General features: G+C 41.9%; 1 protein-coding gene across 1 annotated transcript; it reads right to left on the bottom strand.

The window, feature by feature from the left end:
* Positions 1–7,205: 7,205 nt before the first annotated feature.
* Positions 7,206–99,890, bottom strand: CUL5 (cullin 5). The gene is given in 22 exon segments (XM_032838427.1): positions 7,206–10,747; positions 15,400–15,523; positions 16,126–16,244; positions 16,992–17,153; positions 17,711–17,886; positions 19,048–19,171; positions 21,913–22,044; positions 22,857–22,989; positions 30,736–30,800; positions 33,531–33,638; positions 33,887–34,017; positions 35,675–35,768; positions 54,577–54,657; positions 54,742–54,887; positions 56,520–56,661; positions 58,708–58,884; positions 61,417–61,516; positions 79,095–79,204; positions 99,413–99,442; positions 99,445–99,534; positions 99,536–99,610; positions 99,612–99,890. Coding segments are annotated over 22 exon segments (2,574 nt in total). The 5' UTR covers positions 99,672–99,890; the 3' UTR covers positions 7,206–10,552.
* Between the last annotated feature and the right edge of the window lie 14,330 nt (positions 99,891–114,220).

The following is a 114,220-nucleotide window of genomic DNA, read 5'->3' as shown; positions in this document are numbered from 1 at the left end:
GGGAGCCTCAGGCCGGACTCCATGGGGGACCCCGGGATCATGACCTGAGCCCAAGGCAGACGCTTAACAGTGGGAGTCACCCAGGAGTCCCCCCAATTAGTTTTTAATTTATGATGAGATAACGTTTGCAACTATGTTTCAGGAAGAGGAGGAATAGAATACACGTTAATAGCTAACTTTACTGAGCAATTAATAAGAATTTTTAAAGTAAGTTTACTTATTTCTCTTTTAAGTAATCGCTATGCCCAATATGGGCTCGAACTCAGACCCAGAGATCAAGAGTTGCACGCCTGGGTGACTCGGTGGGTTAAGGGTCTGGCTTCGGTTCAGATCTTGATACCAGGGTCCTGGGATGGAGTACCACATGGGTGCCCCCCCCTCCTGCTCAGCTGGGAGCCTGTTCTCCTTCTGGCCCTCCCCCTCCACCTGCTTCTGGTCTCTCTGACAAACACAACAACAACAAAAGAGTTGCATGCACCCCTACTGAGCTAGCCAGGTGCCCACACAATAAGAATCCTATTAAACTTGAGGCTTCTGGGTGGCTCAGTGCGTTGAAGGTAGGACTCTTAATTTCAGCTCAGGTCATGATCTCTGGGTGATAAGATCAAGCCCAGAGAGCAGGGTCTTTGCTTGGGATTCTCTCTCCCTTCCCCTCTCCCTCCCCAACTCATGCTCTCTCCTTCTTTAAAATAAATAAATGAATCTTTAAAAAAAAAAGATTTATATTTAATCTTCACAGAAACTCCATGAATTACATGCTATTATTATCCACCTCGTAACTAAGGAGCTAGCTGAAATACGAAGAGGGTAAATTTTTTGTCACAGTTGCACACAAAGTGTGGTGGAGCTGAGGTCGGAACTGATTGTCTACACGGCATCGCTTTCCTGTTCCTTTTCCCAGAGAACCATGGACACGTCAGCCGTGATTATTGTCCTCACATTTTGGGAACCCAATACTTAACCTTGAATCTTCATCTGAGACAGCAAATCTTTGTGTCTCTAACATTTTCTTTTATTGTCATATAGAAGATACAAAGAGTGGAGTGCCTGGGTGGCTCAGTAGGTGAAGCATCTTCCTTCTGCTCAGGTCATGATCTCAGGGTGATGGGATCGAGCCCCACATCGGGCTCCTGGCTCAGTGAGGGAATCTGTTTCTCCCTCTGCCTCTGTCCCTCCCCCAGCTGGTGGGCGCACACACATACACACACACACACACTCTCTCTCTCTCTCTCTCTCTCAAATAAATAAAACTTTTAAAAAAGAAGATACAAGGAGTGACAGCATACAACTTACCCAAGCCCATATTTTTCCTAAAGTAAAATTCCCACCCTTTATTATCTTTTGTTTGAAATTATGTTTTGTGGGCAGCAGAGGGAGATTGTATTTTTCAAAGATGGCCACACCTGTAGCTAGCCCACCCGACAAGCTCTTCTTTCCACGTGCCTGATGCTTACTCCAGAGGTAGGGTTTGTGTTACCTCCCCCAGAATCAGAACACAGACTGTGTGGACCAGGGCAGTATGGCAGAAATGAGGCTGTGTGACTTCCCAGGCTAGGTCCAGGACGAAATATGGATAAAAAGCCTTGAAATGACTCCAGTCCCCAGCATTCAACCCTTCTAGCTGAAAGCCCAGACGTCATGGAGCAGAGATAAGCCTTTCTTTCTGTGCCCTGAATTCATGATCCACAGAACCAGTGAAAGAAATTAAATGGCTGTTTTTGTTTTTAAACCACTATGTTTGGGGTTGGGTTTTGTTTTATTTTGTTTTGAAGCAAAGCAGTAAATAAACACAACACCCCATCTTTAACTTCTTGGGCACCCCAGTTTTCCCTTAAAGTAATGTTTGATTCTTTCACCTACCAGAGCCTCTATATTCAAGGTCACCAAGTTCTACCTCCTTCCTTTGACTATCACACTCAATGCCTTCTCTCTTGCTAAGCCTCCTCCAGGCCAAGCACAGACCTCTCCACACCTCTTGCTTCAACAGCTACTTAAAGAAAATCATTACAGTATGTACCCGTGCTTAAGCTCTGTGTTTGTGTGTGAGGCCCAAGATATATATATACCTATGTAAGATATATATATATATATATATATATATGTACATATATACATCTATATATCTTAAAAATTTATTTATTTGAGAGAGAACATGAGCAGAGACACAGAGGGAGAGAACCTCAAGCAGACTCTTGAGCACAGAGTCCACTGTGGCTCAGTCTCAGGACCCTGAGCTGAAGACCTGACCTGAAACCAAGAGTCGGTCGCTCAACCGACTTTGCGGCCCGTATGCCCCCAAACTGTCACAGATTTAGAGCAAACAATCTTACTGACCCCTTACTTACCACTCTGTACTTGTAGATAGTCCACTTCAAAATGCGGGCCAAGAAGCAAGACAGCAGCTACCCGACACGGCATAAGCACACCGTGAAATGTTTAACACTCAACGAACACAGTAGAAGTGAAGGTCAACAAAGGTCAGATTGTAGCTATAAAACAGAAGTGGGATTAGTAAGTGGGGTGGGGAGGGAAGCAGCAGAGAATTCGATCAAGGCTGCTGACCTGAGAGACTGAGTTCATTCGGAAGTAGAGCAAGTGCGTGACTCTTGATAAAATGCTCAAGAACCAGCTGGAAAGACACACTGCTCCTGGCAGGGAGAGCCTGGGCTGGGGCCAGTCTGGGGCGTCCACATGAAGACGATGGTGAGAGCTAGGGAAGTCGATAAAGAGGAGGGAATCCAGAGGAAAGTCTGGAGCGTGCAGGCAGAGGAAGAGCAGGGAAGGAGACGGACAGAAGGAAGAGAGGGACGTGTGAGACAAGCGGGAATGGCATCTTTAACACCAGGGGTTGAAAGGAATTAACTGGGTTCAACCCAGTTCAAGACGCAAGTGTGGTGTGTGGAACTTAAGAAACAAAACAAACGAGCGAAGGGAGCAAAGAGGCCAACCAAGAGCCAGAGTTAACTGGGAGAACAACACGGACGGGCGCCAGAGGGGAAGGGTGGGTGGGGGAGGGGGAAGCAGGTGATGGGGACGAAGGACGGCACCTGTCGTGATGAGCACTAAGTAACATATGGAAGTGTTGAATCACTGCATTGTACACCTGAAAATGTTACACTGTATGTTAACTAACTGGAATCTAAATCAAAGCTTAAAAAAAAAGTTGCGGGGGCACCTGCGTGGCTCAGTGGGTTAAAGCCTCTGCCTTTGGCTCGGGTCGTGGTCCCGGGGTCCTGGGATTGAGCCCCTCATCGGGCTCTCTGCTCGGCGGGGGAGCCTGATTCCTCCTCTCTCTCTGCCTGCCCCTCTGTTTGCTTGTGATTTCTGTCAAATAAATAAATTTAAAAATCTTAAAAAAAAAAAAGTTGCAAATGCTGTAAGGAGATCAAGAGAGAGGAAGATTGAAGATGCACCTTTGATTAAGCAACAGGGAGGTCATGGATGACCTTGGCAAGAGAACCAGTGGGGCACAAGGCAGCGAGAACGACATGGCAGAACCGGAGGCAGACAGTGGATGACACTGTCGAGGCGTTTAGAAGAAAACTGAAGGAAGACACTGAGGTCACAGTGCCAGCAAGGTAGGGGAGGAATTCTTTTAAGGATGGCAGACCCTTGAATATGTCTGTTTGTGGGGGGGGTCAAGGCGTTCAAACTTTGCACGCATCAGCCTTACCTGGAGGGCCGGCTGAAATTCAAATTGCTGGCTGCTACCTGAAGACTTTCTGCAGCCAAGGTCTTGGGGTCAAGCTCGAGGATGTGCTTTTCCAAGTTCTCAAGGGATAACGCTGCTGGTCTGCAGACTGCAACTGTGATAACCACGGCTGTAGGCCAAGGAAGAAGTAATCAGAAAGATGTTGGGAAGGCAGAGGGGCTACAGAGGTCTTTGGGGGCAAAACGCAGGAAGCAGGAGCTGGGTTTCAGTAAGACAGTGAAATAGTTGTCCTTGAGTAAGGATCGAGGGAGCTCCTCCCCGAGACAGGCAGGCAGGTGAAGACGGGCACTGTCAGAGGGACAGCCTAGAGGTGGGGGAAGGCAAGTTATGAAAGTTCATGTGTGAAGGCCCCGTTTCCTCTGCTATTTTCTCAGAGCGAGGTCATCTGCTGAGAAGGAAGAAGGTGGAGTACGCATGGAGCCACCACAGGAGAAGGGCCGAGGGAAGGTGTTCCCCAAGCCCGATGGCCACCCTTCGTCATGGGCACGGTGTGTGTTGTCTCAAGAACGAGTGCTGATTTCCCAACCTGGCTCAGTGTGAAGATTATTTAAATTATGAACTTGCCCTTTCCAGTTGAATTTTTTCCATGTTGAGGAGAATGAGTTCTCTATACATTTTACTTATTACCTGCATGTTGGATGTATCGTTTATACGTGCTTCCTCCCGTTCACTAGGTTGTCTGTCTGTCCTGTGGGTGGCTTCCTCTGCTTCATGGTGGCAGTCTCGCTTCACGATTTCGGGGCTCACATTTAGGTCTTCAACTGCTTCGTTTTGTGTGTGGGGCAAGAAAGTGGTCCAGCTTGGGGGCACCTGGGGGACGCAGTCAGCTGAGCATCTTACTTTTGATTTCAGCTCAGGGTCACGACCTCAGGGTCATGGGATCGAGCCCTGCATGGGCTCTGTGCTCAGCAGGAGTCTTCTGGGGATTCTTGCTCTCCCTCTGCTCCTCTCCAGCTCTCAAGTAAGCAAATAAATCTTAAAAAAAAAAAATGGTCCAGTTTAGCCAACACCATTTGTTGAAAAGGCTTCCCCCCTCCCATCACGTATTCTCACCTCCCTTGTCATAGATGGATTGAAGGTGTGGGCAAAGGCCTCTTTCTGGGCTCTTTATCCTGCTCCATCGATTCACGAGTCTAATCTTGGGCCGGTACCATACTCTCCTCACTCCACTCTTTGGTGTCCCATTTGCAGGGCATGGACAGACGGGGTTTAGCATGGTTCTTTTTTTTTTTTTTTTTTAAAGATTTTATTTATTTGACACAGAGAGAGAGAGAGAGAGAGATCACAAGTAAGCAGAGAGGCAGGCAGAGAGAGAGAGAGGGGAGGAAGCAGGCTCCCTGCAGAGCAGAGAGCCCAACACGGGGCTCGATCCCAGGACCCTGGGATCATGACCTGAGCTGAAGGCAGAGGCTTTAACCCACTGAGCCACCCAGGCGCCCCTTAGCATGGTTCTTAAAGGGCCCTAGGGTATCCGGGAGTGGCACGTGAGCACTGGCTCCAACTCAGCCACCAGCTGCCTGAGCCGGCTCCCGAGTCAGCCTGTCCTTTGAAGCTTTGAGGCACGGACTTCTGCTTTCTCGCTGTCGCAGTCCTAGATGGCACCTTCATTCAGGAGGAGGCCGGCTCATCCACACTGAAAATCTGGCAAGCGGAACCACCTTTGTTAATTCTTCTGGAGAACTTGCTGCCTCTCAAACGTCGGCACTCATCGAGGTACCTTGCACTTGACCTCTGCTAGCTTCAGACCTCTGCAGCTTCTTCTCTCCACTTTCACAAAATTGAAGAGCTGCGGCCTTGCCCTGGACCAGCTTTGGCTTCCAAGAGTTATGGCTGGTTTGATCTTCTATCCAAACCACTAGAACTTTCTGTGTATCAGCAGTATGGCTGTTTGGCTCTTATCCTTCCTGTGTTCACGGGAGGAGCATTTAATTTCCTATAAGAACTTCATCTTTGTTCGTAACTTTTGTTCCTATAAGAACTTCGTTTTGTTCATAACTTGGCTGTTTGGCCCAAGAGGCCTAGCTTTTGGCCTGTCTCCATTTCCACACGCCCTCCTCACCAAGCTTAATCACTCTTAGCTTCCGGTCTAAAGTGAAAGATGTGCGACTCTTTCATTTGAACACTTAGATGCCACTGTAGGGTTAACTGGTCCAATTTCAGTACTGTTGTGTCAGGAATAGGGAGGCCTGAGGAGAGGGTGTGGGGAAACAGTCAGTTGGTGGGAGTCCGAACACAAATGACTGTATCGGTTCAGTTTGCCGTCCCTACGTGGGTGCACTTTGCAGTACCTGAAACCATTACAAAAGTAGCATCAAAGATCACTGATCACCGTAACAAATATAACGGAAGTTTCAAAGATTGCAAAAATCACCAAAATGTGATTCAGACACAAAAAGAACAAAAGCTATGGGAAAATGAAGCTGGGTTGTCACAAACCTTCAATTTGTAAACAAAAAGCCCCCCAAAACCAAACTGCCCAGTGTAATAACGTGAAGTGGGGTGAGGTTTGCCGACACAAAATTCATAGGGCCCAGAGGGGGGCGCCTGAGCAAGTAAGGGGCCCAGAAGCTTACGTTTAATGGTAAATCTATCTCTAGGTTTAAGTGAATACTTTCCCATCCACTCCCCACCCCACCCCAATCCCTGTTCAAGTCCCAAACTGAGCCCAGGGTCATTATGAAGTCCAACAGGTCTATGTCTCCCCCCCCACCCCCCAATCAGAGGCTGAAACCTAATCCCCAAACGGATGGTATTTGGAGGTGGGGCCTTGGCTTGGTGAGGTGTTTCGTTCAGGAAGCAGGGTCTCGTGAATAAGATCAGTGCCCTTATAAAAGAGACCCTGGGAGTCCTCTCAGCCCTCCCTCCTCCACTGAGGACGCAACCAGGAGGCAGCAGCGGACCATTGGAAGAGGAGCCACGCCAGAGCCGACCTCGCCCGCACCTTCCTCCTTTGACCTCCAGCCTCTGTGACTGTGAGGAACAGATTTCTGTTGCTGGTAAGCCACCCGGTCTATGGTACTTTGTGGAAGACACTGTCCATCCTCAGGACCTTCTTACTAAACTATCCCTAGCTTCGAAATAGAAATATTTCACCAATTTTCAAAAAAACACAAAACATGTCATCATTTGTTTTATATATGTATTTTTTTTTTTACTTTTATCCGATATAAAATTCAAGTTGTGGTTATGACATGGGCTGTCTAACCTGATGAAGGAATGCATTAGTCACTTTCAGGTCTGAAATAGTTTCTCTTTTCCAGGCATGATAACTTGGGGCTGTTATCATCGCTGAGAATGCTACATTCCTGACAGCTTTCACTATGGACTAAAATTTGAAATCTGAAAGAAATTAGTGGGTTACTTTTCAGGTTTCTGATTCCTAAGGTTAAGATTTACTATGTCACCATGAAATGTATAAATATACTTATTACACAAATTTAACTCTTAAAAACTACTTAATAGTAGAACATCAACATTTTCTGGATAGGTGAAAGCTTTTATATTACATTTTTATTTTGCAAGAAAATAAATTATACAACTTAAAAAATAAAATCCAAAAATTAAGCAGTTCATCAAAATATTTCAGCCTACTGCATACAGAAACTGCTACCATTTAAAATTGTACAGCATTATCATCTCAGTATGTAGTGGCACACATTCAAAATCGTATATACCATACGAAGATAGAGTACAACTTAGGAACGCAAATTTGTTCAACACTCCAGACGACATATATAGTGTAGATGACAGGAAAGCTCTCATGTAATGTGGATTTCACAAACATGACCTTGGAAGAGTTTATAAGATAGCATCCCAGTCATTTACATGAAAATAGAAAAAACCGGCTTGAGTTTAAGATAGCAAATCTTTCTGGAAAACTAGCAAATCTTTCACCCAAATTGAATTTTTAAAATTTGCCCTGTGAGCCAGGCTAATGACATCCTACTGCAAATAATGCAAGATACTTTGTAACTACTCTGGTCATATTTTATATTAAATTCAATAAAAAGTAAAAACAAAAAAGCTAACATTTCATTTTTGGAAACTGTAACATTTATGCACAAAATAAGCGTAAGAGACTTAAACAGGTTGACAATGCAAGGGACCCCTCCAATAAATGTAAAAATTGGAAGACTTCATAATTTATTTCAAGATCCTCATTAAATCACTGGAACCCTAATGTCCTAATATTTATCTCATTGTAAGCCTTAAAATTGCTCTTTTTACTTTGTAAGTTTTGCTTCATATCTACTTACTCTGGCAATGAGGACAACAAAGGTTGGTATTTTCCAGATGGCTCCATCTTTTACATTAGTGTTCACAGCTTAAATTAACCTGTGATGCGTCCCATTGCCCTACTCCTGGTGGCCTGGATTCTTCTCCCCGAACTATGTCAGTGTTCATCCCTGCTCAGACAGCACCACTGTTAAGTGCAACCAGAGAGAAGGGACCTCATAAAGGATATTAATTGCGATTCTATACCTTTTGTTAATTGCTGGTAAGGTTTTTATCAGATTTTTTTTTTAATTAGCAAATCTACTATCAAGACACATTTAAAGAAAACTTAACAATGATATAGGCACCTTGTCAACTAAATTGTTTTCATAAACATCAAAAAGTGGTTAAACTTTTTTATACATAACAAAAGGAAAAAAGAAAAAGATGAAAACTGTTAACTCTACAATATTTGCTGCTGTTCAATTTCCCAAAATACAATTAGGACATAATTAGCTATTAAAAATTTATAAAATTTAATAGAAAACTTTGCCATGGATTTAGAATTACCCACTTTTGCATTAAATTTTCCTTTATAAATCAAAACATCATGGCTCTCATTCTTAAATTAAATGACCAAAAAGATGTGAAATTCCAAACACGTTCTGAGAACAATTATAGTTTAAAGCAACAAATCTGAAACTTTAAAAAAAATGACCTGTAGTTCTCCCTTCTACTGTTTTCCCATGGGCATTCTTACATGGGACAAGCAAAGATGCCTGATCCTGAACTATTTGTAAAACATGAGGGCCACAATTATTACAAATTATTTTTTCTTTTAATTTCAAATGCATCTGTCGTCCGCAGTCATCAATTTAGTTTAATTCACCACGATACACTCGGTCTGACAACAGACACATGCTGCCCCCAGAGCTGAATGAACGATTTTAAATTAGAAACAGAATTCCAACTTCCTATGAGTTTCAGAACAGGCATGTGAATGTATCCAGCGACACCTTCGATGTTTGGAATTTGCGCTCCTTCCTTTCGGCAGGCGGCTCACAACCCCTCTTGGGACTGGGGACAGATTCCACGGAACGCTCCTGGAAGCACCTTGCATAATACTGTCTACCGTGCACCTTCCAAAGATCAGCCTCTGCTTCCTACTATTTCCAAAATCAGAGGTTTAAAGTATGACTTAGTATCAAACAAGATAAAAAAGTATTTGCCAAAAAACTCGGAACATGCAGCATAATGAATAAAAGTCCACGTGGAGCCACTCTTTGCCCACGGGGAATGCGCTTCTCTCCACTGAGCTGCCCGTGTCCTCCAGCCCTGCGCTCCACAGCCCTCTGGGCATTCACTTGCTGGCAACCAGGAAGTTGCTACTTTGGATCGACTGAAAGGAACAGGGCAAGTGTTGCCTTCTGAACATTTTAAAAACGTTTATTTTTAAAATATAGAACTATATATGTACATATATTTGGCAAGTTTCCTGCTCGTATTAGGACTGCAACAATTCTGCTTATACTCTTCAGGTCTCGTGTTGTGGTTCCTGTCCTCTCCCTCCGCAGGGGACACTCGCTCCTTTCTAAAACAGAATGTCTTCCTTTCCAGAAACCTGAGGCTATACATCAGATGAAGTATTTCTACGCTACAGATCAAGAGATCAGGTACGTAACTGTATTATATGAGAGTAGATCTCTGCCTTGTTTTTAATAAATTTGGAGATAATAAATTTGGCATAATAAAATTAGGTATACAAACATTAAGTGTGTTGGTGAACACACTTAACATGTTTTGCTATTTCGACTCTGCAGCTGAAATGACCTATCTCCACACATTTTTTTTAAGCAATTGGAGCAACCAATTAATATAAGCTTCAGTTTTTCAAAACAAGCTCTCCAGCCACATAAGATTTTAAAACTCCTTATTTGACAACAAACAACTGAAGTAGCAGTCTCCTGCTTAAAGAAAGCCAACATAGGTAAATTGGAAAAATCTGGTATCATTTTCAGGTCACCATTAAATCCAGTTACTACACTGAAGCAGGGCGTGAACAAATAGTGTTATACTATTAAATACTTATCTTCTCACCTACATCTGCCCTCCCCCAACGTTGTGTAGACCAGCTCCCTCTTTTGATCAAAAGAAACCAAGAGTGCTATTTCTAGTTTTAATTGCATTTTAAAAAACAAAACATAACAGCATTATTCAGTGCACGAATATCTGAAGATCCTTCCTTGCGCAAGTACATTTTTGTAAGAGGGAAAAAAAAAAGAGGGGAAAAAAAAAAAAGCAACAAGAACCCCGCCCTCACCCTTCCCAACTATTTCTTCCGGTGGATAGAAATCAAGTTTACTTTTACAAGTTCATCGGGGGCTCTTCATGAATGCAAGTTTCTCTACAAAACAGCATGCTGTTACAGAGTGTGCAACATGAAGGGGATGCCATCATGCTAGCTAATGTGATTGGCAAAATAGAGTTGTTTTGTCAGGTAAGGCAGAGATTTTAATATTTATGTAATCAAAGTCCAAATAAACCTTCCTCCAGCACAAACTGTTATAACTTTCTGCCCAAGCACTCTGAAATTTGGGTTCTTAATGTTGTCCACGATATTCAAGATTACGCCATGTATATGAAAGTGTTGATGTCGGACTCGTCTCTTCGGATATATTTGTGCTCTATTAGCCACTCTATTTGCTCTTTTATCATTTTCTTTTGTGGCAAAAACATGTTTTTCAAAATTTCTACTAATTCAGTCTGCAGCTGAGCGTTACTAATTTTCTTTCTCATCTTCATTATTTGTATGATAGCTTCCTAAAAGAAAAATACAAATGAAAGAACATTAATAGATGAAATTTTAAGTAAAACAAAACATGACTTTTTATGTATTTCATTCTCTTTCCAACATCCATCCAAAAGACTAAGCACTAGATTAATCTTGAGACCAGCAGCTTTTACTTAAATAAAAATCCTTTTTTTTTTGACTCACTATAAAAGAAAATCTGATTGTAAAGATTTTGAAAAATGAGGAAAAGCAAAATTGCCCATAACCTCTCTGCAGAAAACCACACCTTATGTTTTGGGATACTTCCTTCTATTACTTTTTTCCACACTATGCACATTGAAAAAATTTCTCTGACCTGTGAACACAGTATGTATGTAACCTGGTATTATGCTAAGTGTCAATTAAGATACAACAAACCCCTTATACTCCTTTTTCCATTGTAGGCAGAGTTATTTGTGTATAGAAGCTCATGCCAGCTGGTATCTAGTTTGTTTGTTGTTTTTTTTTTTTAAGAATTTTTTTAAATTTATTTGACAGAGAGAGAGGTCACAGTAGGCAGAGAGACAGGCAGAGAGAGAGAGGGGGAAGCAGGCTCCCTGCTGAGCAGAGAGCCTGATGCGGGGCTCGATCCCAGGACTCTGAGATCATGACCTGAGCCAAAGGCAGAGGCTTAACCCAATGGGCCAATCCAGGCGCCCTGGTGTCTACTTTTAAACATCAGTAACTACCAGAATAATAAATTATATTTGCTATAAATATTACCTTCAGTTTACTGATTCAATGAAGTATTCTGACTTCCTACAGGAAGTAAGCACTGTTCCCCTAAGTCAATTTTTTTTTAAAGATTTTATTTATTTATTTGACAGATCACAAGTAGGCAGAGAGGCAGGCAGAGAGAGAGGAGGAAGCAGGCTCCCCGTGGAGCAGAGAGCCCGGCGCAGGACTCGATCCCAGGACCCTGAGATCATGACCTGAGCCGAAGGCAGAGGCTCTAGCCCACTGAGCCACCCAGGCACCCCTCCCCTAAGTCAATTTTATAAATAGTTGTTGATGACTTAATTACTATTAAGCTTGTAATACAGATAACTCAAAAATTATTATATATTCTCTCTTTTGCTTTTCCCACATGAACCCTGTCTTTAGCAAACCAAAGGCATCTGGCTGCCTTGGTGGAGAACAGAATTTGTTAAAAAAGAAATGAAAGCAGCAAATGAGAGGGAATATTGGCTTTTCACATTCCAAGTGGAGTTTTGCCGCAAAGTGGTAACAAACTTGAGCGCCAGTTAACCGTTCGGCAAGAGAAACGACTCTTCCACTTCGCCGGCAGAGACGTGAGGATCCTTCCCCCGTCACTGGGAGGTCAGGGAAGTCCTCCCATCCTCAATGTATCCAGATGCCGGGGTCTCGATGAGGGGCTTATGTCAAGGGTGCAAAAAGAAAGAACGAAGGGGGAAGCCTTTAGGCACGTGAACATCTGACGTGGAAGCCAGGGAGGAGAACTGACTGTGCCAGTCTCAAGCTTTGGCAGAGGTGAGGGAGGGGGCTGTGTTCGAGAAGGGACAAGGAGAACAGAGCACGGGCGCTGGCCCTGGTCTGCACTTACTACCCAGACGTCACTGCAAGACGGGGCCTGACGGGACGCAAAGAGCAGGCACTCCCAACCCTCCTCTGGTTCCCATGTGATGCAGAAGGGGTGCAGAGCTAACAAAACCCCCGAAAGCCTTTAGTGCCAGGCAAGAGTAACCCCGCAGCAGCAGGTGAAAGTGACAGAGGGCACACAGGCCAAGGGGCCCCCTTGGAGATGGGGCAGAGTGAAGAGAGCTGCAGAGCTCCCTGAGAACAGAGGACAGGCAGGCAGAGCAGGGAGAACCCAGGTGGTCCTTACCGACTGGTCAAAGAAGGAACCAGAGCTCAACTGCTACAGACATGAGCAATAGATAGCAAGGAAGTCAGGTTCCCGCAGCTGACAGATAAAGCACCGCCCAAAAAATGCAAGAACCCAGGACACTGTCACAAGGATAGGATGATCCCTTCACTATCACTATGAGGTCAAGTGAATTCCTCTCACCCTAGATCCTTCCAGACGCCATCTGTGAAACAGCACAGAGTGGGGCTGGGGGGAGGAAGATCACGGAGAAATGAGAAAGGATGAGCACTACCTAAAGGGACAGCCGGGTCACTGGAATGCACGTCATTAGCCACCAGTTTAAGACAAAGCAGAAAAACTTCATTTTCTCTGCACATCCTATAGAATGACGACACCTGCTCAACTCTAATCCACCTGGAATTTATCCTGGTGTAGCCAAAAACTCGGACTATAACCTGATTTTCACCCCAAATGTGAAACTCCCCAAAATCTCTTACTGAACTCCCTTTTCATGGCCCATGGGAATTATTTCCTTTATTCCAAAGTTCGTCTATACTTATACCTTCCTCCACCTATCTGCCTATTACACTGTTATTTTCATCGGTATTTTCGTAAATGTTCACATTTGCCACAGCAAGTTCTACATACACCTTATTCTTTTTTTTTTTAAGGATCTCAAACACTCTCATTTATTTATTCTTTCTCATAAAACTGAGAATCAATTTGTAAAATTCCCAAAATATTCCCAGTCAACTTTTTACATGGGGAAAATTGACTCCTTAAGCAATTCAGTCTTAACTTTGAAGAATGTGGTTACTGCATGCTGAGCAAAAGAAGCTAGACAGGGGCACCTGGGTGGCTCAGTAGGTTAAAGCCTCTGCCTTAGGCTCAGGTCATGATCCCAGGGTTCTGGGATCGAGTCCCGCATCAGGCTCTCTGCTCAGCGGGGAGCCTGCTTCCTCCTCTCTCTCTGCCTGCCTCTCTGTCTACTTGTGATCTCACTCTGTCAAATAAATAAATAAAAGCATTAAAAAAAAAAAAAGCTAGAGAGCATGAGTACATTCATGGTCTGATTCTGGTTCTGTGGAGACTTGAAACAGGCACAACTAGGAAGTGGTGAGAGGAATCTGTGGGTCAGAGGGGGGTGGCTGGACTGACAGAAACCTTCTCTTGTATCTTAACCGAGGTGATGGTCACACAGGTACATACACTTACCAAAGCTCACTGACAACCTCTGAAATGTGCATTCTACATGGACATCACACCTCAATTAAACATTTTAGTAAGAGAAAAAGAGCAAAATCTTTCTATTTACTCAAATCTCCTTTTGACTCTCAGTCAAGGGCCACAAATTTTTAAAGAAGTGCCTATGAATTCTATGGTTTCTTCTTTTATTTTTTCTTTTAAGTTTTTTTTAAAGATTTAATTAATTAATTAATTAATTTGACATGGAGAGCATACAAGTGGGGGCAGGGGCAGAGAGCAAGAATCTCAACTAGACTCTCTGCTGAACGGGGAGCAAAACATGGGGCTCCATCTCACAACCCAGCTATCATGACCGGAACCAAAATCAAGTCAGATGCTCAACCAACTGGGCCACCCAAGTGCCCCTTTCTCTTAAGTTTTTAAAATTTACTTATTGTTAAATAGAAAAGCACCAGGTTTTTATTCATCTTTTCTCTGCTCCCTTATCATACTAGATGATCTAGAAGTGATGAACTATTTTAATCTTCCTCTTGTTTCATATTTTATTGACTTGGCCAGCAGTTTCAAATATTAAATAAAAACAGTGAAAGTGGTTGGGTTTTTTATTTTTTTTTTAATTTATTTGACAGAGAGATCAGAAGTAGGCAGAGAGGCAGACAGAGAGAGAGAGGAGGAAGCAGGCTCCCCACTGAGCAGAGAGCCCGATGTGGGACTCGATCCCAGGACCCTGAGATCATGACCTGAGCCGAAGGCAGAGGCTTAACCCACTGAGCCACCCAGGTGCCCTAAGTGGTTGGTTTTAATATATATATATTTTTAAGATTTTTACTTATTTGTCAGAGATGGAGATAGAAAGAGACTGAGCACAAGCAGGGATAGGCAGAGGAAGAAGCAGGCTCCCTGCTGAGCAAGGAGCCCAACGTAGGACTCAATCCTAGGACCCTGGGATCATGACCTGGGCTGAATGCACAGGCCTAACTGACTGATCCACCCAGGCATCCCTAATAAGAGTATTTCTAAAGTTAAAATGGTCACATATCAGTTGGCCATAAGTGTTCTTTATCATGTTCAGAAGGGACCACAACCCTAGCTTTACAGTTTGTGAATGTAGAGGCACCTGGCTGGCCCACTCAGAAGCAGATGAGATTCTTGATCTTGGGGTCAGGAAATCGAGCCTCACACTGGGTGTGGAGGCCACTAAAAATAAATAAACAAAACTTAAAAAAAGTTTTTAAAAGTATTCCCTAATTTCATATTACAATGGAATTATATGTCTTAAAATTAAATAAGAGTTTAAATACTTCAATCCTGGAATTATAATTTATTGTGGACACACGTTTAGTCAGTTGTGATCAAAGGGAGACACAACTCAAAACCAAGGTTTTGCCCAACCAATACAATCTACCAGAGGCCATCAAAGACATCTCTTTCAGCAGCTAAGAGAATGCCAGCAATACAATTTTTTAAATTCCAGCAAAATGAAAATTAGCTCTTTGTTACAAACAGTTTGAATGCCTACATGCTTTTAAATTAAAAAAAAACAAAAAATTGAAGATTAAAAAAAGAACAAAAATTTTTCAAAGTATAGACACTCCGCCTCATACAAACCTGGGTTCTAAGTATTCTTAGTTGAACTATTCCTTCATTCTCTTCTTCTCTCATCCTTTCTGTAGTGAGCTGCAAGCGTCCAATCAAGTTGATTTTACCCCTTTTCTGAACTTTAGCATTTTTTCTGCAAAAAAACATTGAATCACGTATTTTACAGTTGAAGGCCTTTTGACATCCTACTATAGCAATAATGTCTGAGAAAAAAAAGATTTAGAAAAATTCTGAAAATTACTCTCCAGAACTGTCTAAAGGAAAAGTAACAAATAATCAACATACAGCTTTGTTTACAATGAAGCATCTGATTTTCCCAAAACACAACAAAAGCTCAGCTATTATGTATGGGTGACAGCATTCCCTGTAATAACAGAGCTAATATACTTTATACTGCCACGAACGTGCTTAGACAGTTGGAAGATATATGGGCTGTTGTTCAGCGTTATCATCTAAATGGATCTTAGGGGGAAAAATGCTTTGTGTGAATGAAGCTTCTTTAGAGTTCAACAGGATGTTTAAAGATGAAAAGCAACATAATCACACACCAAAATGTATCCTTGACAAATAAGAAGCATCTCTAGTTCATTACCATGTTTAATAAACAACTAGATGGCATAACCCTAGAATGTTGTTTTAAATATAATGTAAGGAAAATAATTATTGTGCTAACAATAAATCACCAAAATTCAAACAAGGTTGTTTGTATTTTCCATCAACCAAAATCAACCTTACATTAAACTGAACTCCTGGTTCACTGAGAAGAGGGTGCCTTCCGTGAAGTCTTTGGGTGAGTTGACTTGAGGTTCATATAATAGAACTTGCCGCTTGAGCTTTGGGAAAGCTACTAAAGACTATGTAGAACAAAAAGAAAACAAAATCTATTAACAGTATGGAACACAAAGAGCAATTCTTCAACGTGACTAAAAGAGGTGAGAACAAATTATAAGCACAAAATCACAATTCAACTTTTACATGGTACCTCAATGAATGTAACAGTGTAAATGTTCACTGGGAAAAGAATAGGAGCAGGAGCTCATTATGAGGAAGGAAGCAATACGTGATCTCTTTACAGCAGGACAAGAGACCAGAGGGATTAGTCAGAGGCGATCACTGCAAAAGCAACTTGCCAGCTCTTTCCCTCTAGACAGTTATTGCTCTGGAACTTTCAAGAGGTCTGTGGAGTAAGGGTAAAATGCAGCTGTGGGCACGAGACTAACAAGGACATTTTGCAGGCTCTCAAAAAGACCAAAGTTTTCTAATTCTTACATTTTTGGTCATGATAAAATCTTTGAACACATTCTCAGTATGAAATCTCTGTTCACACTTCTCACAGGTAACGCTTAACACCAACTCAGTCTTTCTCACTTTTTTTCCTTTCTTTCTTGTCTTTCACCATCTCAGTAACTTGCTTATTTTCAATTTCTTTCTTAGCACGAATACCTCATTAGTGTACTAATATCTCTCATAAGTGTATTATTTCTGGGTTAAAGGTCATTTTCAGAGTGTTATGAATTCAAAAATTTATTGTAAGCAAGCCATCAAATATTTCCTGCCTTGTGACTGGATATAACTTTAAAAACAAAAAACATAAAACAAACCCATAAAGTCCTTCTAAGCTCAGCATCAGGGAGTTCAGTTGCAAGTTTTAGATTTTCAAAGCTGATTTTCTCTCTGGGTCTTTGGTTCCATGCAAACAACACAGCCAGTTGAAACGTTGTGACCTCCAAATCATATTGACCTACTTCATTCTTAAATGTTATCTATGACAGACAAAATAATATCAAGATGAGACTCTTTTCAGAAAGATAACCATCTCCCTACCATACTCTCCCTTCCATGAGATTAAACATGAAAAAGACTGCTAGCTGTCTTCCAATACCCATTCTTCCTTTCTTACATGGTAATCAAAATTTTAGCAGATCTTACTGACTGTCCAGAATAAAGGCTCAAATTCCAGCTCTCCCTGGGTCAAAGTTGGTCATGTGACCCGTTCTGTCCAATGAGATGTAAGTGGAAATGATGGGGCAACTTCTAGGAGCTGCTCCTAAAGTAAGGCACACCCTCATCTCTCCCTTCCTTCTGGGCTGGAAGACAGCCACAGTGAGGATCATACTGGATCTGCAGACAAGAGGAATACTGGAAGTGCACTGCTACAACCAGAAGCCCACGTCCTACAACTCCATGGACTGGACCCCCTAGACCCATTCAAACTTGCACGTACAAAACAGACAAACATCTCTCTGTTTCAACAACTCTAATTTGGAGCGCTGGTACTTTCAGTCAAACCAGTATCAGAACTAACACAGCATCCACTTACAATTCCATTTGACATGAGATGATGCCAATGTAATTTTCGACCACTATGATTTTTTTTGTAGAATTCTTCTACTTCAGGTATCAAATCCTCCAGTTCAGTAGGAAGTGAGACAAAGACTTTCTCAGAGCTCCTTGACCAGGCCCCAGCATTCAGAATTTTTATATTAACTGAATCAGCTATAGGCAAGAATATCAGAAAATATGAAATAATCTTGAAAATGTATAAAATTAAAAAGAAACAAATACATAAACACTGGGTAAGCATTGGTGAAAACTAAACAAAACCCTAAACATTTTGTTCGAAGTGTCCTTTTAGAAAAAAAAAAATAATTATAATAAGGATTAGAGGGGCACCTGGCTGGCTCAGTTGGGGAAACATGCAACTCTTGATCTTGAGGTTATGAGTTTGCATGCCACACTGGCTGTAGAGACTATGTAAAAAATTTAAAAAAACAAAAAACCAAAAAAACAGGAGGGAGGAGCATCTGGGAGGCTCAGTCAGTTAAGCCTCTGCCTTCTGCTCAGGTCATGGTCCCAGGGTCCTGGGATTGAGCTCCGGGTTGGGCTCCCTGCTCAGGTGAGAGTCTGCTTCTCCCCTCCCCCACCCTGCTGCTGGCGCTCGCTCTCAAATAAATAAATAGAATCTTTAAAAAAAGGAATGGGGGGAGATGCCTGGGTGGCTCAGTCGGTGAAGCATCCAACTCTTGGTCTCAGCCAAGGTCTTGATCTCAGGGTCATGGGTTCATAAATGCTGGGTGTGGAGCCTACTTAAAAGTAAATAAATAAAATCTTAAAATAAAAAAGAAGTAAGTTAGTCTCTTCATGTGACAGGTCTGTAACATGTAAAGCTCAGGCAGTGAGTTGGGGCTCTTTTGAAGAAATAAAAAATAGGGGCGCCTCGGTGGCACAGTCAGTTGAGCGTCTGACTCTAGGTTTCAGCTCACGTCATGACCTCAGGGTCATGAAACTGAGCCCCATGTTGGGCTCTGAGCTCAACACAGAGTCAGCCTGAGATTCTCTCTTTCCCTCTGCCCTTCTTGCTCATGCTCTCTCTCTGAAATAAATAAATGAATCTTAAAAAATAATTTAAAAATAATTTAAAAAATATATACATACATAAAAATAAGGATTAGCAAATCTAAATTCTGTTAAATTCTGTTCTGCTGGATGTCTTCAAGGAATGTGGACTTTGTAACATCTTTGTATCTGTTACAGCTAGGGTTCATGTTTAATATACTGGAAAACAAAAATATTCTCTTTAAAAAGGTATATATATGTACATATATATGTATATATATGTATATATACATACACACACACATAATTATAAAATAATACCTGGTAAAGCCAATTTATTGTTTTTGTGCATTTCCTTAAAAGCTTGGTTCAAATCTTCAGATACTTTTATGTCCTGAAACATTCTAGCAAGCTTGTTTACATAGTCTGCTGGCATACCAACTTCCTATGAAAGGCAAAGACAAAAGAGGTAATGAATAATAATATATAATCTGATAGACTATTAGGAAAAACTTTTAACAGAAAACTGAGTCTAAGATGCTTTAAGATAAAATGATTCCCCTTTATTAGAATATTTATATTCTAATACGTATTAAATTTGATTCTTAAAAACTAAATGACAGTACAGGTCACCCAGGCTTTCTCTGCATGATTCCAATTGACATGAATCAGTCACCACAGTAGAGTTCAGTAACACTAGTCCCTCAACAACACACGTCAACTCTCCATTATCACCATGTATTAAGTTTGAAAGGACAAAATTTATTCTCAATCACGACACTTTTGTCGTGACCAATCACGACACTTTTTTTCAAAATCTTAGTCATCTGTGAACCCGGTTTATCCACAGAAAGCAAGGCTTACAGTTTTGTTGCATCCTTGCCTTCTAGGGATAAATCCACTTGACATTTTATAAAAATGGATAACCAAAAATGGCTAAGGAAAATTGATCAAGAGAGCTACGTGGGTAATGACAATGATAAAAGGACACCACAGAAATAAAAATACAGCTGGGAATGAAAAGAATCTACTAGAACATAAACAGCATTCTAGAAGAGCTGACTGAGGCCAACTTGCCGAACGTTGAATACGCGAAGTATGCAGGCAAAGGAACGAAGGTGAGTTACCTCAAGGTTAATTTACTGAAGGTAAATTATCAACGTAAGTGGGAAAGGAGCAGTAACAAAAAAACCAAGATGCCCCAGGAGAAGAGACACCAGCAAACACTTTCACAACACTGAGAGCCCGAATGACAACAGGCTGGAAGCTGACCCAGGCTCACGGGGTGGGCGGGGGGCACCTGACGACTCTCCAAGGCACAAAAAGATGCTCATTCTAAGTCACATGACACGAAGGCCAGGGCTGCTCAAACTGCTCTTCATTTACAGGACGGCTTCCCTGAGATACAACTCATCTACCACAACACTCTTTCGGAGTGTACAATTAAGTAGGTTTTAGTGTATTTACAGGGTCTCTGTGCATTTGGCCAGTGTGGACATTTTGTTTTAGTGGAATCCTATCCCGAGTGGTCTTTGTGACCCAATTCTTTCACTCAGCAGTGTTTTCCGAGTTCCCTTGTGTTGTAGCGTGTGTCAGGACTGCTTTTCTTGCGACTACTAAGTATCGTCCCATTGTATGGTTAAAACACATTTGGTTTATCCATTATCAGCTGATCGGCATTGTGGGTTGTTTGCATGTTGTGGCTCTTATCAGGAACACGGCTGTGAACATTCACAGACAAGGTTCTCGTGGCTCATATGCTTTCATTTCTCTGGAGCGCAATTACTTAGGAGGAGAACTGCTGGGCTGACTCCATGTCCAGGTTCTAAGAACAAACCAGCAGTTCTCCCCCAAGGCTGCCCTGATTTATAGTTTCACCAGCTGCATGTAAGGTTCCAACTTCTCTTCTTCCGTGCCAACACTTGTTTTCTTTTTAATTTTAGCTACCGCGGTGGGAGTAAAGGTAAGTGGGAGAAAAGCAGGAGTAAAGTAAAAAAACTATCTCACTACGGTTTTGATTTGTGTTTCCCTAATGACTAATGATGTCCAACATCTCCGACACATGCACTGGCCATGTGGGTATCTTCTGGAAGGAAATGTCTGCTTTAATTCTGTGCCCACTTGTACCTTAGCTGTCTTTTTACTGGGGAGTTGTAAGAGTTCTTTATGTATTCTAGATACGGCATTGGATATATGAATTGCAAATATTTTTCTAACTAATCTTAAAATTTTTACAGAGAAACAGTACTTTAGTTTTGAAAGTTTCTTATGTCTTAAATTACAATGTACTAAATACATACTCATTTTATACATTTTTTTTAACTAGGTAAGAGAGTTTTTAATGTTTTAACAGAAATTTCTCAGAGTCACAAAACAATAATTTTTCCCACTAATTGTTAACATTAAGATCATTTTGCACACTATCAGTCTGCAGAGTAATTTTTACCATCCTGTAGTATGCAAAGCAGGGCAATCTATAAATGCATATTATGAAATATATATTATATATATGTAATATATATATTATATATAAGATATATAATATATATAAATATATATAAAATAAACAGCTTTATTAGTATTATTACTACATATTTTATATATACATAGATAAATATAAATAAAAACTTTATACTGTATCATCTTATATAATACAGTATTATGTATCTTAACATATAAATGAATAGAACACATTCATTGTAATATAATTCAAATCCCATTTAAGTGAACTGACAGGAACAGACTTAAAATACTTTGATATGAGAACTTAATAATTAAATTAGCATTATTACCCAAAATAAGCCATCATTTCTTACGTATTGGTTCTTTTAGCTATATAAAAGTCATTATTTACAAACATCCCTACAGTTAAGAATTTAGTACTGAAAACACCTTAAAATGCAATGATTTGTCCCATAGCCCATTTAATAAGGTCAATTCAAATGAAAGTGGAAATACAAAAGTGCAAAACATCAGAAGCAAACCAAGAGCAAAAGTGTCTCACTAAAAGTCTTTATTAAGAAAATGTACTTTATTAGATATCACTTTATTTTATATAATCGATGCCATGCTTATAAAATGTCCCCTACTTCTTTGACACTAACATCACCAAAATGTATTACTTAAGCACACATAAGAACCATATGCTATATTAAAAAATGTATATATATATAAAAATTTACTTACTCGTAGCCATTCTACCATATTCTCTTCAATTTCACTATCAGCAGAAATGTCTAATATAAGACGTCGTGTCAAATGAGCTTTGTGGTATCTCATAAAAACATCTTTATTTTGTACATATTTAAGTACCAGCAGCTGTACAGAAAACAAAGTTACTTTCAATTCATGTATATTCTTAGCCAACTCTCACTGAGACCCTTCTATAACCCCAGTGTCAAAATCCAGAAATTTACACAAACATACACAGACAGAAGCTTACTGAACCACCCATCTCAGAAAAATGACCAGTCCCAATACCCTACTTAGCTACTTTAAAAGCTAGCAAATTTGAGACTTTAATCGAATAACCTTTTAGTTCCTATAAACATCAACTTTTCAGATTTAATAGTGTAAAACTTCACATTAAAATTAAGGGTTCTCCCCAAAATTTCTCTTCTGTATAGCCTTTTCACTTCAATCTGATGCTAATCTCTTTAGCCTTCTTGTCTGTATTTTCTACCTTCTTTTTTTCTTCCTTGTATTCCTGGGCTTATAGCAAATGACACTAACAGCCAGGAGACAAAAATGAAAGCAATTAATTGTTATCTACACTCACTCATTTCTAGTTCTCTATTTTGAGCTCCCACAAAAAGAAAGAAGTGACAAACCCCCAGTCTCTCTACTGTCATTCCAAACACCACCAGCTCCATTTTCCCTTTCTTTGTACTTTAATAGGAGGTAGCAATGAATTCCTTCACAAGAATCAGGAAAGGTGAAGAATTAAATACTATTTCCCTTTTCTAGAAGCTACAGAATTAAAATTCCTAGGAAGAGAAATAACTGCCCTCTAGAGATCTTACACTGTAAAATTTCACAACATTAGTTGCTACCACACAAAGTCTTGTAAGCACAACACAAATTCAAAGTGAGGTAAATAAAACTGCTGAAACTTAAAAAAATATATGTACCACTTCTTTAAGTTTTGCTTCAATCTCTTCGGAGGTTAGTTTTTTGCTTAACGGTGTTTTTCTTAGCAACATGTCACAGTAATTGGCAAGCAACTCGGGGCATTTTGATTCAGGCTGAGTTTTTAATCCCACCCTAAAAAAACAAATTAAAAGCAGCTGATGAAAAGCGAAGGATACCTGCAAATATTTTTCCTAAAGCCAATTTTTCACATATTCCTTATGTTGTATAAAACCAGTGATCAGGGGGCGCCTGGGTGGCTCAGTGGGTTAAAGCCTCTGCCTTCGGCTCAGGTCATGGTCCCAGTGTCCTGGGATCGAGCCCCACATCGGGCTCTCTGCTCCGCAGGGAACCTGCTCTCCTTCCTCTCTCTGCCTGCCTCTCTGCCTACTTGTGATCTCTGTCAAATAAATAAATAAAATCTTAAAAAAAAAAACAAAAACAGTGATCAGGGCTGAGACGAGGAGGAGCAAGACAAGGAGGGTGCCTAGCTCAAAGAGGCACTGACTCCTAATTTCCCACAGGCGCACCTGCAGGGTGCTGAGAGGGAAACCCACATTCTGCACCCCAGGTACCGGCCTACCCCGCCCCGAGTGCTGGCCTTGCCAATCATCTTTAAAAATTTTTATTCAGGTACTAACTTCCTAAATACTTTTGAAAACATTGTGTATATTTTGTAAGTTAGCATTTAGAACTTTTTGTTATTAATATATCAAGAAAAAACTGTTCTTTAGAATATATCCAAGGTAACCTAAATTCCACAGTTATGTGATACCTACCATCATTCATTTTAGAAAAGTAAGCAAACTTTTCTGAAACAATGAAGAACCTGCATCTCTACTTTACTTTGCTAACAAAATTTAAAAACCAGGGCCCCTGGGTGGCTCAGTCGGGTAAGCATCTGCCTTTGGCTCAGGTCATGATCCCAGGGTTCTGGGATCGAGCCCCACATCAGACTCCCTGCTCAGCGGGAAACCTACTGCTTCCTCCCCCTCTCCCACTTTCCCTGCTTGTGTTCCCTCTTTCACTGTCTGCCAAATAAATAAAATCTTTAAAACGAACAAAATTTAAAAGCCAATGTATTGTTTTTTGTTTGTTTGTTTGTTTAATAATTCTGGATGTACTGTATTTTTCTGCTTGGAAGTCTTGCATTTATTCTTTATCTGGCTTCTCTAAATTGTGAATGTAAATAAATTAAAATTCAACATTCTAAAATTTGTGTATACAAAACTCAAGTGTCCCAGAATGGAGTTAATTCAAATTGTTTTAAGTATATAACTTACGAGTGGCTGGGTTATGGACGGTGGGGAGGGTATGTGCTATGGTGAGTGCTGTGAAGTGTGTCAGCCTGATGATTCACAGACCTGTACCCTTGGGGCAAATAATACATTATATGTTAATAAAAATAATTTTTTATAAAAAGTACACAACTTACAGAAACAACATAATTATGTTGTGTCTGTGTGTATAAAACATACACAATATCTTAATGAGGTACATGAAACTTTTCCCCTTCCTACTTTACGAATCCAGAAACCACAATTTTATTTCTACTTCTTTCCTGGTTTTTATTTTTATAACTGTACATCTGTCCTGAAAAAATATAATTCACATAAGTAAGTAAATGGGAGTAGAAGAAGGTTTTCTGATGTTACGCCACTCGTTGAGAACCTCCTGAGTTATATGCTTAAAAAATATATACAGATCTAACAAAAAAGGTCATTTTTAGTAATGCATCAAATTATGGAAACCATGTGACTTGCAAAAGGGCCCGACACCTAGCTGTCAGAAATTCATCCTCTGTACATCAATCCCAACGCTTCAAAATAATCCCTTCTTCTGCAGCTTAGAGGCTTTTTATGTTTCAAGGCAACACACAGCAGTATAATGAGAGAGAGAGGCACGCCTTTCTTTGCAAAGCAGGGAGGAAAAACTGGGGAAGTGGAAAGGGCAAATGGTAACTGGTACTTCCACCAGAGGGCTCGGGTGCAGAGGAGAGCAGATGTGAAGGGGAGGACCCAGAGCTGATCTCCAGCTTCCACATGGCAGACTTGGGGAAGGTGTTTCTGACACTGGATGACCACTAGCTCACTTCCCCAGGGTCCCTCTATTTCTTCGCGTCTATTCCCATTGACAATGCCGCACTACCGCAGGAGCCGCCACCCTCCTGCAGGGAGGCCTCCTGTCTCCCTTCCTCCAACGCACCTGCTGAGAAGATGGTGGTCAGCCTCTCGAGGCTGTTTATGTGCAGGCCGAGTGTCATTCCCCCCGCCCCAGGCTGTCTTAGAGCCGCCCCAGGCTGTCTTAGAGCTCGTCTGTTCTCAGTTCTTGGCTGTTTCACTATGAAACACTTAGGAATGGCTTAATCTGCATCAATCCCGCTTGGGATTCAGAGAGGGGATTCAGAGAGATGTCTGAACCTAAATGGCATCTTGCATCAGTTTTGGAAATTTCTGGTCAACTGCTCTTCAAATATTGCTATGTCCCCCTTTTCTGTTCTCTAGAATTCCACTTACAGATTGCTACACATATTTTACAGGTAACATTTTCCACCTATCTGTCCATTAATATGAATTATTTCTTATCTATTTAAACTTATTACTAAGATATAATTCACATACCATGCAGTCCATCCATTTAAAGTACCTAATTCAACGTTTCTTAAGTATATCTACAAACTTGTGCAACCATCATCATAACGAAATTAAAAAAAATTTATTTGAAGATTTTCTTTATTCATGAGAGAGGACGGGAGGCCGAGGGAGAAGCAGACTCCCCACTGAGCAGGGAGCCCAAAGCAGGGCTCGATCCCAGAACTCTGGGATTGTGACCTGAGCTGAAGGCAGACGCTTAACCGACTGAGCCACCTGTGCACCCCATCACAGTGAAATTTTAAAACATTTTCATTATCCCCAAAAGAAACGCCATACTCATCACCAGTCAAATGTCATTCTTCAGCTATCTCCCCCTGCCTGGTCCCTGCTACAAGTCATCTACCTTCTCTCTTTACGGATTCCCTTATTCTGAGCATCTCAATAAAGGGAACCATACAATATGTGGTCTTTTGTGACTGAATTCTTTTACTTAGAATAATGTTCTTAAGATTCATCCTTATCGTAACACATACTGGTAGTTCATTTCTTTAAAAAAATACTTTCCTTTTTTTTTTTTTTAAGATTATTTATTTATTTATTTGAGAGAGAGAGAGAGAGAGAGAGAGAGAGCGCGCAAGCATAGGCAGGCCGAGTGGCAGCAGAGGCAAAGGGAGAAGCAGACTCCCCGCCGAGCAAGGAGCCCGATGTGGGACTCGATCCCAGGACGCTGGGATCATGACCTGAGCCGAAGGCAGCTGCTCAACCAACTGAGCCACCCAGGCGTCCCAATACTTTCCTTTTTTATTGTGGTAAAAAGATTTACAATTTTAACCATTTTTAAGTTTAGGGGCATTAAGTATACTCACAAGGTTCTGCAAATATGATTGGTGTGCAGAACTTTCTCACTGTCCTAAACAGCAACCCTACACCCATTAAACAATAACTCTGTATTTCCCCACCCTCAGTCCCTGTTAATGTCAATTTTATTTTTTATATCAATGAATTTGCCTATCCTAGACACCTCATACAAGTGGAACAATAGAAAATGTGTTCTTTTGTATGTAGCTGATTTCACTTAGCATATTCTCAGGGTTTCATTCATGTTGTAGCATGTATCAGAATTCATTCTGTTTTATGGCTGGATGATATTGCACTGCACGGATATACCGCATGTTGCTTACCCATTCATCAGACAATGGGCATTCGGGTTGTTTCCTTTTGGGGAAGGCTATTAAGAATAATGCTGCTACAAACATTCATGCACAAATTTTTGAGAGGGTGTATGTTTTTTTCTCTTGGGTACATACCCAGTAGTGGAACTGCTAGGTGATATGGTAACTCTGGATTTAACTTCTTGAAGAACTACCAAACTATTTCCAAAGTGGCTGCATAGAACAACTATAAATGAATCCAATCTCTCTACATCCTCACCAATACTTGTGTCTTTTCAATTTTAGCCATTCTAGTGGGGGCGAGTGGTATATCACTGTGGTTAAGCTATTGATCTTAAATATTTTAAAGTCCTTATCTGCCAACTCCAATATTGGGTTCATTTGACAGTCTGTTTCTAAAATGGTTTTTCTCTTCATTGAGCATATGTGTCTCTGCCTTCACAAGCCTGGTACCGTCATCCTGATTCCTGGGCACTACATGTAAAGCATCACGGAGGCACCAGATGATGTCAGCTCCCCTTAGGAGTGGGTTCAAGCTGTGTCCTGTTCTGGAGGAGGCCAAGCACTTTAATTCCACCAGGGGCTGGGCTGCAGCTTGGTCAAGAAGAAGTCTACTTCTGGTAGAATCAGCCACTTTTCACACAGCCCTAACTTCTTTCAGTGGACAATAACATTTAGTGGACTAGATCTGGTGCTAGTTGTGTTCCTTGCTTTTGGGGTGTCACTGCTGCTAGGTCCTCTCAGTGGACAAACTTAGAGATACACATACTCATTTACAACTACGGTATCTGGCCCTGTTTCCTTGTGAATGTTATTTCTCATCTTAATGAGGCTCTAATGTAAGTCTGACAACTTAGAATGAACAAGGGCCTCGAAAAACACACCTGGCCACAACTAAAACCAAGTTACTTAAGAAATCTGAAGAGGCTGAACCTGAGATCAACATCTGCACATAAAGAAAACCCCAGGCCCGGATGATTTCACTTATGAATTCTATCAAACATGTAAGGAAGAAGTAATACCAATCACACTCATTCTTTTAGAACATACAAACGGAGGAAATAACTATCAATCCTCCTTACAAACCCAACTTAATCCTAATACCAGAAAATGACAAAGACATGATAAAAATGAAAATTATACAGGGCACAAAGATCAGAAAAGAAAGCGGTCAAATCCTTCATGAATATAGATGAAAAAAAAAAAATCTAACCAACATTATTAGCAAACTGAGTGCAGGATATATAGAAAGAATAATATGCATCACAACCAAGTAGAGTTTATCCTAGCAGTTCAGCCTTGGTTAAATGTGATTTTTTAAGAAAAACCAATGTACTGGGATCCCCGGGTGGCTCAGTTGGTTAAGAGTCTGCCTTCTGCTCAGGTCACGACCCCAGTGTTCTGGGATCAAGTCCTGCCTCAGGCTCCTTGCTCAGTGAGGAGCCTGCCTCTCCTTCTGCCTGCAGCTCCCCCTGCTTGTGCTCACTCTTTCTCTGACAAATAAATAAGTAAAATCTTTAAAAAAACAACAACAGGGGCGCCTGGGTGGCTCAGTGGGTTAAAGCCTCTGCTTTCGGCTCAGGTCATGATCTCAGAGTCCTGAGATCGAGCCCCGTGTCGGGCTCTCTGCTCAGTGGGGAGCCTGCTTCCTCCTGTCTCTGCCTGCTTCTCTGCATACTTGTGATCTCTGTCTGTCAAATGAATAAATAAAATCTTTCTAAAAAAAAAAAATAAAAAAACAACAACAAAAAAACACAATATATTTACCACATCAGAAGAATATAGAGGAAAAACCCTACGATCATTTCAACACAGAAAAAACATTTAATAAAAGTCAACACCCCCCCCAAAAAAAAGTCAACACCCATTCATTATCAAAACTTTTAACAAGCTAGAAATAAAAAGCAATCTAAATAAGGGCATATATGAAAAACCCTCAGCTAACTTTGTACCTAGCGATAAAGATTAAAGGTCCCCCCCCAAGCTTGACAAAAAGGACAGGGACACCCACTTTTACCACTTTTATTCAACACGGTACTTAAGATCCTAACCGTGTAGCAAGGCAAGAAAAAGAACTAAGTGGTATGAAGATCAGAAAGGAGTAAAACAGTATTCACAGATTACATGATTATTTACACAGAAAACTCTTAAGAAATCTACAAAACAACTACTGGAATAGCTTTGACAAGGTAACAGGATATAAAATCAATATACAACAATCAACTGTATTTTTATATACTAGCAAAATACTAGAACATCAAAAGAGTTCATAGAAAAAAAGAACAAAATTAAACTACTTGGCTTACCACAGAACTGTATTAATTAGAACTATGTAGTAAAGGCCTAAGGATATCCAAATAAGAAAATGGAATAAAATAGCCCAGAAATAACACACATATTTTTAAGTCACTTGATTTTTGACAAAATGCACTGAAGCAATGTAGTGGGGATGGTAAGTATTTCCAACAAATGATGATGAAACCAGTTGCTATCCATATGGAAAAGGAAAAAAACATTAAATTTAACCCCCTACTTACAATATAAATAATCATTTATTTAAGATGGATCTTAAGCTAAAATTCTAAAGCTTCTAGAAGAAACAAAAAAGATTATCTTCGTGTCATAGGGGTAGAAACAGACAGCTTTTCTGGACAAAACATAAAAAAGCAAAAACCATAAAAGAAAAGCATGTATCTCTCAGTCTACATACAGAATATCTAAGAACTGTTATAGCCCCCTAATAAAAAGGAATAATGCTGTGGGGGGGGGGGAAACAGGCAAAAGAGTGGAACAGATACTTAAGTAAAATACAAGAAACTCAAACAGTACAAGAGAAAGTGCTCGACACCAATTAAGTCTTCAGGGAAATGAATTACAACCACACCAAGATGATCACTACACACATCTAGGATGACTAAAATAACACTAAACGTCGGTAAAAATGAGGATCCACTGGCACTAGTGGGAGGGTAAAGCAGTACAAACACCAGGGAAAACCAACCACTGCGATGTGCAAAACCACGGACAAATCACAAAACACTGCGCTGCACTGAGAGAAACTTTACACACAAAAGTACATATTGTATGATTCCATTTTATGAAGTCCTAGAGCCCGCAAAAGTAATCAGCTGTAATAATCAGATCGACGGGTGCCTCGGGAAGGAGGCAGGGGGAGGGAGTGGCTGAGGTCATTCTCAGGGAGGATGAACACACGGGAAGTCCTCAGCAGGGAGTCTGCTTGAGTCCTCCTCTGCCCCTCCCCCCTTCAAGCACTTGTACATGCACGTGCTGTCTCAAATAAAAAAAAAAAAAAAAAAAAAAAAAAAAACCCTTTAAAAAATCTAAAAAAAAAAAAAAAAACCAACAACACTGAAAACGATTTTATTCGTCAGAGAGGGAAAGAAAGAGGGAACACAAGCAGAGCAGCAGCAGACAGAGAGAGAAGCAGGTTCTCTGCCAAGCGGGGAGCCCGACGCAGGGCTCAATCCCAGGACCCTGGGATCATGACCTGAGCCAAACGCAGACACTTAACCTACTGAACCACCCAGGTGCCCCTAAAATAGCAATTCTTAGCTAGAAAGTATATCAAAACATTTTTCCAATGAACCTTAGTGCTTAGTACTACTCTAAAGGTACCGTAAGTAACTAGCTCAGCTTTACCAATTTGTAAATTTAATTTATTAATGTATCCATTTAATTCATTATTTTCGGATTTTTTTTAAATGGCAATATAAATATTGACATTAAAATTGACTTCCCTCTTTCAGTATGGTGAATTAAGTTATATTCTATGTTTTTATAAGTAATAAAGTAACTTTAGAGACTAATAAGGAGAAAAAAATCACATAGAGATTCTAAAAGATTAAGAACATTTTTCTACTTAAAAAAATAAGATCAACATTTTTTGATCACCATGGAAGATAATATGAAATTAAAAACTAAGAGTTTTTAATATTCAAGGGCAGTAAAAATCATAAAAGTAAAAAAAAAAAAAAAAGCAGCAGCAAAAATCAAACCTAACAGGTTTTAGAGAGACAGGACACCACACATACCCAATAATGTCTAATACACTCCAAAAAAGTTAAGAATTTTAAACGTGATTTTTAAAAACTTACCCTTTCTGCTTCAAAGGTAATTCAAGTTTAAATATGGTAGCATCATTAACAACTGCTTTATATGCCTGCAAAGAATTTACAATGAAATGAACATTATTTTTAATATTTAAAATATAGTTTGGTATTTTAACGGTGTCTGTGGCCTGACAGAATTTTTCAAGCCACGACTTCAGCGTGTGCCCTCTCACGTCAGGACCGTCATTATTCTCTAGTGGGGTCTCAGTGTTGCCTGACGGCTGTCCCATTCTCTCTGCACACTCCTCCAGAACACACTTCACACATCGTCTTTCCCTTCAGCCTCCCCCGTTTACTCCCTGCGGAGACCTTCCGAGAGGATGGGACTCCCCGTGATGCTAATAGAACCGAGGTGAACAGAATTCCCTCTCATTTCTCCTCCATCGTATTTCCCCGTCCGCTGTTCCTAGGCACACAAATAGATCATTACTTAAATCTAAACATTCTCTCTTGCCTTGGCTCACCTCCAGCTGCTGCGTCATTTATCCCCCTAAGCTAAAAACTTCCTGCACGAATTACCTAACGCCCGGTCTCCACTTCTCTGCTACCACTCCTACTGGAAAAACCCTCCGCACAACCAGGCGTCGGTAGCACCGCTCAACCCTCTCCAACCCACTCGTCCTTGCCAAAGCCACTCACAGCCTCCGTGCAGAAGACAATGCTTAACCCCCATCTTACAAGACACAGCAGCATTTTATCTATTTTTTATTTTTATTTATTTGAGAGAGTGAGAGAGAGCATGAGCTGGGAGGAGAGGGAGAAGCAGACGCCCCACTGAGCAGGGAGCCCAACACAGGGCCGGATCCCAGGACCCCGGGACCGTGACCCGAGCCGAAGGCGGCTGCTTCCCCGCCTGAGCCCCCAGGCGCCCCGGCAGCGGCACTTTAAAGCAGCAGGCCATGCTTGTTCCACGTGTCGGCCGCGACACTGTACTCTCTGGTTCCTTCCACTCACTGTGCTCTCTCCTCACGAAAGCTGGGTCTTCATCTTCCTCGTAACAAAACACCCTCACTCATTACACTGGGGAGCATGGCCGGTGTCAGCACTTTAAATGCCATCCGTATGTTAAAGCTCCCAAACTTATTATTCAGGTCTGTTGTCTCCCTTATATGCCATACTTGACATTGCCACACAGATGTTTAATGAACGTTTCAAAGTTAACCTGTCCAAAACTGAGCGCCGAATCTAATGACCAGCCCTCCCCAAACCTGCCTCTCCTCCCATCCTCTCCATCTCAGCAAGCATGTGCTTCTACCCAATCAGAACAAAAATTTAAATGTCATCCCTGACTGGTCTCTTTCTATCGCGTTCTACGTCGGATTCATTGGCAAATTTCGTGCAGTCTGTTTTCATAATCAGTATCCGACCGAGTCTGACTGCCTCTAACAACTATCGTTCCGGGCCCAGCCTCCATCATTACTTTATGAATTACTTAAATATGTTCTTAGCCGATGTTCTTACTTCTTCTCTTGCCCCCCTTCAGTCAATTCTTTTTGCAGCAACCAAGTAACCCTGTTAAAATGTAAGTCATATCCATTCTGTTCAAAACCTTCTAATGACTTTCGATCCTCCTCGGGGTGAAAACCAAACTGCCTTCCCTAGCTCAGGGTCTTCCGTGATCTGGCCTCCTACTGTCTCTGACTTCATTTCCTACTCCTCTCCCCTCTCTCCATCCACTCGGGCCACACTGACCTTTTTTCCTCCTGTTCCTGGAATGTGACAGGTAAACTCCTGCCTTACGGCTTTTTAAGCCGTCCCTTTTGCTGGATACTCTTCCCTCAGAAAGCCATATGACTTTATTTCTTAATTACTTTCAATCCTGATTCAGATGCCCCCTCAACAAAGCTTTTGCTGGCCACTCCATTTAATATTTCAAACTAACGCACACTACACCTCTAGCCTCCCTTAAAGCCATTCTTACCCTCTCTCTCTCTCTCTACCTACCCACCTAAAAATGGGGGGAAAAAACCCTACTGGAGAAAGTTGATGGTCTTTTTAGAGTTACAGAAAGAAAAAAAAAAAGAAATAAGAAATAAGAAAGGTAGATCAAAGTGAAAAAACTGACACTAACTTCTAGTGATAGGTTTATGACATTTAAAAAGATAAAACCCTGGGGCTTAGTCAGTTAAGCATCCAACTCTTGATTTCAGCTCAGGTTGTAATCTCAGGTTCGTGGGATGGAGCCCTGTGTGGAGCTACAAGCTCAGTGGGGAGTCTGCTTGGGATTCTCTCTCTCCCTCTCTGCTCCCGGCCCCCATGCACATTCTCTCTCTTTAAATTAAAACAAAACAAAACAAACTTAAAAAGATAAAACCTGAAGGATAATACCCTGTTTCATTATTATCCCATACTAGTAAGGACAGGAGAAAGGGGCAAGGGAAGTGGGATAAATGGGACCCGATCCCCAGGAGTCCTATGAAAAGGGCAGAGGACAGAAGAATAAACTGTGCTGGAGGACAGGGTGTGGGCGAGGCAGGGTATCACGGAAGTTCCAGGAGAAGTGTACTTTGAGGCGGGTCTTAAAGGATGGATCAATAGGAATTCAATATTTTTTAAAATCTCAAAAAAATGAAGACAAATTTCCTAGCTAGATTCTAGTTCACAAGCATACCCAATTCTTACAAAACCATATAACACACCAAATACAATAAAAATGGTTGTCCTCCACTGATAAAAAATCACAGTTGCTATGTTTTTAGTTTATAATTTAGTAGCATAATGGTACAAGTTCCTTTTTAAAGTAAATTATGACAATACCGTTACTATACAAGAATATATACCTTATCTCTTGCAGTAAGAAATCGCGGATCATCTTGAAAAGCTTCTTTGACGAGTTTACTAAATCTATTAAATAATGTAAGTAACTGTTCAACGTATTTCTCAGAATCCTAAAAATAAAATGTTTTATACTCAATTGAAGTTTTTAAAAAAGAAAACACCAAAAAATGAGAAAATATAAACAAAATTTTAATAAAACACTGTAGCTCTAAAATTTGAGAAATTCTCTAAAAAATTCTTGATATTGAAAGACATTCCAACATTACCGTTGTGTCATCAATTACTATTTTAAGTACCCAATCTCTCATTTAAGGAACAACGCGGACATACGTGCACCCCCACCACTGAGGACACTCACGGTAGTAATAGTTTCAGCAGCCGCTACCATATCTGCCAGGCCGGCACTCACAATATGTTCCTCTAAGTCCTTCAACATGGGCTCTATCCCATTGGGAACTTTGTCCATCAGCGAAAACATCAAATGTAATTCTGAAACGATAGAACACACTCAAATCATCATCTCATCCATCAAAATACATTTTCTCTTTCATTTGTATCTTGGGTCTAGAATTCCTAGGATAGTAAAAGTCTGGAGAAATAATAGTTGGAAATTGAAAACCTTAGCAGTATTCTGTAGGTATGATTAGGAGTTTTTCCTACTAAGTACTATAACTTACGGTTTTACCTACTCTGACAAAAATTATTTTTAAAAGAAACTCTAATTAAAAGTGATCACACACCATAAAACCTAACTCCTCTTAAAAGGTGAGTCATTTGACCTTCAACTCAATGGAATATTTTTATTTATTTTTTTTCTTACATTTAAATTCAATTAATTAACATATAATGTATTATTTGTTTCAGGGGCACAGGTCTGTGATCCATCAGTCTTACAGAACACCCGGTGCTCATTACAACACATACCTTCCCCAGAGTCCATCATCCAGTTACCCCAGGCCATCACCCCACATCCCCTCCAGCAACCCTCTTTGTTTCCTAAGATTAAGAGTCTCTAATGGTTCGTCTCCCTCTCTGGTTTCACCTTGTTTCAGTTTTTCTTCTCTTCCCCTATGATCCTCTGCCTTGTATCTTAAATTCCCCATATCAATGAGATCATATGAGAATGGAATATTTTTAAACCTAAATAGGACAAAAGTTTACACAGAAGGGTAGTATATTTCATAAAGTAAATGCAGTATTAAATATACAGCACCACATCATCAAGTGGCCAAAAAAAAAAAAATCCCATCATCAGATTATTTCAAGTGATTATAAAAGTGTATTAGAGATAATATAAAACTGTATTCATAAGGAATTTTTCAGTTTATAAAAAAGCACTTTCTCCTGTTATACCATGTAACTGACCTTCACAAAAATCCCACTGCACGGAAGCAGCTACCACTACATATCCTTCTGAAGGGAGCCCACATGGAGCCCAGCACGGATCTATTTAGCCTGACATACACAGATTCTAAGATTTCGTCTATGCCAATGAGCTTTTTACTATAAAACTACAAGTGTACAAACCTAACTGACCGAAATGCACACTTTAAATGCAACTAGAGACTAAACAGGACCTTGCACTCATACACAGTGAAACCTGGAGAGGAATGCGTTCGAGTTTTTACCATATTGGTTGTAATGTACTCGCAACCTCCCAAAATATATCTTTATTAAGAAAACTTGTCAGTGATAAAAAAGCACACTTGCAGAAACCTTAAATTGTAACATATTTTAGGGAAGAGGGAGGGAGATCATGAACAAGGAGTGTCCTATTACTTTCTAAAAATACTCGCCACAAAGTTCCACACAGAAGCCAAACACCTAGTTCTAGTCTTTCCCAGATGTTTGTCCTTTTAATTAGTCTTTAAAAGCAGAGCCCTACATCTGAGAACAAACTGAAACCCACTGCCATTTTCTACAAACAGATGTTGATACCTAAGGGTGGGATGTTTAAAACGTAAATTTATAACCTTCTTTGCAGTACTGCTGTGTTAAGTATTTTATCATTTTCTTTAAGCACAGTCTACTGTTACAAATATACCTACGTAGAAAAGGATGCTCTAACAGCAGCTTATTAAAAGTAATCTGCTTCAAAGATACCCTCTTAAAAGATTATGAGAACTTTACGTGATGTTTTACCTACTTTCAGTTTCATTTCGCTTGATCATGCCTTGGCACTCTGCTAAGATAGTCTCCTTAAAGGATGTCACCAGGGCATTTACACAGCATTCCATGAGCTGAAATATATCAGAAATTGGTCAAGGCTATTATAAGCACAAATCTACTCCACCCCAGTTTGCTTTTTAAGCTCCATAAAAACCACACTGTTCAACAACAGCAAGAAAATGAAGCATAATGAACGCAGACCTTACTTACCTTTGCTACAGGAGCACTGAAGGTGGGCACTCTATACTAGTTTACCAAGGTATTTTTACCCCAAGAAAAAGGCTACAGAACTTAAGTTCTCTTTAGAAATTTACACGGACATCCCCATGGAGGGGAGGGGAAAAAACTGAAAAATATACAAAACAAAATGAGAAAAAAAAAACCCAAAACTCGGATGAATTCTTTTCTCGATAGAACATGTATTAAAATCAGAGTCTAAAAGTCTAAATACAGTCATTCAACAAACCATCACTGGATGCCTACTATGTGCAGGCAGCAGAGAAGTGCTCAGGAGACAAGACTAGGAGATAGCCCCTGCTTTGGAGGAGGAGCACCGTCTAATTAAGGGTAGGGAAGAAAGCAAACATAAACTAATATATACAACTCAGTTAAGTGGCCACACACACACACACACACTCACGCCCAACAAACGAAAAAACACACAGAGGACGACATACTTCTGAGGTAGTTAAAAAGCTCTCACCTACAAGACGAAATCTAAACTGAATCTTGAAAAATAATCACAAGCCCAAAATGGACTGAGTATTTTAGCAGTAAGAAGCAGCTGAATATGGTAGGGAAGAGACAGAGAGCAGAAGCGAAAACTAGAAAGGTAGGCTGGAGCCAGTTCATAAAGCAAAATCTATGGTTTGGGATTTTTGTTCCATAGGTAGGGTAGGGAACAAAGGATCAAAGGTTTTCCACAGAAGATAAATGCAATGAATGGTGGCTCCCCCAAGAGCAGGCTGGTCAATAAGGCGGCTGCATCTCTGGGGAACACAGGTCTGGGGTTCCGGCAGTCCTCCACAGAACCAACCCCCTGCACCCCTGCTCCTTCATGTCACAGAATTACTTACTCCTCTTGCAGGCATCAAGTAAAATGACCAGGCTGTGAGCGCTCAAGCACAGAACGTACACTAAGGCTGACATACATCTTCTGAAATAAAGATCATCTGTGTGTACTAAGGAAGGGAACTGTGTATGTCTTGAAAGTTCTTTGTTAAAAGTTCTACTTGGAATGGACATAATGTTGATAAGCAGTGAAACTAAATTTAGGTAACGGGGATTTATTATACTATTCTAGGTAACGGGAATTTATTATACTATTTTGCCTACTTTTTAAATGTTTATAAATTTCTGTAATAAAAAGGTTTTTTTCAGGCGCCTTTTTGAGAACTATGCTAACAATTTTAAAACCCATGGATGTCGATTTCCTAAGAGAAACACTATACTCAAGAAGTGGTTGAGAAATTTCTCTCTTGCCAAGGTGGTAAGGGCTGTCCCAACTCCCGGGTAACCTCCTGTGGTAGCCGCTCTGGACCGTGCACGCCTGCGCACTCCTGCCCAGAGCAGCGAGCCCAGACTCACAACAGGGGAATCTAACTACACAGAACGCAGGGGGAAGAGAGAGCGCAGAGTCAGAATGAGCCCCGAGCCTCTGTCCCTTCATCCCAGTTTCTCTTTCACTGAAAAGTCACAGCTGTGTGACTGGGTAGTAGTCCAACTTCTGCAAATTCCAAAAATCCAGCATGTGTTTTGAACTGTTGTTCTGAAATGTGTTAATGGCTGTAATCAGCTTTCCTTAACAACAGAAAAAAGCACAGTGTCATACATAGTAACAGTGAATATTACTTTATAGAACTTTTGTTTCCCATACCTGCAAATAAGCAGAGTGTATACTAAACCACAAAATGAAAGGCCTTTCTTATTGTGGGTTACAATGAGGATTAAAAGGAGAGGACAAGATAATTGAAGAACCTGGGGCACCTGGGTGGCTCAGTGGGTTAAAGCCTCTGCCTTCGGCTCAGGTCATGATCCCAGGGTACTGGGATCGAGCCCCGCATCGGGCTCTCTGCTCAGCAGGGAGTCTGCTTCCCCCTCTCTCTCTCTGCCTGCCTCTCTGCCTGCTTGTGATCTCTGTCTGTCAAATAAATAAATAAAATCTTAAAAAAAAAAAAAAGATAATTGAAGAAACTGAGCAGAATCTAGTAAGTCTTAGATGACAGGAGCTAGGCAGTCTGTTGAGGCGGTTTCTGGTTTGAGAGGTCTATTAGAAAAGGAGGTATCTTTCAATGAACACTTAGTCTGTACCAAACACTGTGCTAAATGCTTTCCATACATGACCTTACACATAAGGAAACCAGCTCAGAGGGCTAAGTAACTTGCAAGTGTTACACAGTCAGTGTCCATGAGGTCAGGGAGGTGACTCCAAAGTCTACAACTTCTGTTACTAGGTTGACAGAGCGAGTATATACTTAGCAATGGCTACATGCTGATAACTGAGTTAAGTGCTATAAGGAATAGAGAAGTAGAAAACATGGTTTAGGGGTGCCTGGCTGGCTCAGGGGTTAAGCCTCTGCCTTCGGCTCAGGTCATGATCTCAGGGTCCTGGGATCGAGCCCCTCAAAGGGCTCTATGCTCAGGGGGAGCCTGCTTCCCCGCCTACTTGTGATCTCTTTCTCTCTGTCAAATAAATAAATAAAATTTAAAAAAAAGAAAAGAAAAGAAAACATGGTTTATACCTTCAATAATCTTACAGTCCAGCTAGGGGCATGTAAGTACACATCTCAAAATCTATGTATAATTCCCACATAACAGAGGCGGACTGGAAGAAGTTCAACTCCCTAAAGGCAAAGGTATGGAAATACATGCCTCATTAGGATACTATGAATTTCACATGGACCCAGACTATGTTCACTCACAGCTGTTGTATTTACGGCCCCAGCCACAGCATGTGCCTGATATAACACAACAAAGCAGACTATAATTTGCTACTAAATCCAGCGGCAGAAAACAGCAGGTACAGTAGAAGTTCAGTAAGAGGAAACTGACGGAAACTTACAGACCTTGCAGTGATACCACAAGAGGGACTATAAGGATTCTGAAGAATTTACAGAGGAAAAGGAGAAAGTAAAACATTAACAAGTTAAAAAAAAAAAAATTCTTAAAAGTGAATCCAAGAAAAAAAAAATGAATTGGAAGACGTTTAAGAATGAGAAACTACTTATTGGAGTAGAATGACTCCTGCCAGATAGTATTAAGTTAGGAAAATAGGTTAGGGCCCAATTATGAAGAGTCTTGAACATCAGGTATAAGAAATAATGATACTATGGTTTCTGAGTAAGAATAATGAAAATGATGCTTATGAAAAATTAGCCTGAACTCACAAAAGAAGAAATATAAATGGTCCATAAGAAGAATACAGATGTCTAGCCTTAATAATTTTTAAATGCACATAAATTTTTTTTTTAAATCTACGATAGTAGGAGATTGTTACAATTAATAGAGTGACAAAATCCAGATGAGCAAAGATAAACAGGCACATTGCTGATGGGAGTAAGAATTACTACATTTCTGAAGATTGGTCTGGTATTATGTAGAGATTTGTAAAAGGTGCATACCCTTGGCTTTAGCAATTTCATTTCCGGTAAATTCCATTCCAAGAGAATGCCCCGTGTGTACGTAAAAGTGTTAAGGAAGTAATATTCACAAGGAATAAACTACAGTAATAACAATAATGAAAATGCCCATCATGAGGGGATAGATTAGGTGTATTTACTAAATATCTATGATAAAATACAGGCATTGAAAATAATGTTACAATACACTTCTGGGTCATATAGGGTAAAATATATAGAACGTCATAAACTTCTTTGAAATAATAAAAGGAAGAAAAGAAGGAAAGGGAAGGGAAAAGAGAAAAGGAAAGGAAAGGAAACAGGCAAGGAACCAGTGAACTGAACAAAAAGATAACTGCGGCCGAAACTGGAGGCTGGCTATGGGGGCTGGGGTTTGCTATACTATTACCTCCACTTTTGTAAATATTTGAAAATTACTATAACCAGGCTTTTATTTTTTAAATAAAGAGATTAATTAAGGCCTGAATCCTTATGAGATGAAAAAGCCTTTAGAGAACTATCTCATGTGGACAAAAAGAAGAAAGGGAGACTGCATGGTGGGTATCCCCTTGCTACAAACGAGTCTTGTTTTCAACAGGTCAGTTCTGTGAGGGCAGAGACCACGTTACTCTTTCCTGTTTCTTTTCCACCATTTACCAAAACACTACATAGAGAGTCAACCCTATCTATATACTTGTTATTTGAAAAATACATCTCGAAGGAAAAGGGTAGTGATAAACCATCTCTCTCACCTTGTATTCCCTTTCTGTCTCCTTTGCTAGCTTCCGTGAAGAAAAAAACTTTTTGCCACATGTCATCAAGTCCTGTATTTTGCCTGAGATGAGCACAACTTCTAAATCCATAGAAATCTCTCCCCAGAGGTCTGCAAGGTGAAACACTTTAACTATCAATGTGCTTGATGTTTTACCTTCCTCTATAGCAAAACTCTTCAAAGATGATGCCTGCCGTAAAACACAGCAGGCACTCAGTACTTGCTCAATGAACGGATGTGTAGGTCTGAAGACGACAGGTACGACAGGAAGGCTAACAGAGCAGAGTCTTCTTTTTGCACAATTAATTCTACTTCACTGAAATTTATTACAAAGCAACAAGAATGGTTCTAATTTTCATTAGTTATTTAAATCTGTACAAGTAATAACTTGCTTTAGCTCAACTATAAAATAGGAGATGAACTAAAAATCATCCTAGGTTTCTCCCTTAAGACTTTATCATTATAAGGTCTTTAACCATACAAAGATATCTGTAACGTATTTAAGAATTAAGTTTATTCTATGCATGGCAGGTTATTCTCAAAATTAATTTCCCTTGGCCTTTCTGGCTTGGTTCAGATTTCTTTATTTTACCATTATAGCTAATGGTACTTCATTTCTAAACTATTTACATAGGAACTATACAGAGCAATGAAAACTCGGACTTACTCACCTTGACTTTTTCGAAATCACCCTCAATATACTAAGATCCTAAAAGTTAACAAATACATACTTTAAGGTTAATAATCTGTGACTTATGACCTTGCTGCTAATTCAGTTATTTTTAATCAACGTTTTGTATGGACAGTCAGATAGTTCCTATCTGAGAATCAGCAACTTTCTCCAAACCTGAGCCCTAACAGTAAAAACTACCATGCCAGGCACAGTGTTTTATTAAACTCTGACAACCCATGGTGGGTGTCACCCCATCCCACAGTTAAGGAAACAGGATTACAAAGGCTGAGTAACTCGCCGAAGAGCACACGGCTAGTCAAAAGGCTACAAAGGGATTCAAATCCTCATCTCATTCCACAAGTATGCCCCTGACCCCTGGAACACACTGCCCCGCCGTCAGCGCCGTGTCCCCAAGACAAGATGGAGACCTGCCACCACCAATCCATCCTCTATCCCACCACTCTACTGCACGAACAATCCATTTTATCTTACTGTCACTCTGAAGACCGGAACCAGATCTCCGGTGTTATGCCCAACTCACACAAGGCCTAGCATGTTTTAAGTGCATAATAAATACGAACTGAATGCCCTCAGGGAATGCCAAGGTATATAGGACAAACACCTAAAATACAAACAGCCACAGAAAAACTTCTAAAGGGGCGCCTGGGTGGCTCAGAGGGTTAAGCCTCTGCCTTCAGCTCAGGTCATGATCTCAGGGTCCTGGGATCGAGCCCCACATGGGGCTCTCTGCTCAGCGGGGAGCCTGCTTCCTCCTCTCTCTCTGCCTGCCTCTCTGCCTACTTGTGATCTCTCTCTGTGTCAAATAAATAAATAACATCTTAAAAAAAAAAACTTTTAAAAAGTTATTTTAGTTTAAGGTTTTCTCTCCCATTTTCTTACTATGTTTCACCTTTTCCTGCCCGTCGTGTGTCTTCACAGACAGCTCGAAGCCTCTCTGGGTTTCACGCAGACGCTGCTGCTCACGTGCTACAGGACCGGCCAACGACTGCGGAGCTCATCAGAATCGTGCGCATCACTGGATGCGAGCGGGGCTACGTGGGTCTCCCAGGAGCAAAACTAGAACCATGGGCCTCTGGGATTCTCAGGCAGGACTTAGGCTCTGGGCTAAGTTTTGGACTGACTGACTTTTCAGGTTCTCCACTGAACAGCAAATAGCTCAACCGCTCTAAGGGCTGTCTTCTGGAGAAGCCAAATTCTACGGTTTGGACACATACTTCAGACACATGCACGCTGCCACTGAAGCACGCATACACACGTGGGCAAAGACACAGAAAGCGTGAGATCCAAGTGTGGGCCCTCAATTCGAGCCGGGTCAAGTAGAGCCAGGCTACGTAAAACCTTGGAGCCAGACTCTTACCTTGGTTCAGGTCACACACACTAAAGGACTGGCTGGCGGCAACCACGGTCCCCACTTCAACAACAACCGAAAGACTAAGCGCTGTCGAAGGTAAGAGAGCTAAGAGTAGAAAAACACATTTGCAGAAAGCTCTCCCAACGTTCCAAGTTCCTAAACCCACACATCCTTCATTTTAGTCTTAGCCTTGAATTTTCCATGCAGGATTTTACACAAACTAACACATCTGCCTTCTTTTGTTTGAGATGGGTTCCTGCTCCCCGCCACCAAGAGTGCAGACGAACTAGGCATGTGTAAGGGCAATCCCGTGTTCAAAATCATGTATCAAACTCTGCTCTCTTCTTTATTCACCCCCACAGTGCTTACCATCATCCTCAGGAACTCAAGACCCAGAACTGGACTTCATTAGAAGCCAGCTTCACCGTGTCCCAGCGGACTGAGGCCAACCTCCCGCGGTCTCTGACACTCAGTGTCTTTACCTATAAAGGAGAAACAATGACAGCATCTACCTACTAGTTCTCCCTCCGAAACGCGTCCAGAATCCTTCCACTTCTATATTCATCTCCACTGCCATCGACACCTCTCACCTCGATTATAGTTTATAATCCAAATACCCCACTGCAACCCAAATGCTCTTCTGGGGTATGAGAATCAGATCACACCAGCTCTCTGCTTAAAACCCTTCACCAGCCGCCCACTGCACTGGGCTCCTGCTCCCCATCCCTCCAGCTGGATTGCTCTCCTCCCCTCACCCACCGCACTGTGGCCACGTTAACCTTTCTCTGTTCCTAAAACAAGCTAAGCTCCTTCCTGATTCACAGCCTTTACACTCGCTCCTCCCTCCACCTGCAAAGCTCTATCCCAGATCTTTACAAGGCTAGACCCCGATCATTTAGGTCTCAGCTCCAATATCACTTCGAAAAGACCTTCCCTGACCGTATTCCATAAAGCAAAAGCGACAGTAAGAGCGTTACCAGCGCGAATTCATTCTCTATGGCATTCATCTATTTTATGAAGAATCACTTACACTGGGACACCGAAAAGGACTTGGTACATACTTCCCTAGGCACTATTAGAAATATAATCGGCTCCTTGTATAAGCATAAAGATTTGATAGGCAGACAGAGCTGAGACAGCGCTGAACAAAAGGAAGAAGTAAAACTCCACTATTTACAGGTAACGGTATATTTTATACAGAAAACCATAAAGATGCCACCAAAAAACTGTCAGAATAAACAAATTCAGTGATGGTGCAGGATATAAATTCAATATACAAAATCTGTTAGATTTCCTTACACTAATAACAAACTAACACAAAGAGAATTAAGAAAATAATTCCATTTACAACTGCATCAAAAAGAGTGAAATATGGAGGAATAAATTTAACCAAGGAGGTGAAAATACTGTGCACTGAACACTCTAGGACACGGATGAAACAAGGAAGAATAAGAGCGTTAAAATGTCCACACTACCAAAAACACACAAATGCAACGCAATCTCAATCAGAAGTCCAACGGCATTTTCCACAAAAAGAGAACAATCAATCCTACCGCTCGGTGAGAACCACAAAAGACCCAGAACAGCCAAAGCCGTCTTAAGAAAGAACAGAGCTGGAGGCATCACCTTCCTGATGTCAAACTACGGTCCAGAGCTCCAGCGTCATCAAAACGGTGTGTATCGGCATCAAAACAGACACAGAGATAACGGCACAGAACACAGAGCCCAGAACGCGCCCACACATATCCACTCAGTTCACAACAGAAGAGCCGAGGATACCCACTGGGGAAGGGCAGTCTCTTCAACACATGGTGCCGGGAAAACTGGACGGCCGCATGCAAGAGGGGGAAACCGCACCGCACGATACCCCACAATTAACTCAAAATGGACTGAAGACTTGAACCTAAGACCTGAGGCCATAAGACTCTTAGAAGAAAACCCCAGCATTAGGTGATACCCAACATGTACAAAGAACTCCTACAACTCAGTAGCCAACAATAAACAATCCGACCGAAAAATGGGCAGAAGATCTGCACAGATGTTTCCCAGAGAAGACACACAGACGGCCAACAGACACATGAAAAGGTGATGTCACTCATCATCAGGAAATGCAAATCAAACCCACATGGTCACCTCACACCTGCCAGAATGGCGAGTATCAAGAAGGCAAGAAATAACAAGTGTTGGCCAGGATGCTGTGAAGAGGGAATCCCTGGGCACTGTTGGTGGGAAGTAAAATGGTGCAGCCACTGTGGAAAATGGTATGGAGGTTACTTGAAAAATTAAAAACAGAACTACCTCATGATCCAGCAATTCCAAATCGCTGGGTATTTATGCAAAGAAAATAAAAAACTAACTTGAAAAGATAATGTAGCCCCTTGTTCACTGCATCATTTATGATAAACAAGATACGGAAACGACCTAAGTATCTGCCAATGGGTGAAAAGGTAAAGACACTGTGAGACATACACACAATGGAGTATTATCCAGCCATAACAAGAATGAGGTCTTGTCATTTGCAGTGACTTGGATGGACCGTGAGAGCATTATGCTGAGTGAAATAAGGCAGAAAACAACAAATACCATATGATCTCTCTCATACATGGAATCTTACAAAAAAGAGAGAAATAAAACCTGCAAACTCATAGGTACAGAGAAGAGATTGGTGGTTCCAAGAGGCAGGGTGCCAGGGGTGGGAAAAATGTATTTTGTTTTTAGCTTAAATAAACTGAATAAAAATTTTCAAAAAATCATTGTTTTGTTTACTAGTCTTTCTCGGTCTTCCCTTATCCGAATGTTAACTCTGTAAGAGCAAGGACTTTGTTTTGTTCACGGTGTACCCCTTTCTACCCGCCTCACCACTAACAGAGACCAGATTCATAATTACTGAGTGAATGAGCACTCCCTAAACATAGGTCAAAAGACTTAATGAAGAAAAAGCAGTGAGAGGATTGTAATCTCTCGCTCTAGGATCCCATTCCTCATAAATCCGGGGCACATTCACCAACAAACACAAACAAGCTTAGATTATCTATTTTGACCCACACTCCACGACCAGGAAGAAAAGCAGTCCAGTGGAGAAAGCACTAATTTGGAGCCAGGCGACAGGCTGGAACTCATCATTACTCAGGAATACCAAAGACAATGATTTCTCATTACCTCTCACAAAGTGCTATACAAGGAGGGTGATTATTATTTATACACACCCCCCTCCCCCATATTCTAACTTAAAACTCCTCAGGAGCCCTTCGGCTCTTTTATAAGTATACAATCTTTCAAGAATTGGAGAGGCCTCTCACAATTAGCTCCCCTCTGACTCTCTACTCTGATTATTCCAAGAACCCAGGCTCAAATCTTTCAATCATCCTATGGACCATTAAAATGTCTTTTAGGGGGGCGCCTGGGTGGCTCAGTGGGTTAAGCCTCTGCCTTCAGCTCAGGTCATGATCTCGGGGTCCTGGGATCAAGTCCTGCATCGGGCTCTCTGCTCTGCAGGGAGCCTGCTTCCTCCTCTCTCTGCTTGCCTCTCTGCCTACTTGTGATCTCTCTCTGTCAAGTGGATAAATAAAATCTTTAAAAAAAAATTAATAAAATAAAATGTCTTTCAGGGAGCACCTGGCTGGCTCAGTCAGTAGACCACGTGACTCTTGATTCTCAGGGTCATGAGTTCAAGCCCTGTGCTGGGCACTGAGCTTAGTTAAAAACAAATAAATAAAATGTCATTTAATGATTTCTTCAAAATGCCTCTTACAGCCCTTCCTTTCCATTAGTTTATCATCATGTACGTAGCTGAACCCCTTTAGTGGCAACTAAAAGCAAGTCTCTTGTCTCTTTCAGCCCTGTCATACACACGCTGGCAGATGAACCCCCCACAAAGCGCAGCTTCGATCCGCTAGTCACAGATGGTCAAGGCTCTCCACCACCAAAGCACTGGTTCTCACACCCTCAGACCCGACACTCCCTTCGACAGCAAACCATTAACTGAAATTTACCGACATTATTACTTCAAGAACACCGATGTACATCTCTAATTACAACACAGAGCGGAAATCAACAGTTCTTTATAATGAGTCAATCTGTATTTCAACCTGTAAAGATGTGGTCACAGCCAAACGGGAAGGTATAAGGAAAGGAGTCAGCCGCCTGCACCTGTGTGTGGCGTCACCAGGAAGGGGACAACTAGGAATGTGGCGTGGCAGAAACACTGGCGACCACATACTGTCGCAGTGGTGCATACTGGCACCACTATGGGCGACAAAAGCTTCTGCAGTAAAAATACATCTAAAGCCCAAACAGCAATAAAAATATTCTCTTTCCCCAACTTACACAACAGTATCATCACTGGAAAATACAGTGTATTATTAATATCATGTAAAAATATTTTGGTTTATAAGTAAAATACAACTCAGTTTTAGACTAGGGCTTAAACAAGACTTTCACTGACCTGTGTGGCCAGTGGGACCAGTGACTCAGTCCTTCTGGGAAGTGATCTAATTTCTGTTTATGTGGGACAGACAGAGCACTGAGTCATGTAGCATTCCTGACCTCATTCACTAAAAACCAATCTCTGTGACAACTGAAAAAAGCCTCCATAAATTTATATACTATTTCCTAGAGGTAAATGTTACCTTTATTGAAAACCCCTGGCCTGGAGATTTCAGTTCAAAATATATTAGCCTAGTTCAAAAATATTAATCTAGAATTCAAATGTTCTCCACAATGAGACTGAAATCTGCCCTCTACTTTTCAGACTAACTTCCAAAACTTTCCGACACACAGTCCAGGCATCAGAAAAAAATAGTTTATCAGCTCCCCACTTTTTTCCCAGCTTTTGCTTACTGGCATCTTCATGTTGTGATATTTAAACAATTCACAACATGACTAACTTCCCATGGATTCATCTCTGTCATAATCTACTGTATTAATGACATGCAATTTTAAGTAAAAATCTGTAAAAGGATCCTAAAGATATTATTGTCATTACATAATAAATTTAATATCTAAACATTTCACATATAAGCAACTTAGAGGAGGGGCACCTAGGTGGCTCGGTGTATTAAGCATTCGACTCTGGTCATGATATCAGGGTCGTGAGATTGACCCCCGCGTTGGGCTCTGCGCTCAGAGTGGAGCCTGTTTATGATTTTCTCTCCCTCTACCTCTCCCGTGCTGCAGCTTGCTCTCGCTCCCTCAAAACAAAACAAAACTAAAAAAAATTATGAGAGGAAAATCTTGGGAGTAACTTTTACTGGCTATATAGGATATGTCAAAATTCCTCTGGGGCAAAAATGTTTATCCATTAAAAAACAGGATACCGTGTTCGTTCCTAAAACGGAAGAATGGCTTAATGTGACGAACTCTGTAAATGTGATTTACTGAATTAATCCAATGGAGGAAAATGCCATTCTTCATAACATGTTTTTATTTTTATTTTTTTTTTCAAGATTTTATTTATTTGACAGAGATCACAAGTAGGCAGAGAGGCAGGTGGAGGCAGGCTCCCTGCGGAGCAAAGAGCCTGATGCAGGGCTCGATCCCAGGACCCTAGGATCATGACCTGAGCTGAAGGCAGAGGCTTAACCCACTGAGCCACCCAGGCGCCCCTATTTTTGTATTTTATTTTGATTTTAGCATCACAGGAAAGTTGCAGAAACAGCACAGAGGCCCCATATATCCACCACCTCATTACCCTAATGGTAATGTCTTACACAACTACAGTATAACTACCAAATCCAGGAAAAGAGTATACCACTATTAACAAATGACGGATCTTACTAGAAATTCACCAGTTTTCCCACAAATGTGTCTTTCCTACTCCAGGATCCTGTCTACAAGCCCACACTGCAGTTCATCATTGCTTAGATCTCCTGCTCTCCCCCAGTCTGTGGCAGTTCCTTGGTCTGTATCTCTCTCTCTTTTTTACTTTTTTGGTTTGTTATGCTCTTGACACTTTTATCTTTCTTTAAAAAAAAGAGGGAAAAAAGATATTTATTTATTTAAGAGAGCGAGCATGAGAGGAGAGAGGGTCAGAGGGAGAAGCAGACTCCCTGCAGAGCTGGAACCCTGATGCGGGACTCATGACCTGAGCAGGAGGCCGTGGCTTAACCAACTGAGCCCCCCCGGCACCCTGATCTTGATGCTTTTTTTTTTTTTTTTAAAGATTTTACTTATTTATTTGACAGACAGAGATCACAAGTAGGCAGAGAGGCAGGCAGAGAGAGAGAGGAGGAAGCAGGCTCCCGACCAAGCAGAGAGACTGATGCGGGGCTCGATCCCAGGACCCTGGGATCATGACCCGAGCTGAAGGCAGAGGCTTTAACCCACCGAACCACCCAGGTGCCCCTGATCTCGACACTTTTAAAGAAGAGTAGTCAGTTACTGTGTAGACTGTCCTCCAATTTGAGATTGCTGAATCTTTTCTCATTAGAATAAGGTTATGCATTTTTTTATCAGAATACCACAGGAATGAGGTATTCTCAGTGCAGAGATATACCATGTCAGTATGTCCCTATTACTGGTGATGTTAACCTTAATCACTTGATTTAGATAGTGTCTTTTGGGTTTCTCCATTGGTTTTTCCCTTAGTAAATATCTTGGGGAATATATTTTGAAACAGTTAATGTACTCCATTTTACCTCACACTTTTAGCCATTAATTTTAATATCCATTAATGGAGCTTGTCTACAACTGTTATTACTGTGATATTTGCCTAACAGTGATCGTCAATTTCCCTTCATGCTTGTAAGGTGAAATTCTTCTGTAAGAATGAGTTTGAGCCTCTTCCAAATGTTTGATGGCCAGTATTAGGTACATATTTGTGTCATGTGTCTGTATCTTTTCCCAACATTTTTCTATCAGGTGCTTACCCATTTCTGTTCTTCAATTTTTATTTACTTTATTTTTTAATTTAAAAGATTTTATTTGACAGATAGAGACATAGTGAGAGAGGGAACACAAGCAGGGGGAGTGGGAGAGGGAGAAGAAGGGTCACCGCTGAGCAGGGAGCCCCACGTGGGGTTCGATCCCAGGACCCCGGGAGCATGATCTGAGCTGAAGGCAGACGCTTAATGACTGAGCCACCCAGGCCCCCTCATTCCTCAATTTTTAAAAGCTCTTTATACAGCAGGGCTAACAGACCTTTCTCTGTGATATATGTTGCAAATATTTTTTTCCCAGAACGTCAGTTCTCTTTTGACTTTATGGTTCTTTCTGCAATTTTAAAAATGTAGTCAAATTCATCAATCTCTCCTTTTATTGGCTCTGAATTCTGAGTCATGTTAAAAAGCCTTTCCCTACACCAAGGTTAAAAAAGGAATCATTCTTATACCTGTATGATTTCATGTTTAGCGTTTCAATCCTTGACCCATTTAGTGTTTATTCTTCCGAATTCTTCCAATTGTGTATTGTGATAATACACAATATCATCTTTTTCCAAATGGCTACTGCATTGTCCCAACACCATCTTCTAAGTGTATCTTTAAGTCTATCTTTACACCCCAGTGATTTGAGATCCAACCCGTCACACAGAATTCTGGACTGTCGACTCCATCCCACTGGTCCACTATCCATTCATGCGTAATTACCACACTATTTAATGGAGGATGTTTGAATGTCTGGTAGGGCTTTCTCCACACAGTTTTTCTTATCCAGTATTTTCCTGGCTATTCGTACATGTTTATTTTTCCACACAAATTTTCACATCAACTTGTCTTAACTTTATTAAATAGTTGTTAGTATTTTCAATGGCATTACAGTGAATTTATAAGTTCTTTAGGGAAGAACTGACATCTTTATAACTCTAAGTCACAGGGGTGCCTGGGTGGCTCAGTGGGTAAAGGCTCTGCCTTCCGCTCAGGTCATGATCCCAGGATCCTGGGATCGAGCCCCGCATCGGTCTCTCTGCTTGGTCGGGAGCCTGCTTCCTCCTCTCTCTCTCTGCCTGCCTCTCTGCCTACTTGTGATCTCTGTCTGTCAAATAAATAAATAAAATCTTAAAAAAACATAAAATAAATAAATTAAAATAAAAAAACTCTAAGACACAGAATTTAAGAACAAGGGATGTCTTTCCATTTTTTCAAGTCACTTCTGTGTTTTTTCAACATTTAAAAAGTTTTCCTCTTACAAGTTTGGTAATTTCTTGTTAAATTTATACCCAAGAATTTAATTTTCTTTGTTATTACTATAAGTGATGTTTTCCTTAATATTATATCCTGTTTATTATTTGTGTATAAGAAGACTATTGGGTTTTGTATGTTAATTTTAAATCTTAACTACTTTTCTGAATTGCTTTATTGTTTGAGTTAATTTATCATTGATTGTCTGGAGTTTTCCAAATATACTATCATATCATCTCCAAACTGAGGGTTTTACTTCTGCTCACCCATTCTCATGCCTCCAATTGATCTCTCTAGTCTACCTGCGGAGGCTAATACCTATTATACAATGTTAAACAGCCGCAGAAAGAGTGGGCATCCTAGCCTTGTTCAAGATCTTGGTGGAAATGACTCTAGTGTTTCTTCATTAAATAAGATACTGGCTTTGGGACTAAAGTATATACATTTCTGATTATATTCTTTATAGAAGAAGAACAAATGAATAATTTCTCAACATAACAAAATGCATAAATTATGCCAAAATCCAATACGTGTTTAATGATGAAAATGTGGAAGCGTTCCCATCAAAGACTGCAGAAGCAAGGATCCCCCATATTTAACATTTTCCCCCAAAACTATTAACAGATTTAGTCTACTGAAGGAAATAGGAAATATTAGTATTAGAAAGGCAAAAGCATCATTATTTGCAAATGATGTACTCAGCTGCTTGGAATACCCAAGATAACAGAACTCTGATAAACAATTAAAGCATCCAGTGAGCTGCTTAGTGTGAAAGTAACATTACTTGAAATGTACATCTGACCTGTAGGAGGCTTGACCTCACAATGGGGTACTACCTAGGTGAGATTTTGCTCTACTATACACAATACAGGTCCAAAAACTTGTTCTTCTGCCTATATTAAAAACTGGTCAAGTTTAAAAATTTGGTATTGATTTATACCAACTAAATACAGAGAAGATTAACCATAATAATTTGCTAATTTACAAAGAAAAACATAAATGCCAAAAAACATACAGATTTAAATCTTAAATTCTGATGTGCATTACAGTTTAGCCCCCTATGAAGGGACTGTAACAGTAAAATATATCTTCCCTATACCGTAACTACCCTCCATTAATAAAAAGAGTCTAACAGTTAAGTATATACCATTGCATGTTCTTTTTTTTTTTTTTAAGATTTTATTTTATTTGAGAGAGAGAAAGAGAAAGAATGAGAGAGAGCATAAGAGGGGAGAAAGTCAGAGGGAGAAGCAGGCTCCCTGTGGAGCTGGGAGTCTGATGCAGGACTCGATCCCAGGACTCCAAGATCATGACCTAAGCAGAAGGCAGTCAGTCGCTCAACCAACTGAGCCACCCAGGCGCCCCACCATTGCATGTTCTGACGGCCAATAATTCTTCTCAGAGAATCTAAGACAGTAAGTCTGTTCTGAATAGGGTATGGTATGGAAAGTGACTTGTTTCTTACTAACTATTCAAATAATGCTGTTGATTATTTATATCAGTACTTGGTGACTTTTTTGGTTTATTGTTCTTTCCATCACAACATACTTCATTTTAACATGTATCATTTCTCTCTGAAAACAGTAACTATAAATCAACAAATACATATAATAAAGGTTATATACAAAGTATAAGGGCCTTAGCTCACTGAAGTATATAAACAGTAAAGCATCTTCATTAAATCTGAAATTCCCAATGTTATAATTAATCCTACAGTTTTGGTACTTGATTTCTCCTCTGAACTAAATATTGCTGTGAAAACTACATATTAGTCCATGTTGTTAAAAGTTAAGAGAGTGATAACCTTTGAAGAAAAAGACTGTAAGAGTAATTCGGAGGGAGCCTGATGGATGATTTCTGAATTGCTAGTAATTTTTGTTATGGTGATTTTATAGGTATACTCACTTTCTAAGAATGCATACCTGAGATTTCTGTGCACTTTCCTGTTTATATCTTAATACTTGAGTCAAGAGTTAATTTTTAAAAATAAGCAGAAAGTCAAAACAAAATAAAAACAAACCACACAAAAAGACCTCCTACATTCCAAATAAAGTAGAGTTTCTTTGGAAGCATGCTGTATTACACTTATGGTCTCTCTGTTGAAAACAATAACAAAAAAACTTATCTTCAGAGCCCTAAAGTCATTCAGCTTGATGAGATGCTGACACAATTTGGTAACTGTGGAAAAGCAAATTCACATCATCTATGTTAACTTTTTCTGCATGCGTGCATTCTAAAGTCAAAAGGGAGGGGCTCTTGGGTGGCTCAGTTGATTAAGGGTCTGCCTTGGGCTGGGATCATGATCACAAGGTCATTGCATCAAGCCCTGCACTGGGCTCTCCGCTTGGCGGCAAGTCTGCTTCTCCCTCTCGCTCTGTGATCTCTCTTGCTTTCACTCTCTCTCAAGTAATAAATAAAAATCTTTTTTTTTTTTAAAAGATTTTATTTATTTATTTGATAGAGAGATCACAAGCAGGCAGAGAGGCAGGCAGAGAGAGAGGAGGAAGCAGGCTCCCTGCTGAGCAGAGAGCCCAAAAATTATTAAAAAAATAAAAATAATAAAAATAAAGGAAGTAGAAAGGGAAGCTCACATGTGCTATACCAACTGTCATGTGTATTCGATTATCTCTACCATTTCTCATCCTCTTTTTCTTGCTTTCTCTTATTCTTAGTCAGACATCTATCTTCACATGGATATGATACAACTGTAAGTCATATAAATTATAGGAGAAAAACAACAATTGTATGCTACTGAAACGGCAACATCCCCACCCAGATGCTGTGGGCACACAGATCAACTCTAACTCCTCTCACTAACTCCTACTTCTCCCTCGGGACTGGGACTTCTTCTCCCTCAGGACTGGGACTTACTCTTCCACCCAACCTCCCTGGAGCCGAGAAATCCCCCTAGGCCAAAGCTTCGGGAAACACTAGGACTCCATTCCCTTGAACATCCAGCCCCACCCATATGACCCCAGGTTCCACCTCTGGGTGGAACCTCTTTACCTCTCTCCTCTTCTCAGCTACATCCCAGTTGCTATAATCCGACGTGGTACTCCTAAGCCCCTACATGAATCACTGCAAAACCCCGCTACCTTCTCCTCCTCTCTCTTCCCCAAGCCCAATTCATCTTTCATTCCATCACCAGACTAACCCCCCCACCGGAGGGATAACTCTGAGCATGGCACACTTGCTTAAAAAACACTCAATGGCCTTTCCCTGCGTTCTGGATGAAGTCCAAGCCTGGCTTTATATTTCTACGGAGAATTTCTATAAACAACCACGAAAGTAGCCCTCTTTTCTAGCCAACATCAAAGTTATTTTAGCCACTAGAAGAGGAAATATACTGTAAGTTACGCAAAGCAAGACAAACTGAAAAAAAGGTGGGGGAGGAGGGAATTCCAACTCAACCTGTTTTCTCAACAAGGCATAAACACGACTATCATTCAAGACGGAAGAGCCAAAGAATAGTCAGAAGCAAATAAATAAATAATAAATCCATCCAGAGTTCGAAAATGGTCACAGGCAAACAGGAACGTCGCCTCCCTGAATGTAAATCTAAATCTAGTCCCTAAGCTGCAAAGGCTGAAGGGAATTAGAAGAAACACCATTGCTATATGTGAGCCATTTCTCAGACTCTCGGTAAGCCTGACTCTCTGTTTTCCTGACTACAGCACATTTAGGTCATTCTCCGTAAGAAAACACTTAGGACAGATACTGTAGCAAGGCTACTACCTCTGATCAGTTTTGTTTGTTTTTTTAAGGAACTTAAAGTATAAAGAAGAACAAAATAACAATATAAAGACTGATGTTCCCTGATCAAGTAATATTTTACCTCATGACAAGTTTGAAAACATCCTCCCATAACAAGAAGAAAAATCCCCTAGAAGTAATGATTCGACTGGTGCTAATTCAGTGTTCACAGCCACTTTACGGAACATAATCACTGCGAATAACAAAAAACAACTTTATCTCTATGGAGCATATTTTACTCGCAACATGAAAATCACCAAAATGGTTAACTACAGATACACATACAACATAATAGAAGGAGACGGTTTAAAAATTAAGTACATTAAATGCAGTAAAGTCTAGAGCAGGGATGGCAAATAGATCTCTTGCACGTCAGCTCCAAAGAACGATGACCGAGCTCTGCACGAGGCACTTGGCCGGCTGTGCTTGGGCGCACGGGCGAGACGACTCACTGCGTCAGTCACGTCGCTCAGAGGCGTGCGAAGCGTGAGTAAGAACACTCAGGTCACGTATTTGCCATCCCTGGGCCACCGTGCTGGAAATAATCTCCAAGAACACACAATCACACAGTTACTTACTGCTTCAACAGAGTTACACTCCCGTCTGGTTTCTAAATAACGTAGTGCTCGCTTTTCCTCTTCTTTTAATTTAGCATCTGCCTGCCCAGAAGCAAAATAGCAATCATTTTTTAAGAATATCAAGAGAAGAGCTCAAATTATCACATATACTAAGTTCTGACTTACATATTTCATATAATTCTGTACACCATTTTGTTGTAAATACGAGGGTGCCTGTGTTCTATAAAATCTCTCTGTTGAATCCAAGTATGCCTTCTCAAAATTGTCCCTATAAATTTGAAGTTTATCCTCAGGATTAGAACAAAGGTTAACTGAAAAACAGAAAATAAAATTTTACTCTAATTATGTTTCAAATCAGTATTTTGAGTACAATAAACAAAGTAACAAATAGTAAGGAGTCATTATGTGCAAGGCACTCGGATAATGCTCAAGAGAACATAAATCACGCAAGAGAAAATCCTTCTCTGTAAGAGACTTATAAAGGTAACAGCACAAGGCACTAAAGTGATAGACAGTACAGGCAACATGGGCTACGGTATTTCTGAGTAGGAGGGAGAGTGACTTCCAACGAGATGATCAAGAAACCATTCATAGCCAGGATGGGATGTGAGATGAGTCTTAAGGAAAAACTAGAACTTACACAGAAGCTAGTATAGTAGGTAAATATTGGGAAGTACAAAATCACACGGCCAAGTTAAGGTAAAACGACCAGGTTGTCTGAGAGGAAAGCAAGGTGGAATGGGAAGTTAGAAGTGGCTGTGGACAGCTGCAGCTCTCAGGCTACTTGACCTGATTTCAGCATCGTGTGCCACTGAATGGTAAGAAAAATACTAACAAAATAGTACTTAAAAATTAATCTTGGGGCGCCTGGGTGGCTCAGTGGGTTAAGCCACTGCCTTCGGCTCAGGTCATGATCTCAGAGTCCTGGGATCGAGCCCCGCATCGGGCTCTCTGCTCAGCAGGGAGCCTGCTTCCTCCTCTCTCTCTGCCTGCCTCTCTGCCTGCTTGTGATCTCTCTCTGTCAAACAAATAAATAAAATCTTAAAAAAAAAAACAAAAAACATGATATTTAAAAAAAAAAAATTTAATCTTGTGAACAGTCTATGGGTTAAATGATAGTGGTAAGATCACTAGAAGAAGACTGTTTCAAAAGTCCGGAAGCAGAGTTTACACGGTATAAACAGTGGTAGTTGAAATCAGAAGGAATAAATTTCAACAACACAGCTAACAAAAGCCTACAGACTTTGATACCTAAAGAAACATGGGGGCAACAGAGAGAGCCAATCAGAGATAACTGAAGGTTCATTAATACAACAAATTCCTACTGAGGCATACTCTGTGCCCACGTTCTATGTTCAGTAAAGCTACAGTGTCAACAACACAGTTAGCTAAAGTATGATGACAGGGAGTCACCAGTACCAGGAAGCAGTGCGAGAGAGGCCTGACCCAGTCTGGAGATCAGGAAAGGCCTCTGCCAGCAAACAGGGTGAGGATGACCTACAAGGAAAGCTGGAGGACGAGTATTCTCAGGGAAATTAGTGTATCTGATTTACAGAACAAATGCGAATATCATGGTCAGAAACGGAAAAGTTCACAGAGGAATGTGTACATGGAATAAACGTACTTCCTGAAAATGTAAGTACAAAACCAGTTACCATCTTTTCTGAGCTACTGATTCAAATCCACATTTCTCTAATTTAGGTCACTAAAAGGATTCACCAGCCAAGAAATGAGTGAGATGGAGAAAACCAGTATTAACCACACAAATATGGATTTTTCTGTATTTTCTTGGAGAGATTTAATACCTTCTCTGGGCTCTTAAAAGCACTGGCACTAAGAGTAGATGTGACTATCTGAGAGCACACATAACACCAAACATACTATTCTGTAATGGTCTCGGAATTTTCATAAAAAAATTATGATCACAAAAGTTCAGAACATACCATAGGATTCTCTTACTCCAATGACCAGCTGAGAATCAAAAGCTTCTCCTAATCTTTCTGCATGTACCAGCTTCATTGCACTATCTTGGAGTCTGTTTTTTATATTTGAAAAAATGGACTCATTCCATGTATCAAGCATGAGCTAGGAAAAAAAGAAATATGCAATCATCTCGATTATTAATATACCAGACACATACAGACACAAAAAAATTTAACTATAAGCACTAAAAAAGGAAATCTAATTCTTTAGTTTATATTCACTTGAACGCTTGAGGGAACTAGTGTATTTAAGTTTGGTAAGAAACACATGGTAACTGTTAGAGAGCACAAATTTCAAAACCAACATAACTGGACTTGAACTTCAGCTCTGCTACTCATTTACTAGGTTTCCCCTCTGTAAAATAGGACAGATAATAGGGACGCCTGGGTGGCTCAGCTGGTTAAGCCGCTGCCTTCGGCTCAGGTCATGATCCTGGGGTCCTGGGATCGAGTCCCGCATCAGGCTCCTTGCTCGGCAGGGAGCCTGCTTCCTCCTCTCTCTCTGCCTGCCTCTCTGCCTGCTTGTGTGTACTCTCTCTCTCTGACAAATAAATAAAATCTTTAAAAAAAAAATAAAATAAAATAGGACAGATAATAATACAAATTTCAAGTGGTTGCTGTAAAAATTAAATATAGCAAAACATGGAAAAGGTTACCTCTCCTACAGTTAGAGGGTTAAATTTCAGTACTACTGGTGTTTGGAATGCTCACGTACATGTTTGTATAAACACATAATAAATGCAAAAAGCACCAAATGAAAACCTGCGTTTTCTGGACCTTAAAAAAAAAAATACAAATCCACCTGACAGATGTTCAGTTTAAATGATGACGTTTATATACACATCCACCATGTATTATCATTCCAAGAAACTGTGTCAGATATAGAAACTATATTAATGACAACAGCATCCGCACAAGTGATGACATAAGCAGGTATGTGACAGTCACTACGCACCCAGGACTGCTCTAAGGACTTCCCACATGTAACTCATCTAATCCTCAAGCCGATAAAGAGGTACTGTTATCTCCCTTTTTAGAAATGTAGTGGGGTGCTGAGAGGAAAGCAAGCTTCCCCACACTTATACAGCTCATAAACGGCAACACTGGGATGCGAATCCAACAGATCTGGTCCCAGAATCTATGCTCTTAATCATTAAGTGATGCTGATTCCTGTAATCAGTAGGGAATGGTATAAATTAAAAGAGTAACAGAAAAACAAGAGAGGACAAGATTATGAAACTGCAAATTAAAAAGCATCTAGAAGTGTTTTCTTTTTCTTTTTTTGTGGGGAGGGGGATAATGCCTCACACTGCAGTCATTTCTGCCACCAGAGGACCCCTGGGTGTCTAAATTCACAACATCCCTGTCCACATCAGCACAAAGTTTAGAGCTGGGGAGGGGCAGGAATGCCTACATCACTATCTGAACACCTGCTTTGTTGCCATAACCATCACAGCAAGTAGCAAGTTGCTTAAAGTTCAAGAGGGATTTTTCACTTTTTTACTTTTCAAATCTACGTTTCTACTTCATTCTCAGAAGCATGAAATCATATGAGAAATGAGGACAGAGAGTTTAGGTCATTACTGATTGAAGAGTTGAAAAAAAAACCCTGAGATTCTACTTTCAAAGCTGAGTTCTTTCCATTAAATCATGAAGAGTTACTGGACACAGAACTTCTAACTAGAAACCACGCAAAAATATGGAAATAAATACAGTACATAATGACTTCATGATAACCTTAATCAAGTAAAAAGGAGATCATGAAAATAACAGTTTAGCCACAATTAAACACAAAGATACAAGAAGGTAACCTAATGAGAGACTTTGGAAAGAGGAAAAAAGTAATCTACAGGAAGGAAACAGTACAAAGGAGAAGAGGGAAACAGAATGCTGAAGACAGAACCAGGAAAAGGAGAAACAAGGTGGTAGCGTGTGAGGACACAGACCCACGTGACGTAATGCAGGGGGAGTGTGGCTGAATGTGGATGGGACAAAGTCAGTGGTATTCCGTAAAACCCAGCAGCAGTCAAGAAGGGATTTATACATCAAGTAGAAAAAAACCACTGAAAGTCTGAATTACTTTCTAAAGTTGTAAAATCGCCCTCTTTCTGAAGAATATTAGGGTCAAAAGTGCAAAAAATTAACTTACTTTTCGAACAATACTGTCTTCTACAGTTGATTTTTTATTGCTGCCCTGTTTACCCATTAAAGTAATCTCCAGCTGACAAAAAGGCTTCGGTAAAATATCGCACTGTGTAAAGAATTTTCGCCATTCAACAATGTATGCCTTTAGCAAAGCTGTATCGTCTTGATGGCTCAGTACTCGCTGGAAAAGAAAAAAAAGAATTGTATGAACTTGAAATATATACAGGTAGGTGCTTGAAAGAATAACAGAACCTATTCATGCTATAAATACATTTATTGTACAAACTATATTATATCCAAGAGAAATTAAAACGTGTTCACAAAGACTTACTGTGACAATCATGTTGGTACATACATAAAATCATAATGTACACATGAAACTAAAGAAATGTTTTATGTCAACTATATCTCAATAAAAAAAACCTCCTAAAACCCTATATCCCTTAAGCTATCACGTTTTTATCCTCCCATAACTACCGTTCCCATCCATCCCCTCCCTGGCCCTAGCAACCACTAATTTACTTCCAGTGTTTATACACTTGCTTGTTCCAGACTTTCACATGAATGGAAACATGTAATATGCAGACATTTTTGTTCTAAGATTTTATTTATTTATTTATTTATTTGGGGGTGGGGGCAGGGAGGGATGGAGGGAGTACATGTACATGAGCAGGGGCAGAGGGAGAGAGGGAATACCAAGCCCACCATTAGCTTAGTGCAGAGCCCTACCCAGGCTTGATCCTACCCTGAGATCAAGACCTGAGCTGAGAACAAGAATCAGAAGCTTAACCGACTAAGGCACCCAGGTGCCCCTATAAAATGTAGACATTTAAAATTGGCGTCTTTCATTTTACAGTTTCAAGGGTCTCTCAAGTCCTAGGATGTATCAATACTTTATTCCTCTTATGGCTGAACACTATACCACTTTATAGATACACCACACTTTTTTATCTATTGTGTCCACTGATGGACTTGTGGGTTGTTTCCAGCCATTGGTTATCATGAAAAATGCTGCTATAAATACCTACATCCCAAAAGAAGTTCATAAAAAACCTGTCCATAGTCAGCAAGAAAAAAAGTGAGGACTCAAATAAACAAAATCAGAAGTGAAATAGGAGACATTACAACTGCTAACACAGAAATACAAAGGACTGGGGCTCCTGGCTGCCTCAGCTGGTAGAGCACGCAACTCTTTCTCTTTCTTTTTTTTTTTTTTTTTAAAGATTTTATCTATTTGAGAGAGAAAACAAAGAGTATGAGTTGAGGGGAGGGGCAGAGGGAGAGGGAGATGCACAGGAAGTGCAATGCGGGGCTTAATCCCAGGACCATGGGATCATGACCTGACTCAAAGTCAGATGCTTAATCAACTGAGCCACCCAGGCATCCCAAGCATACAACTCTTGATTTCAGGTTTGTGAATTCAAGCCCCACTTTGGGTGTGGAGCCTAACCTACAAAAAACAACAACAACAACAACAACAACAACAAAGGTTCATAAGAGACACCTATAAACAATTATCTGGAAACATATTTGACAACATAGAAGAAACAGATAAATTCCATGAAACATACTCCTACTAAGACTAAATTATGAAGAAACAGAAAACCTGAACAGACTAATTACAAGCAAGGAGATTGAATCAGTAATGAAAAACCTTCCAACAAACTATATTCCCAGGACGAAACGGCAACGACAGTGAATTCTATCAAACATTTAAAGAGAAGTAATACCAATCCCTCTCAAACTCTTCCGAAAAACAGAAGAGAAGCAAACACTTCTAAACTCATTTAAGAAGTCAGTATTACCCTGATACCAAAATCAGATAAGGATGGCACAAAAGAAGAAAATTATAGGTCAATATCCCTAAAGAACACAGATGCAAAACTTCTCAACAAAATATTAGGAAACAACTCAGCAGACATTGAAAGACCATATACCATGAGCAAGTGGGATTTATTCCAGGGATTCAAGCTTGGTTAGTTCAACATCCACGAGTGAATCCACGTGAAACACCACAGCAACAAAGCAAAGTAAAAAAAGCACGTGATCATCAGAAACAGACGCAGAAAGAGCATTTGACAAAATTCAACATCTATTTACAATAAAAACTCTTAAAAAGTGGGATAAAGGGAATGTACCTCAACATAATAAAAGCAATATATGACAAACCACAGCTAAAATGAAAGTCTAAGATCAGCAACAGGACAAGAACATTACTCCCACCACTTCGATGCAACACAGTACTGGAACAGCAATCAGACAAGAAAAAGAAAAGACATCCAAGTCAAAAAGGAAGAAGTTTAAAAAATAAAAAAAAAAGTGAAACCATCATTATTTGCAAATAACATAAGATAGAGAAAATGATGATGAGTTTACCAAAAAACTGTGAGAAAAAATGAATTTAGTAAAGACGCATGATACAAAATCAATATACAAAAATCTGCTGCATTTCTATACACTTAAACTATCAAAAAGAAAAATTTTAAAAACAATCCCATTGACAACTGCATCAAAAAGAATAAAATACGGGCACCTGGGTGACTCAGTCAGTCCCATGTTGGGTATAGAGATTGCTTAAATAAATAAACTTTAAAAAATTTAATTAGCAAATGTCAAAAGTCAATGTGATATTTTAAAATTATTTCTGGAAGTCCTACAGCAGAAAATAGGATATTCTCTAAATCTTAAACTTAATCTAAGATACAGAACTTACTGCCTGTGCTTGCTTGATAAACTCAAGAATATCTTCTTTTAAAGCCTGATGAATTTTTGCTGGACCTTTATCATCCCAGAGACAGACCGCATGCACATCCCTGTAAAAATAAAGCAGGTAAACAGCAATGAACACTAGACCAAGAACAAAGACAAAACTCCCAGCAAGTTCTGTAGGAACACAGTTTCCGCGGACCATGCTGCACCCAGCTGAGGGTGGAGAATCCATCCATAAGAACCACAAGTTCTTTGTTAAGTTATCCAATACACAAATTTATTTCTACTTTTACTTTCTTTGTCATTGTTTTCCTCCTTAAATCTCTACTTACTGTTTATCTTTGATTAGAAAAGCATCCTTCCATCTTCAAATCCCACACCCCCTGGTTAACCACTATCAATTAGTTTCTCATGTAAAGTATAAATTATTTTATTTCTTTACATTATTTTAATTTTTTACAATATATGTAAACTATTCTCTTTAAAAAGAATCAGTCATTTAAATATCAGCAAATCTCTTAACTTCCCCCATATATTTGTTATATTTGCACATGAATTACTACTGTATCTCCTTTATTTAAAACACAAAACAAAAACAAAAGCTCCCCTAAACTGAGATAGAAAACCTCTGAACTTATGGAGTTGACAGTATAGATATTTATTTAACAGTAATAAAACATGTTCAAAAACTAATTTCTTAATTACCAAGTTACAGAGTGGGTGAACTCCTAACAAAAGGATAGAGTCTTATTATCAAGGATGCTTTTATTAAAAAAATGCTCCCCAGTGACTCATACAGTACCTAATGCGACCCCTGCTATAAAAAAATGCCAAAGAAGTCAAAATAAGAGATCTCTGGAATTGTAACATTGTAACAACAGCCAAATAGTTTAAATCCGGATTCTCAGGGACATCGTTGTAACTCAAAGTGTCTGCATATTGTTCATTTGAACTTGCTTTTGTCTCTGGTTAAATTGAACTTTCAGCTTAAGAGTGGTAACTCTAGAACACCTTTAAAAAAAGAGTGGTAACTCTGTTCACCGCCTAGTACACAGCGAACACAAGTATTTGCTGAATAACAAACAATACACAACATGTGATTGTTTACTATGTGCCAGTTACTATTCTAAGCTGTTTTAATTCATTTAAAACACATTCATTTAAACTCCCTTCACCACAACTCTGAAGGGAGTACTATTTTTATCACCATTTTACAGATGGGGAGACTGAGGCAAATAAAGGTTAAGGAACATTCCTAAGTTACAAAGCCAGTATGCAGTGGAACTGGGACAGCTCGGCTGGCGTCCAGAGGAGCCGGGCAGGTGGGACTCCCAAAACCATTTCCCCAAATTTACTCCTGCACTTCTCCAAACCAACCTTTCCACAAACAGTAGCCAAAGTGAGGCTCTGAAACAAATCACATCCTGTTCGCTCTCTGTATAAAGCTCCAATGGCTTCCCACCGACCTACGAGTAAACTACACAGCGGGCAGCTGACACCCCTGCAATCTCAGCCCATGACTAAAGGAATCAAGAAGTTAGAAGAACATGACACAAAAACAGGCTGCCTGTAATTCAGTGCACGGCTCCCATGCATAGAAACACAAGATGGTTCTGGAACCCAGGCAGGGTGAGAGCTGAAGGGAGAGGCTGAGAAGCAGTGAGGGAAGGGGGAGGTTCCCTGAAAGAGCTGGTTTCCTGAGCTTCATCTCGAAGAACAAGCAGGAGTTTGCCAGGCAAAGGTAAGAGGGCGTGGGGGAAGGAGATTTTATGGAGAAGCAGGAGCAAGAGTGCAGAACTGGGGATCGCCGTGCCGCAGGCAGTGAATACAAGCAAACCAGCGTGCTCTGCGTGTGAAGGGGGTAGCGGTAAGCAAGAAATGGAGCACACTAACCCTTCCCTCCCACACACCACATTCAGTCACAGTCCTGCTGTGTCCATCCCCTAAATGTCTCTCCAGTTTGGACATGGGCATCCTCTACGACTACCAGAGTCCCCATCACCACCGCCTCTCACTTTAACAAACACAGGCTGGGCGCCTGGGTGGCTCAGTGGATTAAGCGACTGCCTTCGGCTCAGGTCATGATCCTGGAGTCCTGGGATCGAGTCCCGCATCGGGCTCCCAGCTGCATGGGGAGTCTGCTTCTCCCTCTGACCCTCTCCCCTCTCATGTGCTCTCTCACATAAATAAAATCTTAAAACAAACAACAAACAACCCCCCCACAGGCACTGACCACTCACTACATGGCAGGCACTTTGCAGAGTGACTCAGGTCCGTGTAGGGCTCGCCAGAAGCGGAGGGGATTAGACAGGCAAGAGATTTATGGAGGGAAATGGAGGTGAGGGAAAATGGGAAGTGTACTGTGAGAAGCCCACAAAACCAGTCTGATCGCCGTAGGGCAGAACAGAAAGGACAGCCAGGTATGAAGAACGTCAGGCCGTCAGGCAGTTCTAAGAAAACCTGATAATGCTATTACCGGGGGTTTGGGGGCAAAAGTCATGCAGCAGAGAAGTCTGATGCCACTTTGAAACAGGGCCACCTGGAAGCCATGCCACACTCCAAGTACCGCCAGGTATGCATGTCAGAAAGGTTAAAAGGCGGCTTGAATCCCGTAAGGCAAGAGGGCATGGCGTGGTGAAGAACACGGGATCAATCCCCCCGGGGGGAGTTACGGTCATGAGTGACTTAGCACATCTCTAGCCCCCTTTTCTCAACCTCCAGGTACTCCGAGGTGTTGCTACATCAGGAAAGAAGGCCCTCACTACACTCAATCTTATTCAAAACACAATACTACTCACCATTGCACAAAAGACCTTGTCAAGTCTCCTGGTCAATCTTCACACACATTTTGAAACATTTTATAATAACATACCTGAGGAACGGATTACGGTAATACCCCATGGTAATGGGTTAATAAATACCCTATGTTAATGCCTCTGTGCTCCTCTCCCTGATCCTACTCTCTTCCACCCTCCCCAGAAGAAGACTGAACCTGTTATTATTTTTCAAGTTTTACAACGGACTATGAGAATTTCTGAACTTCACAGAAATTGTATCTAACACGGGTGACTGGGTGGCTCACTCGGAAAGCATCTGACTCTTAAGATGGGTGTGCAGCCTGGTTAAGATTCTCTCTCCTGGTGGGCACCTCAGTGGCTCAGTGCGTTAAGCCTCTGCCTTAGGTTCAGGTCATGATCTCAAGGTCCTGGGATCCCTGGGATCAAAGCTGCTTTGAGCTCCCCGCTCTGCGGGGAGCTTGCTTCTCCCTCTCCTTGCCATTCCCCCTGAGTGTGCTCTCTCTGTCAAATAAATAAAATGTTTAAAGGGAAAAAAAAAAGAAAAGGATTCTTTCTCTACCTCTCCTCCCTTCTCCCTCTCTTAAAGATTTTTATTTATTTATTTGACAGACAGAGATCACAAGTAGGCAGAGAGGCAGGCAGAGAGAGAGCGGGAAGCAGGCACCCCGCTGAGCAGAGAGCCCGATGTGGGGCTCGATCCCAGGACCCTGGAATCATGACCTGAGCTGAAGGCAGAGGCTTAACCCACTGAACCACCCAGGCGCCCCTCTCCCTCTCTTAAGAAAAAAGAAAGTAAGAAAGAAATTGTATCAAATAATAGTTTTTTTGAGTGATTTTTTTCACTCAACATTGCTTCTGGTATTTACCCATAATAGGTGCATGTAGTTCTAAGTCCTGTACTTAATCTGTTATATCAAATGGCATTTTAATATAAAGGGAAGGAGTAATAGCAAGCAATAAATGTATGAAATTAAATCTGAATGGTTAAAAATACATTCCCTTGGAATATATGACCAAAGTGCTTTTATTTATTTATTTTTTTAAAGATTTTATTTATTTGAGAGAGAGAGCATGAGAGGGAGCAAGCAAGCAGGAGCGGGATTGGGGGAGCAGACAGGAGAGGCAGGCTCCCCACTGAGCAGGGAGCCTGAGGTGGGGCTTGATCCCAGGACACTGAGATGACCTGAGCCAAAGGTACATGCTAAATCAACTGAGCCACCCAGTCACCCCAACCAAAGTGCTTTTTTAAAAAAGGGCATGTTGTAAGAGAATTTCTTTTTAACTACTTAACGATATTAGAAAAATCAAGAAGGGGGGAGGGTGGGAAAGCAAAAAAGTAAAGGTTTTTCAAAGGTGTTTTTGTTTTCGTTTTTAATTTAACAGACAGAGATCACAAGTAGGCAGAGAGGCAGGCAGAGAGAGAGAGGAGGAAGCAGGCTCCCTGCTGAGGAAAGAGCCTGATGCGGGGCTTGATCCCAGGACCCCGGGACCATGACCTGAGCCAAAGGCAGAGGCTTAACCCACTGAGCCACCCAGGTGCCCCATGGTTCTTCAAAGGTTTTAAGGCAATAGAGAGAAGGGTTGGGTACAAAGAAGGATACAAAGAAGGTAAAAGAGAAAAGTGTAACCCTGGTATAAAAAAACAGGTATTTTGTTTTTGAGTAATAGTAACACTATTTGCCTCTGATGCAGAGTGAGAAAAAGGAAAGTGACCACTAATGGAAGTGAACTTTCAGATTAACAAAAATAACAAAAACAAAAAATGAAGAAACAAGAATATCTACTAAGTGATAAAGTTAGAGAAGTAATAAAACAAGAAAATAAGTCATAGCATTAAATATGAACTCAACAAATTTCCCATTAAAAGACAGTATGTCCATCAAAAGGACCACTTATACGAGGTACCTAGAATAGACAAACTCACAGTGGCAAAGAGTTTAGATCTTCTGTATGGGATGATGCAGACATTCCAAAAGATGGGTAAAGATGATGTTGGCACTATACTGTGAATGTACTCAATGTCAAAAAATTGTATGGGCGCCTGGGTGGCTCAGTGGGTTGGGCCTCTGCCTTCGGCTCAGGTCATGATCTCAGGGTCCTGGGATCGAGTCCCGCATCGGGCTCTCTGCTCAGCGGGGAGCCTGCTTCCCTCTCTCTCTCTGCCTGCCTCTCTGTCTACTTGTGATCTCTCTCTGTCAAATAAATAAAAATAAAAAATCTTAAAAAAAAAATTGTAAAATGCCACTGAATTGGTTAAAGTGGTACATTTTATGTAATGTACAATTAAAAAGAAAAAAAGAGGGGCGCCTGGGTGGCTCAGTGGGTTAAAGCCTCTGCCCTCGGCTCAGGTCATGATCCCGGGGTCCTGGGATCGAGCCCCGCATTGGGCTCTCTGCTCGGTGCAGAGCCTGCTTCTCTCTCTCTCTCTCTCTGCCTGCCTCTCTGCCTACTTGCGTTCTCTGTCAAATAAATAAATAAAATCTTTAAAAAAAAAAAAAAAGACAGTGTGTCTTAAAAGATACTAAGCAAACACAAACCAAACTAAAGCAGGATGACAATACTAGCATCATCCAAGGAAGAACTTAAGGTTAAAAGAACTAGAGAAAAGAAATATTATGTAATGATAAAAAGCATTATCTATGAAGATAGATCCAACTATTTATATTACTTTTGTGTTACATTAATAATTAGGAATGAAAGAACTTGATACAAGTATAACAGAATACTTAAAACATCTTTACTTATATCAGTTAGGATGCATTTAGCTAAAACATGAAATTCAATCAACAGAGGCTCCAACTATTATGTTATTTTTCTGAAATAACTAGAAGTCTAGAGGTAGGCAGCGGCTAGAGTCTGGGAAGAAACTGAGAAAAGCATGTGTCTCTCTCCAGTCTGCCACTTTAGCACGTTAGCCTCTAAAATGAGGACTGCGCCAGGCACATTAGTTTAATTCATCTGAAAAGCAAAACCTATCTCAGAAGACCTCCTGTAAACCTATTTGTTGGAACTGTATCACATGGTGACAAAACAACAAGGGAAGCCGAAGAAGTGAATATTACAATACGCAGCCGCACGGAAAGTGTGTAAGGCACATAAAGCCAGGAATGGGTGTTAGTGAGCAGCATCTGCCCCAAGATCTCTTACCATCTGAAAAGCTAGACAAAAAAAATTAAGGACAAAGAGGAATTTAAAAATACAATCGATAGAGATCCCTAGGTGGCTCAGGGGATTAAGCATTTGCCTTCAGCTCAGGTCACAATCCCAAAGTCCCAGGATCAAGTCCTGGGTCTTTGTTGGGTGCCCTGCTCAGCAGGGAGTCTGCTTCTACCTCTCCCGCTGCCCCTGCTCATGCATGCTCTCTCTAATAAATAAATAAAATCTTTTTAAAAAGTAAAACATTAAAAAAATTTAAAAAATATAGTTTTTCTCCCAAGAGCATATGCACCCATATAAAATTTTTAAAGAAATTTTTACAGGCTATTTCTCTTGAACATAATCCATAAATAAATAAGTGATCAAAGAAGACATCGTTACTAGAAATTAAGTCCCTAGATAATGCATGGGTTAAACAACACAAAACAATTTCCCAACAATTGAGAGGGCAATAAAAAGGAAAACATTTCATACCGTAAAACCTGTGGTAACAATAAAAGCAGTATTAAGACAAAATATGTATAGCCCTGAATGCTTTCATTTGGAACAAAAACTTAAAAGAACTAAGAATTCATCTTAAAAGAAACCAGAAAAAAAAAATTCAAAGTAACCAGAAAGAAGACATTAATAAAGAAACAAATTATGGGGGCGCCTGGTTTGCTAAGTAAGTTAAGTGTCTGATTCTTGATCTCAGCTCATGTCTTGATCTCAGGGTTTTAAGTTCAAGCCCTGCACGGGGCTCTACGCCCAGCATGGAGCCCACTTAAAAAAAAAAAAAAAAAGCAAATTATGGATTTGAATGAAAATAAATTGAATATTATTCTTCCCAAAGAACTCATGTTTGCCTTTGCCTTTTCTCTGTTGTACAATTATTTTGTATTTCATCAATTTTGGCTATTGTCGTTCCTTCCTTGTACTTTACTTAGTTTTAATGTGCCAGCTAGCTAGCTTTGTCCTCATTTCTTAAAATGAGCACTCAGGTCACTGACTTTGAACCTCTTTTTTTTAACATATGCATTAAAGGCTATAAACTCCTTAATACCTAAGCCCTGCTTATGTGGATCGAACAAATTTTGATATGATGTGTCTTACCAAAGTAATTTTTTAAACTTGCCTATATGAAAAGACCAATAAAATGGATCAACTCCTTAAAGAATAGATTAAAGAAAAACAGTAGGATTAGGGATGAAATAACAAGATATATCCGCATATACAATATAAATATACTACTTACAATACCATGGCAACAAATTTCAAAATCTAGGGGAAAAAGAAACGAAGTGTGAGAATAGACTCTTTGTCTTAGTCCCAGTTTTAAGTAGAAGGTTCCAATGTATCACTATTGGGATAATGTCTACTGCTGGAATACCTGCAGATGACTTATCAGAGGGACACGTGCACCCCAATGTTCATAGCGGCAATGTCCACAATAGCCAAACTATGGAAAGAGCCTAGATGTCCATCAACAGACGAATGGATAAAGAAGATGTGGTATATATACACAACGGAATACTATGCAGCCATCAAAAGAAAGGAAATCTTGCCATTTGCGACAACGTGGATGGAACTAGAGGGTATCAAGCTTAGTGAAATAAGTCAATTGGAAAAAGACAACTATCGTATGATCTCCCTGATATGAGAAAGTGGAGATGCAACGGCGGGGGCGGGGGTTGGGGGTTAGGAAAAGAATAAATGAAACAAGATGGGATCGGGAGGGAGACAAACCAAAAGAGACTCTTAATGTTACAAAACAAACTGAGGGGGGCCAGGGGGAGGGGTGTAGGAAGAAGGTGGTGGGGTTATGGACATTGGGGATGGTATGTGCTATGGTGAGGGTTGTGAAGTGTGTAAACCTGGCGATTCACAGACCTGTACCCCTAGGGCTAATACTACATTATATGTTTATAAAAAAAAATTTAAAAAGAAAATAATGTAGTACCAGTGTTCAGGCTCTAATGTAAGAACATATAGTCTGATGTAGAAAACAGACATAAATAAATAGACAATAACGATATATTCTACCATATGGAGATATGTTATGGTGGAAACATACAAAATGGGGAGTATCTAACCCTGTCGAAGGAGTTGTACTGTTTTTATTTGCTCACACCCCCTTCCATGTTCTATTAATAGGTGTAGGTACCTGACACAAGCTAAACCATATTACCCCAAGACCACACTGACTGCGTTAAGGGGGTAGGCCTGAGAGAGTTGTGCCCTGAGATTTTTCAAACTAGACCTGCACAAGTAAAGGCCCTTTCTTTGCCTTCTCATTATGAAGCTCTAAAGGTATAAACACAGAGACCCAGGCTATACTCAGAGAAACAAAAATGAGATGGAGAATATCCTGAAGATATTAGAATCCCTGATTCCAGTCAGTCCTGATTTTCCCAAACCTCATATACATTATATAATACTTATTAAAGCTGGTTATTTTGGAGGCCTGGGTGGCTCAGTCGTTGAGCGTCTGCCTTCAGCTCAGGTCATGGTCCCAGAGTCCTGGGATCGAGCCCCACATCAGGCTCCCTGCTCGGCAGGAGGTCTGCTTCTCCCTCTCCCACTCCCCCTGCTTGTGTTCCCTCTCTCACTGTGTATCTCTCTGTCAAATAAATAAATAAAAATTTCAAAAAAAAAAAAAAAGCACAATTTTTTTAAAAGATTTTTAAAATTTATTTATTTGACAGAGATCTCAAGAGAAAGAGGAGGAAGCAGGCTTCCCGCTGAGCAGAGAGCCCAATGTGGGGCTCGATCTCAGGACTCTGGGATCATGACCTGAGCCGAAGGCAGAGGCTTTAACCCACTGAGTCACCCAGGTGCCTTTTAAGAAATATTCATCTCTGTTTTTTCTTCACCTACTGAGATTATTAATTTCTAACATGATTTTGACTTTTCCTATTTGTTTTCTGAGGTCAATTTTCATTTTATTTCCTCCTACTTTTGTTGATTTCTCTCCTCAGCTTTTAAATTTTTGATTCAAGATTTCTTAAATTACCCTGAATGGTTGTATGAGGCTACCACACTCAGTTTGGAGCCCTGTGTTGGTGTTCTTCTGCTTCATAGCTGGTTTCTGTGGAACAATTTTTATCAGCTAAAATGTTTGGTTTCCACTTTCTTAGAGTTTGGGATGGATCATGTCCATCCAAACAGACCATTTTCTGCTTACGTTCATCTTAAGGTCAGGATTCCTAGTTTAGGAGCACCTCCTTCCGTCAAGCTTAACAATACTCAATTTCTTTTTCTTTTTTTTTTTTTTAAGATTTTATTTATTTATTTATTTGACAGAGATCACAAGCAGGCAGGCAGAGAGAGAGAGGGAAGCAGGCTCCCCACCGAGCAGAGAGCCCGACGCGGGGTTCAATCCCAGGACCCTGAGATCATGACCCGAGCCGTAAGCAGAGGCTTTAACCCACTGAGCCACCCAGGTTTCCCCAACAACACTCAATTTCTTAACGACCAATGTTAGTAATAGAAGAAAGGATACATTTCATTCCTGCAAGATCCTTAGATCCTCTAAATCCTTACCTATCTGAAAATACGCTTATGTTGTCTTAAACTTGATTACAAACTTAACTGGAGAATACTAGGATTGGGATAACTTCCCTTCAAATATTTAAGAAAATGTTTCATCCACCTCCTACACCCAATTTGGCCAATGAAAAGTGCTGAAGACAGTCTACTTTGTTTTGAGAGTGAACTGTTTTTCTTCACTGCAAGAAAACTAGGGTATTTTCTTTATCCTTGGAATTCTGAAACTCCCTAAGGACATATCTCAGCATGTTTTCTAGCACTTTCAATATTAAGACTTGAGGGGATGGGTGAGAAGGGACGAGTTTCCACCGGGGAGTTTCCACCTCTTATTTTTGGACCATATCCTCTCCTCTGCTATTTCTGGTACATGTTTACCCAATTCTAGATCTACCTTCCCTATCCCTTTATTTCTATTTTATCTCCCATACCTTGTTTTTGCTCTACATCTAGGGAGAACTCTGGTTTTATTTTTCAAATCACTGATTTGGTTTTCTTTCTGTTTTACCCCTTCATCCTGTATTTCAAAGATCTCTTCTTTAGCTTGACTTTCATTTTCAATGTAAGCTCTATGCCATAAACTGGAGTTTTTCAAGAGTTCTTTCTAAACCCTGCATCATTTATTTCCTCTAACTCTGAGGTACAGCCTCTAAGATGGCCCTCGATGACCCCAGTTTCCTGGTGTTCATACCCATGTACCATTCCCTCCTACAGTGTACAAGCACCTGTCTGAGTAATAAAACATGACCCACATGGTGGTTTGTCACTACCAAAACTATGGCAGAAACCCTGAGCTCTGTCTTGGGAGGCCCTCTCTCACTCTGGAGCAAGCACGCTGCCACATGTAAACTGCTTCAAGGAGGGACCCACATGGTGAGGAACTGAGCAGCTAGGGAAGAACTGACCCCAGCCAACCCTCCTGTGAGCAACCGGAAAGCTCACTCAGTCCTGCCAGAGTCTCGGCCTAAACCCGCTGCTCCGCTTCACTGCAAGCTCACGAGAGACCCTGAGCTAGATGGGCCCATCGGGCTTCCTGACCCTCTAACAGTGACAGGGTAAGTGTGCAGCGTTTCAAGCTGCTAACCTTGAGAGTAATCTGTCATGCAGCAATGGACAAATGATACGTGGAGACACAAAAAGACAGGGAGGCAGAAGACTGCTGTAATTGTTCAGAGAAATGGTGGCAGGGGAAGAAGATGGGATAGAAAGAAGGCCAATTCAAGAGATATTTAATAAAACCTATGAAACCCAGGAATCAACAGAATATGAGGGAGGAAGAAAACAGGAAGTTGATGGTAGCTTTCAGATTTTTGGTTTGAAGCTATGAACAATACATTTTTGTCATTCTAAATATAGAGTACTTATGGAAGTTAAGAGACAGACACATAGAAACAACAAGAGATCTTTGAAGTCTAGAAGTTTGACTCAGAATAATCGGGATTGCTTCTGTAGACAGGAGAACACAGGAAAAAGAAAAACATCGAACTCTGAAAAAAACTACCATTTAAGGTCTACACAACAATAAGTCCGCTTACATAATAGAGATGAAGCAGACAAGAGGAAAAAACCAACTCAGGAACAAGAAAAACAGCTTCTTTAGTAATGTTTTTTAGATTTATTTATTTATTTTATAGAAAAAGAGAGTATTTGTGAGCAGGGGGATGGGCAGAGGGCAAGAGAGAGAGAGACAGAGAAATCTCAAGGAGACTCCCCCAAGTGCAGAGTCTGACCTGGACTCCATCCCAGAACCCTGGGGATCATGACCTGAGCCAAAACCAAGAGTTAGATAGTCAACTGAGTGCACCACCCAGGCACCCACAAGAAAAATATCTTTTAAGATAATTTATGCTAAAAGGGCACCTGGGTGGCTCAGTTGGTTAAACATCTGCCTTTGGCTTAGGTCATAAGACTGAGCCCGGCATTGGGCTCCTCACTCAGCAGGGAGTCTGCTTGTCCCTATGCCCCTCCACCACTCATGCACACGATCTCTCTCTCAAATAAATAAAATCTTAAAAAAAAAAAAAAGACGAATTTTCTTAAAAATAAGGTCTTAGGGTGCCTGGGTGGCTCAGTCAGTTAAATGTCCAACTCGTGATCTCAACTCAGGTGTTATCACAGGATCCTGAGTTCAAGTCCCATGATAGGCTCCAGACTGGGTGTGAGCCTACTTAAAATAAATACATAAACAAATAAAATAAAAATAAAAATAAGGTCTCACAAGTTGAAAATAATTTGTGATTTAATTCTGGCTTCAATTTCACTAATCAGAGTCAAACCAAATATGGATCTAGAGGAGTAGTTCTCAACTGAGGACATACCATCCTCACAGAAGCTCGCTTGGAAAGGTACCAGAGCTTTTGTTTGTCTGTTTATTTCACTAATGAGGGGTGGGGGTGCACAGGGAGTGTCTGAGGGTGAAGGCCAGAGGTGATAAACATCCCACAATATGCTAGACAATCTTTACAACCACCTAAAATGCCAACGCACTCTTATTGAGAAATAAGGATCTCAGATAAAAAAGAAGCAAATAGGGCGCCTGGGTGGCTCAGTGGGTTAAAGCCTCTGCCTTCGGCTCAGGTCATGATCCCAGGGTACTGGGATCGAGCCCCACATTGGGCTCTCTGCTCAGTGGGGAGTCTGCTTCCCCCTCTCTCTCTGTCTGCCTCTCTGCCTACTTGTGATCTCTGTCTGCCAAATAAATAAAATCTTTAAAAAAAAAAAAAAAGAAGAAGAAGCAGCAAATAGTCAATGGAGTTTAATAACAATATTTTAGTACCTCAAATTTAGAAAGATATAAGCAACCTAAATATTATTAATTTACATAATCAAACAGGCTAATATTTGAAGGGTTTTTCTTACAATCTATTTTTTAAAGATTTATTTTAGAGAGAGTGTGTGCATGGGGGGAGGGGCAAGGAGAGAGGGAGAGCAGGGAAGCAGACTCCCCACTAAGCACAGAGTCCAATATGGACTCAATCTCACAACCATGAGATCATGACCTGAACGAAAACCAAGAATTGGACACTCAACCAACTAAGCCACCCAAGCAGCCCTAAAACTCAAAGGGTTTTAATTAATGTAGGTCTTGCAATTTTGGTGATACCATGTTAAGATATCCAAGAATCCTTTAACCCAAAAGGACTACATATTGAGCTGCCTTGGATAACTCCAAGGAGATCAAGGATTTTTAAAAATGATGTGATGAGACCAATAACTAGAGCAAGTACAAAGGTACTGACTATTTCTGCTTAGAAATGCATGGTAAGCAGGGAACACCATCATACTACACTTCCCCCAGTCAGGAGTGCACAGAAAACAAGCATCATTCTAGATGATAAGTGATATAATCAACACAAATTGACAGAAACAAAACAAAACCCCACCACAGTCAACAGATTATTCATAAAATAGTTTAATTAAATAATTTAAGAAAAATAGTATACATGAATGCTATACATTTCTTTTTTTTTTTTAAGACTTTATTTATTTATTTGACAGATAGAGATCACAGTAGGCAGAGAGGCAGGCAGAGAGAGAGAGAGGAGGAAGCAGGCTCCCCGCCGAGCAGAGAGCCAGATGCAGGGCTCGATCCCAGAACCCTGAGATCATGACCTAGAGCCGAAGGCAGAGGCTTAACCCACTGAGCCACCCAGGTGCCCCTGCTATGTATTTCTAAAAGGGCTTAGCTGTTTACTGAACTTTAATTTTTCAAAAGACAGAATCATGCATATAAGTTAATATTATGTAACAAGTTCTATACTATTTAGGAAATTATATTTTTATCATGCAATAATGAGAAAAAAATGAGAACAGCTTAATGTGTATGGATTATTCAATCACATATCTATAAGTCCAGACATAGAATTCCACTAAAGCATACACAGAAAAGTTAGAGCAAGTGTGTGACGGCTATCCTCAGGAAGATGTGCTTGTAAGGCTGGCCCTTGACTGGTATCCGGGAATTTGGATTTTGCAAAGGTTCCCACCGTTTCCTGCTGAGAATCGCTCATTGTGCCTAAATGTTTAGGTAAACAAGTTGATTTATATTGAACTCCTGCTTTTCATCTAGGAGTCTGGGACTTCACTTCATGTCAGGCAGAGGCTATCTATGTGACAGCTGAGTTAAAACCCCCTGTAGAAAGACTTTGACCTGTGCTGTCACCATCAGCTGCTAGAGAACGGAGTGTCTCCTGTGTAACTCCAATGGGAGAGGATGCATGGAAACATGCACTCGTTTCCCCTGGACTTGCCACCCACATCTTTGTTGCATTTTACTGTAATAAATCACAGCCATGAATACGACTATGTCTGAGTCCTGTGAGTATTCCCAGCAATCACCGAACCTCGAGGTGGTCATGAGACTGCTGATGCAAGTGGTGTCAGAAGTGGGATTCACTAGGAAAGCTGGGACTCACGGAAACATGGTGAAGATACGAAGTGATGAAGTGACTGGATGATGAACCTCTGCTGTTTGGGTGGCTAGAAAGTCATCCACGCTACAAAACAGGAGCTGAGTGCATGTGTTTTAAGAGAGAAGAGTTACCCAGGAAAGCAGAAAACAATAGCTCTAATCCCCAGAGAGTGGGCTTGCTCAGTGTCCGGGCTGCTTTCAGCCATGCTGACTGACTCGAGTGACAGGAGAAAAAGCACAGCCTGGCTAACACCTCTGTTTTGCTCTTACCTCCAACTGGGAAGAGAAAAGGCCCAAAGTTAAGCTATGAGTGAACCAAAAATGTCAAATGCTGGCATTATTCTCCACCACCCTACCCCCAGCCATGAGGAATTAAGAGTTAAGTCAGATCCTGGAGAAAGCTTTAGATAAACCAGGGGAGAAAATGCTGGGGGTGGGGTGCCTGCAGGGAAAGGAAATCACTCCAGTTGTTTCTTCAGCCCAAAGGCTGCTACTGAAGCAATTCTTCCAGGCTCCTTGCATACCAGCCAGGATCTCCCAGCAACTCTAGCATTAATGTTGTCAATGCTGTTAGGGGTTTGAATAAATCTATAATGGGAAGAAAGGCACGGTTTTAAGATGGTTTTGTATTTTGTGCCTTTGGCATCTGGATGTATGATAAAAAAAGACGTAAAATGTTATATGCTCGTACTTTCATAAATGCTACCAGGATTGTGCCTAGCAGCAAAGGTTGTCCCCCCGCCGCCCCAAAACTAGCAGATACAACTTCCATGCTTTAAGCTGCTGGTAAGGGGATTGGAATTTAAAGTGTTTGAATATTGGAACAGAAAATGTCTCTATAAAGGCATTATTTTTACCTATTGGTATGTCTGAAAAAAGGGAGACAACATAGAAACAAAGGAAATCTTTAGACAGAAATACTTCTGGAGTTTTAAAAAGCAGTTCTTAGTTGCCACTGAGTTCCTGTGAAATCAGATCTGACCCGTAGAGGCTGATGATTTTCCAGCCTGATGGGCATGTTCTTGAGCGAGTCAATTTGGACTTAAGACTGATAAGATAAAAAGGGCTTAGACAAGTCTTGCTTATCACTTGGACTTGGAACACGAAGGTCTGTAGCCATCTCAGCTTTGTGGCTGCAGAAGAAAAGTTGCTCTCTTTTTTAGACTCCTGAATTCACAAATCTTATCTGCCTGGATCTGACTCTGAGCTGAAACCTGATACTGTCTGTTACTGGCTGTTTCCAGCTCAACTTAAGCTGTGCTGAACTCAAACAAGCATATGCTCAGCGAACAGGACTTGGACCTGAAGGCGCTGCAGGTTTCAGCACCCTTTGTGGCGCTGTCAACTGCAAATATCCTGGATTCTGGCTGGACCACCTGCATTACTTCCAGATGCCTCCAGAAAAGGGAGTGATCTCTGATGGTGCGATCTGAAGTCAAGCCACTGACTGGCTCTAGTTTTTGGATACAGACACTAACAGCACTCCTAACCCGTGATGACTGCCAAAAGCTACCAGGGGGAAGGCAGTGACCCACCCCTCCCAGATGGGCCTCCTGACGCCCTCTCAGTGAGGTCTCACTGTGACTGACCCATGTTCCGTTCTCAACAATAGATTAATAATAACCTCACTCTACTTCCCCCACGTTCGCCTCATCGTCCTTGTGCATACACCTTAATTAGCAACTTGGGTGTTAAACCGAGCTGTCTCCAGAAAGGAGTGGACCTTTTCTAGGCTGCTCACTAGATAAATAATCGGGACACAAGGTGTGGGAGGTGACACAAACCTACTTTAAAAATTTCTGAACATCTGACATTTCATTCAGATCAATACACAATACATCTTCCTAGTTAAGGGAAGTATATTATTTTAAACAAATTTTCTGTAAATATGCATTTGCTCCTCTTGCCAGTCCACATGTTTGGGGGAAAAAAAATTGAAAAGTTTTCATTACTGAATGGGACACACTGGTTTTATAAGAAAGAAAAAACAAAACACAGAACCTGAGAAGGCACAGGGGAGGAGGAAGACATTAAAGATTTTTGTTTTTCGGAATTATTCTTCAAAGCTTTGCTGTCTTCCTGAAGGAAAACTCCCACCACTGGCTTTCCATGCTGCTGTGAGTACTCTGAAATCAAACCTGACAGCACGTGGAGACAGCAGGGAACAGCCCAACTCCTACACTTTCTACACAGAACCCTTCTAAACAGCATCCGCACTAGTGAGGCGAATCAACAAGTGTCACGGAATAAATGAAACCATTTAGAACTAACTTCCTTGGGCGCCTGGGTGGCTCAGTGGGTTGAGCCGCTGCCTTCGGCTCAGGTCATGATCTCAGGGTCCTGGGATCGAGTCCCGCGTCGGGCTCTCTGCTCAGCAGGGAGCCTGCTTCCCTTCCTCTCTCTCTGCCTGCCTCTCTGCCTACTACTTGTGATCTCTCTCTGTCAAATAAATAAATAAAATCTTAAAAAAAAAAAAAAAAAAAGAACTAACTTCCTTGAGGCAGTTCATCCGAAAACAAAGGCGGAACTGAATGAACAGAAAAGGACCAAGAACTCTAGAGCGAACGGTCCTATGGGAGGAGGGGAACTGGGAGCCCTGTGACTGTGTACTACCTGACCAACCTGACCTGTCTCACCTGCAGCACCCTAACAACTGTAAACTTTTTGTTTCTGAGGTACCACACATGCCCTCGTGGATGTGCTCTGAGGATCATGACACCGCGTTAACCCTGGAAACCTTTTGGGTGTGCTTCAGCTTAGGAGCCGGAGCTGTGCTGTGCCTGAAATGATGCCTCAGACCATGTAAAAAAAGGTTCCTATAGAAAGTGAAGGAGAGGGGTGCCTGGGTGGCTCAGATGGCTAAGCATCGGCCTGCAGCTCAGGTCATGATCCCAGAGTCCTGGGACTGAGTCCCCATGTCAGGTTCCCAGCTCAGTGGGAAGCCAGCTTCTCCCTCCCTCTGCCTCTCCCCCTGTTTGTGCTCTGTCTCTCAAATGAATAAATAAAATCAGAAAGAAAGAAAGAAAGAAAGAAAGAAAGAAAGAAAGAAAGAAAGAAAGAAAGGAAGGAAGGGAGGGAGGGAAGGAGGGAGGGAGGGAGAAAAGCACCTGGTTTCCTAAAATAACCTTCATGGTTGGTGGGATTTATTTTTACTGGCTAAATCTAGGACCTCTAAAAGACCTAACTGAGATCAGTACTACCAATTGGTCTTGCCTTGCCCCACTGTATCCTACTGATAATGAGTGAAATGGTCAACAGTATCCTAGCCTGATATAAAACTTTTCTTGACCGTGCCTTAAATGTACAAGCTATATGGTTTACATTGAACACCTGGTCTTTCTGAGAATCTGAATTTGGGCACATGCCAAGCAGAGGCTACCTATGTGACCAGTCCCCAATAAAAACTCTGATTACGGAGTCTGTGAGAGCTTCTCAGGTAGACAACGTATCATACTGGTTGTCAATCCCACTGCTGGAGAGACAGGGTTCTATACGATTCTATAACTACTCTGGGAAGCCTGTGCCTGTTTTCCCCCAGTCTTTATCCGATGTGCCTTTCCTTTTTGCTACTTTTGTGTTGTACGCTTTTGCTGTAGTAAGCCACAGCTGTGTATGATGGCATAACAGCCCCATCCCCAGCAAATCACTGACTACAGAAGAGGACTTGGAGTAATAATAATTGTAAACAGGTAAACAGTTCAGTCTAAAGTGAGCATTCCATTTGGATATAGAAATGCATCACCAAAATTTCCTTTATGTTACCAAAAAGTTAAGAGTTAATGAATTACTTACGAAAACAGATCAAACCACTGCTGTTTTGTAACAGATTCCTGGCGTAAAAGCTTCAAAACAATCGGGCGCATGAAATCCCATTTGTCTTCAAATTGAAGTGAACCTTTATTCTTTAAAAAAAAAAAAAGACAAAGAGTAGTTTAATTTAAATCCAGTTACATCAAAAGTGTCTGTTATTTTTGTCTTTTAAGAGTTAACTAGAGAAATGCAAGGTTTGAAATTTAAAACAATCTGTTTTCCATAATGGAATCCCTGTAAACTAATCTGATTTCAAGAAATCACAGGAAGACACCATAAAAAAAAAAAATTAATTGTGCGAACATATAAAGAATTTGGCCATGCCCAAGGAGAAGGCCTGGTCTTTGTCCTTGACTTCTGGTAGGTAATCTCTGGGGTCTCAGAGTGTGTGTCTGATAAGAGAGTTGTTGTTTGCCCTGCAACCTTGGGTCAAACTAGATAATCTAACAAACGTGATTTAGGGAGGGAACTGGCCATATCCATAGAGTCCTTAGGGTTGGGGCTCACCAACCCAGAAACACCACTGTAACTTTGGGAGGTGGTTTTGGGTTAACCAAAATGGAGACTGAGATTATCCACAAGCAATCATTCAGTCACACCTACATAAAGAAACCCCAGTAAAAACTCCAGAAAGGGATGTCTGGGTGCCTCAGTCAGTTAAGCATCTGTCCTGGGTCGAGGTATAATCCGAGGGTCCTAGGACAGAGTCTGCATCAGGCTCCTTGCTAAGTGGGGAGCCTGCTTCTCTCTCTGCCTGCCACTTCCCCTGCTTGTGCGCTTGCGCGCACTCTCTCTCTCACTCTCTCTGACAAATAAATAAGTAAAATCTTGAAACAAACAAACAAAAAAACTCTAGAAAATTCTGGCTGGATCAGTAGGTGGAATGCGACTCTTGAACTCAAGAGTGGTGATTTTGAGCCCCACAGTAGGTGTAGAGATTATTTAAAAATAAAAATCTAAAATAAACTTGATACTAAAGGCTGGATGAGCTTTTCTGGCTAGCAGTACCCCATACACATGGTCACACAGTAAGGCCAAGAGAGATAACGTGATCTGACTACAGGGGTGAGGATGGGGAAAGCTCTGTGCTTGGAACCCTTCTACACTCTGCTCAGTATGTCTCTCTCTTTAGCAAATCTGAATCTATATCCTTGCTCCATAAGAAGCCATACCATGATCTATGAATCTGTAAGATGTAGGAATCTTTCTAATGAATTAGAAATTAGAATTAGAATTAGCCTCAGGGTGGTTTGGGGAACCCTCCAAACTTGTAGCTTGTATCTGAAGTGAGGATGGTCTTGTGTATGGAGACTGTCCCTTCTAATTTTATAGTTGCCCTAAATTCCCCACAAAAAGTACACTGAGGGGGCGCCTGGGTGGCTCAGTGGGTTAAAAAGCCTCTGCCTTAGGCTCAGGTCATGATCCCAGGGTCCTGGGATCGAGCCCCACATCGGGCTCTCTGCTCAGCAGGGAGCTTGCTTCCCTTCCTCTCTCTCTGCCTGCCTCTCTGCCTACTTGTGATCTCTGTCTGTCAAATAAATAAATAAAATCTTAAAAAAAAAAAAGTACACTGAGAGTCTACATAAATTCTAAAAACTGAGAAAAACAAACAACAACAAAACACACACACACGAAAAATACCCATCCCCTTTTTAAATACTAACAATACCCTGACACCAAACTGGAGAGAAGACCATAAGAAATGGAAACTCTAGACAAATTCAACAAGGACATGGGTGCAAAAATCTTAAATAAATGTCAGCTAATTAAATAAGTGGCATATTAAAAGAATGATACTTCATAATCACACATGGTTTATCCCATGAAAGTGAAGTGATTGGAATTAAGAAAAAGGTCATCAATTCATTACATTACTAGAAGAGAGAAAGAGAGAGCCCATTCGTGGTCAGTTATTACCACTGTGGCCACATGACTTGCTTTCATCAATAAATTTACACACAAGTCACTCATTTCCTAACATGCTAAGAAAAATTTCCAAACACACGTGTGGAACTCATTATCATTTTTACTATATGTAATGTTCTTTTTTTTTAATGTAACGTTCTTAAAGATGCTGTTGACTTGTATCAGATAAGGTTCTAGACTGACTACCTGGAATCTGCAAACTCCCAGTAGAGGTCTCTGAATCATGTGGTCTAACAAGAACATACATCAGAATCACCTATGGTGGCAGTTTCACATATAAGTTTCTAAAACTTAACTCAGACCTCCTGGATCAAATCTCTTTGAGTTCAGAATCAGCATATTCAGCAAACTCATGATAAAACTACATAAAAATATTAGAAGGTCTGTGACCAAAAACAGGTTAAGAACCACTGACTGACAAACTCTTGTGAAAGCAAGTGATGCTTCTTATATCCACGGACACTTTGTTTTCTTTTAAACTTAAGAAAGGCACACGGTTCCATGCAGGGCTGCGTTTGAGTGTGTCTGGAGTCTTGCAAGCCTGACCACCCTACACTCTCCTACAAATGGACCCTCAGAGCTTGTCTGGAGGTTCTAGCAGGGGAGTATAGCCACTCATATGCCCTTGACCAGAGGATGGCCCTCCACTGCTGGGGAGCGTCATCCTCTTGAACCAAGCGTGCAGCTTTGGGAGGGACACACATGGACTGGTGAGGGAAAGAGGGGACACCCGCCTGGTCAGCCAGATCAGCCACATCAACTCTGCTAATCAGTGAGGTGACAGATGTCACAGCCAGATCGTGCTCACATCCTATATCCAAGAACACTGATGATCCTAAAAGTTACTGTACTATCTTGCCCCAGGTACCTACTCTAATCACAACATTCTTATTATAAGCACCCATGAGTGAGCATGCAAATAAATTTGAAAGAACCAGAGAAAGTTTTCTTGACTAGGACATGGAGAATCATTATATATCCCCTTAACTAGAGGATACTTTATAATGCCAACTAAGTCTATTTCTCTTAGCATTTCTGGCAATTCATAAAATTAAACATAGTATAAATCTTGCAATTAAAAAGTCTAAAAGATACAGAGGACTGGAATAAACAGGTTGTTTTAGGCAAATTGAATACTGCTTAGACTCTGGAATCTATTAGCTATTGCAAAATAACAGGAAACATATTTGGTTCTTCTGTTTGATGAAACACACAAGACTAACATCAGAAACATTTTCCTCTAACACTGAATTAAAGGAGGAATTCAATAACTGAATGTTTTCTATTCATCTTTTATAGTAAAAAAAATGATGCTCGAGCAATTCTTTGGCCTATTCTCTGTTACACCGAAGAGCATATCATTACATCATTAAGTAAGCAGCAGCAGACCAAATCTGCTACCTACAAAAGAGCAGGTATTAACAATATGTGAAGGAACCTTCAAATTATAAACCTTGATTTATGAACGTTTCCACTAGCTAACTGAAGGCCGCCTCATCTCCATTAATTTGCTACAAAGTCTCTTCTGCTTTTTCTCATTATTACTCAGATTTACAGTAGGCTGAACTCACCAACTTCTGGTATATCTAGGATTATCTCACCCACTGGCTCTTTTTCACCAAGATTTCAGTATCTGCTGTACCCCTTCCCAACTCTTTCACTCCTTTCAGCCTAACTACTGCCCTCACAGGCTTTCTTCTTCTCAAATACACAAAGGGGCTCTGAGGAGGCCAGTGGGGAGCTGGTCATGAGGGGTATCTGGGGGTGGAGTATTCTAGGCAGAGGAAGCATCCACGGGGAAGACCCTAAGGTAGAAATATGCTTGATGTATTCAAGGTAGAGCAGAGTAAGGACAGATGAGAGAGCAGAGAAAGTCACAGGAGCAAAAGAGGTCTGGATCTTGCAGGGTCCTGAAGGCCATCATAAAGACTGTGGCTTCTATTATAAGTGAGATGAGGAGGGGCGCCTGGGTAGCTCAGTGGGTTAAAGCCTCTGCCTTCAGCTCAGGTCATGATCCCAGGGTTCTGGGATCAAGCCCTGCATCGGGCTCTCTGCTCAACAGGGAACCTGCTTCCTTTCCTCTCTCTCTCTCTCTGCTGCCTCTCTGCCTACTTGTGATCTCTGTCAAATAAATTTAAAAAGAAAGAAAGAAAGAAAGAAAGAAAGAAAGAAAGAAAGAAAGAAAGAAAGAAAGAAATACATCATAAGAGGCAAGAGCTAAAGCTGAGTGTAAGTTGAGGAGGCAAGGTGAGACCGACAGTGACTTGGCCCAGTACGGCAGCTACAGAAGTGGGCAGCAGTAGTTACATTTTCAGTTTGAAAGGTGGTACTAAAGAGGACTTCCCAACAGTATGCACATGGGATGAGAGAACGGAGTAAAGCAGGACTTCTGCCTGATGTATCAAGACCCACAAAATGAAGTCCACTCCAGGAGCCCAGCCCATGTCACAAATCCAAACCTAAGTTGGCCTGCACTTGTGGGGAAAACCTCACTACCAAGGAACCCTAACAGCAATCATAGTCCCCCAACTCGGCTTTAGTTAGCTTATTTTACCCTTGAGAAGGGCGCCTACTTGCCTCGTAAAGAATCTCCAACGTCCTAACCAGTTAGGCCCTGTTTCTCTATTGCCTCTTCTAACATCCCACGACACTGCCCTTGCCCCACGTCCTTCAGGAAGAATACTCTCTCCCCCGGTGGTCAGACACTCTACTCCCCCAACCCATGGATCATCTTCCCTTCAAACTCGTTACTGAATTGTCTGAGCTGTCATTGGACATGTCCAAGAAGTACGGTACTGCCGTCAACTGGGATGGAAAACACTGCACACGGAACAGGCTCAGCAGGAAAGCCCTGGCATTTGGTTTCAGATGGGCTATGTTTGACACATCTACACAACGGCCCTTTGAAGACATTCAATACACAGTTTCATAAGCAAATCTACAATCCAAAGAAAGGTCTGGTCAGGAAATTAAAATGCAAAAGTCACTGGAGTACATATGGGTTTTCAAACTTGTTACTGGACCAAGGCGGTGAACGTAAGAGAGAAGACGACCCAGGCCCGCAGCCAGAGGCATCCAACATTAAGGGGTGGGAAGAAGAGTAAGAACCAAGAAAGGAGACAGAAGGAGCAACTACAGAGGTGGCACAAAAATCAAGGCTCTGGTATTCTGGAAACCACGGGAATGAAGTATTGAGAAAGGGGGGTGATCAAGTGCAGCTCGTGCTCCTGAAAGATGTAGGAGGACTCCTGAAATAGCAGCATGGAAGACAGAGACTTCACATTAATCACAGAAAAACATTTCACAGAGCATTAAGGACAAAAGCCTGACTGGAGAGGAACTGAGAGAGAAAGAAAAGGAAAATCAGAAAAGTACGGACAACTCTTGGCACTTTTGTACAAGACCACAGAAATGGCAGGGGAGCTGATATGGGGAGAGAAGTCAAAATTTTTTTTATGATGCGATAAATACAGTATGCTTTTATACTGATGGGCACGTTCTAGGATATACTATCGAAGATGTGGGAGAAACGGGAGGGAAACTGCTGGAGAATTTGAATTTAAATTTAATTTGCCCTGGGTAGGCAAGGGAAAGGGCCTACAGTGCACAGTGGAGGAAATGACCACACAGTGAGAGGGGAAGGCGAAGTACGCACACGCAAACGCTGGCAGGAAGGGAGATGATCTAAGTGCCACTCTGCAAACTTCATTTTTGCTTGCTTCAGTTTCTCGGTGATGTAGAAAAAAAGGAAAATGCCTTAGAAGATGGGTGAAGAGGTGCGAGAATTTTGGGAGAAAAGATATGAAACAGGTATCTAGGGAAGCAGAATAAATGACTGTGGTCATGTGACTGGGCTCACTTACAGACTCCGGTTGTGGATTTGAAGGGAAAATAGCACAGAGGTGTCTTTCACACGGCTGCTGGCACTGAAAGGTGGAGAAAGGATTTAACCAGGGTTGTGGTTTTTCCCAAGTGAAATGAAAGAAGCAAGGGAGTTAACATGTATTCAAGGGAGTGATTACAACGACTGAATGGAGAATTCATGCCCAGCAGACTGAGAGAAAAGACATCCAGATGGTAAGAGAGAGACTTCTTCCAACCATGATGGAGTAACAACAGCCAGGTTTCCCCCTCCTGCTTCAACAACTCGAGCGCCATGGGGCAGCATGAGACAGTACTTCCCAAGAAAACCATCGTAGGTGAGCCCTACAAATGCCCAATGGACTGCCTAGAGACAGTTTCCAAGCCTCAGCACAAGCAGGGGAATCCAAACAGCCTGGGCGTTTCACTTAGGAGCCAGAGTTTAGAGAGGACAAGGTGACAAAAATTTGTGGCACAGACAGAGATATACAAAGAAGTCTCCTTGAGCCCCTGACTGAATTCTGACTTGCACATGTGTGTAAGGAAACTATCAGAGACTGGGGAAAAGTCCATTAGAACAATCCGCAGGGCTCATAAAGGGCTGAAAACAGTTCGTGCTCCTACCAGCCGGGGCATAAGTGCTCCTTCACATTAAGGAGAGTCCTCAGAAAGCCAGTGCATCTAAGTGGACCCGAAGTACTCCTACTCTGAATGTTGTTCCAGACCCACTAGGAAAACGCAAAAGCAAGCCCAAGAAGATCAAGCTGATTCCAAGCACCTTAATTATGTCAAAGCCAAATACAGAAATACTTAAAGGATATTTGAAAAACTCAGGCCCCAAAACATAAAACTCACAACGTCTAGCATTCAATCAAAAATTACCAAGCAGGCAAAGAAGGAAAAACATCATCAAGAGAAAAACCCATCAACACACTGCCCCAGAAATGACATGAGAGTTTTCAGTAAAGCATGACATTAAACCAGCTGTTATAAACGTCACAAGTTCAAGTCAACAGAAGCATGCATGAACATTACAGAAACAAAAGAATTCTAAAAATGATTATCAGGGAGCTATGAAACAACATCAAATGACCTAACTAACATATAACCAAAGTCTTGGGCAGAGAGGGTTGATATCCAAAGAAATAAAAGCCAAAATGTTCCCTAACTAGATAAAAATTATCAACTCTCAGATCTAAGACACTATACAATAAGGTGGTAGAATCAATGAATTAAAGGCCTTAGTGGAGCTAGATTACTGGGCTAAGAACATTAAAACAAGTTAGAAAGACAGCAGGGGTAATCAGAGTAGGATGCTTGCCACTGATATTGTAGAAGGGTGAAATTAAAAAAAAAACTTTTCATTATATTTTTATTGTTTTTTTAATCATTCCCTTACAATATTTTGTACTATTTCTTTCATTGCAAAGATATGCCACTTAGCTAATCTGGGGTTAAAGTCAATAAATTTTTTTACATGTTTATCACATGTAATACATATGATACAAAAGAGGACTTCCTTTGCTTATCTCTAAATAGCTTCCTTTACATTTCAATGGGTAGTCTGAAAATCCGATAACTGTTAATAAATCTGAGTTCAGCTATTTATAACTTCTATTATTTAAGTTCAGTATAATCTTCGGTATAGTTCATTCCATCAACTTTGATCATTTCACTTTACAATATCTGACTACTAATTACGTGTCAGGTACTGCTTTAAATATTTACAAGTATTCATTTAATCTTTATAACTACATTCTGTGTTTGGTAATATTATTCTCACTTCATAGATGAAAACAACTGTACATTCTACCCTAAGATTAAGTTATTTTCCTAAGATTATAGAAAGTAAGTGGCAGAGATGGGCTTCAGATCCAAGCAGTTTAGTTTGATTAGAGCCTCATTTTTTTTTTCATTTTTTTTTAATAAGGTCTTATTATTTTTTAACGTAATCTCAACACCCAACATGGGGCTTGAACTCAAGACCCTGAGGATCAAGTCGCATGCTCTTCTGAACGAGCCAGGCGGGTGCCCCCGGGGAGAGCCTTATACTTAACTACTCCTCAGGTCTTTCCTAAATGAGTAACAGAGAGACTTGCGACCTATCGGCCAGAATCCAACCCCTGACTTAATTTCATTTTTTTTTTAATTGCAGGGTAAAAAAGTCTATGATTATAAAAATTCAGTGGCAATTATCGAAAAACCACAGGGCAGGAGCACCACTACATGAAAGACGGACGTATTTGTCATTAAACATGGTGCAGAAGAAAACACTTTTCCAAAAAGCTAAACATCTTTTTATCAGTGAAATGAGAAATTTCAAACGATACTTCCCTTTAAAACCTTTAGGTTTCAGGGCACCTGGATGGCTCAGTGGGTTAAAGCCTCTGCTTTCAGCTCGGGTCATGATCCCAGGGTCCTGGGATCGAGCCCCACATCAGGCTCTCTGCTCAGCGGGGAGCCTGCCTCCCCACCCCCACCGCCTGCCTCTCTGCCTACTTGTGATCTCTGTCAAATAAATAAATAAAATCTTTTAAAAATGATAATATAAAAATAAAACCTTTAGGTTTCTTTTATAGAGAAAAAAATTTTTAAACAAATTCTGATAGTGCCTAATTTTTAGAAACCCCAACAACTAACTTTAAGGAAAAACACAACCACAGAAGTAACGGCATTGGTGAAAGAGTCTGAACTTATTTGGGGGCTTTTTCATCATTCATTCATTCCATTTATTCATTCAACAAATATCTTGAGTGCCTACTGTACTTGAAGAATTATGCTAGTCACTGGGACTTACAAATGAAAAGTCTTCAAGGAACTCACATTCTAATACAGTATTTCTTGAATTGTGGTTAACAGACTCCTGGAAGGGTCCCAGGATATATTTTTGAGGCTCAAAAGTATAATAATAAATTCTTAATTTTGTTTTTGTTCTAAAAAATGAAATAAGATATTAACACAAGTAGAGCCTGGATCATTTGTATGACCTTATAACCAAACACTAACCATAAAGAAAAATTTTGATAAATTGTAAAATATTAAAAATAACTTTTGGGGGCACCTGGGTGGCTCAGTAGGTTAAGCCTCTGCCTTCGGCCCCGGTCATAATCTCAGGGTCCTGGGATCGAGCCCCACATCGAGCTCTCTGCTCAGCAGGGAGCCTGCTTCCCTCTCTCTCTCTGCCTGCCTCTCTGCCTACTTGTGATCCCTCTCTCTGTGTCAAATAAATAAAATCTTTAAAAAATAATAATAATTTTTGTTCCTTAAAAGATACCATTAAGGAGGTGAAAAAGCTACCCACAGAGTGTAAGAAGTTATTTCTAATACATATATCCAAGAAAGGCTCTTATCCAAAACAAGTAGAGATTCCTAAAAATCAGTAAGAGAGGAAAAACAATCGAATCCAATCCTCTGCCGCAACACTTGAATACACCCTCTACAAAGCCAATATCTAAATGGCCAATAATCATATGAAAAAGCACCCACCGTCATTAATCATCAGGGAAATACATATTTTTTTTTAAAGATTTTATTTATTTATTTGACAGACAGAGATCACAAGCAGGCAGAGAGGCAGGCAGAGAGAGAGAGGAGGAAGCAGGCTCCCTGCTGAGCAGAGAGCCCTATGCGGGGCTCGATCCCAGGACTCTGGGATCATGACCTGAGCCGAAGGCAGAGGCTTTAACCCACTGAGCCACCCAGGCGCCCCAGGGAAATACATATTAAAACCACAATGAAATATCACTACATACACCAGAAAAGCTAAAATAGAAAAGAATGACAATACCAAGTATTAGATAAAATTTAGAGAAACCAGAACGCTCATCCTTCTGGTGGGCGTAATCTGGTACAGCTATTTTAGGAAACTACATAGCATATCAATGAACGTTAGATATACGTATAATATGTGACACACCAATTTCACTTCTGGGTATACTCCCAACTGAGCTGCGTACATACATCTATCAAGGACCTGTTGAAGAAAGTACATCATATCTCTACTCTCACTAGTAAAAAAAACTATTGTCAGCCCAAATGTCCAACAACAGGATGAATAAACTAAAATATTCATAAGCGTGGCATACTCCACAGCAACAAAAATTTAACAAGCGGTAATAGAGAGGAACCTCAGACATAATACTGAGCAAAAGTCCCAAGAGTACACACTAGTGCATGGACAGACAAAGCACATCCACAGTTATTACAAATCAGCATAGTGATTAGCCTGGGGCAGGGGCTCCAAACTAGAGACCAGGACAGGGTAAGAGACAGGGGGCTTTCGGGGGCATTGTTAATATTCTATTTCTACTGTGAAGTGTGTAAACCTGGCGATTCACAGACCCGTCCCCCTGGGGCTAATAATACATTATATGTTAATAAAAAATAAAGAATTTATTTTAAAAATATATTCTATTTCTAGATATGGGTGCTGGTTATACAGGTATGTTTCCTTTATTAAAAATGTATCCAGCTATACATTTATGATTTATAGGCATTTCTGTATACAGGTCATATTTCAGTAAATCTTGCTTGAAAAATTGTCACACTAGTGTTATTCATTTAAAAATTACTGAGTTCTTAGTGCTGTATTTAATCAGTAACTATCCTTTAATTGTTAAAGTATTCTGAGTTTAAGGAATTTATAGCTAGTGTCACATCTATACATATTAAAAATGTTGTAATGGTTTCCTCTCTTCTTTCCTTCCTTCCTGAATAACTCAGCCCAAAAGCCAGTGTCAATGAGATTTCTCACTGTCGGAGAAAGAAGTCACATTATATGGAAAGGAAAAAGGATAGAAATGAGTCTTTTGAGGGGCGCCTAGGTGGCTCAGTCAGTTGGGCGTCTGCCTTCGGCTCAGGTCATGGTCTCAGTGTCCTGGGATCGAGCCCCACATCGGGCTCTCTGCTCAGCGGGGAGCCTTCTTCCCCTTCTCTCTCTCTGCCTTCCTCTCTGCCTACTTGTGATCTCTTTCTGCCTGTGTCAAGTAAACAAATAAAAGCTTTAAAAAAAAAAATGAGTCTTTTGGAATTGGGAGGACTGGGGTGAACTCACTGGTTTCAATAATACACAGAAATTAGCACAGGGTGTGTGTGTCCTAGCTCAGCCCAATGGGAGAGCCTGGGAGAAGCAACACCCCAATGGCAATTAGCATCCCTAGCATCCAGATCCTGATTTCTCAATACCATATTCCATGAAAAGGTTCCTTAGAGAAAATGTTAATTCCAAAGTTAGGGCAGAGATGAGACTGGAACACATTTTTGTGTCAGAAAGTAAGAAAGCATTTAATCTAAGCAAAATAAATGACACTAACAGATTGTAACACATTAAATAAAATTCTTTGGATGGGGGGAAAACACAGCCACTGGCTATTGGTATGATTACATTTAACTTCTAAATGATCACGTATAAATTCAACAGGAAAAACTAGCACACAGTCCAACAGGAAGCCACAACAGTCTATATAAGCAACACATGATGAAGCCCTACACAGAGGCAAGGTGCTACTGGTGAGATGTTCACGAAGCGGTTTTATAAGGAAGGAATTATGACTTAGCCATTTACCAACTGTGTGACTGTGAGTAAGTTACTTACACTCTCTGTGCTTCAGTTTCATCTAAGTAAGATGGATTTAACACAGTTATCTATGTGCAAGGGCTGTTACGGGATTTAATAAGACACATAAAATGTTGAGAGACATGGATTGAATAATTAATAAGACACGTAAAATGTTTGAGAGACATGGACTGAATAATTAAATATAAGAAAGGTGCTGGCTATCTTTATTGCATTAGGGACTCCCACAGTAACTACTATTGCTTCTAATTCTCCTACAATAACAGAATTTGGTGGTAGTCTGATATAGGAATGAGAGAAAGTTGAAAATGACTTGACAAAAGCAGTATTAAGGCACTAATCTCTGAAATGACTTATCAGTTGCTCCCTCACTGGTACTCCCCAGTATAATTCAAAATACAAAGGATACGAAATTCTAAAACATAGAGGTCCAAAACAGTTTTTTTTTTTTTATCATATATAACCCATATTTTTTTCCTCATTTTTTTTAATGGGAGCAGGGTACCCCAAGCACATGTTTGCTCTGCCTACTGCATAATGCAACACGGCTCTCAGATTTCTGATGTGAGTGACTGACAGAGCGCCAACCACAGAAGAAATGCCATGGAAGGAATGCATTTGAGTTGAGTGATTTGGAAGAAGTGGTCAAGATCAGTTTAGGAGGTACTGCCCAATAAAATCAAATGCTGAAGTTCTAACTCTTGGCCTCATTTCTTTCCCCCTGTGTTCACTGTTCCTCCTTATTTTAAATAAGATAAAAAAGTCAATCATTCTTTACTTTTGTCTCCCCCACAAGACTGAGGAAAAAAAAATTAGTGTCAAGTTTCTCAGAAACAATTAGAGGACAGAAAGGATGAAAACAGTAAGAAAAAAAAAGTTGGGGGGCATCTGGGTGGCTCAGTGGGTTAAAGCTTCTGCCTTCGGCTCGGGTCTTGATCCCGGGGTCCTGGGATCGAGCCCCACATGGGGCTCTCTGCTCAGTGGGGAGCCTGCTTCCCTTCCTCTCTCTCTGCCTGCCTCTCTGCCTACCTGTGATCTCTGTCTGTCAAATAAATAAATAAAATTAAATTAAAAAAAAAAGTTGGAAGAAAGAAAAATAGGTGAACAAAGGCTTAGCTCCCTTTCCTACTCTAATCGACATAAAGAAATCATGAGGGGCACCTGGGTGGCTCAGCAGGTTAAGCCTCTGCCTTCAGCTTAGGTCCTGATCCCAGGACCCAGGGATCTAGCCCCGCATCAGGCTCTCTGCACAGCGGGGAGCCTGCTTCCCCCCCCACCCCCCACCCCCACCTCTCTGCCTACTTGTGATCTGTCAAATAAATTAAAAAAAATAAAATCTTAAAAAAAAATAAATCAGGATCTCTTAATACAACATGTTGGTTAACCAGAACCAATAAAATACACTTAGCTATATCAAAAAAGTAGCCCCTAACAGAATGATCAGTTCTAAAACAAACTGATGGTCAAATCCTACAATCTCTTACCCATATCCATGGTGGTCGTCTGAAAGAAAAACAAGCATGCACTAGGAAGAAAGCAAATTACAGAATAAAAGTTTAATTTTTTGTAATGTGTTTGGGGCCGGGGGAGATGTTATAGGGCAGTAATGAAAAATGCCATAAAGCTCTCTCTGGAATGTGTTATTTAAAAAGTTCTGCATACTTCCTACTGAAATTCAAGAGTGGTTTTTCAAACAATGAGTTCACCTGCAATAATTCCATTTTATTTAATCCCAAGAAAAAGGTAGGTACATAATTCCTTGTGTGCACATATAAAATGTGATCTCTGTGTGTCAAATAAATAAATAAAATCTTTAAAAAAAACAGTAATGCTTAAACACAGGAGAGTAAACAGAAACAGAAAAGTCCACTAGCTTGCAAAATGTACTTAGAATCATTTTTAAATTACTCACTTTACAACAAAATAACATAAATACTGACCTATTGGTTTGCCCTGAAATGTCCAGAAATCCCTACATAATACATGGGACAAAACACACAAGATCAAACTGTAGAAGCAATCCTATGACAACTTATAATGACATCAAATGTTGTATTTGGGGGCACCTGGCTGGCTCAGTCAGTGGAGTGTGTGACTCTTGATCTCGGGGTTGCAAGTTCAAGCCCCACAATCGGTGTAGGGATTACTAAAAAAAACCCCAAACAATCTTAAAAAGTTGCATTTGGAAGAAAACAGAGAATGCAGTTATTAATACCATGCATGTTCTTGTAACATCCTCGTGATGACAAAGGTACAAGAAGAGTTAAAGGACAAGTTGAGGCAAGACAAGAAATAATGACGTGGACACAGTTAGTACCAATTACTTTGATCACCTGCACACTTTCACTCCCGTAACATTCTGACTATGACACAAGGAGGTTATTTAAGATTTATATTTATTCCCTCTGTGAAGTTCCTATCCTACTGATTATGAATTATATCTAATTACTTTACAAAAGGAATCCAATTTGTGTATTTCAGGTCTTCCATGTAAATCACAAGGCTACGAGCCACTAATAATCCCAGTTATATGATTTTAAAACCACATCTGCAATCCCCATTAACCAAAAGAACCACAAAACTCCAGTATATATCTGAATCCTGGCAATTCTCACTATATTCCAGCCACACCACCCTTTTAAACGTGTTCCTCAAATTAGCCAAGCTCACCACAGCACCTCAAGACCTTTGCCTAGAATAGAATGCAGATCATTCGGGTCTAGCGTCAATGTCACCTCCCAGAGGCCTTCCTCAAACAACCTAAGAAAACTGCCTTTCGCCCATTCCTCTCTGCAGATCTGAAGCCAAAGGCTTAAGCACATAGATTTAACCTGGCTTTGATATTGAAATTTTTAATTTAGACCAACAGGACTTTTTAAAAAAACCAGAAAGCTAGGAGACGGGGTTGAAATGTCATCAAGTAGCAGGGAAGGAAAATTCAACAGAACAGAGTTGAAAGCAGCATTTTGGGGAAAAAGATAAAACTATTTTGTTGTAAATACATAAAATATGCCCCCATTTTCTGAGCACTCCTGATTATACTGTTTCCATCGTTTCTACAAAAACTACCCAATGTGTTACTTCTTTGGTGACAGTACTCACACGTTTGAAAAGGAGCTCCACAGACTAGGGACCTCGTCAGTCATATTCACTGCTGTATTACACTTAGAATAGTATCCCGCACAGAGTAAATGCCTACATATTTGTAAGATGAACAAACCCATTACAAAGATCAAAAACACCAGACAGTACCTGTACTACATGTATCATGACCAAGGTTTTAACCCAAGCTGTCACCTGTTTACTCGCATACAGTCCGTCGGGCAGGCGCCAATTCACTCCACACCTACTATACCAAGGCACGAGTCACATGGCTTTCTGTGACATGACTGGGTCCTCCAGGACGCCTACCAAAACAGCCGGTAAGAAACACCTGTCTTTGTCTATCTCTCTTCTCTGTCCCCCAGATGGTTAACTAGTGTCCTCTCCATACCCTCCTGCAGTCTAAAATTGCCCTTTTCTAATCCAATGATAAACGACTAATATCTCAAAGTTTATCCTCAACTGTCACTTCCTGTCAGTAGCATCAATACATATCACCTCCAGATTAAGGTACTTGCTCATCCATTTTCCCAGAACAGGAACAACGCTCACATTGACATTTATCACAGACTTAGAGTAACTCAGTACACCAACATGCAGAAGCCTGAGTTCCTTGTCTCCCTAGGCCGTGTCCAATGTAACCACGTCTCAAGGACGGGACACTGGAGGGAGGGCAGGCGGCCCTAAGGATCATGTGCCTCTCACACGCCCATCTGGAAGGCAATTCCCCTCAACTCAGTGAAAATTGACAAGGTGGGCTGTAAATAAGGCTCTCACTTGTGTTCAAATAGAGATTAAAAAGAATCACGCAGGGGCGCCTGGGTGGCTCAGTGGGTTAAAGCCTCTGCCTTCGGCTCAGGTCATGATCCTAGGGTCCTGGGATCGAGCCCCGCATCGGGCTCTCTGCTCAGCAGGGAGCCTGCTTCCTCCTCTCTCTCTCTGCCTGCTTCTCTGTGATCTCCATCTGTCAAATAAGTAAATAAAATTAAAAAAAAAAAAAAAAAAGAATCACACAGTTGTGTACCTTAAATGTTCACGGACAACGCGCACAACTTGGTGATCACCTGCATAGTTCCTTGCCGAGCACGTTCCTGACTCAAAACGCCTTTATGCCGGCCGTTCCTGTTCCCTCCACCTGGGAGTCTTCTCCAAAATATGTATGTGCCATGTGTCTTCACTTCATTCAGGTCTCATGTCCAACGTCACCTCCTCAAGAGGCCGTCCCCGAACAGTCCATCAAATATAACATCAATTCCTCTCTACCCTTTCCCTGACTGTTTTTCTTCATAGCATATCTGACCCAGTTATTTGCTTATATGGTTTTTGGCCTCTCTCCCCCACAAAAAATATACGTAAGGGCAGGAATTTGCCTAAATCACCCCGTGGGATTAGAAAATGCTGAATAATCACTGGATGAATTGATTTTCCAGAGACTTACTGACCCCCTGTTAAGGTTCCAATGAACATGGTGTCCTCAGTACAAATGCCCCTCATCCATGACCACCCACGAGTCGGATCCTGAATATACATAAAAGCAGTCCTGGGGCGCCTGCATGGCTCAGTCCTCAAGCGCCTGCCTTCGGCTCAGGTCATGACCCAGGGTCCTGGGATCAAGCCCCACATCAGGCTCCCTGCTCAGCGGGAAGCCTGCTTCTTCCTCCCCACTCCCCCTGCTTGTGTTCCCTCTCTCGTTGTCCCTCTAACATATAATATATAAGGCATAAAGCAAGAGCTAAAAGGAAGTGATGCCCTGCTCTGGCTGTGCATAGCAGGCAACAATTTCAAATGATAGCACTAAGAATTTGAAAGGGGCAATCTGGGCCGATCTTAGTGACTAAATAGATTTTAACAGGCCAATATGGAGATAGTGATATCCTAGTGATCCAACAAGGATCCAGCCAGGTAGAGGTGGGGGTGTGTGAGAGAGAGAGAAAGAGGGAGAGGGGGACGGAGAGGAAAGAGAGCAGGAGGGGGCAGGGGAAGCAGGGAGATATTAGGGAGAAGACCCAACTGGAAAGATATCAAAGAATTTGAACCATCAAAGGTATTTGAGCAGGAAACTGATATGGTCAGAACTGTGTTTTGGTCCAGAGCTCAGATCAGAGTTAAGAGATAAAAATAGTGAAATCATGGGAGTTAGGACTGCCCCAGAAACAGAAGTACAAAGATAGAATAGGGCTGAAGATTAACTCCTGAGAAATAATCACACTGGGGAGGACAGGAGGGAGGTCAGTGAAAAACACCAATGATCTGAGAGAGAGGACACTACGGAGAGAATCTCTTAAAAATCAAAAGGGAAGCAGAGCTAGTGATCAACAATATCGGAGAAAAATCTCAATTTGCAATTAGGAAGTCACCCCTGCTCTCCAGACTGGCAGCATCGCTGTAAGTAGTGGAGGTAAGGGGAGGGGAGTCACAGTAAGTTAAGCAAGAAGGTGAAGAACTATAAAGGAAGCAAGTGGGGGCTGCCTTTCAAACAACCAGGGACATGAATGGCAAGAGGAAAAAAAGCCAAAGTTTTATGAGAGGAGATACTCGTACTTTTTCCCTCCCCGGAAGCCAGAACAAAGGGACTTAAAAAAAGTAACAGGGAATGTGCTTCCAGGTCCTGGAGGGGAAAGGAAGGCTGAAGAATGAGCCATGAAGAACACAGCAGATGCCTCAAAAAAGAGAATACAGGGGAAACTGGGAAAGTGTGTGGCACTGACCACAGGAGTTGAGAGCCCTCCACATGACTACATACAGTAACAGGCCAAGAACTAAACAAGGGCTGAGGCCCAGCAAAGTAAGATTTAAACAACTGCCATTTGGGATAGGATACTCAACTAGAAATTAAGAAAATAGACTGAGGGCCTAGATACTGCCAAAGCAAAAGAACCAGAATTCCATGTTTAAAAAAAAACAAAAAACAAAACAAAAATCTTAAAGTAGTAATACAGAAAGATTTGGGGAGATATAACCCCCCAAGCAACTGGTAACTGTGTACAACAAAATATAAAACACACGTTTTTGCATATTAGATTTCCAAAATCCAGCCATAGTCCACCTGCCTTAAATACACAATCCTTCTATCGAATTCCAATATTAAAAACATAGGTCGTTTTTATGGCTTTGCCCTTTCACTTGTAAGTTTCCTATCAAAGTTCTGAATCTTGTAATCTTTTGTAACATATTAGCTTTCCCTCCAAACTGTCATCCACAAACTCAATAAACTTAACTCCACCCACGTTACTGGCAAATTGGAAGAAAGCTAATTTTTTCAGCAGGACACTGCAGGCCTCCCTTCAGGGTGGATGGTTTATCACTTATCCTTCCTCATGTACAACTGTTTAATGAATCCAATTCTAACTGTATTCTCATGTAGCCCACGTTTCTCCATTTTGACCACAAGACATGAGAATTCTGTCAAATATATTCTGATGAAACCTATTTGCACAATGTCTAAGGCATTTTACTTATAAACCTATTAGTCCTGTCAAGAGAGCAAATGAGACTAATCTGGCCACACCCCACTCATTTGATCTTTATTCAAGGTACCACGGGACTTGAATTAGACGACCCATGAATTATATTATGGGTCTACCCTGGCAGTCTCACTACATTTCTCCAAGACAACAAACTTTCCATTTTCCACTTCTCAATTAGCTACTTCTTTCAGTATGAACATGAGACAACCCCCCTCCCTACTTCCAATATGGAAAGAAACGAAGAAAAAAAAAAAAGGATTTTTCTGGCCAACTTGAACACATAAACTTTTGGTGATACAGATAGAAGAATCAAGTGTCTATTTATAACATCCATTATATGATGTTAGTTGTGTGTATTTAAAATCACGTATTATGGGGGCACCTGCGTGGCTCAGTTAAGTGTCTGCCCCACGTTGGGAGCAGGGAGCCTGCTTCTCCCTCTCCCACTCCCCCTGCTTGTGTTCCATCTCTCATTGTATCACTCTCTGTCAAATGAATAAATTAAAAAATAATAATAATAAAATCACATATTATGTAAAATAACATTCAGAAATTCTTTCTCCCCCCCTTTACAAAACATAAAACAATTTCACTGAAAATTTTCCAGTGTATCTTTGGCATCTGTCTTCATGTTCACTACAGTGAATAACTCATTTACCTATTTTTTCAAAGCATTATCACCTTTGTTTAATTTATAAAAGTTGTCTGAGTTACAGAACTTTCTGAATGCTTGTGAACTTTTTAACCTAAGTCCCAAATACCCATTGTCTATACACTCAAGCAGTTTTCTCATTCTCTAGGTGTGTGTTGTCTATGCAGATTCACAATCCCATACAGTAAGCCACTACTATTTTACTGAAGTAGCTTAAAATGTGCACCTTCTCCAAACAATCTTTTGTAAGGTTTCACAGGGAGCGGAAAAAAGTGATTTGCTCTTTTCTGAAAGAATTCTTAGGGGAATAAGACCTTGCTTTACATCCAAGTAATCAAATAAAAAACAAACAGAATCACAAACCCGATTATTTCTTAAACACACTTGGATGAGTAACATCAGCTACTGCTCATGTAAACATGTGGGAAGCACGAACAGGAGTCTTCAGAAGGTAAACAAGTTTTCTGAGTCTATCAGAACTCTGCAATCCTCTTCTAAAAGAAGAGTTGGATGGCTTACTCCATTCCCATGAATTCGTTTTCTTCCAGAAACAGGATACGTGTATCCTGTACTAATTCAGTGCCAGTCACCGGTTTAAGCATTTTACATACACCGACACGACCTTAACAATGCTCCTACGAGAGAGATGCTATTGATAACGCCGTATTATTGATAAGGAAAGCGGGGCACGGAGAAGTTAAGAAACTTGCCCAAAGTCACACAGCTTCTAAGCGGCAGACTGAGTTTCCTTCCAGGTCCCTCCCCCTTTTAAAAGAATATTTATTACCTCTTAGATTAGTAAAATTTGGTCCATATTTCATAAGACAGTCCCACCCGTTAGGCAGTTGTTATCGGTGATGTAAAGAAGACATACGCGAGGTTCCAGTATATTTCACCGTATTTTCCATTCTTTTCTATCATCCATGTGCCCTGTGTTCCTCCTTCTCCTCCCAACTTTCCGAGGGCAGGGGCTGATGCCTCCGTCTCCCTCGCCATCCCACAGAACCAAAACTAACTCTAACCCTTGTCTTGGATCCTGTCCCTCTGCGGAGCTCGGGAATAAACGCTGGGAGCGCTTCCTCGGCAGTCGTGGGACTGCGTGCTGCCCCGGGGCTGCGGAATATTTTCCCAAGGAAAAACAGGAGAAATAGGAACTCAGGAGCGCGAGGACAGGAGCGAAGGTGCAGCGCGCAGAAGCGGGAGGGCGCGAGCGGGGTGGAAGGCTCCGCTTGCCGTCTGACCCGGAATTTCGTGCACACAAGACGGGGCCGAGGGAGATGAGGAGAAGAAGGCGGGGGTCAGGCGGGCCGTGGAGCCCGACTGGGCAGCATCTTCTCGGATTTCCCGTTCCTGTGTCTTGGACTCTAGCCGCCACGGAGACCCGGAGAGTGCCGCGGCCCCGGCGGGTCGGCGCACCGCAGCACCACGCGCCCGCCGCCCCGGGCCACGGCGGCTCCTCCGCCAGCCGCGCTCGCCGCCCGCCCTCGGCCGGGCCCTGCACACCCCGCGCCGGCTGGCGGGACGGACAGCCGGAGCCTCCCGACCCCAAGGCCACAGACCCGCGTTCCGGTCCTCGGCGGCCACCTCCCCGGCCTCCCCCGCGGCGGACAACCCCCGAGCACTCCCACACCTGGCCGCCGAGCCCGAGCCGGGCCTCTCCCAAAACGCCAGAGCCCGCGGGCGCGGAGCCCGAGCCGCGCCGGACGGAGGGTCTTACCTTTAACAGATTAGACGTCGCCATGTTCCTGCAACTTCGCCTCTCGCGAGACGGCGCGAGATTTCGCGGCGCTCCGGGCCAGGCCACAGGCGGAGGCCCGGCTGCCCAGCAGGGCCGAGCGGCCCGCCGGCCCGCACCGGGGGTGTGCTGGGCGCCGCGGAGGCGTGCCCAAGGCGCTGACCTCGTCCCGGGCACCTGGAGCTTCCTCGCTCTTCCCCCCTACATGGTCACCGGAGCTTCCCCACACCAAAGAGCTCATGCACACGCTCGGGGAGTCGGCAGTGGCGGACGGGGAGGAGGTAGCGGGAGCCGACCTGAATTGGAAGAGGAAGCATCGACTCCGCGAGCCTCCCCACTCTTTCGGATTAGCCTTTGTGGTTGCACCCGCGGCGGCCACCGGCAACGAATTTAGCTCAGCTTAGGCCGGGCAGCTCAGGTTCCGTGGCCGCGTCACGTGACGCGGCGGGCGGGGGCGCGCTCGGGAGCGAGCGTGGGAGCCGGGACGCCTCGGTGGGTCGGGAGGCGGCGGAGAGGGCGGAAGCACGCCCTCTGCTGGCGGGACCGGATATTTTCCCTGGTCCCCCACGCCCCCACCCCCACCCCCACCCCAAATCCCGGGACCCGGTGTGCAGGGAGCGCCGGGATCCGGAAGGAGACGCTTGCGCCGGGTCGGATGGGGTCCGGCCGCTCAGTCAGTAAGAACTGGCACATCGAAGGCGTCAAATAAATGTTGGTTGAATGACTGCATGAATCAGTGGAGGCACAAAAGTGCTAACTATTAGTATTTCCAGCCCAGACTGCCTAGTGCTTAAATAATCCATGCAAGGTTGTCCAGGCAATGAATATTAATCTTGGTTTTCCTGAAGGCACATGATCCTAGAAGGTACTCACCGTAAACCCTCAAGCTTTAGCTCTTCAGACCACTAACCACTGCCAGGGGGTGGGGGGGACGCGGGGAGAGAGTATAACTCACAACAGAACCTACAGTGTACCTGGTGCTGTATGATGCGTGTGTAAAACAGTATTCATTCCTACATTCATAGTATTTTTAAAAAAGATTTTATTTGAGAAAGAGAAAGCATGGGGGGTGTCAGATGGGGAGGGAGAAGCGGACTTCCTGCTGAGCAGGGATTCCCAAGTGGGACTCCATCCCAGGACCCTGGGATCATGAACTGAGCCAAAGGCTGACACTTAACTCTCTGAGCCACCCAGGCGCCCTACATTCATAATATTTTAGGGGAAAAAATAATAAAACCTCTGGAGGAAAATGCAGCCAGGAAGGGGCGTGAAGTTTGCAACTTTGCACAGAGTGTCCCCAGTAGGCCTCCCTGAGAAGATGTCATGTGAGGAAAGGCGGGAAGGAGAGAGGGGCAAGGCCAGCAGGCCTGTGGAGGAGCCTTCCGGCCCTGGGGTGGCAGGTTGTCCAGAGTGTGGGAAGAGCAGGGAGACGGTTGGTGTGTGGACGGCAGAAACAGGAAGGAGAACTCACTGAGATCTTTCATTCAGGGCCTTGGGGGCCACTATCATTAAGGACGGGATGTCATTCTTGGGGAGATGGGCAATCACTGTGGGCTTCTGAGCAGAGGCCTGGCGGGATCAAACTCCCGGCTTCGTGTGCTCCCTCTCCTGTGTAAATAGTAAACAGAAGCAGAAGGGTAAGGAGCTTCCCTAATACCTCCTTAAATTGACACCACAGCCATGCGACCGGGGCGTCCCTGCTTTACAAATGATTTATTAGAGTGATCTAGGCATGGTTAAATGGTGGCTGTGTGATAGACGGAGGACTCAGCCACTGTGCCCATGGGTCCTGGCGGAGTGTTAGTAGAGGGCTGACTCCCAGTTAGCTGAGGTTATCTGGCTCGTAGAGTCATCTGGCCAGTGTCACTCAACTGGATGGGAGAAAAGGCCTCGTCCAGGACAAACTTGATGTAATTACAGTTCTGTTTCCCAGGGAAACTGGATTTTCTCATCAAGTCCGGGCCAACCGCGCTGCCTGATTGAAGGTGTGAATTAATTACATTATGGTCAACCCAATGTAGCTTAAAAAAAGTAAAATGACAAACTGATAAAGTAATTGCATTAATTAATGGCTGACACTGCTTAAGAATCCAATTAAGCATTTCATACTTGTTTGAGTGCCTATGATGTACGAGGCGCCGGAGATGTAGGGTTACATGAGGCAGAGAAGACCCCGGTCATCTTGAAGCTTATCGTCTCATAAAGGAGCTGCATATTGTATAGTTACACAAATCAAATGTTACTTAATTGGGGGCTCCTGGCTGGCTCAGTCGGGGGAGCATGCGACTCTTGATCTTGGGGTTGTGAGTTTAAGCCCCGAGTCTACTTAAAAAAATCTTGCAAAAAAAGTCTTTTTAAAAGATTGCTTAATTGCAGTTGTGATAAATAGCATAAAGGAAAACTACACTGTGGACTTCGGAGCATATGGTAGGGAGGGAGACTAATACCATAACTGCCATCATTCCCACACCCACAGCATGAACCCTAGGACGCCTCTCGAAAACTCAGCTGCAGACATCCCGATAACAGGATAATTCATCCTCCCCTCACTTGTCCCAGCCACAGGTGGAGAAGCTGTCCCCATGTTTCCCGTGAGCTTGTCTTACCTTGGACTCTACCACTTCTTTGTTACCTAGCGTTCCCTCCTTTTCGCTGTCTTCCTCTTCCCATTTTGATTTGATAGCCCATCATTAGAGAAACGTTTGAATATTTTAAATGCTTAAATATTTCATTGATCTTAAAATAGAGATCCCAAGCACGTGGTACAAAATTCAGAATGTGCTAAAAGGAACAGAGCTACAAGGAAGCCTCCTTCCCCTTTCTGGAGTCATGTGCTATATTGTGGTAGGTATGTGGGCTATTCAGGTATATGCATTTGTCAGAATTCAGCTGTGTGCACTTAAGGTTTTTCCATTGCATTCGAAAGAAAAAAAAATAGTGAACAGTTTGAAATTTAGTTAATGATATTCATGCCAAAGACTTCAGGAGTAAGTGAAGTTATGTTTACAGTTTACTTTGAAATGTATCAAAGATAACATGGTTTGGGGTGCCTAGGTGGCTCAGTCGGTTAAGCAACTTCCTTGGGCTCAGGTCATGATCTTGGTGTCCTTGGATGGAGCCCCACATGGGTCTCCCTGCTCAGCAGGGAGCCTGCTTTTCTTTCTCCCTCTGCCCCTCCCCCTTGTGCGCTCTCTCTCTCTCTCTCTCATGCTCTCCCTTTCTCTCTCAAATAATTAAATAAAACCTTAAAAATATATATACATATAACATGGATTGATGGTTGCCTGGACAGGTTGACCAAGCAAGTATAGTAAAATGTTAATGACAGACTCTAGGTGATAGATTTACTAGTGTTCAGTATGTAAAATATTTCAGCTTGTCTATATGTTTGAAATTTTTCATAATTAAATATTGGAGGAAGTGTTTTTTTCATCATACTCCCTTCCTCCACAGTCCCCCAGCCAACTCGTCCTCCCTCACGCAGAGACAACCACAGTTACCAATTTTTCGTGAATCCCTAAGACATTTTGTGCCTGTGTAAGCCCTCATGGACGTATTCTTTTTTCTCTCCCCACAAATGATGGCGTACTGCTTATACTCTTACACTGCTTATACTTAGCTGTATGATATAGCTTACTGAAAAATACGTTCCTGCTTGTTTTCTTCATACTTCTTTTTTATTAATTTTTAAAGATGGTTTATGTATTTATTTGTCAGAGAGAGAGAAAGGGAGAATGCACGAAAGTGAGAGAAGCAGAGGGGAGAGGCAGGCGAGGGAGAAGCAGGCTCCCGACTGAGCAGGGAGCCCAATGCGGGATTCGATCCCAGGACCCTGGAATCATGACCTGAGCTGAAGACAGACGCTTATCTGACTGAGCCACCCAGGGATCCCTTTTTTTTTTTCATACTTCTTAACAGACATTCAAACAATTATTGGCAGGCCCCATGCATCCATTGCCCCCAGAGTGTTTAGGATTATTCCTTCAAAAATAGGATCTTACAGTCCCTTTTAAACATAACAGTTATAGAGTCAAAACTTCTGATCATTAAGAAGCAAAAAACAGGGGCGCCTGGGTGGCTCAGTGGGTTGAGCCGCTGCCTTCGGCTTGGGTCATGATCTTGGGGTCCTGGGATCGAGTCCCGCATCGGGCTCCCTGCTCGGCGGGGAGCCTGCTTCCCTCTCTCTCTCTCTGCCTGCCTCCTCTGCCTACTTGTGGTCTCTCTCTGTCAAATAAATAAATAAAATCTTTAAAAAAAAAAAAAGAAGAAGAAGAAGAAAAAAACAAAAAGCTTCTGCACATAAAAACAATAGTATGTGAAGTTTAATCGATAAGCTGATTGATAAGAGAATTGGTGAAAACCTAGAGGGACACCAAGGTTTACAAGATTTTGGACCAAGAGAGGGGGAGAGAAACAGACCCAAGAGGTGGGGGATGGCCATCAGGCTTCCCAGATGTCCGTACAGCTCCTGGAGAAAGAGTGCACCTCAAGAGCCTGCCCCACCGCTCAGCACCAGTAAGACCCATGGGAGCCAACCCTAAGCCTAACCCAAACTTGAATCTAACCATAGCCCTATAACAATTTCTATTCTTATCCCTAAGCCAGAAGATCCTTCTTTGCTCTGCCAAGGAATGTCACACATTGCCAGTGCTGAGCCATCTGTTAGCTGTCTTTCTTAGGGAGGCTATGTCAGAGGGAGCTGCTGCCTTCGCCATAGAGTCGTCTGTACCTTTGGTCTGTGTCTAGCCCACGGCACTACTTAATATGGATGACTCCCTCTTCCATGGCCCCCAAACCCTTCTAAGCTCCATGCCCACCTCCAGAACGTGGGGCCCTGGACAAGACGGGTGGCTGGGGCAGAGGGAGAGGGGTGGGTAGAAATGAAAACCCTGCAGCTTCGTGAAACCAAGGAGAACCATCCTGAGGTCTCTGCCCGTGGCACCAGGTCAAGAGCAGAATCTCCACAGCCCACTATATACATGTCACATAGTCACTTTTCTTGCAGATGTCTCCACCAACCTCGTCCCTTTCCCCGTCCATCAAACATAAGGAATCTAGTCACAACTTTGTGTAAACCTTTCCATCTTTTCCACGCCTACGCCCAAGGAGCAAAACATCACCAGAGAAAAGCAACATTTTTGTCTAAACCCACAGACTCAGACCCCAGATGAGCATTGAACACTACCCAGTGGGCTCCAGTGGGCTCCTCTTCCACCCTGTTCCCTGGTACACCCATGCATGTCAGACCCCCTTAGTGCGTTACCTCTGTCCATACCTCACGACAAACATAAGCGGCAGCTTTCTTTTCTCCCCGTGCCCCATCTTCAAACCGCCACCCCCCGTTTGCAGTTCGTGTCCCTGATCACACTGCACTGGCCAGACCCCTGCTGCAGCTCGGCACCTGAGCTCTGGCTTGTAATCTGGGTCCCACCCCAAGGACTCCCTTCTTCCAGAAGACTTCCCCTCTCCTGTAGTCAGGTGTTTCCTTCTCTCCTTTATCATTCCCGCCCCTATTAAAACAAACAAAAAACCAAAAACCTGTTCCTCAGCATTTCTTCTTAAAAGAAAAGAAACCCTCCTTTGACTCTCTCGCCAGTTCCAATGGTCACTACCCTGATCTCACTGCTCCGCCCCTCTCAGACCTACCCTCCACCTTCCCTGTCCCGGAGCCCCTTCCTCACTTGGCCTCCATGACACCAAATTCTCCTACTTATTTCCGACTCCGTGGGTCTGTCTCTCTTGCCATGGCTAGCCCCTTCCTCTCCACTATACCTGCCTGGTTGTCGTCCTTCTGGGCTCTTCTCTGTATGCATCTCCTTTGCTGATCTCATCAAATCCCCTGATGCTGAATATCGCCTATAATGCTGAGAACTTTCAAGTAGATCTTTCTAATAATTATCATATGATCTCACTCATGTGTTGAATTCAAGAAACCAGAGAATTATAAGGGAAGGGAGGAAAAAATAAAACAAGATGAAATCAGAGAGGGAGACAAACCATAAGAGACTTTTAATCCTAGGAAACAAACAGAGTTGCTGGAGGAGACGGGGGTAGAGGGATGGGGCAAGTGGGGGATGGGCATTGTGGGGGGACGTGATGTAATGAGCACTGGGTGTTATGTGAGACTGATGAATTGCTGACTTCTACCTCTGAAGCTAGTAATACTGAATTTCATTAAAAAATGTATATCTTGGGCGCCTGGGTGGCTCAGTGGGTTAAAGCCTCTGCCTTCGGCTCAGGTCATGGTCCCAGGGTCCTGGGATCGAGGCCCGCATCAGGCTCTGCTCAGCAGGGACCCTGCTTCCCTTCCTCTCTCTCTGCCTGCCTCTCTGCCTACTTGTGATCTCTGTCTGTCAAATAAATAAATAAATAAATAAATAAATAAATAAATAAAAATCTTTTTTAAAAAAAAAGTATATCTTGCCAGCTTTGAACCTCTCTCTTGGATTCTTTACTCATACATCCAACCACCGCTGGCCATCTCCACTTCGGATCTCGTAAACATCTCAAGTATGACATGTTGATAGGATGGATTTTCCCGGGGCCCTGTGCTCCCAGAACATGGTGGCGGTTAATCCCCCCAACATTTTGCTTTCCAGAGGTGGCTTCCTACAAAGAATCACCCTTCTCCATATACCTTGAACTGTCCATTCTTCCTAATGATTCTCATAAAACTCATTTACCTGTGACAAAGCCAGACACAGACCCACAAAATTCTTATTCTTTGTCCCATAATGATAAGTTGACCTATTTATACCCCTGCAACTAGCTAGACATAGAGACAAACTATGGCGGACTGGCTGAGATGCCCCCTGATTCATAAAAGCGGCCCAAGCTGTCAAATCATCCCATGTACAACTTATCTACTCTTCCGGGCAAAACCGTCCTCTGGCACTCTGGTCTTGGGAGCTGGCGTGCACTCCCTATCGCCAGAACCCAAATAAGGTCAGTTTCCTTATTTGTCTGTTGCCTTTTCCTTTGCCAACATGCAAATCAGAACTTCTGATTCTTGTCTCTGTTCTTTAATTACCTTTACCTGTGCCTCTCTCACCTCCCCAAGGCTTTACCCTCTCGGTGTAAAGCACTGTCCTCCACCCAGTTGCTATGGTCAAAACCCTCAGCATCCTTCTTCCTTCCTCCTTTTCACCTGTACCCTACAATCAGTGTTTCAGCCCGTCTTCTGAAGTCTGACCCTCAGCACGATCTGGGTCTGTTCATTTCACTCCACATCCACACTGTCACCTTTCACAAGCCATATTATGACAGTAGCAGAACCCAACACCTCCTGAATCATGCGCTCTACAGACGTGGTGGGCTAGAACAGACAGAAGAACCAGTCACCACCAGCTATATTGCAAGGATCCCAATGATACATTAGAGAGCACGGACCCAATTTGGAGTGCTGAATGATTGTTTTTTTCAATAATGACTCTTTTTTTAAAAATATTTTATTTATTTATTTATTTGACAGAGAGAGAGAGATCACAAGTAGGCAGAGAGAGAGGGGGAAGCAGGCCCCCTGCTGAGCAGAGAGCCTGATGCGGGACTCGATCCCAGGACCCTGAGATCATGACCTGAGCCGAAGGCAGAGGTGTAACCCACTGAGCCATCCAGGCACCCCAATAAGGACTCTTTTATTTAAGAATAGCATCCTATATATTCTTTGTGAGAAAAATATTTGTTGCTAGCTGTTTGCTCACTGGAGTATTTTTTAAAATTTATTTATTTGACACAGAGAGCACAAGCAGGCAGAGCAGCAGGCAGAAAGAGAGGGAGAAGCAGGCTTCCCGCTGAGCAGAAAGCCCAAAACGGGGTTCGATCCCAGGACCCTGAGATCGTGACCTGACCCAAAGGCAAACCCTTAACCAACTGAGCCACCCAGGAGCCCCCACGTTTAAGTATTTTTATCCTCATTGAAATCCATTTTAACTCAGCAGAGAAAAGAAATTCACAAACATCTATTTGGCAGCTTTTTTTTTTTAAATAAAGATTTATTTATTTATTTTGGCAGGGGGTGGTGGACAGAGAGGAGAGAACGACTCAAGCAGACACCCTCCTGAGCGTGAAGCTCTACTCGGGGCTCGATCCTACAATCCTGAGATCAATACCTGAGCTGAAATCAAGAGTCAGGCCCTTAACAGACTGAGCCACACAGGAGCCTCTTGTTTAAAATATTCTTTAAACCACCTGCTCATTTAAGAAAAATTAAACGCCACGTTAAAACATACACCAGGGGAGTGGAAGTATAATCTCCTGTCTCCCACCTTTGAAGGAATCCACTGTCAAGAGCCTGCTTTGTTCTCCTGCTCTGTGTTCTGTGTCTCCAGTAAAGAAAGGACACAGGAGTCTCCCTAGTACCTCGGATGTATCCCTTACATCAGAAAACCCTGGAGTGCATGAAAAAGGCAGAACTCCGAGCTCCACCCTGCAAAGATCCTGACCCCAGAGATCAGTAGATAGTCCCAAATCTGCCTTTTCCCCCAGGCACGCACTTGGGGGTGATTTTTACTGGCCGCATGGTTGAGAACACCAGGGTAGTAATTAAGAATAAGGTCCAGCCACTCATGAACAGTGAGACCCAGTGTGTACAAGTTAACCCAGCTGAGCCTTTGCTTACTTACCTGTAAAGCTGGGATAAAAGCAGCATCTGCAGGTGCCCAAGTGGCTCAGTCCATTAAGCATCTGCTTTTGGCTGCAGCCATGAACCCGGGCTCCCAGCATCGACTCCCGGGGTCAGACTCCCTGCTCAGCAGGAAGGAGTCTGCTTCTCCCTCTGCCCCTCCCTGCTCTCATGCTCGCTCTCTCTCATTCTCTCTCTCTCAAATAAATCAATAAAATCCTTTAAAAAATAGCATCTGCATCACAAAGGTTTCTTTCTCTTTCATGGAGTTATTTTAAAGATTCAGCATGGGGGCACCTGGGTGGCTCCAGAGGTTAAGCCTCCGACTCTTGGTTTCGGCTTAGGTCATGAGCTCAGAGTTGTGGGATTGAATCCCAGGTTGGGCTCCCCGATCAGCAGAGTCTGCTTGTCCCTCTGCCTTTGCCCCTGCCCTGTTCACACGCGTGTGCAAACACACACAGCCTCTCTGTCAGATGAATAAAATCTTTAAGAAAAATTAAAGACTAAAGATTAGGTATGATAAAGCACGTGAAGCAGGATGTACGGCACACGGAAGCACTGGCCACGTGGGACAACGAGAGCTGATGCACCCAACAGTCCACGTGGGCACAGAGCTCTTTACAAAGCTGAGTACTTGTACAGCTGGAATCCTTCCCTCCCTGCGGAGAATCAAAGCATCATTCCAACTTTGCATCTGGCTGCTGTGAATGACCCGGGAGAAGGGAGAAAACAGTGATGCAGAGGATGGAAGGAACCATTGTCCTGATGAGGAGTGGACATGGCCTTGGCCAGGAGCAGGGACGGTCCCACCCAGTGGGGGAGGGGGACACCACGACACATAGACGGGCCGATGGGAGTGAATGTTCTCTTCTTTTTTTTTTTTTTAAGATGTTATTTATTTATTTGACAGACAGAGATCACAAGTAGGCAGAGAGGCAGGCAGAGAGAGAGGAGGAAGCAGGCTCCCTGCTGAGCAAAGAGCCCAGTGGGGGCTCGATCCCAGGACCCTGAGATCATGACCTGAGCCGAAGGCAGAGGCTTTAACCTGCTGAGCCACCCAGGCGCCCCTGAATGTTCTCTTCTGACGGCTCTGCCGCTCAAGTTGGAAAGCTGACGTTGTGAGAAAAGAAGATGGGACGTTGTGATTGACGGTGGAGGGAGAGCCAAGGGGCTGAGGAAGTGCATTCGACTCCGAGGTGGCCCCAGAAACGCCCTTGAGACTTCTGGTCCCGGAGTCTAGCTGAGACTGCTGGGCATAGTGAAGGAGCCGGAGACTCGGCTGGGGTAGGTGACGTGCCCAAGGTTTCATAGCTCGTGAGCCACGTTCAGGGCTCCGACGCAGGCAGTGACCAGGTATGGAAGGGGGTGGAACCAGGGCTGGGGTTGTGCTGCGGGACGATGATGGAGGAAGGTGAGCGTACATGTGAAGGAGTGAGTGTGATGATTGACCATGGGGTTATAGCTGAAGCGGAAGGGTAGAGAACAGTGAAAGACAGAAGGACTGAAAAGACAGAAGGACCAAAGTACTGGGTGAGAGCCTAAGGATTGTTGGGGTCAAGACACAATAGGGGACTGAGTTGATAGGAGAGATACAAGGAGGTGGCAGGAGAGTGAAATGGAGTTCAGGCTGTTAGCAGTTGCAGGAGATGGTAGCCTGACGTCAGCTTCCTCCCTCTCACCGGATCCCTGTGAGAGAGAGGAAGCTGGGGACCTGAGAAGCCAGGCATTCCTGATGCTTTTGGGATCCCAGACACATCCCTTAACCCACTTCTGCTTTCAGCAGCAGGCATAGTGAGAGCATTCCGGTCTCCCCCGAGAGCTCCCCACCTGAAGAGGACGCCTCTCTTCTCTGCTTTCACTTCACGATCTTCTCCAAGCCCCCAGGAGCCTGCTGGGTTCACAGGCAAATGTACCAAGGATGGGGAAGATAACGCCTCAAGGAGCAGCCCTCAGCCAGGAGGGTCAGAAGCCAGTGAGTAAGTGACCCAGACGCCGGTCAGATTTGTTTGTAGATGTTTGGTAGATAATGTTGGGGGGGCACTAAGGATGCCTCCCAGAGGTCTCAGCGGACTTGAGCCTCCCATGTTCATGGTAGTGACCTTCATGCCACACCTTTGCAGAAGCTTTTCTGCCTTTCCTATCTTCTTCTCCTTGCTCCCTAGTTCGCGATGACTGGATTATCTACCAAATACACCACTGGTATGTCAAGTCCTCGTTTCAGGAGAAAGCTTACAAAAACACCAGAGTATTAATAATCTTCTATGTTAATACTGAAATCACTAAGAATTATGACAGAAGTCACGCTGGAGAGAATGATAGAGTGTCAGGGCTTAAACTGATTAAGGGTTGAGCAAGTATGACCTGGGGGTCGATGTGTGATGGCGACAAGGAGGGTTAATGGATGGACAGCCCACTGACACCCGACTCAAAACTGAGTGCTTCTAGGAAAGAGGGGAGAGAAGGATTTGGAAATGGCAGTGGGAAGCAAAGACCAGCACACGAGCTCCAGGCCTGTGGTACTTCGACAATCTTGTGAGAGAAATGGAGGAGAAGCAGAGACGTCAGGGCTAAAGCAAGCATCACCAAGAATGAGAAAGGAAAGAGAAGAGTTTGAGGATACAGAGGGTTTTACTGCCTGTCCAGAGGCTTGACTGTTGGGGGAAATGGGAGATGGAATCAGATGGGGGAAGTGCCAAGGGGTAAACTAGGTGTTGGGACTTCTTGTGGACACAGGCCTAACAAGGCTAAGGGCATAATGAGATTGGCTTTAATAGTGTAAGAGCAGGGGCGCCTGGGTGGCTCAGTGGGTTAAAGCCTCTGCCTTCGGCTTGGGTCATGATCCCGGGGTCCTGGGATAGAGCCCCGCATGGGGCTCTCTGCTCAGCGGGGAGCCTGCTTCCTCCTCTCTCTCTGCCTGCCTCTCTGCCTACTTGTGATCTCTGTCTCTCAAATAAATAAATAAAATTTAAAAAAATAGTGTAAGAGCAGGTACACGGGGGGAGGGGGGTGTCAGGCAGTAGGGCTGGGTGGGAATCTTGTCAGAAACACACAGAGTTCTAGCATCCCTCTTCTCGGTTACAGTTGAAAGTGTGGAAGCTGGGGAAGGGCACTCCTAAGTCCAGAGGAATCTCGGGAATTCTCTCTCTCTCTCTTTAAAGATTTTTAAGTAACCTCTATACCCAATGAGGGACTTGAACTCACAACCCCGAGATCTAGAGTTGCACACTACACCAACTGAGCCAGCCAGGCGCCCCAGGAATTCTCTTGATCCTTGTTAGGAGGAGCAGGGAACCTAGGGAGAAAGATAGGCTTAACTGAAGTACTGAGAATTCTGGGGAACACTTTTTTTTTGGAAAATATTCTATTTATTTGTCAGAGAGAGTGAGCACAAGCAGGGGGAGTGGCAGGCAGAGGGGGAAGCAGGCTCCCTGCTAAGCAAGGAGCCTGTTGTAAGACTCGATCCCAGGACTTTGGGACCGTGACCTGAGTCAAAGGCAGACTCCCAGCCATCCCTGGGAAACAAATTTTATTTTTTTAATTTTAATTTTTTAAGATTTTATTTATTCATTTGAGAGAGAGAGAGTACACAAGCAGGGGAAGGAGCAGAGGGAGAAGCTGACTCCACACTGAGCAGGGAGCCCCATGTGGGACTTGATCCCAGAACCCTGGGATAATGACCTAAGCTGCAGGCAGATGCCCAATCAACTGAGCCACCCAGGCACTCCCTGGGGAACAAATTTTAATAACTAGCTTGAGGCTCGTGTTTTCTTTTTTCTTTTTTTTTTTTTTTTTTAATTTGACAGATCACAAGTAGGCAGAGAGGCAGGCAGAGAGAGGAGGAGGAGGCAGGCTCCCCGCTGAGCAGAGAGCCCGATGTGGGACTCGATCCCAGGACCCTGAGATCATGACCTGAGCCGAAGGCAGAGGCTTTAACCACTGAGCCACCCAGGCGCCCCGAGGCTCGTGTTTTCAAAGCAACTGATGGACTGTCACCTCTTCTTTCCAGCTTCTTCATTAACAATTGTTAATCAACACCTGAAGCTTAGGCTTTAACTGTATTTTCTAAACAAGGATGAATTAAATAATATGGGACTTATGATATTTTATTTATATAATGGAAAATAATCCCCAAATCCTGAAAAACAGAAAAAGTATCTAAAGATGAAACATTGCAAAACAACACTGTGAGGCCCCAGAATTGTCAATTCTTGAAAAACCAATGATTGGGTATATGATTTCTGGAACAAATGGATATTTTAACCAACTTGTTGGGTTGACTAACTTGTATCCTTTGAACGTGCTTGGAGTCAAATTATCTTCCAGCATACCAGCTAGTCTTGGTGGCTGACACTAGAGTCAAGTCTTCAGATTTGGGATTTAATGCTCCTTCTTGTCTGAAGGATAGTTTCACAGAAAAATATCAACAGAAATTTGCTCGAGGCACGTGTTGCTTGAATTGTGGGGTTGAACCTTCCCTTCTAGACCGGATTCTTCTTATCTTCTCCGAGGCTACCTCACCAGAGACTCAGACTCTACATCTTCTTTGCTCCCCATCACGTCTGTGGGTCTCTCCTTAATCTCAGGATACACCCTAACTCTTGACACGTAGGAGAGGACCAGTTAACTTTCGGATGAGTCTAAGTTCTCTGACATTTCTGCTAGACTTGCTCGTTCCAGAGCCCAAGTCAACCTCATCCTCTTTCCCTTCCTGTCCCACTGAATAGTTCTCCAGCAGGTAGAAACTTGCCTTCTTGGAAAAAGACAAGTCAGAGGATTTAGATCTGGGCATTCCTGCATGGTCCAGCGACCACTGTTGGATTTGCAGCCTCTGGGATGGGGAGTGATCAAAGGTCGTCTCACGCGCTCCCCCTAGTGGTACATCAGTTAAATACAGGGGCAGGAGCTGCCGTCTGAGATGACATTGATTTGGGGCTTAAGGGGGATTTCAAAGAACCTGGAAAACACACACAGACACACACACACACACACACACAGACACGCTAATACTTCTAATACTTGTTTCATTATCTATAATTACACATACAATTATTCACTTTCCTAGTACCAGAAAAAACAAGCAACTTTATCTTGACTAATTAGCGCTAAGTGGAAGAAACAGAAATTAGCAGCTGTTGGCCAATTATAACATTTTTATTCATGCTATCACTTGGAGACCTCCTCTAATTAGAACTTTATTCTAAAATTCTGTAATAGTAATTCTGCTCAAGCTACTATCATTCAAAAGCCTTATCCAATTTATTTTTAAATTCTTTGTTTAGACAGTTTACAAGATAAGGATGAATTATGAAAATAATATCTTAGTAATAGAATTTATAGACTTTCTATGTGAAACTCAATTTCCTAACTGAATTAAACTTGAAGTAAACTGTCAGAGTATTTTTCTGTGCCAAAGGAATCCAGTCATTGGAGTGCAAAGGATATGTCTGCTTTAGTTTGCTTAATAAACTACTTACAACTTATGAAATTAAAAGATCCCAGGCTTCACAAGACTAGGCAACAAAGTCATATCAACATATTTTTTAAGTTTATTTATTTTAGTAACCTCTACAGCCAATGTGGGGCTCGAACTCACAACTCTGAGATCAAGAATCTCAGGCTCCAATGACTGAGCCAACCAGGGGCCCCCGTGTCACATCAACATCAAAACTACAGTTTTGCCACTTTGTCCACCAACCTCCGCTTCTCCCCGCCATGTGCTTTACTTTTTCTTTTCTTTTTTTTTTTTAAGATTTTATTTATTTATTTGACAGAGACACAACGAGAGAGGGGACACAAGCAAGGAGAGTGGGAGAGGGAGAAGCAACCAGGCTTCCTGCCAAGCAGGGAGCCCGATGCACAGCTCGATTCCAGTACCCCGAGATTGCGACCTGAGCTTAAGGCAGACGCTTAATATCCGAGCCACCCACGTGCCCCTGCTTTACTTTTTCAACGCCGGGTTTATTTTTTCAGAACACTTTTTTTAACATAAGAAATTTCACAAAGTAGGGGCACTTGGGTGACTCTGTCGGATAAGCATCTGCCTTCGGCTCAGGTCATGATCCCATGGTCCTGGGATCAAGACCTATGTTGCACTCCCGGCTCTACAGGGAGTCTGCTTCTCCCTCTGCCCATCCTCCCACTCATTCTCTCAATCTCCTTCTCAAATAATA

This window comes from Lontra canadensis, unplaced genomic scaffold, assembly GCF_010015895.1.
Source record: "Lontra canadensis isolate GAN:19392208 unplaced genomic scaffold, GSC_riverotter_1.0 scaffold104, whole genome shotgun sequence".
Lineage (NCBI taxonomy): Eukaryota > Metazoa > Chordata > Mammalia > Carnivora > Mustelidae > Lontra > Lontra canadensis.
This window is presented reverse-complemented; position numbering and strand designations above follow the sequence as displayed.